At 45.5% G+C, this 112,012-nt stretch overlaps 1 protein-coding gene across 1 annotated transcript; it reads left to right on the top strand.

The window, feature by feature from the left end:
* The first annotated feature begins 26,947 nt into the window (after positions 1-26,947).
* LOC120026212 (GTPase-activating Rap/Ran-GAP domain-like protein 3) lies at positions 26,948-107,884 on the top strand. The gene is made up of 19 exons (XM_038971036.1): positions 26,948-27,225; positions 36,937-37,006; positions 61,355-61,429; positions 68,961-69,060; positions 73,296-73,414; positions 73,750-73,814; positions 74,199-74,262; positions 77,335-77,361; positions 77,570-77,645; positions 77,737-77,835; positions 78,129-78,232; positions 80,334-80,442; positions 83,209-83,254; positions 83,404-83,510; positions 88,744-88,859; positions 93,885-93,989; positions 104,235-104,309; positions 104,423-104,537; positions 107,859-107,884. Exons 1-19 carry the CDS (start codon positions 27,176-27,178, stop codon positions 107,882-107,884), a joined length of 1,548 nt encoding a protein of 515 aa, XP_038826964.1. The 5' UTR covers positions 26,948-27,175.
* The last annotated feature ends 4,128 nt before the right edge of the window (positions 107,885-112,012 follow it).

Below are 112,012 nucleotides of genomic sequence, written 5' to 3'. Positions count from 1 at the left end.
AAATTGCAAAAGGGTTTCTAATGATCAATTAGCCTTTTAAAATTATCAAAATTATCAACTTAGGTTAGCTAACACAACGTGCCATTGGAACACAGGAGTGATGGTTGCTGATAAATGGGCCTCTGTACGCCTATGTATATATTCCATAGAAAATCTGCTGTTTCCAGCTACAATAATAATTTACAACATTAACAATGTCTTCACTATATTTCTGATCAATTTGATGTTATTTTAATGGACAAAAAATTAGCTTTTCTTTCAAAAACAAGGACATTTCTAAGTGACCCCAAACTTTTGAACGGTAGTGTATCCTGTAGTTTAATCTACCTCCTCCATATATATCCTGTAGTTTAACCTACCTCCTCCATATATATCCTGTAGTTTAACCTACCTCCTCCATATATATCCTGTAGTTTAACCTACCTCCTCCATATATATCCTGTAGTTTAATCTACCTCCTCCATATATATCCTGTAGTTTAATCTACCTCCTCCATATATATCCTGTAGTTTAACCTACCTCCTCCATATATATTCTGTAGTTTAACCTACCTCCTCCATATATATCCTGTAGTTTAACCTACCTCCATATATATCCTGTAGTTTAACCTACCTCCATATATATCCTGTAGTTTAATCTACCTCCTCCATATATATCCTGTAGTTTAACCTACCTCCTCCATATATATCCTGTAGTTTAACCTACCTCCTCCATATATATCCTGTAGTTTAACCTACCTCCATATATATCCTGTAGTTTAACCTACCTCCATATATATCCTGTAGTTTAACCTACCTCCTCCATATATATCCTGTAGTTTAATCTACCTCCTCCATATATATCCTGTAGTTTAACCTACCTCCTCCATATATATCCTGTAGTTTAACCTACCTCCTCCATATATATCCTGTAGTTTAATCTACCTCCTCCATATATATCCTGTAGTTTAACCTACCTCCATATATATCCTGTAGTTTAACCTACCTTCTCCATATATATTCTGTAGTTTAACCTACCTCCTCCATATATATCCTGTAGTTTAACCTACCTCCTCCATATATATCCTGTAGTTTAACCTACCTCCTCCATATATATCCTGTAGTTTAATCTACCTCCTCCATATATATCCTGTAGTTTAACCTACCTCTTCCATATATATCCTGTAGTTTAACCTACCTCCTCCATATATATCCTGTAGTTTAACCTACCTCCTCCATATATATCCTGTAGTTTAACCTACCTCCTCCATATATATCCTGTAGTTTAACCTACCTCCTCCATATATATCCTGTAGTTTAATCTACCTCCTCCATATATATCCTGTAGTTTAACCTACCTCCTCCATATATATCCTGTAGTTTAACCTACCTCCTCCATATATATCCTGTAGTTTTTTGTTTTTGTTTTTTTGTTTAAATTTTATCCCATTTTCTCCCCAATGTTCGTGGTATCCAATCGCTAGTAATTACTATCTTGTCTCATCGCTACAACTCCCGTACGGGCTCGGGAGAGACGAAGGTTGAAAGCCATGCGTCCTCCAAAGCACAACCCAACCAAGCCGCACTGCTTCTTAACACAGTGCGCCTCCAACCCGGAAGCCAGCCGCACCAATGTGTCGGAGGAAACACCGTGTACCTGGCCCCCTTGGTTAGCGCGCACTGCGCCCGGCCCGCCACAGGAGTCGCTGGAGCGCGATGAGACAAGGATATCCCTACCGGCCAAACCCTCCCTAACCCGGACGACGCTATGCCAATTGTGCGTCGCCCCACGGACCTCCCGGTCGCGGCCGGCTGCGACAGAGCCTGGGCGCGAACCCAGAGACTCTGGTGGCGCAGTTAGCACTGCGATGCAGTGCCCTAGACCACTGCGCCACCCGGGAGGCCCGATATATCCTGTAGTTTAACCTACCTCCTCCATATATATCCTGTAGTTTAACCTACCTCCTCCATATATATCCTGTAGTTTAACCTACCTCCTCCATATATATCCTGTAGTTTAACCTACCTCCTCCATATATATCCTGTAGTTTAACCTACCTCCTCCATATCTATCCTGTAGTTTAACCTACCTCCTCCATATATATCCTGTAGTTTAACCTACCTCCTCCATATATATTCTGTAGTTTAACCTACCTCCTCCATATATATCCTGTAGTTTAATCTACCTCCTCCATATATATTCTGTAGTTTAACCTACCTCCTCCATATATATCCTGTAGTTTAATCTACCTCCTCCATATATATCCTGTAGTTTAACCTACCTCCTCCATATATATCCTGTAGTTTAACCTACCTCCTCCATATATATCCTGTAGTTTAACCTACCTCCTCCATATATATCCTGTAGTTTAATCTACCTCCTCCATATATATCCTGTAGTTTAACCTACCTCCTCCATATATATCCTGTAGTTTAACCTACCTCCTCCATATATATCCTGTAGTTTAACCTACCTCCTCCATATATATCCTGTAGTTTAACCTACCTCCTCCATATATATCCTGTAGTTTAACCTACCTCCTCCATATATATCCTGTAGTTTAACCTACCTCCTCCATATATATCCTGTAGTTTAACCTACCTCCTCCATATATATCCTGTAGTTTAATCTACCTCCTCCATGTATATCCTGTAGTTTAATCTACCTCCTCCATATATATCCTGTAGTTTAATCTACCTCCTCCATATACAGTTGGAAGTCGGAAGTTTACACACACTTAGGTTGGAGTCATTAAAACTTGTTTTTCAACCACTAAAGCATAAACCATAACCATAAAAAAAGCCAGACTACGGTTTGCAACTCCACATGGGGACAAAGATCGTACTTTTTGGAGAAATGTCTTCTGGTCTGATGAAACAAAAATATAACTGTTTGGCCATAATGACCATCGTTATGTTTGGAGGAAAAAGGGGGAGGTTTGCAAGCCGAAGATCACCATCCCAACCGTGAAGCACGGGGGTGGCAGCATCATGGTGTGGGGGTGCTTTGCTGCAGGAGGGACTGGTGCAATTCACAAAATAGATAGCATCATGAGGGAGGAAAAGGATGTGTATATAAATGATGATATATTGAAGCAACATCAAGACATCAGTCAGGAAGTTAAAGCTTGAAGTGGCCATCACAAAGCCCTTCAAAGACTTCAATCCCGTAGAAAATTTGTGGGCAGAACTGAAAAAGTGTGTGCGAGCAAGGAGGCCTACAAACCTGACTCAGTTACACCAGCTCTGTCAGGAGGAATGGGCCAAAATTCACCCAACTTATTGTGGGAAGCTTGTGGAAGGCTACCCGAAACGTTTGACCCAAGTTAAACAATTTAAACGCAATGCTACCAAATACTAATTGAGTGTATGTAAACTTCTGACCCACTGGGAATGTGATGAAAGAAATAAAAGCTGATATAAATAATTATCTCAACTATTATTCTGACATTTCACATCCTTAAAATAAAGTGGTGATCCTAACTGACCTAAAACAGGGAATCTTTACTGAGATTAAATGTCAGGAATTGTGAAAAACTGAGTTTAAATTATTTGGCTAAGGTGTATGTAAACTTCCGACTTTAACTGTATATCCTGTAGTTTAAATCAACTAATTTGAATGTAATAATATCCCCAAAATTCACTATCTCAATATCAATCTATCCAACAATGTCACCAATTCACCAAGCTTCTAAATCACATATGTGTAGTTCTAGGTTAATTCTCTGAACCTTTGATTGCATGGAGAACATGTAAATTAACCTCACTAGGGTATGTGAGACGGTAGCGTCCCACCTCGTCAACAGCCAGTGAAACTGCAGGGCGCCAAATTCAAAACAACAGAAATCCCATAATTAAAATTCCTCAAACATACATGTATTTTACACCATTTTAAAGATACACTTGTTGTAAATCCAGCCACAGTGTCCGATTTCAAAAAGGCTTTACAGGGAAAGCAAACCAAACGATTATGTTAGGTCAGAGCCAAGTCACAGAAAAACACAGCCATTTTTCCAGCCAAAGAGAGGAGTCACAAAAAGCAGAAAGAGAGATAAAATTAATCACTAACCTTTGATGATCTTCATCAGATGACACTCATTGGACTTCATGTTACACAATACATGTATGTTTTGTTCGGTAAAGTTCATATTTATATCCAAAAATCTGAGTTTACATTGGCGCGTTATGTTCAGTAGTTCCAAAACATCCGGTGATTTTGCAGAGAGCCACATCAATTTACAGCAATACTCATAATAAACATTGATAAAAGATACAACTGTTATGCATGGAATTTTAGATCCACTTCTCCTTAATGCAACCGCTGTGTCAGATTTTTTTTAAACTTCACAGAAAAAGCACACCATGCAATAATCTGAGTACGGCGCTCAGACGACAAATCAAGCCAAACAGATATCCGCCATGTTGGAGTCAACAGAAGTCAGAAATAGCATTATAAATATTCACTTACCTTTGATGATCTTCATCAGAATGCACTCCCAGGAATCCCAGTTCCACAATAAATGTTTGTTTTGTTCGATAATGTCCATAATGTATGTCCAAATACCTCCTTGTTATTCGCGCGTTCAGTACACAAATCAAACTCACGACGCGCGTGCAAGTCCAGCGGAAAGTACGGACGAAAAGTCCAAAAAGTTATATTACAGTCCGTAGAAACATGTCAAACGAAGTATAGAATCAATCTTTAGGATGTTTTTAACATAAATCTTCAATAATGTTCCAACCGGAGAATTCCTTTTGTCTGTAGAATTGCAATGGAACAGAGCTCGCTCTCACGTGAACGTGCGAGACTGAGCTCGTGGCTCTCTGGCAGACCTCTGACTCATTCCCCTCTCATTCCCCCCTCCTTTACAGTACAAGCATCAAACAAGGTTCTAAAGACGGTTGACATCTAGTGGAAGCCGTAGGAAGTGCAATATGACCCCATAGACACTGTGTATTCGATAGGCCAAGAGTTGAAAAACTACAAACTTCAGATTTCCCACTTCCTGGTTGGATTTTTTCTTAGGTTTTTGCCCGCCATATGAGTTCTGTTATACTCACAGACATCATTCAAACAGTTTTAGAAACTTCAGAATGTTTTATATCCAAATCTACTAATGATATGCATATTCTAGCTTTTATGGCTGAGTAGCAGGCAGTTTAATTTGGGCACGCTTTTCACCAAAATTCCCAATGCTGCCCCCTACCCTAGAGAAGTTAAATACTGCAAAAGCTTTAATTGGTTGGAGGATGTCCTTCGGAAGTTGTCATAATTACCATGTAGGTTTATGGAAGGGGGTGAGGAGGATGAGCCTCCTAGGTTTTGTATTGAATTCCCAAGCCACTGCCTGTTCACCCCGCTATCATCCAGAAGGCGAGGTCAGTGCAGGTGCATCAAAGCTGGGACCGAGAGACTGAAAAACAGCTTATATCACAAGGCCATCAGACTGTTAAACAGCCATCACTAACATTGAGTGGCTGCTGCCAACATACTGACTCAACTCCAGCTCACTTTAATAATGGAAATTGATCAAAAATGTATCACTAGCCACTTTAAACAATGCCACTTTATATAATGTTTACATACCCTACATTACTCATCGCATATGTATACACTGTACTCTATACCATCTACTGCATCTTGCCATCTTGATATAATATATGTTTCACTAGCCACTTTAAACAATGCCACTTTATATAATGTTTACATACCCTACATTACTCATCTCATATGTATATACTGTACTCTATACCATCTACTGCATCTTGCCTATGCTGTTCGGCCATCACTCATTCATATATTTTTATGTACATATTCTTATTCATTCCTCTACACTTGTGTGTATAAGGTGTTGTTGTGAAATTGTTAGGTTAGATTACTTGTTAGATATTACTGCATGGTCGGAACTAGAAGCACAAACATTTCGCTACACTCGCATTAACATCTGCTAACCATGTGTATGTGACCAATACAATTTGATTTGATTTGATTAGAATTCAGTGTAGGCAGGGGAGCTGAGCTGTCCTCTGGTGGTGCTACTCTAGAGTGTGCTGTTGAGGCTACTGTAGACCTTCATTACAAAACAGTGTGTTTTAATCAGGTATTTGGTGATATGTGAATATGTTTAGTATAGTTTTATCTACAATTGATAAATAACTGTTTCGTTCAAAAAAGGGAATTCACTGAGTAGGATGGTCCTCCCCTTCCTCTGAGGAGGAGCTGCCACTGGTGTGTGTGTGTTTGTGTAGGTGTGTGCATGTGTGTGTCTATCCACACCTTGGAGAGTGAGGGTACTGTAAGTTGTGTCTGAGGGCAGTAAAGCACTTTAACACACTGTCTTTCTCTTAGCACAGAGTGACAGATCAATGGACTTAAATCTAAAGGAAGACATCAGGACACACACACACGCACTAGAACACACACACACATACGCACATACACTAGAACACACACACACACACACACACACACACACACACACACACACACACACACACACACACACACACACACACACACACACACACACACACTAGAATACACACACACACACACACACACACACACACACACACTAGAACACACAAACAAACACACTTGAACACACATACACACTAGAACACACACACACACACACACACTAGAACACGCACACACACACTAGAACACGCACACACACTAGAACACACACACACACACACACACACTAGAACACGCACACACACACACTAGAACACGCACACACACTAGAACACACACACACACACACTAGAACACACACACACACACACTAGAACACACAAACAAACACACTTGAACACACATACACACTAGAACACACACACACACACACACACACTAGAACACGCACACACACACTAGAACACGCACACACACTAGAACACACACACACACACACACACTAGAACACGCACACACACACACACACTAGAACACGCACACACACTAGAACACACACACACACTAGAACACACACACACACACACACACACACACTAGAACACACAAACAAACACACTTGAACACACATACACACTAGAACACACACACACACTAGAACACACACACACACACTAGAACACACACTAACAAACTAGATCACACATATACACTATGAGAGCGGGTTACTCACTCAAAGTGAAACAGAGGAGGGTTGTACCTTGAAGACTGTGCGGCAGCAAGTGTGTAATATAGTAATTAATGTAACGTGTGATGTGTGTGTGTTTACCAGAGGAGGCTGGTGGGAGGAGCTCTTCCCACCAGCCTCCTTTGGTGTGTACTGGTGTGTGTGTGTGAGTGTGTGTGTGTGTGTGTGTGTGTGTGTGTGTGTGTGTGTGTGTGTGTGTGTGTGTGTGTGTGTGTGTGTGTGTGTGTGTGTGTGTGTGTGTGTGTGTGTACTGCTCTGGGAAGATTGTGTGTACTGTGGTTGGCATCACTGGATTATATTCATTACCTGGAGCAAATTAATGTCACATTAACACTGGTAACACACACACAATCACACAGACACACGCACACTCTCAACATAACTGTGTGTGTTTGTGTGTGTTTGTGTGTTATGACCACCCACAACATGGCCTCAACTAGGCTGAATAGTATATTATAAACTGGGTGGTTTGAGCACTAAATGCTGATTGGCTGACAGCCGTGGCATATCAGACCGTATACGACGGGTATGACAAAACATTTATTTTTACTGCTTTAATTATATTGATAACCAGTTTATAATAGCAAAAAGGCACCATGGGGGTTTGTAGTATATAGCCAATATACCACGGCTAAGGGCTGTATCCAGGCACTCCGCGATGTGTCGTGCGTAAGATCAGCCCTTAGCCGTGGTATATTGGCCACATACCACACCCCCTTGTGCCTTATTGCTTAAATATAGTGTAGTATTGTATTGTATATTATTGTATTATATTGTATAGCATTGTATAGTATAGTGTTGTTATGGCCTCCAGAGGTGTCACATGACCTCCCCTCTCTTAACTCCTATACATTTCCGGCGCCAACAGAGATGGCCACCTCGCTTCGCGTTCCTAGGAAACTATGCAGTATTTTGTTTTTTTACGTGTTATTTCTTACATTGGTACCCCAGGTAATCTTAGGTTTTATTACATACAGTCGGGAGGAACTACTGAATATAAGAGCAACGTCAGCTCACCATCATTACGACCAGGAATATGACTTTCCGGAAGCGGATCCTGTGTTTTGCCTTCCACCCAGGACAATGGATCTGATCCCAGCCGGCGAACTTAAACAACGTCGCCGTAAAAGGGGCAAACGAAGCGGTCTTCTGGTCAGGCTCCGGAGACGGGCACATCGCGCACCACTCCCTAGCATGCTACTCGCCAATGTCCAGTCTCTTGACAACAAGGTTGATGAAATCCGAGCAAGGGTTGCCTTCCAGAGAGACATCAGCGACTGTAACGTTCTTTGCTTCACGGAAACATGGCTCACTCGAGAGACGCTATCGGAGTCGGTGCAGCCAGCTGGTTTCTTCACGCATCGCTCCGACAGAAACAAGCATCTTTCTGGTAAGAAGAGGGGCGGGGGGGGGGGGGGGTATGCCTTATGATTAACGAGACGTGGTGTGATCATAACAACATACAGGAACTCAAGTCCTTCTGCTCACCTGACTTAGAATTCCTCACAATCAAATGTCGACCGCATTATCTACCAAGGGAATTCTCTTCGATTATAATCACAGCCATATATATTCCCCCCCAAGCAGACACATCGATGGCCCTGAACGAACTTTTTGACTCTATGTAAACTGGAAACCACATATCCTGAGGCTGCATTCATTGTAGCTGGGGATTTTAACAAGACTAATCTGAAAACAAGACTCCCTAAATTCTATCAGCATATCGATTGCGTAACCAGGGCTGGTAAAACCCTGGATCATTTGTAACGATTGTCGTCGGGTGAAGGAGAAGAGGACCAAGGTGCAGCGTGGTAAGTGTCCATATTAACTTTTAATAAATACTAACACTTGAACAAAAACAACAAAACAACAAACGAACAGTTCTGCAAGGTGACATACACTAAACAGAAAACAACTATCCACAAACACAGGTGGGAAACAGGCTACCTAAGTATGGTTCTCAATCAGAGACAACGATTGACAGCTGCCTCTGATTGGGAACCATACCAGGCCAAACACATAGAAATACAAAACATAGAACAAAACATAGAATGCTCACCCCAACTCACGCCCTGACCAAACCAAAATAGAGACATAAACACGGAACTAAGGTCAGGGCGTGACATCATTGTTATTCTAACTTCCGCGATGCATATAAGGCCCTCCCCCGCCCTCCTTTCGGAAAAGCTGACCACGACTCCATTTTGTTGCTTCCAGCCTACAGACAGAAACTAAAACAAGAAGCTCCCGCGCTCAGGTCTGTTCAACGCTGGTCCGACCAATCTGATTCCACGCTTCAAGACTGCTTCGATCACGTGGATTGGGATATGTTCCGCATTGCGTCCAACAACAGCATTGACGAATACGCTGATTCGGTGAGCGAGTTCATTAGAAAATGCATCGGTGATGTCGTACCCACAACAACTATTAAAACATTCCCAAACCAGAAACCGTGGATTGATGGCAGCATTCGCGTGTAACTGAAAGCGCGAAGCACTGCTTTTAACCAGGGCAAGGTGACTGGAAACATGACCGAATACAAACAGTGTAGCTATTACATCCGCAAGGCAATCAAACAAGCTAAGCGTCAGTATAGAGACAAAGTGGAGTTGCAATTCAACGGCTCAGACACAAGAGGTATGTGTCAGGGTCTACAGTCAATCACGGATTACAAAAAGAAAACCAGCCCCGTCGCGGACCAGGATGTCTTGCTCCCAGACAGACTAAATGACTTCTTTGCTTGCTTTGAGGACAATACAGTGCCACTGACACGGCCCGCTACCAAAACCTGCGGACTCTCCTTCACTGCAGCCGACGTGAGTAAAACATTTAAACGTGTTAACCCTCGCAAGGCTGCAGGCCCAGACGGCATCCCGAGCCGCGTCCTCAGAGCATGCGCAGACCAGCTGGCGGGTGTGTTTACGGACATATTCACTCAATCCTTATCCCAGTCTGCTGTTCCCACATGCTTCAAGAGGGCCACCATTGTTCCTGTTCCCAAGAAAGCTAAAGTAACTGAGCTAAACGACTACCGCCCCGTAGCACTCACTTCCGTCATCATGAAGTGCTTTGAAAGACTAGTCAAGGATCATATCACCTCCACCCTACCTGACACCCTAGACCCACTCCAATTTGCTTACTGCCCCAATAGGTCCACAGACGACTTAATCGCAACCACACTGCACACTGCCCTAACCCATCTGGACAAGAGGAATACCTATGTGAGAATGCTGTTCATCGACTACAGCTCAGCATTTAACACCATAGTACCCTCCAAACTCGTCATCAAGCTCGAGACCCTGGGTCTCGACCCCGCCCTGTGCAACTGGGTACTGGACTTCCTGACGGGCCGCCCCTAGGTGGTGAGGGTAGGTAACAACATCTCCACCCCGCTGATCCTCAACACTGGGGCCCCACAAGGGTGCGTTCTGAGCCCTCTCCTGTACTCCCTGTTCACTCACGACTGCGTGGCCATGCACGCCTCCAACTCAATCATCAAGTTTGCGGACGACACTACAGTGGTAGGCTTGATTACCAACAATGACGAGACAGCCTACAGGGAGGAGGTGAGGGCCCTCGGAGTGTGGTGTCAGGAAAATAACCTCACACTCAACGTCAACAAAACAAAGGAGATGATTGTGGACTTCAGGAAACATCAGAGGGAGCACCCCCCTATCCACATCGACGGGGCAGTAGTGTTGAGGGTAGTGAGTTTTAAGTTCCTCGGCGTACACATCACAGACAAACTGAATTGGTCAACCCACACAGACAGCGTTGTGAAGAAGGAGGCTGAAGAAATTCGGCTTGTCACCAAAAGCACTCACAAACTTCTACAGATGCACAATCGGGAGCATCCTGTCGGGCTGTATCACCGCCTGGTACGACAACTGCTCCGCCCACAACCGTAAGGCTCTCCAGAGGGTAGTGAGGTCTGCACAACGCATCACCGGGGGCAAACTACCTGCCCTCCAAGACACCTACACCACCCGATGTCACAGGAAGGCCATAAAGATCATCAAGGACAACAACCACCCGAGCCACTGCCTGTTCACCCCGTTATCATCCAGAAGGCGAGGTCAGTACAGGTGCATCAAAGCAGGGACCGAGAGACTGAAAAACAGCTTCTATCTCAAGGCCATCAGACTGTTAAACAGCCACCACTAACATCGAGTGGCTGCTGCCAACTGACTCAACTCCAGCTCACTTTAATAATGGAAATTGATCAAAAATGTATCACTAGCCACTTTAAACAATGCCACTGAATATAATGTATATGTATATACTGTACTCTATATCATCTACTGCATCTTGCCATCTTTATGTAATACATGTATCACTAGCCACTTTAAACTATGCACTTTTATGTTTACATACCCTACATTACTCATCTCATATGTATATACTATACTCGATACCATCTACTGCATCTTGCCTATGCCGTTCTGTACCATCACTCATTCATATATCTTTATGTACATATTCTTTATCCCTTTACACTTGTGTGTATAAGGTAGTAGTTGTGGAATTGTTAGGTTAGATTACTCGTTGGTTATTACTGCATTGTCGGAACTAGAAGCACAAGCATTTCGCTACACTCGCATTAACATCTGCTAACCATGTGTATGTGACAAATAACATTTTATTTGATTTGATTTATTGACATTATATGGAGCTTTAAGTGGCTGAGGTACACACTATTGGATACCTCTACGATAAACACACGCTAGCTAACAGGTTCATCGCTATGGGGGAAGTCTTCGTTTCCCTTCCCTTCCTTGTAGAGGCAGGGTTGACGGACTGTTAAAAACAGCATTAGGCTCAATAAAAAAGGATGGGAGGGAATATGACCCTGTGTATCTGAGTGTGAGAGAGAGAGAGAGACACTGTGTGTTTGTGTGTGTATTTGGACAAATTTGTGTGTGTGTGTGTGTGTGTGTGTGTACACGTGTGTCTGTATGTGTCTATGTCTGTACATGCGTGTGTGTATGTTTCCTACTGTAACCGTACCCCTAAGGGCAGTAAATAGGGTGGGGGTGTTCAAATGTCTCCGTTTGTTTGTGTGTAACTCCATCCTGACGTGATCGTCAAGGTGTCATTTGTTCATTTGTTCAGGGTCCCTTTGTCATGCTGGTCTTTAAAGGGGTAATTTGCAATTCAAACAACAACAAAGCGGCCACCCCACCTTTGTTTAGGTGAACAGCTGAGGGATTGGCCTGGAGAAATTGAACCACTCTCAAATTCATAGACAAAGCTATGGATACAAGGACAGATCAAAATTATATATTTTTTTTATTATTGTTAAAAAAATGTTAGCCCTGTTTTCTTCCCAATTTCGATCTTGTCTCATCGCTGGAACTCCCCAACGGGCTCGGGAGGTGAAGGTCGAGTCATGCGTCCAGCGAAACATGACCCGCCAAACCGCGCTTCTTAACACCCGCCTGCTAAACCCGGAAGCCAGCCACACCAATGTGTCGGAGGAAACACTGTCAGCCTGTAGGCGCCCGGCCCGCCACAAGGAGTCGCTAGAACGTGATGAGCCAAGTAAAGCCCCCCCCGGTCTAAACCCTCCCCTAACCCGGATGACACTGGGCCAATTGTGAGCTGCCCTATGGTACTCCCGATCACGGCCGGTTGTGATACAGCCCGGGATCAAACTCGGGTCTGTAGTGAAGCCTCTAGACTGCTGTGCCACTCGGGAGGCTCCAAAATTATAGTTTTAACCATGTTTTTAAACTACACAGTGTTTTTTTATTTTTACAATTGTGTTTTTTATGGGGTACGACAGTTGGAATAAGCCTAAGATAAATGAATAACCCACTGGTCACAGACGTCAGTTCAATGTCTAGTTTTGATTTACATTTGGATGAGTTGTCAACTAACATGAATGTATTTGTTTTTGTATTTATTAAGGATCCTCATTAGCTGCTGTTAAGGCAGCAGCTACTCTTCCTGGGGTCCAGCAACATTAAGGCAGTTATATACAATTTAAAATAATACATGACATTACATTTCATAACACTTTCACAACACATTAAGTGTGTGCCCTCAGGCCACTACTCCACTACCACATATTTACAATAGAACATCCATGTGTAATTGTGTGTAGAGTGCATGAGTTATCATGTGTATGTGTGTCTGTGCCTGTGTGTGTGTCTCTTCACAATCCCCGCTGCTTGCATCAGTTGCCTGATGTGGAATAGAGTTCCATGTAGTCATGGATCTATGTACTACTGTGCGCCTCCCATAGTCTGTTCTGGATTTGGGGATTGTGAAGAGACCTCTGGTGACATGTCTTGTGGGGTATGCATGGGTGTCTGAACTGTGTGCTAATAGTTTAAACAGACAGCTTAGTGCATTCAACATGTCAACACTTCTTACACAAACAAGTAGTGATGAAGTCAATCTCTCTTCCACTTTGAGCCATGAGACATTTATATGCATATTATTAATATTAGCTCTGTGTGTACATTTACGGGCCAGCCGTGCTGCCCTGTTCTGAGTGTGAGCGGACCAAGTAATTTGGCGTCACTCTAAAGCGGAAAGGTGGAATAAACGAGTCAGGAGTAGGTTTTCTTGATTGAACACAGTTCTCTATTGAGGGATTTCTGTCAATACAAACACTTCAACATAATCAATGAAAATCTCCCAAGGAAAAACATACATCTTCTTCTCCAGATGAAACAGGGACACAATACGATTATCTTTAAACTACAACAAAAGTCACGGGTTTGTCACCGTCTTAATGGTTCTTCGTGGATAGCTTCCCTCTCTTGTTGGCCTCCAGAGATAGTTTCCCCCTCTCTTATCTGCTGGTTCCATACTCTCTCTTATAGGGGAAAGAGAATATCTCATTAGTACTGTCAGCTGTGCTTAATTGCCTCTGGTTACCTTGTCTCACATGCCTTGTTGGGCTACTATCCGTGAGCCCAGCCTGCCCTCTGGTGGTCCTTCCACATGAGACATATGTAATTTTCCTAAATCCTTCTTTGTGGCACCTGATCACACGACTGAACAGTAGTCCAGGTGCTACAAAACTAGGGCCTGTACGACCTGCCTTGTTGATAGTTTTGTTAAGAAGGCAGAGCAGCGCCTTTATTATGGACTCACGTCTCCCCAGCTTAGCTACTGTTGTATCAACATGTTTTGACCATGATAGTTTACAATCCAGGGTTACTCCAGGTAGTTTAGTCACCTCAACTTGCTCAATTTCCACATTATTTATTACAAGATTTGGTTTAGGTTTAGGGTTTAGTGAATGATTTGTCCCAAATACAATGCTTTTTGTTTGTGAAATATTAAGAACTAACTTATTCCTTGCCACCCACTCTGAAACTAACTGCAGCTCTATGTTAAGTGTTGCAGTGATTTCACTCACTGTAGTAGCTGACATGTATAGTGTTGAGTCATCCGCATGGCTTTACTCAAAGCCAGTGGCATGTCATTAATAAAGATTGTAAAAAGTAAAGGGCCTAGACAACTGCCCTGGGGAATTCCTGATTCTAACTGTATTATGATGGAGAGGCTTCCATTAAAGAACACCCTCTTTGTTCTGTTAGACAGGTAACTCTTTATCCACATTATAGCAGGGGGTGTAAAGCCATGACACATACGTTTTTCCAGCAGCAGACTATAATCGATAATGTCAAAATCCGCACTGAAGTCTACCAGAACAGTCCCACAATCTTTTTATCATCAATTTCTCTCAGCCAATCATCAGTAATTTGTGTAAGTGCTGTGTTTGTTGAATGTCCCTCCCTATAAGCGTGCTGAAAGTCTGTTGTCAATTTGTTTACTTTAAAATAGCATTATATCTGGTCAAACACTATTTTTTCCAAACGTTTACTAAGGGTTGGTAACATGCTGATTGGTTGGCTACTTGAGCCAGTAAAGGGGGCTTTACTATTCTTGGGTAGTGGAATAAATTATGCGTTGCTCCAGGCCTGAGGGCACACGCTCTCTAGTAGGCTTAGATTGAAGATATGGCAAATAGGACTGGCAATACTGTCCGGTATTATCCTCAGTAATTTCCATCCAAGTTGTGGCTTGGCATTGTTGATAGGCAACAATAATTGTTTCATCTCTTCCACACACACTTTAAGGAGTGCTTGTCTTTCATAATTTCATCAGTTATACTTGGATGTATAGTGTCAGCGTTTTGTTGCTGGAATGTCATGCCTAAATGTGCTAATCTTGCCAATGAAAAAATCATTAAAGTAATTGGCAATCAGTGGGTTTTGTGATGAATGGGCCATCTGACTCAATAAATGATAGAACGTGAAATCAACAAAACATTTCACCATGTCATTGGATTAAGGTTAAAACACGAATTTCCCTTACGATGATTACTTTTTTTTTTAAATCCAATCAGTTTTCCACGTTGATTCAATGTTATCACCTCATTTTTATTGTTGAAATGATTTGGAAACAACGTTGATTCAACCAGTGGAAAGTTATATTCTTCAAGAATCAATGGCTACAGTACATTCGGAAAGTATTCAGACTCCTTGACTTTTTCCACATTTTGTTACGTTAGAGCCTTATTTTAAAATGTATTAAATTGTTTTTTTTCCTCATCAATCTACACACAATACCTCATAATGACAAAGCAAAAACAGGTTTTAGATTATTTTTGCAAATGTATAAATAAAAAACCCGGAATATCACATTTACATAAGAATTCAGACCCTTTACTCAGCACTTTATTGAAGCACCTTTGGCAGCGATTACAGCCTCAAGTCTTCTTGCGTATGAGGCTACAAGCTTGGCACACCTGTATTTGGGGAGTTTCTCTCATTCTTTTCAGCAGATCCTCTCAAGCTCTGTCAGGTTGGATGGGGAGCATTGCTGCACAGGTATTTTCAGATCTCTCCAGAGATGTTAGATCGGGTTCAAGTCCGGGATCTGGCTGGGCCACTCAAGGACATTCAGAGACTTGTCCCGAAGCCACTCCTGTGTTGTCTTGGCTGTGTGCTTAGGGTTGTTGTCCTGTTGGAAGGTAAACTTGGCCTCAGTCTGAGGTCCTGAGCGCTCTGGAGCAGGTTTTCATCAAGGATCTCTCTCTACTTTGCTCCGTTCATCTTTCCCTTGATTCTGACTAGTCTACCAGCCCCTGTTGCTGAAACACATCCCCACAGCATGATGCTGCCACCACCATGTTTCACCGTAGGGATGGTGCCAGGTTTACTCCAGATGTAACACTTGGCATTCTGGCCAAAGAGTTCAATCTTGGTTTCATCAGACCAGAGAATCTTGTTTGGCATGGTCTGAGAGTCTTTAGGTGCCTTTTGGTAAACTCCAAGCAGGCTGTCATGTGTCTTTTACTGAGGAGTGGATTCCATCTGGCCACTCTACCATAAAGGCCTGATTGGTGGAGTGCTGCAGAGATGGTTGTCCTTCTGGAAGGTTCTCCCATCTCCACAGAGGAACTCTGGAGCTCTGTCAGATTGACCCTCGGGTTCTTGGTCACCTCCCTGACCAAGGCCCTTCTCCCCCGATTGCTCAGTTTGGCCGGGTGGCCAGTTGTAGGAAGAGTCTGGGTGGTTCCAAACTTCTTCCATTTAAGAACGATGGGGACCTTCAATCCTGCAGAACTTTTTTAGTACTCTTCCCCAGATCTGTGCCTCGACACAATCCTGTTTTGGAGTTCTACGGACAATTCCTTCGGCCTCATGGCTTGTTTTTATATATATACAGGTGTGTGCCTCTCCAAATCATGTCCAATCAATTGAATTTACCACAGGTGGAGTCCAATTAAGTTGTAGAAACATCTCAAGGATGATCAATGGAAACAGGATGCACCTGAGCTCAATCCCGAGTCTTATAGCAAAGGGTCTGAATACTTATGTAAACAAGGTATTGCTGTTATTTTATTTTTATACATTTGCAACAAAAAAAGTACCTGTTTTTGCCTTGTTATTATGGGGTATTGTGTGTAAATTGATGTGGAATTTTTTGGAGTGACTCAATTTTAGAGTAAGGCTGTAACGTAACAAAATGTGGAAAAAGTCACGGGGTCTAAATACTTTCCGAATGCACTGTATACACTACCGTTCAAAAGTTTGGGGTCATTTAGAGATATCCTTGTTTTTGAAAGAAAAACACATTTTTTGTCCATTAAATTACATCTAATTGATCAGAAATACAGTGTAGACATTGTTAATGTTGTAAATGACTATGGTAGCTGGAAATGGCAGATTTTTTTATGAAAAATCTAAATAGGCATACAGAGGCTCATTTATCAGCAACCATAGCGCCTGTGTTCCAATGGCACGTTGTGTTAGCTAATCCAAGTTGATCATTTTAAAAGGCTAATTGATCATTAGAAAACCCTTTTTGCAATTATGTTAGCGCAGCTGAAAACTGTTGTCCTGATTAAAGAAACAATAAAACTGGCCTTCTTTAGACTTGTTGAGTATCTGGAGCATTAGCATTTGTGGGTTTGATGACAGGCTCAAAATGTCCAGAAACAAAGAACTTTCTTCTGAAACTCGTCAGTCTATTCTTGTTCTGAGAAATGAAGTTTATTCCATGCGAGAAATTGCCAAGAAAATGAAGATCTCGTACAACGCTGAGTACTACTCCCTTCACAGAACAGCGCAAACTGGCGCTAACCAGAATAGAAAGAGGAGTGGGAGGCCCCGGTGCACAACTGAGCAAGAGGACAAGTACATTACAGTGTCTAGTTTGAGAAACAGACACCTCACAAGTCCTCAACTGGCAGCTTCATTAACTGACGAGTTTTAGAAGACAGTTCTTTGTTTCTGGCCATTTTGAGCCTGTCATCAAACACACAAATGCTGATGCATCGCCACTCGGGAGGCCCTAACCAATGTTTTCTACATTAGCTTACAAGAAATTAAATAAATTCCCTGTAAATAAAGAAATTAGGTTGGTTCAATAACTTGAAATAATGTTTCCAAACATATTCTTTACACAAGATTTTCACATTTAGTAGCCACGCATTGGCTGATGCGCCAAGTATGCTAATATCGGTCCCATGACTTGAATGAGATTTGTGCTACAAACGCTAAAATATGAGCATTTGGAAACAGTGCCAGGGTAGCTACACCAAAAGCATGGATTGTTGTCATACCTTGTCCATAGACTGCTTACAGGGTAGGTAAAACCAATGTGTCATTTTGTAATTTGTCTGAACTATCCCTTTAACATAGAAACCTTATCAGGCTCTTTAAGTTTGAATAACGTATACAATAGACCACATTAACTGGAATGATATTCACTCTCACAAAAAGAACAAGCTTCATCTCTCTCTCATTCCCTTCATCTCTCTCTCATTCCCTTCATCTCTCTCTCATTCCCTTCATCTCTCTCTCATTCCCTTCATCTTTCTCTCATTCCCTTCATCTTTCTCTCATTCCCTTCATCTTTCTCTCATTCCCTTCATCTCTCTCTCATTCCCTTCATCTCTCTCTCATTCCCTTCATCTTTCTCTCATTCCCTTCATCTTTCTCTCATTCCCTTCATCTCTCTCTCATTCCCTTCATCTTTCTCTCATTCCCTTCATCTTTCTCTCATTCCCTTCATCTCTCTCTCATTCCCTTCCTCTTTCTCTCATTCCCTTCATCTTTCCCTCATTCCCTTCATCTTTCTCTCATTCCCTTCATCTTTCTCTCATTCCCTTCATCTCTCTCTCATTCCCTTCATCTTTCCCTCATTCCCTTCATCTTTCTCTCATTTCCTTCATCTTTCCCTCATTCCCTTCATCTTTCTCTCATTCCCTTCATCTTTCTCTCATTCCCTTCATCTTTCTCTCATTCCCTTCATCTTTCCCTCATTCCCTTCATCTTTCCCTCATTCCCTTCATCTCTCTCTCATTCCCTTCATCTTTCCCTCATTCCCTTCATCTTTCTCTCATTCCCTTCATCTTTCCCTCATTCCCTTCATCTTTCTCTCATTCCCTTCATCTTTCTCTCATTCCCTTCATCTTTCTCTCATTCCCTTCATCTTTCCCTCATTCCCTTCATCTCTCTCTCTCATTCCCTTCATCTTTCCCTCATTCTCTTCATCTCTCTCTCTCATTCCCTTCATCTTTCTCTCATTCCCTTCATCTTTCCCTCATTCCCTTCATCTCTCTCTCTCATTCCCTCACTCCATTAATGTTTTGTTCCTTCCTCCCATGTCTGTTTTGCGCTCTAACTTTCTGTTTATATCTCTTTCTACATTTGTCTTCCACTCGCTCCTTCTGTTTCAACTCTCTGTCCCGCCTTCCCTTCCTTTCTCCCGCCGCTGTCTCTTCCTTCCTAACCTAACATAGCAGGCATCTTTCTGGTCCTGACGAGAAAAAAAGGTTTGGGGAGGTTCCTTCTGCACTGTTGAACTAATCCAGTGTCGGCTCGTTAACGTCAAAAAGCGGAAGTCACAGCACAGGCTCTCTTTCCATTTATCCTGAAAACCGGATGCTTCCGGTTGTCGTGACCCCACAGAGGGTGCCTACTCTCTCTCTCTCTCTCTCTCTCTCTCTGACCTGCTGTATAAATTAGTGGTGTGTGTGCGTGTGTAACTTCTTTGTGAGTGTGTGTGTGAGAGAGGACTCAAGGAGTGGCTGTGATCGGGTTGTTGCAGCTTGCCATCCAGTTTCTGAGGTGTGTAAGTAAGTGGAGGACTGCAGTCCGTCTCCCTTTCCGTCCCTCATCCTTTCAGCCCCCACCCCAGCAGAAAAGGTTAAACAGACAGAGAGTTAATCAAGCCAAAGACATGGAGATTAAAGAGAGAGAGAAAGAGAGGTAGATGGAGGGAGAGAGAGATAACGAGAGGTGGAGTTAGAGAGAGATAACGAGAGGTGGAGTTAGAGAGAGAGGTGGAGTTAGAGAGAGGTGGAGTTAGAGAGAGGTGGAGTTAGAGAGAGAGGTGGAGTTAGAGAGAGAGGTGGAGTTAGAGAGAGGTGGAGTTAGAGAGAGGTGGAGTTAGAGAGAGGTGGAGTTAGAGAGAGAGGTGGAGTTAGAGAGAGGTGGAGTTAGAGAGAGAGGTGGAGTTAGAGAGAGGTGGAGTTAGAGAGAGGTGGAGTCAGAGAGAGAGGTGGAGTTAGAGAGGGGTATTAGAGAGAGAGGAGATGTTAGAGAGAGAGGATGTGTTAGAGAGAGAGGATGTGTTAGAGAGAGAGGATGTGTTAGAGAGAGAGGAGGTGTTAGAGAGAGAGGAGGTGTTAGAGAGAGAGGAGGTGTTAGAGAGAGAGAATGTGTTAGAGAGAGAGGAGGTGTTAGAGAGAGAGGAGGTAGTCTGAGAGAGAGGTGCTCTTATGAGTCTATGACCTCATCCTCGCACTGACCTCGCTCCTGAGTGGGAGTATATGTAGGCCCAGGGGAGTGGGAGGGATGACTGATTGTGGGAGATCAGAAAGGCCGAAGGCACTACCATACCTAGTAGCCTCCACAGACACGCACGCACACACACTTGTGCACAGACACACACTTAAGAGTACAAATGTGCGCTCGGGCACGCACGCGCACACACACACACTTCTTACTCACTGTATTTGAGGACAAGAAAGTCATTAGCAGCTTTTCTGTTTGAGTGGCCAGGGGTGTGTTTTGAATATGGAATACAGAGTGAGGAACAACCTTGAGAGACATCACTCAATGCCAGGCTAGTTAGACACAGACACAAATCAGACAGAACACTGGGGATGCTCTGCTCTCCATCAGTAAGACTGGAAAAGAACAGAGGAAAAAAACGATTTGAACATAACCACAATAATCGAGAATTTCAATAAGCATTTCTCTACGGCTGGCCATGCTTTCCTCCTGGCTACCCCAACCCTGGCCAACAGCTCCGCACCCCCTGCAGCTACTTGCCCAAGCCTCCCCAGCTTCAGCTTCACCCAAATCCAGATAGCAGATGTTCAGAAAGAGCTGCAAAACCTGGACCCGTACAAATCAGCTGGGCTTGACAATCTCGGCTCTCTCTTTCTAAAAAGTTCCGCCACCATTACCAGTCTGTTCAACCTCTCTTTCGTATCGTCCAAGATTCCTAAAGATTGGAAAGCTGCCGCGGTCATCCCCTTCTTCAAAGGTGGTGACACTCTAGACCCAAACTGTTACAGACCTATATCCATCCCGACCTGCCTTTCTAAAGTCTTCGAAAGCCAAGTTAACAAACAGATCACTGACCATTTCGAATCCCACCGTACCTTCTCCTCTGTGCAGTCTGGTTCCCGAGCTGGTCACGGGTGCACCTCAGCCACGCTCAAGGTACTAAACAATATTATAACCGCCATCGATAAAAGACAATACTGTGCAGCAGTCTTCATCGACCTGGCCAAGGCTTTTGACTGTCAATCACCATATTCTTATCGGCAGACTCAACAGCCTTTGTTTCTCAAGTGACTGCCTCGCCTGGTTCACCAACTACTTCTCCGATAGAGTTCAGTGTGTCAAATCGGAGGGCCTGTTGTCCAGACCTCTGGCAGTCTCTATGGGGGTACCACAGGGTTCAATTCTCGGACCGACTCTTTTATCTGTATATATCAACGATGTCGCTCTTGCTGCGGGTGATTCCTTGATCCACCTCTACGCAGACGACACCATTCTGTATACTTCTGGCCCTTCTTTGGACACTGTGTTAATTAACAAACCTCCAAACGAGCTTCAATGCCATACAACACTCCTTCCGTGGCCTGCAACTGCTCTTAAACGCTAGTAAAACTAAATGCATGCTTTTCAACTGATAGCTGCCCGCACCTGCCCGCCCGACTAGCATCACTACTCTGGACGGTTCTGACTTCGAATATGTGGACAACTACAAATACCTAGGTGTCTGGCTAGACTGTAAACTCTCCTTCCAGACTCATATTAAGCATCTCCAATACAAAATGAAATCTAGAATCGGCTTCCTATTTCGAAAAAAGCCTCCTTCACTCAAGCTGCCAAACATACCCTCGTAAAACTCACTATCCTACCGATCCTCGACTTCGGCGATGTCATTTACAAAATAGCCTCCAACACTCTACTCAGCAAACTGGATGCAGTCTATCACAGTGCCATCCGTTTTGTCACCAAAGCCCCATATACCACCCACCACTGCAACCTGTATGCTCTCGTCGGCTGGCCCTCGCTACATATTCGTCGCCAGACCCACTGGCTCCAGGTCATCTATAAGTCTTTGCTAGTTAAAGCTCTGCCTTATCTCAGCTCACTGGTCACCATAACAACGCACACCCGTAGCATGTGCTCCAGCAGGTATATCTCACTGGTCATCCCCAAAGCCAACACCTCTTTGGCTGCCTTTTCTTACAGTTCTCTGCTGCCAATGACTGGAATGAATTGCAAAAATCACAGAATTTGGAGACTTATATCTCCCTCACTAACATTAAGCATCAGCTATCTGAGCAGCTTACCGATCGCTGCATCTGTACACATCCCATCTGTAAATAGCTCATCCAACTACCTACCTCATCCCCATATTGTTTTTATTTACTTTTTTGCTCTTTTGCACACCAATATTTCTACTTGCACATCAATATTTCTACTTGCACATCAATATTTCTACTTGCACATCATCATCTGCACGTATCACTCCAGTGTTAATTTGCAAAATTGTAATTACTTAGCTATTATGGCCTATGTATTGCCTTACCTCCTTACGCCATTTGCACACACTGTATATAGACTTTTTCTATTGTGTTATTGACTGTACGTTTGTTTATTCCATGTGTAACTCTGTGTTGTTGTTTGTGTCGCACTGCTTTGCTTTATCTTGGCCAGGTCACAGTTGTAAATGAGAACTTGTTCTCAACTAGCTTATCTGGTTAAATAAAGGTGAAATAATTTTTTTCAATAAAAACATGCAACAGATGTCTTGTTCAAAACGATTTCAGAAATGCAATTTATGGTGTGTACACCGGGTCATAGTTCTATTCAATAAGAGTCGCCTTATCTCTCCATTCATCTCATTTGGATAAATAGATTTCATAATATATACAATGGAAGGTCGTACCTGTATTGACAATGTTTTTGGTGTTTGATATCAGGTGTTTGGAGGCTGGAACAACAACCTACACACCCTGCTAGAGATATATAGAGATAGAGAGAGATAGAAGACCAGGATGGATGACCACTATTGTTCATCTGTTGTAAACTATCCCCTCCCCTCTCTAACCCCTCCCCCCCCTCTCTAACCCTCCCTCCCCTCCCCTCTCTAACCCCTCCCCTCCCCCTCTCTAACCCCTCCCTCCCCTCCCCTCTAAACCCCTCCCTCCCCCTCTCTAACCCCTCCCTCCCCTCTTTAACCCCTCCCCTCCCCCTCTCTAACCCCTCCCTCCCCTCCCCCTCTCTAAAACCCTCCCTCCCCCCCTCTAAACCCCTTCCTCCCCTCCCCTCTCTAACCCCTCCCCCCCTCCCCTCTCTAACCCCTCCCTCCCTTCTCTAACCCCTCCCTCCCTTTGCCCTCTTTAACCCCTCCCCTTCTCTAACCCACTCCCTCCCCTTCCCCTCTCTAACCTCCTCACCCCCTTCTGTCCTCTCTGTTACCACTCACACTGTGTCCATGGTTACCTACTCCAACACACAGATCACCAAACCCGGTCTGAACACACACACACATTATTACACAGTTACTAACATGCTCATTGGTCAGATGAACTGTCAATGCGGGTGCGCACATACACAGACACACACACACACACGCACACAATGACAAACACTGACTGACACACACAAACGCACAAACACACATACCACACACACCACAAATTGTTATGGTTGTAAATCAAATCCAATCACATTTGGTTGCGTACCCATATTTTTCAGATGTTATCGCAGATGCAGCGAAATGTTTATGTTAATAATCCCAAAAAAGTAATACTAAAAAAAGATGAAAAATCTGAACCAGCAATGAGTCCTTCATACCCCTTGACTTATTCCCAATGTTTTTGTGTTACAGTTGAAATTCAAAATGGGTTAACTTATATATATTAATTCTCACCCATCTACACAAAATACCCCATAATGACAAAGTGAAAACAAATTAAATACAGAAATATCTAATTTACATAAGTATTATCCACGCCCCAAAGTCAATACTTTGTAGAAGCACCTTTGGCAGCGATTACAGCTGTGAGTCTTTCTAGGTACTTCTCTAAGAGCTTTCCACATCTGGATTGTGCAACATTTGCCCGTTATTCTTTTCAAAATTCTTCAAGCTCTGTCAAATTGGTTGTTGATTGTTGCTACACAACCATTTTCAGGTCTTGCCATAGATGTTTTAAGTAGATTCAAGTCAAAACTGTAACTTGGCAACTCAGGAAAATTCACTGTCTTCTTGGTAAGTAACTCCAGTGTAGATTTGGCCTTGGGTTTTAGGTTATTGTCCTGCTGAACAGTGAATTAATCTCCCAGTGTCTGGTGGAAAGCAGACTGAAACAAGTTTTCTTCTATGATTTTGCCTGTGCTTAGCTCCATTCTGTTTCTTTTTTAAACTGAAAAACTCCCCAGTCCTTAACGACTACAAGCATACCCATAACATGATGCAGCCACCACTATGCTTGAAAAAATGGAGAGTGGTACTCAGTAATGTGTTGTAATGGATTTGCCCCAAACATAACACTTTGTATTCAGGACATAAAGTTAATTGATTTGCCACATTTTTTGCAGTATTACTTTAGTGCCTTGTTGCAAACAGGATACATGTTTTAGAATATTTGTATTCTGTACAGGCTTCATTCTTTTCACTCTGTCAATTAGGTTAGTATTGTTGCGTAACTACCATGTTGTTGATCCATCCTCAGTTTTCTCCTGTCACAGCCATTAAACTCTGTAACTGTTTTGAAGTCACCATTGGCCTCCACCCTCGCTGTCAACTGAGTTAGGAAGGAGGCCTGTATCTTTGTAGTGACTGGGTGTATTGATACACCATCCAAAGTGTAATAACTTCACCATACTATTCAATATCTGCTTCCCCCCGCCCCCCATCTACCAATAGGTCCCCTACTTTGCAAGGCGTTGGAAAACCTCCCTTGTCTTTGTTTTTGATTTTTGTTTTATTTAACAACAAATTCTTATTTACAATGACGGCCTAAACCGGCCAAACCCAGACGACGCTGGGCCAATTTGTGCCCCGCCATATGGGACTCCCAATCACGGCCGGTTGTGTTACAGCCTGGATGCAGTGCCTTAGACCACGGTGCCACACGGGAGCCCAATCTGTGGTTGAATCTGTGTTTAAAATTCCCTGCTCGACTGAGGGACCATACAAATAATTGTATATGTAGGGTACAGAGATTAAATAATCATTCAAAAATCATGTTAAAACTATTAACTACTATTAACTACTAATTTGACAATTTTCCTGTCCCGCTAAGCATTCTAAATGTAATGAGTACTTTTGGGTGTCAGGGAAAAGGTATGGGAGTAAAAGTACATATTTTCTTCAGGAATGTATTGGAGTAAAAGTATAAGTTCTAAACAAAATTATAGTAAAGTACAGATACCCCCAAAAAACTACTTAAGTAGTACTTCAAAGTATTTTTACTTAGTTACTGCTCTCAGAGAACTAAGTAGTAATGCTAGGTTTTACACAGTTAAATGTAACAAATAATTATTTTTCATAAATAAAGGACATCAATATTTCAAAAATACAATATTTCAATACAGTAATATGAGATCTGTAAGCTATGTAAAACATTTACATTTTAGTTAATTAGCAGATGATCTTATCCAGAGCGACTTACAGTACGTGTATTCATCTTAAAATAGCTAGGTGAGACAACCACATATCACAGTCAATCAAATATACAGGATTTGAACATTCCATTCCAGCTAAACAATGGATATACACTGAGTGTACAAAACATTAAGAACACCTGCTATTTCCATGATATAGACTGACCTAGTGAATCCAGGTGAAAACTATGATCCCTTATTGATGTCACCTGTTAAATCTACTTCAATCAGTGTAGATGAAGGGGAGGAGTCAGGTTGAAGAAGGATTTAAGCCATGAGACAATTGAGACAAAGATTGTGTATGTGTGCCATTGAGAGGGTGAATGGGAAAGACAAAATATTTAAGTACCTTTGAACAGGGTATTGTAGTAGGTGCCAGTAGCACCAGTTTGAGTGTGCCATGAACTGCAATGCTGATGGGTTTTTCAAGCTCAACAGTTTCCAGTGTGTATCAATAATGGTACAACACTCAAAGGACCTCCAGCCAACTGGACATAACTGTGGGAATGGAAGAAGTGGAGTCCACATGGGCCAACCTCCCTGTGGAATGCTTTTGATACCTTGTAGAGTCCATGCCCTGACGAATTGAGGCTGTTCTGAGGGCAAAAGGGGGTGCAACTCAATATTTGGAAGGTGTTCATAATGTATTGTGTATAGCGTTTTGGAAAAAATATATATTTTCATACACTTCTAAAATCCATGAATAACAAATCTGAGAACAGTAGTATTTACACACACATGAAGGTACCCATAAGCAATCATTTCTGATGAAAAAACACAAAGGTGGGGGGAAAAAGGTGGATATAGCGTTTTGGAAGTAAACTCTTAATTTATTCCAGGTTTATTTCTATCACTTGACACTCATCAAATGTTGTAAAACTAACCCCCTGTGATTTTCTCTGACATTCAGATAATCTAAGACTGACAGTTAGGTTTCCCGAGAGAGTGTGTGTGCGTGTGCGCGTGCGTGCGTGCGTGCGATGCTCTCTTCCAAGGCAACTACTGTCACATGAGGAGGTTGCGCTCTGTGCTCGTGGAGCTCGCTGCAAATGTGACCGAGAGAGAGAGAGAGCGAAGAAGAGGAGAAGAACAGAGAGAGAGGCAGAGGGGGAGAAAAGGAGAGACAGAGAGGTGTTTTGGTAGAAACGATACATTCTGCCACATGCTGCAACGACAAGCCTATCTCATCAGCATCCACTGCGCGCTCAAGGGATGAGAATAGCCGAATTGAATCCAGTGGGGGAAATAGGTCTAATATGTGAATAAGGAGTTTGACAGCAGTATGCGTCCGTAGTGAAGAGGAACAAATAGGAAAACAAGCTCTCTGAGTGCTGGACTGATATCGCATGGGGACATGAACAGTGTGGACCCCGCTTCTACCAAACTGTTGACTTTCAACCAACGGTAAATGAACACATTTCGGTCCGTCAGCTAAGTGTTTGCGACTACTATGACCATATTAGTAGACTTGTGTGTTTGTTGTGTATCTGTTGAATGCAGGTCTCTGGTGTTGTCATATGGCGATCGTAGTTTAGGCTACTGTCACTGCAGCATTTTTGTATGGAATGAAAAAAATTCCTTCTCGCCCAAATGTTCAACAAGCAGCAGAAATAAACAAACTCATTAGGCTTTGGACCTATTCATTCATAGTAAAAGTAAACCATGTAATAATAGTGTTATAAATAGTAACGTACGTTACATAAACATTTGAATGTTAAATGTTTTATGAATGTGTAGGCTCTCCAAATGTTCGCTATTTATGTTGCATTTCTGAGCGACCGCTTGTGAACCATTCTCTCTGTTGCAATGATGTTTGTTTCCTCTGCAAAACGAGATATTCAAAGCTATTTGAACCTTTGAATCTACAAGTCACCACCAGTCTGAAGTGTCTGAAGCGTTCGACTAGATAGAAGCTACCTGTTTTTGGGAGCTCCGGTGCACAGCCCTGCCGCTACCGTGGCCGCTAATCGATAACACTGTTTCGGGGCATATAGTTGAACGTTGTCAATATTATGAAAGCAACACTGAATTAGTTCGGCGAAACGTGTATTGGTGTATTGAATTAGTTGTTTGCTGGGGTGGTACTGGTAGGCAATGTCCACGAACAAACACGGAAAGAACATAAATTATTCATCATAGTGCTTTTTTAGTTCACGGTAGAATGGAGTTGTATGCGCCAGGCAGCGAAGCCCTGAGAGCATGACAGCATAATACTATTAGTGTGCTCGCGCTCAGGAAAACATCAATACCGATATGGAAATATGTTATCCAAATGAATTGTTATCTGGCTTGCAGACTACCTCAGTTATGATGCGTGGGAGTGCATCATGTTTTAATTACCAACCACAAGATTTATCAAGTCTAAAACATGCATTACTGCAGCAAAATAGGAGTATAATCTCTCTCTCGTCCGCTCTCTCCATCTCTCTCTCTCTCTCTGCTCCTGTAGGAAACCATTCAGTCAGTGTAAGAATGCAGCTTCATCTGCAGTGACCCAATCCTTCCAGAAAAAAACAACATGATCAGGGTTTCCCCTACCTTGACAGCATATAGAGTCCCACGGTGGAGGTGTCATAATACCCATAAAACCTAGCAGTCAAACAGGGGGATGATTCCAATAGTTTTTCCACCATTCATTTTTCCCATAGGGGATTTTAGAAACACTTCAAATAAGGGCTGTGTTTCATGTAGGTTTACCCTGGCATGGCGTTTTAAAAGTAATTTAAATCTCTCTAGGATAAGGTCACTTTTATCAATATATTCGGCTCCATTTACTCTCAGATTTGAAAATGCTAATTAGCATAACCGTAGAAATCATGCAAGACTACAAATCCCTGCAAGCTGCTGCAGGTCATCTCTAGCTGTCACCTTTGCTAACAGGTATTGTGTCAATTTAAAACTTGTCCAAGACAGTTCAAAGTTCTCATTGAGATCATCATGGCATTTGTAGTTCTTTATGATAGCCATATTAGCAGCTAATTAGCAGATAATTAGCACTTCATACTGGCAAATATATTGATAAAACCTTGTCCTAGAGAGATTTACACGGTTATCAAAACTTCACGCCAGGGTAAGCCTACACGAAACATTCTTTATTTTAAGTGTTTCTAAAATCCCTTATGGGAACAATGAATGGTGGAAGAACGATTGGAACCATTTCCTTGCTTGACTGCTAGGTTTTATGGGTATTATGACTCATACTGTGGTATTCTGTATATGTGGGGGACCAGGTGGATGCCAATACTTCAGCATATTTTAAAGTGATCAAACATGTACATTATAGAAATCAATGCTGGTGATAATCAGCAGTGTTGATTCAGAAGGTTGGCATTTATTGTCATGAATCTTGCCCTGGAGGCAGCTCTACAGAGTGGTCACTAGCTGGCACAGTCACAAAGTCATAAAATCTGATTTTAAACCTAACCTTAACCACACTGCTAAGCCTAATTCCTAACCCTAACATTAAATGAAGACCAAAAAGCTAATTTTGTTTTCTTGAATTTTTATGATATAGCCAATTTTGAATTTGCAGCTGGCCCATCTAGTGGGAACCTTTAGGCCAAGATTCATGACAATAAAGGTCAACCTGTGTGGATTCACTTGTCTTGCCTACAATAGGCTTTTGAGGTTCAGGAAATAAAACATTTGATAGGTGTTATGAAGCATTTTTGTGACCCTCAACCTTTAAAGATGCACTCCAGCTATTTTTTGACCTTGTTGAAAAACAATATCCCAGGTATAAATACAATAACGTACACACACTTAAGTGTAAAAAAGTGCAAATATATTTTGAGTGCCAACTTCTTGGAGTAGCCCATTCAAGGAGTTGGTCTGATGGTGCCCTCTGATGTCATCGGCCTCCCCTCTTGCTTGAGGAGCAATAGAGAAGAAAAGAGGAACGCCCCCCCACCCCCCCCATGTACTGAATCCTTTCATTCCTGGACCACCTACTGAGAGGTGTCTTTTATTAAACACATTTTTGCCCATTTTAATGGAAATATGATACATATATTAATCTATTAAGTTAGCAATTGTTAACCCGCAATTATTTGATATTGATATAAAAATGTCTCCATTGGGCCTTTAGACATGAATAACTCACTAGTAACGTAGCTGATTGTGTTCCACATTGAGGAGCTGGACCTCCTTCCCTCACTCGCACACACACACACAAACACACACACGCGTGCACACACAAACACACACACACACGTTTGTTTTACTATCCTTGTGAAGACCAAAACATTTATTCACATTCAAAATCCTATTTTCCCTAAACAGAACCTTTAACCTAACCTTAACCCCAAACCCTAAAACTAAACGCCCCCCCCCCCCCCCCCCCCCCCCACCCACCCACACACACACACACACACACACACACACACAAAACACTTTAACCCCTACCTGTAACCTCCAAATACCTTTTTATGCTGCACTGCCCAATGTACTGAAAAGCCAAAGATGAGGGGATGAAGGGAACGAGGGATGAGCTTAACCAGAAAGACTCCAGTTGTATTTTTTTCATTAACTTAGAGAGGATAGGTGAAGGGCAATAGGGCGGACTCATCCCTCTATCACCCTCCTCCAGGACACTCCTGTGAGAGGTGAAAGACAGAAGGATGAGAAGAAAGAATAACAAGGCAGTAAATTCCAGTAGATGAGTTTATTACAGATGGAAGGAGAGAGAGACTGGGAGAAAGAGAGGAGGGGGGAGAATACATTTATCCATAAGCTTGGCCAGGCATAACCACTACTCTAAATTCCTCTCCAACATTGTTCCACTACAGAGAAAGAGAGGGAGGGGGAAAGAGAGTGAGACTGATAGAGAGAGAGATAGGGGAGAGAAAGAGAGAGGTGGGAGAGAGAGAGGGGGGAGAGTGAGAGGAAGGAAAGAGAGAGGGGGAGAAAGAGAGAAACGTTGGCATATCAACTTAGACATAGTTCACATTATGTTCATATTCACAGATCAACTCTCTCCCATATTGTATTACTATTGTACCACCAACCGGTCATACACAGACACACACACACACACACACACACACACACACAATTTCAGACAGATTATCTCTAAGTATACCTAGCAGCACTTTGATGTGTTCCAACAACAGCAGGATGACAGCCCAGCAACATAGACAGCATCCAGACTCTGACAGGCTCTCTTTCTCATCCTCCACAGTGTTATACAGGAAGCCTTGCTGTGTCTGTCTAAGCCTCGATATCCACTCTTTCTCTGGAAAATATAGTTGTAGATATACCGGTTTGCAATATTTCGGAATCGTCTAACTTTTGAGGACACTTCACTCTAGTTCTGCTCTCAAGGGTTTGATGCTTTGTCTTTGCATATACAGTGCCTCGTGAAAGTATACACACCACTTGCACAGCTTTCATATTTTGCTCCCTTAAATTACATCCAAAAAGGAATTACATTGGAAAATACTCGGTTTTCAAGTATTGTGGTGGCAGCATCATGTTATGGGTATGCTTTTCACCATCAGGGACTGGGGAGTTTTTCAGGATCAAAATAAATATAAAAGGAGCAAAGCCTTGTAAAATGTTAGAGGAAAACCTGCCTCAGTCTTCTGAATACCCGGGGATAGAGTTTTACTTTCCACCCCCACTCTTAATATTACTGTCCCTCAATTATACCCTGATGAAGACAGCTTGGCTGTTGAAACGTTGGTTGTTAAATTATTTCATCTGAGCTCCTAGAATGTGAGGCTGTCCTTTTCTTTTTCAAGTGTTCTACTCCGCTAGCCAGCACCTCGCCTAAACAGGTGTTCTACTCCGCTAGCCAGCACCTCGCCTAAACAGGTGTTCTACTCCGCTAGCCAGCACCTCGCCTAAACAGGTGTTCTACTCCGCTATCCAGCACCTCGACTAAACAGGTGTTCTACTCCGCTATCCAGCACCTCGACTAAACAGGTGTTCTACTCCGCTATCCAGCACCTCGACTAAACAGGTGTTCTACTCCTCGACTAAACAGGTGTTCTACTCCGCTATCCAGCACCTCGACTAAACAGGTGTTCTACTCCGCTATCCAGCACCTCGACTAAACAGGTGTTCTACTCCGCTATCCAGCACCTCGACTAAACAGGTGTTCTACTCCGCTATCCAGCACCTCGCCTAAACAGGTGTTCTACTCCGCTAGCCAGCACCTCGCCTAAACAGGTGTGTGTTTCTTCCGCCTCCACATCAATGATTCCGAGCCAAATTTACTGAGCTTGAGCAATTTGGACAAAAACAATGGATATATGTTGCCCTAAGAGTTGTGCAGAGGTATAATCGTATTCAAAATGATTTACAGCTGTAATTGCTGCTAAATATGCTTCCACCAAAAATGAACTCTGGGGTGTGAAGACATACGCAATCAAGACATCTTCGTTTAAAATAAAATACAAAATAAAAAATAGTTTGAAAATGTGAATTAAATTGAATTGAATGACAAATGAAATGTTAAGGCAGCATAATGTGAAAACTGCAAGGCGTGTGCAGCCGTTCAGTAGGCCTTGTAGCTGCTTTACCCTGTAGCTGCTTTACCCTGTAGCTGCTTTACCCTGTAGCTGCTTTACCTTGTAGCTGCTTTACCCTGTAGCTGCTTTACCCTGTAGCTGCTTTACCCTGTAGCTGCTTTACCCTGTAGCTGCTTTACCTTGTAGCTGCTTTACCCTGTAGCTGCTTTACCTTGTAGCTGCTTTACCTTGTAGCTGCTTTACCCTGTAGCTGCTTTACCCTGTAGCTGCTTTACCTTGTAGCTGCTTTACCTTGTAGCTGCTTTACCCTGTAGCTGCGTTACCTTGTAGCTGCTTTACCTTGTAGCTGCTTTACCTTGTAGCTGCTTTACCCTGTAGCTGCTTTACCTTGTAGCTGCTTTACCCTGTAGCTGCTTTACCTTGTAGCTGCTTTACCTTGTAGCTGCTTTACCTTGTAGCTGCTTTACCCTGTAGCTGCTTTACCTTGTAGCTGCTTTACCTTGTAGCTGCTTTACCCTGTAGCTGCTTTACCTTGTAGCTGCTTTACCTTGTAGCTGCTTTACCTTGTAGCTGCTTTACCCTGTAGCTGCTTTACCTTGTAGCTGCTTTACCTTGTAGCTGCTTTACCCTGTAGCTGCTTTACCTTGTAGCTGCTTTACCTTGTAGCTGCTTTACCCTGTAGCTGCTTTACCTTGTAGCTGCTTTACCTTGTAGCTGCTTTACCTTGTAGCTGCTTTACCCTGTAGCTGCTTTACCTTGTAGCTGCTTTACCTTGTAGCTGCTTTACCCTGTAGCTGCTTTACCTTGTAGCTGCTTTACCTTGTAGCTGCTTTACCTTGTAGCTGCTTTACCCTGTAGCTGCGTTACCTTGTAGCTGCTTTACCTTGTAGCTGCTTTACCTTGTAGCTGCTTTACCCTGTAGCTGCTTTACCTTGTAGCTGCTTTACCTTGTAGCTGCTTTACCTTGTAGCTGCTTTACCATGTAGCTGCTTTACCTTGTAGCTGCTTTACCCTGTAGCTGCTTTACCCTGTAGCTGCTTTACCTTGTAGCTGCTTTACCTTGTAGCTGCTTTACCCTGTAGCTGCTTTACCTTGTAGCTGCTTTACCCTGTAGCTGCTTTACCTTGTAGCTGCTTTACCTTGTAGCTGCTTTACCTTGTAGCTGCTTTACCTTGTAGCTGCTTTACCTTGTAGCTGCTTTACCTTGTGCTTCCGAGTGGAGCAGACGATCTTTACCTTGTGCTTCCGAGTGGAGCAGACGATCTTTACCTTGTGCTTCCGAGTGGAGCAGACGATCTTTACCTTGTGCTTCCGAGTGGAGCAGACGATCTTTACCTTGTGCTTCCGAGTGGAGCAGACGATCTTTACCTTGTGCTTCCGAGTGGAGCAGACGATCTTTACCTTTGGGAACTATGCTATTGGGAACTGTATGTGAAAACAAATATGATTAAAAGTCGATGGCTTATGGTAGCATCGTTTGAGCGGAAAATGAGCGGAAAATAGTTTTGGTATAGAGGCGGGGGTGGAAGTGCATTGGCGTGGTTCACTGTAGTTTCTTTGTGTGTGTGGGGGGGGGGGGGGGGGGGGGGGGGGCAAGCTTTCTTTTGGGGGGGGGGGGGGTCGATCAGCTTTAATATTGAAGATTGTAGATCTATCAAATTAATTGTTTGCATAATTTCTAATCTCTCTTATTTTTTAAATTGTTATATACTTTCCCCCCTACCATCCCTACCCTGATTGGAGTGAACTAACAGACAACAATACTTCTACTGCTACTTACAGCTATTTTCCTCACATGTACGGTACGTGTTCTTCAAGAATAAACATATATTCCTAATTTCCTCTTTCTGCAAGTGCTGGATTTTCAACCACAGCGGCCATTCATTCTGATCTTAACTCCAACCCTCCGATGTCCACAGATTAACCCATCTTTCCCAGTACAATTACATTTAGCTATTTCATTTAGCAAAAAATCCCTCCATTTTACTGTGATGTCTTACGAGGCTCCTGACCTTCCTTATTTGTATTGATATTTCTATTGATATTGCCCTAAAAATAAATACTTTACCCCAGAGTATAATGATATTTCCCATTGACTAGTCGTGGTTTTTCAGATCCCCTAACAATGCAGTTTACAGGTCCATCTGGTCCAGGTCCATCTGAACCCTGATATTATGACATAACAACCATTCCTGGACCTGACTCCCAAAGCGAGCCACCGATGGACAGCACCAGAAACTATGTTCTATTGATTCTGTTTCCTCATGGCAGTCTGCACAAGACTGTATGTTCAACACCCCATATATTGAGCATTTTTTTTGTAGCAAGTATTTTATATAATAGCTTAAATTGAAACAAAAAGATTGATGTGTCAGTTGTTGTTTTATATGTCAGTTCCTACACTCGATGCAAAGGTATTGGGGAATCTAAGACCTGTTCCCAACTGTTCCCTTTTGACTTTAAGTTAAACTGATACTTTTTTTGATTTAAGCCATTTATGATTTTTAATGGGAGGCAGACAGACTAATAATTTAATTTCTTCTTTAAGTAATTGTCTTTTCCAATTTTGTGGCAGAGCCACGATGAGTTGGTTCTAAATTTGTATTGAGCATACAGTACACACTGTTGTTAGTTGCTTGTGTGACATACTTTTACCGTACTTGTTTACAATGTCCTTCATAAATATCATACCCTTGTAAATTCCATCCAAGAAAATATTAGTTTATCTATCAGTACATTGGAGTATTATTTGCTGTAATATTGGATCTGCCTGTTCTTGAGGATGCCATTGGTTGAACAGGTTTAATTGGGCCTGAGATGTGAAGGAGATTCCCCCTGCTCCCTCCCGTAGATCTCAAACAAATTCCTGTAACACTCCTGTGTGTGGGTGAGCAGTCTGCTCTCACAGGCAGACTCCATCTATCATTGTGGACATAATGCAATCAGGGTCCTCGTCTCAATCAGGACTGGTGCTGGATGCTGCTGCTGCTGGCTAGCTAGCCCTACCACAGAGAGAGAACAATAGAGAGAGGGATGGAGAGAGAGGGTGATAGAGAGAGATGGAGAGAGAGAGAGGGTAAGAGAGAGAGGGTGAGGGAGAGAAATTAGAGAGACTATCATAGATACCTAGAAGGAGGAGAGAGAAAGACTAGCATAGATACCTAGAAGGAGGAGAGAGAGAGACTATCATAGATACCTTGAAATAGAGAGAGAGAGACTATCATAGATACCTAGAAGGAGGAGAGCGGGAGAGAAAGACTATCATAGATACCTAGAAGGAGAGAGAGAGAGACTATCATAGATACCTAGAAGGGGGAGAGTGGGAGAGAAAGACTATCATAGATACCTAGAAGGAGAGAGAGAGAGACTATCATAGATACCTAGAAGGGGGAGAGCGGGAGAGAAAGACTATCATAGATACCTAGAAGGAGAGAGAGAGAGACTATCATAGATACCTAGAAGGAGAGAGAGAAAGACTATTCATAGATACCTAGAAGGAGAGAGAGAAAGACTATCATAGATACCTAGAAGGAGAGAGAGAGAGACTATCATAGATACCTAGAAGGAGAGAGAGAGAGACTATCATAGATACCTAGAAGGAGGAGAGCGGGAGAGAAAGACTATCATAGATACCTAGAAGGAGAGAGAGAAAGACTATCATAGATACCTAGAAGGAGAGAGAGAGAGACTATCATAGATACCTAGAAGGGGGAGAGCGGGAGAGAAAGACTATCATAGATACCTAGAAGGAGAGAGAGAGAGACTATCATAGATACCTAGAAGGAGGAGAGCGGGAGAGAAAGACTATCATAGATACCTAGAAGGAGGAGAGAGACTATCATAGACACATAGAAGGGGGAGAGGGAGAGAGACTATCATAGATACCTAGAAGGAGGAGAGAGAGACTATCATAGATACCTAGAAGGAGGAGAGAGAGAGACTATCATAGATACCTAGAAGGAGGAGAGAGAGAGAGACTATCATAGATACCTATAAGGAGGAGAGAGAGAGAGACTATCATAGATACCTAGAAGGAGGAGAGAGAGAGAGAGAGAGACTATCATAGATACCTAGAAGGAGGAGAGAGAGAGAGACTATCATAGATACCTAGAAGGAGGAGAGGGAGAGAGACTATCATAGATACCTAGAAGGGGGAGAGGGAGAGAGACTATCATAGATACCTAGAAGGGAGAGAGGGAGAGAGACTATCATAGATACCTAGAAGGAGGAGAGAGAGAGACTATCATAGATACCTAGAAGGAGGAGAGAGGGAGAGAGACTATCATAGATACCTAGAAGGGGGAGAGGGAGAGAGACTATCATAGATACCTAGAAAGAGAGAGAGAGACACTATCATAGATACCTAGAAGGAGGAGAGAGACTATCATAGATACCTAGAAGGGGGAGAGGGAGAGAGACTATCATAGATACCTAGAAGGGGGAGAGGGATAGAGACTATCATAGATACCTAGAAAGAGAGAGAGAGACACTATCATAGATACCTAGAAGGGGGAAAGGAAGAGAGAGAGAGAGACGTAGAGCCGAGTAGCCACCTGTAGGAGTGAGTGAGTGAGTGAGTGTGTCAGTCTCCTGATGGAGGAGAGAGAGAGGAGAGACTGACCACCATGCGTCTGTGTTGCAGCTCTGCCTCGGAGGACTTGGGCTGCAGGCGTGGAGACTTCAGCCGAAAACACTATGGCTCCGTCGAGCTGGTGAGTAACCTCCTATTGACATTCTATTCCCCGCTCTCCTCTTCTATCTCTCCCTCTTCTCCTCCTTTCTCTGTCCACCTCCTTCTCTCTCTCCCCTTCTATCTCTCCCTCTTCTCCTACTTTCTCTCCCCTTCTTCCCTATTTCCCCTCCTGTCTTTCCCTCCTCTCCTCCTTTCCGTGCCCCCTCCCCCTCTCTATCTTCCTCTCCCATTCAATGGATTGATGGAGGGAGGGTTAGAGAGAGAGAGAGAGAGAGGTGAGTCATGACTGTCTGGGTGTGGTCCATTGGTCCAGTTTAATAGTGCCTAGCACCCTGTAGCGTGGCTCACAGAGGCTTACAGAAACAGCTAAGCTCAGGACCACAGATTATGACATCACCTTCTACTGTTATGACATCACCTGCTGCATCTGAAATGGCACCACATTCCCTATAATATAAGGCCTGTTTAGTGCAGGGCTCTTCTGAAAAGTAGTACACTATTCAGGGCATAGGGTGCCTTTACTCAGACTTTTGTTTACTATACAAACGAACTGTCAAGTTTGTCAAGTTATTATGGTGTTATAATTGCTTATTCTATTAGCCAGCCTTGTGGTTTTGCTCCTATTGAAGTTGTTGAGTCACTGTCATGTTGATAGTGTGTGTAGCCTACTGTATATGTTGTCACAGCGCAGCGGAGGTTAAAATTAGCCCTTGGCTCTGTGTGTGTGTTTGTGTGCGTGTGTGTGTGTGTGTGTGTGTGTGTGTGTGTGTGTGTGTGTGTGTGTGTGTGTGTGTGTGTGTGTGTGTGTGTGTGTGTGTGTGTGTGTGTGTGTGTGTGTGTGTGTGTGTGAGAGAGAGAGAGAGAGAGAGAGGCCTGTCTGTGTGTTCTGATAACACCCAGGGGGAGAGGAAGTGGCTAGGGTCCTCTCTTGACTAACTTCCTCCCAGAGACACAGTGGTGTTTGTCTTGTTAGCGCTAAGCGCTAACGCCCACGCTAGCGCTGCACCGTGTCAGATTAACCCTGAGGAGAAACCACACGCTGCCTATCAGCAGCAGCAGACTGACACAGGACACAATGGGCAGTGTGTGTGTGTGTAGTATCCAAACACTGCAGTGAGAGAGGAATATGATAAAATACTGGCATTTTCATGCTGAATACCTGAATATTCAGATTAGAGATGTCACCTCGAACTGTGACATGATTGTTCCAATGTCCTATATGGAATACACTGTTGTGGTGAACTGTTTTATTTCCTATCTGGAACACAGTGGCTGCGTTTAGACAGGTAGCTAAATTCTGATCTGTTTTCCACTAATTGGCCTTTGACCAATCCCATCAGATCTTTTAATATCAGATCTTTTTCAGAGATGATCTGATTGGTCAAAAGACCAATTAATGAAAAAAATATCAGAATTGTGCTGCCCGTCTAAACACAGACAGTGTGTTCCAGATAGGGAATAAAACAGTTCACTAACACTGTCTGCGTTTAGACAGGCAGCCCAATTCTGATATTTTTTACACTTTTTGGTCTTTTGACCAATCAGATCAGCTCTGAAAAGATCCGATGTAAAAAGATCTGATGTGATTGGTCAAAAGAGCAATTAGTGGAAAAAAATATCAGAATTGGGCTGCCTGTGTGAACGCAGCCAGAGTAGTGTTGAATTGTTTCAGCAGTGTAATGGTTAACTGTTGGTTCAGTGAGTCTCCTAAGTTTAGAAGTAGTTTTAATCTGTCCTTGTCACTGTCATTTCTGTTTGCTCCTAGGAGGTTTAGGCCGGGTTGCTGATGCTGTAAATCACTATATGACCAATATATTTGTAAAAAGCACTAATCGGTACTAATGCCATTTTATTGATTAACAGAATTGAATAAGTCTGCTATGCGCCAGTCCCCTATGCACAAATTCAAACCTGAATAAACCCAGCCCCATGTGACCTAAAATGTTAATGTCAGGAAGGACACTATGTCTGGATTCCACTATGGTTCCACCAATATGTAAAATGTATGCATGCATGACTATAAGTCGCTTTGGATAAAAGTGTCTGCTAAATGGCATATATGATTTATTATATTATCCATTATTACATACCTCCACCTCCTGTCTCTCTATTTCCATCTTTCAGCTCAGGGACTTCTTAGATAGCACATGTGGCCTCCTCCATCCACCCAGCAAGCACACTACTGGAACCAGTCCAGAGATGCTGTTGCATAAGTGTCTCCTGCGTGTTTTGGAACTGCGTGTTATAGTATACCTAGGGCAGAACCGTTGACATTCTACCCAGTGTGGAACAGGCTTCCTGGCCTGTACAGTAAAGTGCACTGCATATTATCTGGATCTATCTGGATCTAGGGCTGAACTTCTAGGGTGTAGAAGCAGCACAGTTTAGAACGTAGCCACATTCTTGACCTGTACTGCAAAGTCTATTGGGCAGAGATGTTCATTCTGTGTCAAAGAGAATATTACCTCTGTGTCTGTATTGTAGCGCCAGCTATTAGACAGTTTGATCATACTGACCTCACTGCAAAGCCTCCTAGGACCATACACTACTCAGCACTGCTTAGAGAGAGAGACAAAGTTGCATCTCTATACTGTAGGTGTGTGTGCAAGTGTGCTTGCATGTAAGCACTTGTGTTTGTGTGTGTGAGTGTGTGCGTGCCCGTGTGTGTCTGTGTGTCTCAGCAGACCGTGCGTGTCACTGTGCCTGAGGGCCTCCTCATTACAGGGAGAAGAGAGAGAGACAAAGAATGTTTAATCAATACCCACCAGCAAGCAGGACCTGATGAATCAATACCCACCAGCAGGCAGGACCTGATGAATCAATACCCACCAGCAGGCAGGACCTGATGAATCAATACCCACCAGCAAGCAGGACCTTGATGAATCAATACCCACCAGCAGGCAGGACCTGATGAATCAATACCCACCAGCAAGCAGGACCTTGATGAATCAATACCCACCAGCAGGCAGGACCTGATGAATCAATACCCACCAGCAGGCAGGACCTGATGAATCAATACCCACCAGCAGGCAGGACCTGATGAATCAATACCCACCAGCAGGCAGGACCTGATGAATCAATACCCACCAGCAAGCAGGACCTTGATGAATCAATACCCACCAGCAGGCAGGACCTGATGAATCAATACCCACCAGCAGGCAGGACCTGATGAATCAATACCCACCAGCAAGCAGGACCTTGATGAATCAATACCCACCAGCAGGCAGGACCTGATGAATCAATACCCACCAGCAGGCAGGACCTGATGAATCAATACCCACCAGCAAGCAGGACCTTGATGAATCAATACCCACCAGCAGGCAGGACCTGATGAATCAATACCCACCAGCAGGCAGGACCTGATGAGTCAATACCCACCAGCAGGCAGGACCTGGTGAATCAATACCCACCAGCAAGTAGGACCTGATGAATCAATACCCACCAGCAAGCAGGACCTGGTGAATCAATACCCACCAGCAAGTAGGACCTGATGAGTCAATACCCACCAGCAGGCAGGACCTGGTGAATCAATACCCACCAGCAAGTAGGACCTGATGAGTCAATACCCACCAGCAAGCAGGACCTGATGAATCAATACCCACCAGCAAGTAGGACCTGATGAATCAATACCCACCAGCAAGCAGGACCTGATGAATCAATACCCACCAGCAGGCAGGACCTGATGAATCAATACCCACCAGCAGGCAGGACCTGATGAATCAATACCCACCAGCAGGCAGGACCTGATGAATCAATACCCACCAGCAAGCAGGACCTGATGAATCAATACCCACCAGCAAGCAGGACCTGATGAATCAATACCCACCAGCAAGCAGGACCTGATGAATCAATACCCACCAGCAAGCAGGACCTGATGAATCAATACCCACCAGCAAGCAGGACATGATGAATCAATACCCACCAGCAGGCAGGACCTGATGAATCAATACCCACCAGCAAGCAGGACCTGATGAATCAATACCCACCAGCAGGCAGGACCTGATGAATCAATACCCACCAGCAGGCAGGACCTGATGAGTCAATACCCACCAGCAAGCAGGACCTGATTAATCAATACCCACCAGCAAGCAGGACCTGATGAATCAATACCCCCCAGCAGGCAGGACCTGATGAATCAATACCCACCAGCAGGCAGGACCTGATGAATCAATACCCACCAGCAGGCAGGACCTGATGAATCAATACCCACCAGCAAGCAGGACCTTGATGAATCAATACCCACCAGCAGGCAGGACCTGATGAATCAATACCCACCAGCAGGCAGGACCTGATGAATCAATACCCACCAGCAGGCAGGACCTGATGAATCAATACCCACCAGCAAGCAGGACCTGATGAATCAATACCCACCAGCAGGCAGGACCTGATGAATCAATACCCACCAGCAGGCAGGACCTGATGAATCAATACCCACCAGCAAGCAGGACCTGATGAATCAATACCCACCAGCAGGCAGGACCTGATGAATCAATACCCACCAGCAAGTAGGACCTGATGAATCAATACCCACCAGCAGGCAGGACCTGATGAATCAATACCCACCAGCAGGCAGGACCTGATGAATCAATACCCACCAGCAAGCAGGACATGATGAATCAATACCCACCAGCAGGCAGGACCTGATGAATCAATACCCACCAGCAAGCAGGACCTGATGAATCATTCACACAAGAATGAACGTATGCCCATACAAACACACAGAGAGAGAGAACGAGAGAGAGTAACTTTCCAGGTTTGAAAAGCCAATACTGTTTTTGTTGGAGGGGGAGGCATAGCGGTAGGGGCAGCAGGGCGGTAGAGGAGGCAGGGCGGTAGGGGAGGCAGGGCGGTAGAGGAGGCAGGGCGGTAGGGGCAGCAGGGCGGTAGAGGAGGCAGGGCGGTAGGGGAGGCAGGGCGGTAGAGGAGGCAGGGCGGTAGGGGAGGCAGGGCGGTAGGAGCGGCAGGGCGGTAAGGGAGGCAGGGCGGTAGAGGAGGCAGGACGGTAGGGGAGGCAGAGCGGTAGGGGCAGCAGGGCGGTAGGGGAAGCAGGGCGGTAGGGGAGGCAGGGCAGTAGGGTCAGAAGGGCAGTAGAGGAGGCAGGACGGTAGGAGCGGCAGGGCTGTAAGGTCAGCAGGACGGTAGGAGCGGCAGGGCGGTAAGGGAGGCAGGGCGGTAGGAGCGGCAGGGTGGTAAGGGAGGCAGGGCGGTAGGAGCGGCAGGGTGGTAGAGGAGGCAGGGCGGTAGGGGAGGCAGAGCCGTAGAGGAGGCAGGGCGGTAGACGAGGCAGGGCGGTTGAGGATGCAGGGCGGTAGAGGGGGCAGAGCGGTAGAGGAGGCAGAGCGGTACGGGAGGCAGGGTGGTAAGGGAGGCAGGGTGGTAGAGGAGACAGGGCGCTAGAGGAGGCAGAGCGGTAGGGGAAGCAGGGTGGTAGGGGAGGCAGGGTGGTAGGGGAGGCAGGGCAGTAGGGTCAGAAGGGCAGTAGAGGAGGCAGGGCGGTAGGGGAGGCAGGGCGGTAGGGGAGGCATTGGCGGTAGGGGCAGCAGGGCGGTAGAGGAGGCAGGGCGGTAGGGGAGGCAGGGCGGTAGGGTCAGAAGGGCAGTAGGGGAGGCAGGGCGGTAGGGGAGGCAGGGCGGTAGGAGCGGCAGGGCGGTAGGGGAGGCAGGGCGGTAGGGGAGGCAGAACGGTAGAGGAGGGAGGGCGGTAGAGGAGGCAGGGTGGTAGGGGAGGCAGAGCGTTAGGGGAGGCAGAGCGGTAGGGGAGGCAGAGCGGTAGGGGAGGCAGGGCGGTAGGGGAGGCAGAGCGGTAGGGGAGGCAGAGCGGTAGGGGAGGCAGAGCGGTAGGAGCGGTACGGGAGGCAGGGTGGTAGGGGAGGCAGGGCGGTAGAGGAGGCAGGGCGGCAGGGGAGGCAGAGCGGTAGGGGAGGCAGTGCGGTCGAGGAGGCAGAGCGGTAGGGGAGGCAGAGCGGTAGGGGAGGCAGTGCGGTCGAGGAGGCAGAGCGGCAGAGGAGGCAGGGTGGTAGGGGAGGCAGAGCGGTAGCAGAGGCAGAGCGGTAGAGGAGGCAGGGTGGTAGGGGAGGCAGAGCGGTAGGGGCAGCAGGGCGGTAGGGGAGGCAGGGTGGTAGGGGCAGCAGGGCGGTAGAGGAGGCAGAGCGGTAGGGGCAGCAGGGCGGTAGGGGAGGCAGAGCGGTAGGGGCAGCAGGGCGGTAGAGGAGTCAGGGTGGTAGGGGCAGCAGGGCGGTAGAGGAGTCAGGGTGGTAGGGGCAGCAGGGCGGTAGAGGAGGCAGGGTGGCAGGGGCAGCAGGGCGGTAGAGGAGGCAGAGGGGTAGGGGCAGCAGGGCGGTAGAGGAGGCAGGGTGATAGGGGCAGCAGGGCGGTAGAGGAGGCAGAGCGGTAGGGGCAGCAGGGCGGTAGGGGAGGCAGAGCGGTAGGGGAGGCAGAGCGGTAGGGGAGGCAGAGCGGTAGAGGAGGCAGGGAGGTAGGGGAGGCAGGGCGGTAGAGGAGGCAGGGCGGTAGGGGAAGCAGAGCGGTAGAGGAGGCAGGGTGGTAGGGAAGGTAGGGCGGTAGAGGAGGCAGGGTGGTAGGGGCAGCAGGGCGGTAGGGGAGGCAGAGCGGTAGGGGCAGCAGGGCGGTAGGGGAGGCAGAGCGGTAGGGGAGGCAGAGCGGTAGGGGAGGCAGAGCGGTAGAGGAGGCAGGGAGGTAGGGGAGGCAGGGCGGTAGAGGAGGCAGGGCGGTAGGGGAAGCAGAGCGGTAGAGGAGGCAGGGTGGTAGGGAAGGTAGGGCGGTAGAGGAGGCAGAGCGGTAGAGGAGGCAGAGCGGTAGGGGCGGCAAAGCGTTAGACGGAGGCAGGGTGGTAGGGGAGGCAGGGCGGTAGAGGAGACAGAGCGGTAGGGGAGGCAGTGCGTTAGGGGAGGCAGGGTGGTAGGGGAGGCAGGGCAGTAGGGTCAGAAGGGCAGTAGAGGAGGCAGGGCGGTAGGAGCGGCAGAGCGGTAGAGGAGGCAGAGCGGTAGGGGAGACAGAGCGGTAGGGGAGGCAGTGCGTTAGGGGAGGCAGGGCGGCAGGGGAGGCAGAGCGGTAGGGGAGGCAGTGCGGTCGAGGAGGCAGAGCGGTAGGGGAGGCAGAGCGGTAGGGGAGGCAGTGCGGCCGAGGAGGCAGAGCGGCAGAGGAGGCAGGGTGGTAGGGGAGGCAGAGCGGTAGCGGAGGCAGAGCGGTAGAGGAGGCAGGGTGGTAGGGGCAGCAGGGCGGTAGAGGAGTCAGGGTGGTAGGGGCAGCAGGGCGGTAGAGGAGGCAGGGTGGCAGGGGCAGCAGGGCGGTAGAGGAGGCAGAGGGGTAGGGGCAGCAGGGCGGTAGAGGATGCAGGGTGATAGGGGCAGCAGGGCGGTAGAGGAGTCAGGGTGGTAGGGGCAGCAGGGCGGTAGAGGAGGCAGGGTGGCAGGGGCAGCAGGGCGGTAGAGGAGGCAGAGGGGTAGGGGCAGCAGGGCGGTAGAGGAGGCAGGGTGATAGGGGCAGCAGGGCGGTAGAGGAGGCAGAGCGGTAGGGGCAGCAGGGCGGTAGGGGAGGCAGAGCGGTAGGGGAGGCAGAGCGGTAGGGGAGGCAGAGCGGTAGAGGAGGCAGGGAGGTAGGGGAGGCAGGGCGGTAGAGGAGGCAGGGCGGTAGGGGAAGCAGAGCGGTAGAGGAGGCAGGGTGGTAGGGAAGGTAGGGCGGTAGAGGAGGCAGGGTGGTAGGGGCAGCAGGGCGGTAGGGGAGGCAGAGCGGTAGGGGCAGCAGGGCGGTAGGGGAGGCAGAGCGGTAGGGGAGGCAGAGCGGTAGGGGAGGCAGAGCGGTAGAGGAGGCAGGGCAGTAGGGTCAGAAGGGCAGTAGAGGAGGCAGGGCGGTAGGAGCGGCAGAGCGGTAGGGGCAGCAGGACGGTAGGTGAGGCAGGGCGGTAGGGGAGCCAGAGCGGTAGGGGAGGCAGGGCAGTAGGGTCAGAAGAGCAGTAGAGGAGGCAGAGCGGTAGGGGAGGAAGGGCGGTAAGGGAGGCAGGGCGGCAAGGGAGGCAGTGTGGTAGGGGGTAGGGGAGTTTGGGGGGTTGCCCTCCTCACCCTGTCAAGGTGTGTATTTCTGTATAAAATGCTATTAGCTTAATTTGATGTCAATTGAATCTGGGATGGTTTAATCAAAGGTTGTCAGGTTTGGGTGACATCACTTTAATGGTCGCTTGTTTGGCTTTATTGTACATCACACAATCAGGCTTTGCATTACTTTGAATGGAATTGCTGCTGACAGACAGAAGAATAAAGAGAAAGAGTGAGAGGAAGGAGAGGCTAGGAGTCTATGTAAGTCTGTGTGTATGTGTGTGCGTGCATGTGCGTACGTGTCTCTGTGTATGTAAAATAACTTATTGGTTTTAGTGTGTGTGTGTATGTGTGTTAGGCTCTCACCATCCTTAATGAAGGGGTTCAGTTTGATCCAGACCCAGTCATTCATGTAAAGAAAACATTTAGAAACATCCCTTCACACTCATTACTGACTGTTTTCTGCTTTCCATTCAAATCTATATATTTAGATTGTTTATTTGACCAGCTTTCCATAATGCAAAGTAAATAAATTCAAGTTAAAATAACACACACACACACACACACACACACACACACACACACACACACACACACACACACACACACACACACACGCAAACACACACACACCTCAGCTGGAAGGGAATGAGATGTGACAAGGCAGGCTGTGACATAAACAGAGGGCGACAGCTTTGGAGTGAAGCCGTCCTCTCTTCAGCATCCACCATGTGATTCTGGCCCCTCAGTGAGGCCACTCTCAGCCCCTGTCACCCCTCAATCCTTCCCTAACCTTCTCATCCCCCTCCCTAGAATGTTTTCAAAACTAGAACTCCACCTCCATTACACTCTCTGTCCTGTCTGCCAGCCCACATAGGGCTCCCATTATCCCCCCATGCCATCCTTACAGAATCATACCATAAACACACACACACACACACACACACACACACACACACACACACACACACACACACACACACACACACACACACACACACACACACACACAGACTAACACACACACACACACACAGACAGACACACGCATTAACACTGTATGTGTATGTGGCCTTTCTTGCCAATGTGGAATGGTTATCTAGTTAGCTGTGTTTACGCTAGTAGCATGCACCGGCAGAACAGAGAAGCTACTTCTGGTAAGACGAGGGGTGTGGGTGTGAGTCTATTTGTCAATAACAGCTGGTGCGCGATGTCTAATATTAAAGAAGTCTCGAGTTATTGCTTGCCTGAGGTAGAGTACCTTATGATAAGCTGACCACATTATCTACTGAGAGAGATCTCATCTATATTATTCGCAGCTGTCTATTTACCACCACAGAACGAAGCTGGCACTAAGACCGCTCTCAACCAACTCTATAAGGCCATAAGCAAAGAAGAAAATGCTCACCCAGAAGCGGCGCTCCTAGTGGCCGGGGATTTTAAATTAGGCAAACTTAAATCAGTTTTACCAAATTTTATCAGCATGTCACATGTGCAACCAGAGGATGCATACACAATTTTACCAGCATGCCACACACAGAGATACATACAAAGCTCTCCCGTGCCCTCCAGTTGGCAAATCTGCCCATAATTATATTCTCCTGATTCCTGCTTACAAGCAAAAACTAAAGCAGGAAGTACCAGTGACTCGCTCAATATGGAAGTGGTCGGATGACGCGGATGCTATACTACAGGACTGTTTTGCTAGCACAGACTGGAATATGTTCCGGGATTCTTCCAGTGGCATTGAGGAGTACACCACCTCAGTCATCTCCTTAGTCTTGGTTACGTTGAGGGATAGGTTGTTATTCTGGCACCACACGGCCAGGTCTCTGACCTCTTCCCTATAGGCTGTCTCGTCATTGTCGGTGATCAAGCCTTCCACTGTTGTGTCGTCTGCAAACTTAATGATGGTGTTGGACTTGTGTCTGGCCATGCAGTCGTGGGTGAACAGGGAGTACAGGAGGGGACTGAGCACGCACCCTTGGGGAGCTCCAGTGTTGAGGATCAGTGTGGCAGATGTGTTGCTACCTACCCTCACCACCTGGGGGCGACCCGTCAGGAAGTCCAGGATCCAGTTGCAGAGGGAGGTGTTTAGTCCCAGGTTCCTTAGCTTAGTGATGAGCTTTGAGGGTACTATGGTGTTGAACGCCCACAAAGCTCATCACTAAGCTAAGGACACTGTATTTGGTAAATATTTTCTTAACTCTTCTTGAACTGCACTGTTGGTTAAGGGCTTTAAGGGCTTGTAAGTAGGCATTTCACGGTAAGGTCTACACTTGTTGTACTCGGCACATGTGACAAATAAAGTTTGATTTGATTTGTATTGGTGACGTCACCTGTTCTCCTATCTAGAAGTAATTGTTTCCCATGCCAAGGGCCATGGCTTTTGTGGTGACACGTAACGTTGCTTCGATTGTGAAGTAAAAGTAACGTTGGGAACAAAACATTGCTATTATGCTAGGGCTAATATGCTATTATAGCACTTACCAAACTAGGTATGAACACACAACAGGTAGTCCAATGCTAACGGTCGCTAGGCTAAAAGCTACCATTCATTCCCTCTAAACTTACATTCACCATGCATTTAGCTTATCTTGGCCACTTTTATTGACTGTTAGTTGGGACTATAGTACAATAACAACAGACAAACTGAGTCAGAAAACAGTTGTTAAAGACATCTTTCTATTGCTCTGGTTTGTCGCGGGTGAATGTTGTCACTGATGCCAATATTAAGGTTTGGTTTGTTGTCAACTGATTCCATCAAAATGTAATTTGGGTTGTTTACTGTAGCTAATGCTAACCATAGTCAGTGGTGGAAAGTACTTAAGTAAAAATACTTTAAAGTACTACATAAGTAGTTTTCTGCAGTATATGTACTTTACTATTTCTATTTTTGACAACGTTTACTTTTACTCCACTACATTCCTAAAGAAAATATGTACTTTTTACTCCCATACATTTTCTCTGACACCAAAAAGTTACATTTCGAATGCTCAGGCAGGACAGAATTATGGTCCAATTCATGCATTGTCATCCCTACTGCCTCTGATCTGGCGGACTCACTAAACACAAATACTAAGTTTGTAAATGATGTCTGAGTGTTGTGCCCCTGTTTGTCCCCCCCCCAAAAAAATAACATGGTGCTGTCTGGTTTGCTTCATTTAAGGAATTTGATGTATAGCATTTACTAGAATGTTTTACTTTTACTCAAATATGAATATGTAGTACTTTTCCCACCACTGACCATGTTGTTTTTCAAGGTGACTCTGCGTATTTAGAGACCTGCCTCTTGTGTTTACCTAAAGGCTGTTTTATCCATGTGGACATAAATAAAGTTGTATTGAATTGAATGTTTGCTGTGCTGGAGTTCAAACATTACTCTGTCATCCGGTTGGAAATCACTAGGGCTATAGACCATCCCTGTGACTGGGGGATAAACAATGGCCCATGGTGGTCCAAGAACTACTGTACCACACACACACACACACACACACTTTTTATTTATTTATTTTATATTTAACCTTTATTTAACTAGGCAAGTCAGTTAAGAATAAATTATTATTTACAATGACGGCCTACCACAAGTTCTGACATCACACCATCTTTCTCAATCTCTCTCTATGTGATCTCCAGGCTCGCCTGAAGCGCGTGCCCAACACAAGGCACCTCAAGCAGCCACAGCCTCCCAGAACGGCCCTTATGTGTTCTAAGGCCTACTGCTCCAAAACATCACTATTGGAGCCATTCGAGCTTAGACCAGGGTTCCCCAATTAGGTTTCTGAGCAAAATAAATAAATAAAAATATACAGTACCAGTCAAAGGTTTAGACACATCTACTCATTCCAGGGTTTTTCTTTATTTTTTACTATTTTCTACATTGTAGAATAATAGTGAAGACATCAAAACTATGAAATAACACATACGAAATCATGTAGTAACCAAAAAAGTGTTAAACTAATCAAAATATATTTTAGTAGCCACCCTTTACCTTGATGACAGCTTTGCACACTTTTGGCATTCCCTCAACCAGCTTCATGAGGTAGTCACCTGGAAAGCATTTCAATTAACAGGTGTGCCTTGTTAATTTGTGGGGTATTTTGTGCGGTATTTTGCCCAAAATATAATTTAAGGTGCTACAAAGCTTTTTAACTGAAGTGCAAGTGCTATCATTCTTTAAATCCAATTTTTTCATAGTATAGTTTAATTAGATTTTTATTTAGTTTAGTCACATGATTTGGGGTGTCAGGTAGCCTAGTTGTTAGAGCGTTGGACTAGTAACCGAAAGTTTGCAAGATCGAATCCCCGAGCTGTCAAGGTAAAAATCTGTCGTTCTGCCCCTGAACAAGGCCACTGCCACTGTTCCTAGGCCGTCATTGAAAATAAGAATTTGTTCTTAACTGACTTGCCTAGTTAAATAAATGTAAAATAAAAAATAAATATTAAAAAATGCTCAATTTGCAGTACGTTTGCCAATTGTTTGTGCTGCCAGACTTATTTGCCATACCTTTTGCCTCATCCCTCTCAACCATACAATTTTTTAATTCCTCATCAATGAACAGTTTTTACAGTCCTTTTCTTAATGGGTGCGTGCTTATTAGTAACTGGAATAAGGAATTTCATAAATGTGTCAAGTGCAGCGTCTGGTTGCTCCTCATTACACACCACAGACCAGCAAATATTCTTTACATCATCAACGTAAGAATCACTACATGTCACGTCCTGACCATAGAAAGCTTTTATTTTCTATGGTAGAGTAGGTCAGGGCATGACTGAGGGGTTGTTCTAGTATATATTTTCTATGTGGGGTTCTAGGTTTGATTTTCTATGTTGGTGATTTGTATGATTCCCAATTAGAGGCAGCTGGTTATCGTTGTCTCTAATTGGGGATCATACTTAAGCATTTTTTCCACCTGTGGGTTATGGGATATTGTTTATGTTTAGTTGCCTGTTAGCACTGCATTGTCGTCACGGTTAGTTTATTGTTTTTTCTAAGTTTCACTCTCTAGTAAATATGTGGAACTCTACGTACGCTGCGCCTTGGTCCGTTTATGCAAACGAACGTGACACTACAAAACTTCTTGTATAACCTCTTATACACTATATTAGGCCCAGCCTTTGGAACTTTGGTTTTCCTAGCATATGGCTACTATATTGTGATCACTACATCCTATGGATTTGGATACTGCTTTAAAGTAAATATCTGCAGCGTTAGTAAAAATGTGATCAATACATGTTGATGATTTAATTCCTGTTCTGTTTGTAACTACCCTGGTAGGTTGATTGAAAACCTGAACCTAAGTTGCAGGCACTGGTTAAAGTTTGAAGCTTTTTCTTGAGTGGGCAGCTTGATGAAAGCCAGTCAATATTTAAGTCACCCAGAAAATATACCTCTCTGTTGATATCACGTACATTATCAAGCATTTCACACATATTATCCAGATACTGACTGTTAGCACTTGGTGGTCTATAGCAGCTTCCCACAAGAATGGGCTTTAGGTGAGGCAGATGAACCTGTAGCCATATTAACATGAGATCCTCTCTAAGCTTTACAGGAATGTGGTTCTGAATATAGACCGCAACACCGCCCCCAGTGGCATTTGTGTATTTTTGGTAGATGTTATAACCATGTATTGCTACCACTGTATCATCAAAGGTATTATCTAAGTGAGTTTCAGAGATAGTCAGAATATGAATGTCATCTGTTACAAGCAAGTTATTGACTTCATGAACCTTGTTCAATGCAACATGCAACAATTTCAAAGATTTTACCGAGTTACAGTTCATAAAACGAAGTCAGTCAATTGAAATAAATTCATTAGGCCCTAATCTATGGATTTCACATGACTGGTCAGGGGTGCAGACATGCGTGGGCCTCGGAGGGCATAGGCCCACCCATTGGGGAGCCACGTCCAGCCAATCAGAATTAGTTTTTTACCCACAAAAAGGCTGCCGTGGTTACATGTGGTCTGCTGTTGTGAGGTCGGTTGGATGTACTGCCAAATTCTCTAAAACGATGTTGGAGGCGGCTTATGGTAGAAAAATGAACAATAAATTCTCTGGCAACAACTCTGGTGGGCTTTCCTGCAGTTAGCATGCCAATTACGTCTTCCTTCATAACGTGAGACATCTGTGGCATTGTGTTGTGTGACAAAACTGCACATTTTAGAGTGGCCTTTTATTGTCCCCAGCACAAGGTGCACCTGTGTAATGATCATGATGTTTAATCAGCTTCTTGATGTGCCACAACTTTCAGGTGGATGGATTGACTTGGCAAAGGAGACATGCTCACTAACAGGGATGTAAACAAATTTGTGCACATTTGAGAGAAATAAGCTTTGTGTGTGGAACATTTCTGGGATCTCTCACATTCTCTCACACTCTCTCACATTCTCTCACACTCTCTCACACTCTCTCACACTCTCTCACACTATCTCACACTCTCTCACATTCTCTCACACTCTCTCACATTCTCTCACACTCTCTCACATTCTCTCACATTCTCTCACACGCTCTCACACTCTCTCACACTCTCTCACATTCTCTCCAACATTTTCTCTCTTTCTCTCATTCTCTCTCTCTCTCTATATATATGTATATATATCCCTCCCTCTCCCTCTATCTCTCTCTCCCTCTCTCCCTCTCTCCTATGACCCATGAGTGTGCATAAACAGTCACTCTGATGAGATCAAGTATCTATCAGCTGTCACAAAGGCATTGATTTATTATCTCGCCCGCTCTCCCTTTCTCCCCCCCTCCCATCCTCTCTCCCTCTTATCTCCTTCTTATCTCCCCCTTCCCTCACTCTCTCACCCTTTCTCCTCCCTCCCTCACCCTCCATCTCTATCTAAACTGGAGTCCTCTCCTCTCTCCTGCAGGCCTCGGGGGAAATCACAGCCCCTTTTAGTACGCTGAGAGCTCAATTGTGTTTGTGAAATGTTTGAGCTGCAACGCAAAATGGGAGCTATTTAAGATGTGTACTGTGTGTAACTGTGTGTGTGTCTTATCCAGGCAGGCTATCAATAAACTTTGGGGTTACCACTCTCACCCAGGGGGTTACCACGCTCACACAGGGGGCTACCACGCTCACACAGGGGGTTACCACTCTCACCCAGGGGGCTACCACGCTCACACAGGGGGTTACCACGCTCACCCAGGGGGTTACCACGCTCACCCATGGGGTTACCACTCTCACCCAGGGGGCTACCACGCTCACCCAGGGGGTTACCACGCTCACACAGGGGGTTACCACGCTCACCCAGGGGGTTACCACGCTCACCCATGGGGTTACCACTCTCACCCAGGGGGCTACCACGCTCACCCAGGGGGTTACCACGCTCACCCAGGGGGTTACCACGCTCACCCATGGGGTTACCACTCTCACCCAGGGGGCTACCACGCTCACCCAGGGGGCTACCACGCTCACCCAGGGGGTTACCACGCTCACCCAGGGGGTTACCACGCTCACCCAGGGGGTTACCACGCTCACACAGGGGGTTACCACGCTCACCCATGGGGTTACCACTCTCACCCAGGGGGCTACCACGCTCACCCAGGGGGTTACCACGCTCACCCAGGGGGTTACCACGCTCACCCATGGGGTTACCACTCTCACCCAGGGGGCTACCACGCTCACCCAGGGGGTTACCACGCTCACACAGGGGGTTACCACGCTCACCCAGGGGGTTACCACGCTCACCCATGGGGTTACCACTCTCACCCAGGGGGCTACCACGCTCACCCAGGGGGTTACCACGCTCACCCATGGGGTTACCACTCTCACCCAGGGGGTTACCACGCTCACCCATGGGGTTACCATTCTCACACCGGGGGGTTACCACGCTCACCCAGGGGGTTACCACGCTCACCCATGGGGTTACCACTCTCACCCAGGGGGCTACCACGCTCACACAGGGGGTTACAACGCTCACCCAGGGGGCTACCACGCTCACCCAGGGGGTTACCACGCTCACCCAGGGGGTTACCACGCTCACCCAGGGGGTTACCACGCTCACCCAGGGGGCTACCACGCTCACACAGGGGGTTACCACGCTCACCCAGGGGGCTACCACGCTCACCCAGGGGGTTACCACGCTCACCCAGGGGGTTACCACGCTCACCCAGGGGGTTACCACGCTCACCCAGGGGGTTACCACGCTCACCCAGGAGGTTACCACGCTCACCCATGGGGTTACCACTCTCACCCAGGGGGCTACCACGCTCACCCAGGGGGTTACCACGCTCACCCAGGGGGCTACCACGCTCACACAGGGGGTTACCACGCTCACCCAGGGGGCTACCACGCTCACCCAGGGGGTTACCACGCTCACCCAGGGGGTTACCACGCTCACCCAGGGGGTTACCACGCTCACCCAGGGGGTTACCACGCTCACCCATGGGGTTACCACTCTCACCCAGGGGGCTACCACGCTCACCCAGGGGGTTACCACGCTCACCCAGGGGGTTACCACGCTCACCCATGGGGTTACCACTCTCACCCAGGGGGCTACCACGCTCACCCAGGGGGTTACCACGCTCACCCAGGGGGTTACCACGCTCACCCAGGGGGTTACCACGCTCACCCATGGGGTTACCACTCTCACCCAGGGGGCTACCACGCTCACCCAGGGGGTTACCACGCTCACCCATGGGGTTACCACTCTCACCCAGGGGGTTACCACGCTCACCCATGGGGTTACCACTCTCACCCAGGGGGTTACCACGCTCACCCAGGGGGTTACCACGCTCACCCAGGGGGTTACCACGCTCACCCAGGGGGTTACCACGCTCACCCATGGGGTTACCACTCTCACCCAGGGGGCTACCACGCTCACCCAGGGGGTTACCACGCTCACCCAGGGGGTTACCACGCTCACCCATGGGGTTACCACTCTCACCCAGGGGGCTACCACGCTCACACAGGGGGTTACCACGCTCACCCAGGGGGCTACCACACTCACACAGGGGGTTACCACGCTCACCCAGGGGGCTACCACGCTCACACAGGGGGTTACCACGCTCACCCATGGGGTTACCACTCTCACCCAGGGGGCTACCACGTTCACACAGGGGGTACCACGCTCACCCAGGGGGTTACCACGCTCACCCAGGGGGCTACCACGCTCACCCAGGGGGCTACCACGCTCACCCAGGGGGCTACCACGCTCACACAGGGGGTTACCACGCTCACCCAGGGGGTTACCACGCTCACACAGGGGGTTACCACGCTCACACAGGGGGCTACCACGCTCACACAGGGGGTTACCACGCTCACCCAGGGGGCTACCACGCTCACACAGGGGGTTACCACGCTCACCCATGGGGTTACCACGCTCACCCAGGGGGTTACCACTGTATAGACGGCTATTATTATTTTATCATTCTTATTTTGGTTGTTTACCATGTACCACTTTCTCTCTCTGTCCCCCTCTGGTTTTGTATCTGCCACTCTCTCATTTCCTGCACCCTACTTACTCTGTCGCTATCTCTCAATTCAATTCAAATCAAATCAAAAGGCTTTACTGGCATGGGAAACATATGTTTACATTGCCTAAGCAAATGGAATAGACAATAAACAAAAGGGAAATAAACAAGGGAAACATTAGTAAACATTACCCTCACAAAAGTTTTAAAAGAATATAGACATTTCAAATGTTATATTATTGGCTATGTACAGTGTTGTAACAATGTGCAAGTAGTTGAAGTATGAAAGGGAAAATAAATAAACAGATAAATATAGGTTGTATTTACAATGTTGTTTGTGTTCCACTGGTTGCCCTTCTCCCCCTCTCTCTCTACCTGTCTCCTCTCACTCTTTCTACCGGTATCTTGCATAGCAGGGAGGGCTCCCCATCTTCTTATCCTCCCTCCTCTCCTCCTCCCCTCCCTCTCTTATCCTCCCTCCTCTCCTCCTCCCCTCCCTCTCTTATCCTCCCTCCCTCCGGCTCTGAGTGGAACACACAGCAGGTCCACAGGGAATAATGAGAGTGAAGGCTTTTCCTCCTCTACTATTCTGCTGTTGCATGATTTAGAAGCAGGGGCGTATGCACACACACACACAAACACACACACACACACACACACACACACACACACACACACACACACACACACACACACACACACACACACACACACACACACACACACACACACACCTACTTTTTCTGTTTTTCTTTCTCTCACTCTTTTTCACACATACATTCAAACTATCTTTTCTGCCCTCACACACCCTTATTCTCTGACATTCTCACACACACTCTCTCTCTCTCTCTCACACACACATACACACACACTCAGAGGAGGTGATGTGGTGCTCTCATTGCACGCTGCATTGGTTTTCCCTCCATTATCCTGTGATTGGACAGTTAATGTTGCAGGAGGAGAGAAGAGACGAGAGAGCACCGCTCAGACCTTCACTCCACGTTCATCACTCACACAATCAACCAGACAGGACCCAACACTGTCCTACTGACGCACACACTCAACCAGACAGGACCCATCACTGTCCTACTGACGCACACACTCAACCAGACAGGACCCAACACTGTCCTACTGACGCACACACTCAACCAGACAGGACCCATCACTGTCCTACTGACGCACACACTCAACCAGACAGGACCCACCACTGTCCTACTGACGCACACACTCAACCAGACAGGACCCACCACTGTCCTACTGACGCACACACTCAACCAGACAGGACCCATCACTGTCCTACTGACGCACACACTCAACCAGACAGGACCCACCACTGTCCTACTGACGCACACACTCAACCAGACAGGACCCAACACTGTCCTACTGACGCACACACTCAACCAGACAGGACCCACCACTGTCCTACTGACGCACACACTCAACCAGACAGGACCCAACACTGTCCTACTGACGCACACACTCAACCAGACAGGACCCACCACTGTCCTACTGACGCACACACTCAACCAGACAGGACCCAACACTGTCCTACTGACGCACACACTCAACCAGACAGGACCCAACACTGTCCTACTGACGCACACACTCTACCAGACAGGACCCAACACTGTCCTACTGACGCACACACTCAACCAGACAGGACCCAACACTGTCCTACTGACGCACACAATCAACCAGACAGGACCCAACACTGTCCTACTGACGCACACACTCTACCAGACAGGACCCAACACTGTCCTACTGACGCACACAATCAACCAGACAGGACCCAACACTGTCCTACTGACGCACACACTCTACCAGACAGGACCCAACACTGTCCTACTGACGCACACACTCTACCAGACAGGACCCAACACTGTCCTACTGACGCACACACTCAACCAGACAGGACCCAACACTGTCCTACTGACGCACACACTCTACCAGACAGGACCCAACACTGTCCTACTGACGCACACACTCAACCAGACAGGACCCAACACTGTCCTACTGACGCACACACTCAACCAGACAGGACCCAACACTGTCCTACTGACGCACACACTCAACCAGACAGGACCCAACACTGTCCTACTGACGCACACACTCAACCAGACAGGACCCAACACTGTCCTACTGACACACACACAGACACACACACACAAACACACACGCACTTACACACAAGTTGTGGACAGGGGAGATAAAGATTTCCATAGAGAGAGTATGTGTCTCTATGTGTGTGTGTGTGTGTGTGTGTGTGTGTGTGTGTGTGTGTGTGTGTGTGTGTGTGTGTGTGTGTGTGTGTGTGTGTGTGTGTGTGTGTGTGTGTGTGTGTGTGTGTGTGTGTGTGTGTGTGTGTGTGTGTGTGTGTGTGTGTGCATGTGTCTACAGTATGTGTGAAAAGGATAGTAAAGATCTGCAGTCTACTAGTGGAGTCCTGCTGTTTCTCATAAGGCCTTGCTGCCTGTATCTCATAAGGCCTTGCTGCCTGTTTCTCATAAGGCCTTGCTGCCTGTTTCTCACAAGGCCCTGCTGCCTGTTTCTCATAAGGCCCTGCTGCCTGTTTCTCATAAGGCCTTGCTGCCAAGGCCTAATCTATTTAATGTCATCACATATTGTATAGTCCTCAATATACTCTTCTACTGCTGATAAGCCAGTGGCACCTTATACCTGGGACATCACTCCCCTGAGAGGAACACACACACACACACACAAACACAGTCCTGTGAATGCGTAGAACCGCACACAGAAACACACACACACACAAACAAACACATATATACAGTCCTGTGAACGCATACAACCGCACACAGAAACACATAAACAATGACACACACACATATACAGGCACATGAATGCACACAAGCGAACACACACACACACACACACACACACACACACACACACACACACACACACACACACACACATACACACACACACACACGCACACACACACACGCACACACACACACACACACACACCCACACACACCACAGCATGTGTAGAGAGATTATATTTGTTTACAGCCACATTGGATATGCATATTGGAGTAGAGAATCTAGGATTTCTCCAGCTCATCCCTGTAGGTCCAGTCTCAATCACATGAATCTCACACACTGATGTTTAAACTAGAGGTCGACCGATTCATGGCCGATTAATTAGGGCCGTTTTCAAGTTTTCATAACAATCGGTAATCAGCCTTTTTGGATGGCGATTATGGCCGATTACATTGCAATCCACGAGGAGACTGCGTGGCAGGCTGACCACCTGTTACGCGAGTGCAGCGTCAAAAGGACTTTGTGGCTGCAAGGAGCCAAGGTAAGTTGCTAGCTAGCATTAAACTTATCTTATAAAAAACAATCAATCTTCACATAATCACTAGTTAACTACACATGGTTGATGATATTACTAGGTTAACTAGCTTGTCCTGCGTTGCATATAATCAATGTGGTGCCTGTTAATATTTAATCGAATCACAGCCTACTTCAACTTCGCCAAACGGGTGATGATTTAACAATTATTTGATAGAGCAGTCTGACTGAGTGGGGGTAGGCAGCAGCAGGCTCGTAAGCATTCATTCAAACAGCACTTTACTGCGTTTGCCAGCAGCTCTTAGCAATGCTTGTTGCACAGCTCTGTTTATGACTTCAAGCCTATCAACTCCCGAGATTAGGCTGGCAATACTAAAGTGCCTATAAGAACATCCAATAGTCAAAGGTATATGAAATACAAATGGTATAGAGAGAAATAGTCGACGCGTCATAATTCTAATAATAACTACAACCTTAAACTTCTTACCTGGGAATATTGAAGACTCATGTTAAAAGGAACCACCAGCTTTCATATGTTCTCATGTTCTGAGCAAGGAACTTAAACGTTAGCTTTTTTACATGGCACATATTGCACTTTTACTTTCTTCTCCAACACTTTGTTTTTGCATTATTTAAACCAAGTTGAACATGTTTCATTATTTATTTGAGACTAAATAGATGTTAAGTTAAAATAAGTGTTCACTGTTTATTCAGTATTGTTGTAATTGTCATTATTACAATTATATATATATATATATATATATATATATATATATATATATATATATATATATATATAAAAATCGCCAGATTAATCGGTATCGGCTTTTTTTGGTCCTCCAATAATCGGTATCGGTATCGGCGTGGGAAAAATCATAATGGATTGACGTCTAGTTTAAACCATGGCCTAATACACAGTGTTGTACTTATTCCATTACTATGACATGTAAGAGTGGATAGAATGTCCTCGTCTCTTAGAGCTGCAGTGCAGCGTGGAATTATAGACATGGAAAACTGCCTACATTGCATAACCCCCAACCCCCCATAAACACACGCACGCATACACACACACACCTCCCTGGACTTCCTGTTCTCCTCTTGGCTTCTTCTGACCATTATAGACCATCTGCGGCAGAACACACACACATGCATGCAGAGAGAGTCCGGTGTGCCAGCACTGTGCCACGTTTTGGTGAACACTTTGGCAGAGCACAACTTTATATCATTTAGAGAATGACAGAAGACAGAGTTAGAGAGGGAAGAGGGAAAAAGCAACTGAGTAGAGGGAGAAGATGGAGAGAGAGCAGAGAGGAGAGGTTCTGTGTTGGGTTGCCAGGCAACCAGGCTTTGTGCGGTATGAGGGGCAAGGGGTGTGAGAGGAGAGGAGGAGAGGAGGAGGGGAAGGAAAGGAGAGAGGATGTCATGTCTCCACAGTGAGAAGAAATGTCAGGTTGATGGAGAGACAGGTGAATCTGGCTACTTCCTCCTCTTTTGCTATGGAGAGTAGTAAACACAATCACACAACACAGTGGAAGAAGCTGGTCCTAGCAGGTCCTGTATTGTCACTGGAGGACCATTGTAAACAAAAGCTAGCATCCTTATTAGGACTAAGGACAACACAGAGGATGACTTACTGTGGCTGGGATTCAATCCGATGTGTTCGCATATACAGTAAACGTTGCATATGTCAGCTCAATAAAAACAAAGCGCAATCGGATTGAATCCCGGCCTATGGTTCAATTTCCCAGACAGAGATTAACTGTACCTGTACACAGCCTATCTGTAAATAGCACACCCGACTACCTCATCCCCATATTATTACTTACCCTCTTGCTCTTTGCACCCCAGTATCTCTACTTGCACATCATCATCTGCACATCTATCACTCCAGTGTTAATGCTAAATTGTAATTATTTTCACCTCTAGGGCCTTACCTCCCTACTCTTCTACAATTACACTGTACATAGATCTTTCTATTTTTCTTTTCTTTTGTGTTATTGACTGTACGTTGTTTATGTGTAACTCTGTGTTATTGTTTTTGTCACACTGCTTTGCTTTATCTTGGCCAGGTCGCAGTTGTAAATGAGAACTTGTTCTCAACTGGCCTACCTGGTTAAATAAAGGTGAAATATATATATATATTTTTAAATAAGCCATGTTTCTTAGTCCAGAACTAGGCTTAAACTGTGTCCTGGAAACCGGCACTGAAAAAAACATCATTTAAACCCATGATTAATAGTTGTTCTGTGTTTAAAAGTGTTTATGCGTGTCTTAAAGAGGCAATCTGGGATTCAGAAAACAACAAGCGGTTTACCCACCACTTGTTTTGGTAAACAGCTGAGGGATGGGGCTGGAGAAATGGAACCACTCTCCCATTTCAGGAACGCAATTTATCAGAGCACTTGAAGATATCACGAAAGGACTGTTAGACTGATTTGCAGTTTCACTCTCTCCTTGTCTGGTTTTCTGTCTCTCTTGTCCAGAGAGAGAGAGAGAGAGAGAGCGAGAGAGAGAAGAAAACATTTGATAAAGAGGGGGGGAAATTAGATAAAATGACAAAGGAGAGAGAGATTTCGGTGGAAGAGGGGGTGGAGGAGAAATGTAAAGAAAATAGGGAACTAGAGAAGAATAGAACAGATGTGTAGGAAGGTGGGAAGAGGATTACTGCTTTAAAAAAGGGAACATTTTATGGGTTTAAAAGGGAAGAATATTGTCCTATAACATTTGTTGCGTCCCAAATGGCACCCTTTAACCTACTGCTGTTAACCAGAACCCTATGGGGCTGTATATTGGGAATTGTGTGCCAGTTGGGAAGCAGCAATGGTGTGTTCAGATGAATTGGTAGTGGTAATCTAGCCAACCACTAGAGACTATTATGGTCACATGCTAATAATGTCTGTCATGTGTTCCTCTTTACTGTCATCCAGACTGTTGATGTCAGTTGTTCCACTTAGTTTCATTGTCTCATGTTAATGACTCTGATCTATTCCTTTCTTCCGCTCTCTGTTTCTCTCTCTCTCGCTGCTGTAACGCTGCTGTAAATGGAATGGGACTAGTTTGCGTTTGAATTCTCTATACATGAGATGAATTGTGCCTATAAAGTGTCTACCCCTCCTCTCTCTCTCTCTCTCTCTCTCTCTCTCTCTCTCTCTCTCTCTCTCTCTCTCTCTCTCTCTCTCTCTCTCTCTCTCTCCTCTCCTCTCCTCTCCTCTCCTCTCCTCTCCTCTCCTCTCCTCTCCTCTCCTCTCTCTCTCTATCTCTCCCTCTCCTCTCCTCTCTCTCTCTCTCTCTTTCTCTCTCTCTCCCTCTCCTCTTCCCTCTCCTCTTTCTCCCTCTCTCTCTACTCTTTCTCTCTCTCTCTCCCTCTCGTCTTTCTCTCTCCCTCTCCTCTTTCTCTATCTCTCTCTCCTCTCTCTCTCTCTCTCCCTCTCCTCTTTCTTTCTCTCTCTCTCTCCTTCTCCTCTTTCTCTCTCTCCCTCTTCTCTTTCTCTCTATCGCTCCCTCTCCTCCTTTCTCTTTCTCTCTCTCTCTCCCTCTCCTCTTTCTTTCTCTCTCTCTCGCTCCTCCCTCTAGCTGATCTCTAGTGATGCAGATGGAGCCATACAGAGAGCTGGTCGTTTCCGAGTGGAGAATGGCTCATCAGATGAGGTGAGGACCCCTACACGCACCCACATACACACACTCACTGTAGAGTGTGAGAAGTCTATGGACATACACCAACACATGGATATTCACAGTTATTTATTTGGATCTACAATGACCCATACATGACGCATGCAATCACACACAGTCATGGGACATATGGGGACGTAGTGATCAGTGTGTGTGTGTGTGTGTGTTTTTGGTCATGAGCTGGTGAACAATTAAACAGTAAAAACTATGTCTTTGGATCAACCCCCAAAATAAATACTTTAACTGGTACCGGTTATGGAAATGAGTACATGAGGTTGAATCCAACCATCCCAATTGAAAAATACAACATTTGTTGAAACCAAATGATTTAATGCCAACTTTTTTATTTGATTATTACCCAACCTATATTTCAAGGTGAAACCTATTTCTCTCAACACTCAACCGACTTTTCCCTTTGGTTAAACCTAATAAATAACAAATACAAACTAATATTTATTGTAAATACAACCAATGTTTTCTACAATTAGCTTACAAGCAAATAAATCCATTCCCTGTAAATCAAGAAATTAAGTTGGTTTAATAACTTCAAATAATGTTTCCAAACATATTCTTTACACAAGACTTTCACATTTAGTAGCCACGCATTGGCTGATGCGCCAAGTATGCTAATATCGGTCCCATGACTTGAATGAGATTTGTGCAACAAATGCTAAAATATGAGCATTTGGAAACAGTGCCAGGGTAGCTACACCAAAAGCATGGATTGTTGTCATACCTTGTCCATAGACTGCTTACAGGGTAGGTAAAACCAATGTGTCATTTTGTAATTTGTCTGAACTATCCCTTTAACATAGAAACCTTATCAGGCTCTTTAAGTTTGAATAACGTATACAATAGACCACATTAACTGGAATGATATTCACTCTCACAAAAAGAACAAGCTTCATCTCTCTCTCATTCCCTTCATCCCTCTCTCATTCCCTTCATCTCTCTCTCATTCCCTTCATCTTTCTCTCATTCCCTTCATCTCTCTCTCTCATTCCCTTCATCTCTCTCTCATTCCCTTCATCTTTCTCTCATTCCCTTCATCTCTCTCTCATTCCCTTCACCTTTCTCTCATTCCTTTCATCTCTCTCTCATTCCCTTCATCTTTCTCTCATTCCCTTCATCTCTCTCTCATTCCCTTCATCTTTCTCTCATTCCCTTCATTTCTCTCTCATTCCCTTCATCTTTCTCTCATTCCCTTCATCTTTCCCTCATTCCCTTCATCTCTCTCTCTCATTCCCTTCATCTTTCTCTCATTCCCTTCATCTCTCTCTCTCATTCCCTTCATCTTTCCCTCATTCCCTTCATCTCTCTCTCTCATTCCCTTCATCTCTCTCTCTCATTCCCTTCATCTTTCCCTCATTCCCTTCATCTTTCTCTCATTCCCTTCATTTCTCTCTCATTCCCTTCATCTTTCTCTCATTCCCTTCATCTTTCCCTCATTCCCTTCATCTCTCTCTCTCATTCCCTTCATTTCTCTCTCATTCCCTTCATCTTTCTCTCATTCCCTTCATCTTTCTCTCATTCCCTTCATTTCTCTCTCATTCCCTTCATCTTTCTCTCATTCCCTTCATCTTTCCCTCATTCCCTTCATCTCTCTCTCTCATTCCCTTCATTTCTCTCATTCCCTTCATCTTTCTCTCATTCCCTTCATCTCTCTCTCATTCCCTTCATCTTTCTCTCATTCCCTTCATTTCTCTCTCATTCCCTTCATCTTTCTCTCATTCCCTTCATCTTTCCCTCATTCCCTTCATCTCTCTCTCTCATTCCCTCACTCCATTAATGTTTTGTTCCTTCCTCCCATGTCTGTTTTGCGCTCTAACTTTCTGTTTATATCTCTTTCTACATTTGTCTTCCACTCGCTCCTTCTGTTTCAACTCTCTGTCCCGCCTTCCCTTCCTTTCTCCCGCCGCTGTCTCTTCCTTCCTAACCTAACATAGCAGGCATCTTTCTGGTCCTGACGAGAAAAAAAGGTTTGGGGAGGTTCCTTCTGCACTGTTGAACCAATCCAGTGTCAGCTTGTTAACGTCAAAAAGCGGAAGTCGCGGCACAGGTTGGCTACCCCTGTCTCTTTCTGAGTAACTTTAATACATGAACAAATGGCTCTCCTCCTGTCTGACAATATGTAGGTGTTAACCTAGAAAACATTTGTTTCATTGAATCGAGAATTCCATCCCCCCATGTCTCTACCATATATGGTTAAAAATTGACAGACTATTTCCTCAGAGGTTTTAGCATGATTAGAGTGAATAGAATGTCATTATGGCCATGGTCAAAAAGTGGTCGCTGCTCAATAGAACTCTGTCACTGCTCCGCGGGCAGAACGACGCTTACTTCCAACGTCAACTGACAAGCTAGCTAGTGGCTGCAGGTTCCTGTGTGATAACATTGGGTTTTTCTAAATGAAATCTACGGAATAGAAAACAAAATTGGGTCTATATATTTATTAATTTACAAAGCTAACAGTCGACAATCTGCTCCAGCTTTCATGGTATATTTCTGAGTCTTTCCCTTTAAATTGCCATAAAAACATCCCCTCTCAACATTGATTGACCGGGGTCAGAGGAATAGAAAGGATCTGGTAATGAAAATGACGAGGGTATCAAGTTAATTTTGAACTGTCCAAACCGTGGAAACGCTTCCAAATGTTACTACCTCCAAACGCTTCCAAATGTTACTACCTCCCAACTCTGAAAAATGTTACTACCTCCCAACGCTTCCAAATGTTACTACCTCCCAACGCTTCCAAATGTTACTACCTCCCAACTCTGAAAAATGTTACTACCTCCCAACGCTTCCAAATGTTACTACCTCCCAACTCTGAAAAATGTTACTACCTCCCAACGATTCCAAATGTTACTACCTCCCAACGCTTCCAAATGTTACTACCTCCCAACGCTTCCAAATGTTACTACCTCCCAACGCTGAAAAATGTTACTACCTCCCAACGCTGAAAAATGTTACTACCTCCCAACGCTGAAAAATGTTACTACCTCCCAACGCTTCCAAATGTTACTACCTCCCAACTCTGAAAAATGTTACTACCTCCCAACTCTGAAAAATGTTACTACCTCCCAACGCTTCCAAATGTTACTACCTCCCAACGCTTCCAAATGTTACTACCTCCCAACGCTGAAAAATGTTACTACCTCCCAACGCTGAAAAATGTTACTACCTCCCAATGCTTCCAAATGTTACTACCTCCCAACTCTGAAAAATGTTACTACCTCCCAACGCTTCCAAATGTTACTACCTCCCAACTCTGAAAAATGTTACTACCTCCCAACTCTGAAAAATGTTACTACCTCCCAACGCTTCCAAATGTTACTACCTCCCAACTCTGAAAAATGTTACTACCTCCCAACTCTGAAAAATGTTACTACCTCCCAACGCTTCCAAATGTTACTACCTCCCAACTCTGAAAAATGTTACTACCTCCCAACTCTGAAAAATGTTACTACCTCCCAACGCTTCCAAATGTTACTACCTCCCAACTCTGAAAAATGTTACTACCTCCCAACTCTGAAAAATGTTACTACCTCCCAACGATTCCAAATGTTACTACCTCCCAACGCTGAAAAATGTTACTACCTCCCAACGCTTCCAAATGTTACTACCTCTCAACGCTTCCAAATGTTACTACCTCCCAACGCTTCCAAATGTTACTACCTCCCAACGCTGAAAAATGTTACTACCTCCAAACGCTTCCAAATGTTACTACCTCCCAACGCTTCCAAATGTTACTACCTCCCAACGCTTCCAAATGTTACTACCTCCCAACGCTTCCAAATGTTACTACCTCCCAACGCTTCCAAATGTTACTACCGTCCAACGCTTCCAAATGTTACTACCTCCCAAAGCTTCCAAATGTTACTACCGCCCAAAGCTTCCAAATGTTACTACCTCCCAACGCTTCCAAATGTTACTACCTCCCAACGCTTCAAATTTTACTACCTCCCAAAGCTTCCAAATGTTACTACCTCCCAAAGCTTCCAAATGTTACTACCTCCCAAAGCTTCCAAATGTTACTACCTCCCAAAGCTTCCAAATGTTACTACCTCCCAACGCTTCCAAATGTTACTACCTCCCAAAGCTTCCAAATGTTACTACCTCCCAAAGCTTCCAAATGTTACTACCTCCCAAAGCTTCCAAATGTTACTACCTCCCAACGCTTCCAAATGTTACTACCTCCCAACGCTTCCAAATGTTACTACCTCCCAAAGCTTCCAAATGTTACTACCTACCAAAGCTTCCAAATGTTACTACCTCCCAAAGCTTCCAAATGTTACTACCTCCCAACGCTTCCAAATGTTACTACCTCCCAAAGCTTCCAAATGTTACTACCTCCCAACGCTTCCAAATGTTACTACCTCCCAAAGCTTCCAAATGTTACTACCTCCCAACGCTTCCAAATGTTACTACCTCCCAACGCTGAAAAATGTTACTACCTCCCAAAGCTTCCAAATGTTACTACCTCCCAACGCTGAAAAATGTTACTACCTCCCAAAGCTTCCAAATGTTACTACCTCCCAAAGCTTCCAAATGTTACTACCTCCCAAAGCTTCCAAATGTTACTACCTCCCAACGCTTCCAAATGTTACTACCTCCCAACGCTTCCAAATGTTACTACCTCCCAAAGCTTCCAAATGTTACTACCTCCCAACGCTGAAAAATGTTACTACCTCCCAACGCTGAAAAATGTTACTACCTCCCAATGCTTCCAAATGTTACTACCTCCCAAAGCTTCCAAATGTTACTACCTCCCAACGCTGAAAAATGTTACTACCTCCCAAAGCTTCCAAATGTTACTACCTCCCAACGCTTCCAAATGTTACTACCTCCCAAAGCTTCCAAATGTTACTACCTCCCAACGCTGAAAAATGTTACTACCTCCCAATGCGGAAAAATGTTACTACCTCCCAACTCTGAAAAATCTATATCTATAAACGAAGGAGCTGATTGTGGACTTCGGGAAACAGCAGAGGGAGCACACCCGTGTCCACATCGACGGAACCGCAGTGGAGAAGATGAAAAGCTTCAAGTTCTTCGGCGTACACATCACTGACAATCTGAAATGGTCCACCCACACAGACAGTATGGTGAAGAAGGAGCAACAGCGCCTCTTCAACCTCAGGAAGCTGAAGAAATTCGGCTTGGTCCCTAAGACCCTCACAAACTTTTACAGATGCACAATTGAGAGCATCCTGTCGGGGGTGGTGCAGTCTGCCAAACACATCACCGGGTGCACACTGCCTGCCCTCCAGGACAACTACAGCACCCGATGTCACAGGAAGGCCAAAAAGATCATCAAGGACATCAAACACCCGAGCCACTGCCTGTTCACCCCGCTATCATCCAGAAGGCGAGGTCAGTACAGGTACATCCAAGCTGGGACCGAGAGACTGAAAAACAGAGTCTATCTCAAGACCATCAGAATGTTAAATAGCCATCACTAGCCGGCTACCACCCGGTTGCGCAACCCTGCATCTTAGAGGCTGCTGCCCTATGTACATAGACATGGAATCCTTGATGATCTTTTTGGCCTTCCTGTGACATCCTAATCTATGGATTTCACATGACTGGGAATACAGATATGCATATGTTGGTCACAGATTGTTTTTAAAGGTAGAGGCATGGATCAGAAAGCCAGTCAGTATCTGGTGTGACCACCGCTTGCCTCATGCAGTGTGACACATATCCTTCGCATAGAGTTGATCAGGCTTGTACGAATAGTTTAAGACACAATGCAGAGGACTAAAGGTCAAGAGGGAATTAACAATCAATGGAAATAGTTGTTTTTCTGTAATAAGGAATTATTGATTAATGGGTCAGAGACATGGGAGGAATTTCAGTCCAGGACTCATAGCTACATGTGGCAAGTTCTCATTGGTTCAAATTGTCTATACATTGAGCCTGAAATGGGATACTTGTTATCTGGCCATTGGCCCAATTTTATTGCCAGGAATTCTAATTGTTCAACCACAGGCTAGGGTTGGGCATTATAAATTACATCCTGTCACTTAGTTCTGTGGAGAATCACTGAGGACAAGGAAGAAGGAACATCTGTCATCTACTTCCCAGCATAACAACTATGATTTGTTCTCTTTGAATAAGCCTATTTTCTCCCCCTGATTTGCTTTGGGTTCTGTGTTATTGTGGAATGTTGTCCTACTACTTTCCAATAGCTGTGCGAAGTTGCTGGATATTGGTGGGAACTGGAACATACTGCCAAAGATTTTTTTCATACACACGCACGCACACACACAAACACATATGCACACACACATGCACGCACGCACACTCACACACTCACTCACTCACTCACTCACTCACTCACTCACTCACTCACTCACTCACTCACTCACTCACTCACTCAATCACTCACTCACTCACTCACTCACTCATACATGCACACATACACGCACACACACACACACACACACACACACACACACACACACACACACACACACACACACACACACACACACACACACACACACACACACACACACACATATATATGCACACACACACACACACACACACACACACACACACATATATATGCACACACACACATACACTCACTCACACACACCACTTCCACCTCTCTCAGCTGAAGCACCGTTGCTTCAGTAACCATGACAACCTGGGATGTTTTCCCTGCAAAGAAAAACAAACTAAAGTGTCTCCTATCTCCTCTCCCCTCTGTTTAAGAACCCATCCCACCTGTCACAGTGTGTGTGTGTGTGTGCGTGCGTGCGTGCGTGCGTGCGTGCGTGCGTGCGTGCGTACGTGTGTGCGTACGTGTGGCCTGTGGGTAGGTGTGAGGCTTGCCCTCAATAGCATGAATCCACAATGGGACATCCTGTCAATGATGAGGAGGAGGTGCATTAGTAGAAGGACTTATAGAGGCCTTAACATTATTATTGATGACGGGGACATCTACTGGTTACAATGGACCTTTTCTTCTGTCAGCACCTCAACATCGTCTGGGAAACCCTGACTGAACAACCATGTGTGTGTTTCTGTTTTCAAGGTCAGGCTGTAGGTCAATGTATGTGTATATTGTGGTAAATCAGTGTGTGTCGGGGGGATGGAGTTGAGTGGAGGGGGGAGTGTGTGTGTGTGTGTGTGTGTGTGTGTGTGTGTGTGTGTGTGTGTGTGTGTGTGTGTGTGTGTGTGTGTGTGTGTGTGTGTGTGTGTGTGTGTGTGTGTGTGTGTGTGTGTACTATACTGTATGTAATAGTGACAACAGTGTTATGAATCGCCCTTGTGTACAGAGACCATTATCAGGTTTGTTGTGAGTGTTGTGATGTGAAATATTTATTGTGTGTGTGGAAGCATGTGTGTGTGTTTGTCACTAACCTATCTGTGTGTGTGTATATATGTGTGTGTGTGTGTGTGTGTGTGTGTGTGTGTGTGTGTGTGTGTGTGTGTGTGTGTGTGTGTGTGTGTGTGTGTGTGTGTGTGTGTGTGTGTGTGTGTGTGTGTGTAGACGACGGACTACACCCCGGGAACCTGGAGAAGAACCGATGTCCATCTGGAGAACCCAGAGTACCACACCAGATGGTTCTTCAAATACTTCCTGGGCAAAGGTCTGTTCTACTCATCTCCTCTCTGTTACACACACACACACACACACACACACACACACACACACACACACACACACACACACACACACACACACACACACACACACACACACACACACACGCACACAAACACAAACACACAAACACACACACCCCAGACCTGGGTTCAAATACATGTGTATTTGATTAGTTGTTATTGAAATACTTATTTCTGTGAATTTGAGTATTTTCCAATAAAATGGCTCGAATCAACTACTCCAATAAATTGCCCAATAATGTTTGTATCATGTTTTGTGCTGCTACCATGTTGTGTTGCTACCATGTTGTGTTGCTACCATGTTGTGTTGTCATGTGCTGCTGCCTTGCTATGTTGTTGTCTTAGGACTCTCTTTATGTAGTGTTGTATTGTCTCTCTTGTTGTGATGTGTGTTTTGTCCTATATTGATATTGTATTTATGATGATTTTTTAATCCCAGCAGCCGTCCCCATGACGGTAGGCCGTCATTGTAAATAAGAATTTGTTCTTTACTGACTTGCTTAGGTAAATAAATAAATAACAATTCTATTGGAAGTATTTTAAAGTATTTTGAAAATAATTTCCCATAAATTATTTATTTCAAATACTACTTTCAAATGCCTGGGCTAAATGTATGGGAGTGTATTTGAATCCAGCCTTGTCACTAGAAATACCAGTCGTCTTCCGACTTCCTCGGCGCTCACGAAAAATAATCAATGGCGCAGCACTGGGATCGAACTCATAACACTCAGACCACTGCGTCATGGCAATTCACAATGTTCTACAAGCCAGGAGAGTACTCGATGATACTTGATGGAAACAGGGCCTTGTTTTTACTTATTTTGTTTTAAGCCTTCTTAACTTTAACCACTCGGAATTAATACTTAGAATTAACCCGTTGAGTTGTTTCTGTTTTAACCCTGTAACCACATGGAATTAACCCTGTAACCACATGGAATTAACCCTGTAACCACGCGGAATTAACCCTGTAACCACGCTGAATTAACCCTGTAACCACATGGAATTAACCCTGTAACCACATGGAATTAACCCTGTAACCACATGGAATTAACCCTGTAACCACATGGAATTAACCCTGTAACCACATGGAATTAACCCTGTAACCATGCGGAATTAACCCTGTAACCATGCTGAATTAACCCTGTAACCACGCGGAATTAACCCTGTAACCACATGGAATTAACCCTGTAACCATGCGGAATTAACCCTGTAACCATGCTGAATTAACCCTGTAACCACGCGGAAAGAACCCTGTAACCACGTGGAATTAACCCTGTAACCACGCGGAATTAACCCTGTAACCACGTGGAATTAACCCTGTAACCACGCGGAATTAATCCTGTAACCACATGGAATTAACCCTGTAACCACATGGAATTAACCCTGTAACCACGCAGAATTAACCCTGTAACCACACAGAATTAACCCTGAAACCACACAGAATTAACCCTGAAACCACGCAGAATTAACCCTGTAACCACACAGAATTAACCCTGTAACCACACAGAATTAACCCTGTAACCACACAGAATTAACCCTGTAACCACACAGAATTAACCCTGTAACCACACAGAATTAACCCTGTAACCACACAGAATTAACCCTGAAACCACACAGAATTAACCCTGTAACCACACAGAATTAACCCTGTAACCACACAGAATTAACCCTGTAATCACACAGAATTAATCCTGTAACCACACAGAATTAACCCTGTAACCACACAGAATTAACTCTGTAACCACACAGAATTAACCCTGAAACCACGCTGAATTAACCCTGAAACCACACAGAATTAACCCTGAAACCACGCAGAATTAACCCTGTAACCACACAGAATTAACCCTGAAACCACACAGAATTAACCCTGAAACCACGCTGAATTAACCATGAAACCACACAGAATTAACCCTGTAACCACACAGAATTAACCCTGAAACCACACAGAATTAACCCTGAAACCACACAGAATTAACCCTGTAACCACACAGAATTAACCCTGTAACCACACAGAATTAACCCTGTAACCACACAGAATTAACTCTGTAACCACACAGAATTAACCCTGAAACCACGCTGAATTAACCATGAAACCACGCAGAATTAACCCTGAAGCCACACAGAATTAACCCTGTAACCACACAGAATTAATCCTGTAACCACACAGAATTAACCCTGAAACCACACAGAATTAAAACCACACAGAATTAACCCTGAAACCACACAGAATTAATTCGTAAAAAATAGACGTTCATCCATATTACAATGAATTTTATAGTGAAACTATGAACAACTATGAGATCAGGTTGTTTGAATAAATGTATTTGAGTATTTTCAAATACTGTACATTGCAATATTCAGCTACTTGTCTTTCAAATAAAAATATCTCAACACTCTAAACACCTTCAAATATCTGTAAATGTAATTGAAATACGCTAAATATTATATAAACCCAGGTCTGACACACGCACACAGGTACACATGTACACAGGTACACAGGTACACAGGTACACACACACTCACTTGTGCACTAAAATGTGCTATCTACAACCAAAAAGGGTTCTATGTGGACTTTACTATTTTGTAACCCTTTTTTCTAAGTGAGTAGTCAATGCCATATGCTTTACATGAGGTCAGGACTTTTTCCAGACCATGTGACCTGACCAGTATACAGACTGTAGGGTCAGGACTTTTTCCAGACCATGTGACCTGACCAATATACAGACTGTAGGGACTGTCACATGGTCAGGTAAAGTCCTTACCTTAGCTCCTAGTTTAATGGTAGTCTATCAGCAGGGTGAATCCCATAGATCCTTCCATAGCTACAGTGAACCTGCAGACACAGCCTGGCACAACCCAGAAAGAAGCAGACAGTCAGAGGAAGATGGTGAGCAGAGGCTCACTTCTCACACACACACACACACACACACACACACACACACACACACACACACACACACACACACACACACACACACACACACACACACGCACATGCACATGCATATGCACACACACACACGCTGGGAGATAACAACATTAGCATCTGACTGGCTCCCTAGTCAACATGAGCAGCCAGTAGCCTCCTGAGAGCCTAGTCATGGTGGTCGTTAAAAATGCATTACCCCCCCTCCTTCCTTCCCTCCTTCTTCCTTCTATCTTTACAGCTAGGTGTGGGTGTGTGTCTTATACTCTTTAAGCACAGAACAAAACAAGGCCCCAAGTCTAAGTCCAAGTGAACGGATTCAAATCAGAATGAATACCTTTCATAGAGGGAGTCAGGGGAACAATGAGTAGAGAAAGAGATGGAGAGAGAGATGGAGAGAAAAGGATGGAGAGAGAGAGAGAAAGAAAGGGATGGAGAGAAAGGGATGGAGAGAGGTGGAGAGAGAGAGAGAAAGAAAGGGATGAAGAGAGAGGTGGAGAGAAAGGGATGGAGAGAGAGAAAAATAAATGGAGAGAGAGAGAAGTGGAGAGAGAGATGGAGAGAAAGGGATGGAGAGAGAGAAAAATAAATGGAGAGGTGGAGAGAGAGATGGAGAGAAAGGGATGGAGAGAGAGAAAATAAATGGAGAGAGAGAGAGGTGGAGAGAGAGATGGAGAGAGAGAGAGAAAGAAAGGGATGGAGAGAGACAGAGAAAGAAAGGGATGGAGAGAGACAGAGAAAGAAAGGGATGGAGAGAGAGAAAGAAAGGGATGGAGAGAGAGAAAGAAAAAACCAGATAAAGAGAGAGGGAGGGCGAGAGAGGGCAGAGTTCCTGTTTTGAATTGGGTTTCGGGGTTCTGGTCAGTGTTAGGTCTGAATACGTTGCCGTGTCAACCAGGTAGAGCGCTGAATGTGAAGCGGTTTTGTCTAAGGTTCTGTTGTATATGACCCACATGCACGCACCCACACACACGCACATACACTCACACATATATTCAAGCAGATACATATGCATGCATGCACACACTAGTCAACATTCCATACAGGAAAAACTAGACCTCACCGTGACTTCCTGACAGAAAGTAACAGAAACTCTCATGACCACACAACAAACAAACAAACAAACGACAGAAAGACAATTATAAATCAATTCAAAACGAAAACTAGCATTCAGATAGTGCCTCCCCGTTTCACTCAGTTTGGGAGTGTTTTCTCTCGTTTCGTCCCTAGTAAATGTGTGACAGTGTGTGACAGTGTGTGTTGTCCCCCCAGTCCACCAGAACTACATTGGTACGGATGCAGAGAAGAATCCCTTCTACCTGTCTGTGGTTCTGTCCGACCAGAACAACCAGCGGGTCCCTCAGTACAGAGCCATCCTCTGGAGGAAGACAGTAAGGATCTAGAATCAGATCACCCTTCCCAAAGCCTATTGGTATTCGTACAAATTGACTTTTTGCACAGATCTAGGATCAGCTTACTCTCACAAAATCCTTCACCTTAAGCATTGGTCTTGTTGGAAGTTGCCTTTAGATACAGATTTAGGATCAGTTCACTCTCCCCAGAGCAAAACCTTGATCATTAAGGTGAAACATGCATATCTGATCTTACTGTAGATCAGTGTCTGGATGGAGGTCCGTCTTCTGTTCAGATAGATGATTAGACTAATCATGATGACTACTTTCCACATCCACACCTGAGATTATCTCCTCTCCTCTCTCTCCCCCAGGGAACTCTGAAGATCAGTCTGCCATACAGCCCCACCAAAACACTATCAGTCAAATCCATCTTAAGGTGAGAACTGCTCAGGATGCCATTCAATATACTGGTTGTTTCATACAGTTGATTGTTCTGACTAGCCTGGTCCCAGATCTGTTGGTGCTGTCTTGCCAACTCCTATGGTCATTGTCACATATTGGCAAGACAGCACAAACAGACATGGGACCAGGCTAAGATATGACCAATGAATCGGGGTAAAAACACATGGAGAAATTTGTCTGTTGTATTTAAATGAACAACAACATGAAAATATGCTTTAAGATAATTATGGAATAGAATGGACGTACAAGATGTAAACCCGTCTTTAAACACTTATCTTTTCTCCTCTCCTGAACTTTCTTTCCCTCCTCTTCCTCTCCTCCTCCTCTCCTCCTATCCTCTGCTCTCCTCCCCCTGCAGTGCGATGAACTTGGACAGGTTTGAGAAAGGCCCGAGGGAGATTCTCAACCCAGAGATACAGAAGGTGAGATCACACTGTGTCAGCCACAGAGATACAGAAGGTGAAATCACACTGTATCAGCCACAGAGATACAGAAGGTGAGATCACACTGTGTCAGCCACAGAGAGACAGAAGGTGAGATCACACTGTGTCAGCCACAGAGATACAGAAGGTGAAATCACACTGTATCAGCCACAGAGATACAGAAGGTGAGATCACACTGTATCAGCCGCAGAGATACAGAAGGTGAGATCACACTGTGTCAGCCACAGAGATACAGAAGGTGAGATCACACTGTGTCAGCCACAGAGATACAGAAGGTGAGATCACGCTGTGTCAGCCACAGAGATACAGAAGGTGAGATCACACTGTGTCAGCCACAGAGATACAGAAGGTGAAATCACACTGTATCAGCCACAGAGATACAGAAGGTGAGATCACACTGTGTCAGCCACAGAGATACAGAAGGTGGAATCACACTGTATCAGCCACAGAGATACAGAAGGTGAGATCACACTGTGTCAGCCACAGAGATACAGAAGGTGAGATCACACTGTATCAGCCACAGAGATACAGAAGGTGAGATCACACTGTGTCAGCCACAGAGATACAGAAGGTGGGATCACACTGTATCAGCCACAGAGATACAGAAGGTGAGATCACACTGTGTCAGCCACAGAGATACAGAAGGTGGGATCACACTGTATCAGCCACAGAAATACAGAAGGTGAGATCACACTGTGTCAGCCACAGAGATACAGAAGGTGAGATCACACTGTATCAGCCACAGAAATACAGAAGGTGAGATCACACTGTGTCAGCCACAGAGATACAGAAGGTGAGATCACACTGTATCAGCCGCAGAGATACAGAAGGTGAGATCACGCTGTGTCAGCCACAGAGATACAGAAGGTGAGATCACACTGTGTCAGCCACAGAGATACAGAAGGTGAGATCACACTGTGTCAGCCACAGAGATACAGAAGGTGAGATCACACTGTGTCAGCCACAGAGAGACAGAAGGTGAGATCACACTGTATCAGTCACAGAGATACAGAAGGTGAGATCACACTGTGTCAGCCACAGAGATACAGAAGGTGAGATCACACTGGGTCAGCCACAGAGATACAGAAGGTGAGATCACACTGTGTCAGCCACAGAGATACAGAAGGTGAGATCACACTGTGTCAGCCACAGAGATACAGAAGGTGAGATCACACTGTGTCAGCCACAGAGATACAGAAGGTGAGATCACACTTTGTCAGCCACAGAGATACAGAAGGTGAGATCACACTGTGTCAGCAACAGAGATACAGAAGGTGAGATCACACTGTGTCAGCCACAGAGATACAGAAGGTGAGATCACACTGTGTCAGCCACAGAGATACAGAAGGTGAGATCACACTGTGTCAGCCACAGAGATACAGAAGGTGAGATCACACTGTGTCAGCCACAGAGATACAGAAGGTGAGATCACACTGTGTCAGCCACAGAGATACAGAAGGTGAGATCACACTGTGTCAGCCACAGAGATACAGAAGGTGAGATCACACTGTGTCAGCCACAGAGATACAGAAGGTGAGATCACACTGTGTCAGCCACAGAGAGACAGAAGGTGAGATCACACTTTGTCAGCCACAGAGATACAGAAGGTGAGATCACACTGTGTCAGCCACAGAGAGGCAGAAGGTGAGATCACACTGTATCAGCCACAGAGATACAGAAAGTGAGATCACACTGTGTCAGCCACAGAGAGACAGAAGGTGAGATCACACTGTGTCAGCCACAGAGATACAGAAGGTGAGATCACACTGTGTCAGCCACAGAGAGACAGAAGGTGAGATCACACTGTGTCAGCCACAGAGATACAGAAGGTGAGATCACACTTTGTCAGCCACAGAGATACAGATGTAGGATCTTCATTCAGTTTTTTCCTGCTCCGCAGCAAATGCAGTAGCCTGGACTGCCGCTATTGGGCATTATTTTCCACTATCGTCTGGCGACTGGTTCATACATAAAACATCCTCCATTCAGGCTGCAAAGGCGTCAGTTTCCTCTTTAACGCGATTTAAAGGCCTGTCGGTAGAAAAAAAATGGGAAATATGCGTACCACCTTAATAAAACACAATTTTCCACTACCAATTTTTTTTTTTTTCGGACAACTTACGGAGGGTGCACACCGCATGAGTCTGTTGTTTACCCCTGGCTGAACACGGTGGACAACATCAGGAAGTAGCATTAGCCACTCTAGCATGGTGGTGGAAAATAATGTTTTATTAAGACAGTAGGCGTATTTTCCCTGTTTCTTTCCACCAACAGGCCATTCAATCAAGTTAAAGAGGAATCCAACGTCTTTGCAGCCTAAATGGAGGATATTTTATGTATGAACCGGTCGCCGGGGAACACAAGTGTATTACCGGCTGTGCAGGATGCCAGTGACAGATGACAGACGATGTAAGGAATAATAGCGCCATCTGGCGGTAGCAGGTCTCGAAATGCAGATGAGCCTTGTGATTTACATAAATTCACTGAAAACCCACACTAAAACACAGTTATATTAACAGTATTGCACTCTTCATGTAGCCTACTTTTGGACAGCTAATAGCCTAACCACGAGCAATAATAATAACAATTTCTTCAACTTTTATAGTGCTATTCATTACAAAATTATCTCAAAGCGCAATGGAGCAACATGCAATTTAAAAGAAAAAAAAACTCACAACATCATGAGATGGACAGTCATTAGAAAGTTCATGGCTTGAGTGGTCATCTAAAGGAGGTGGTCAAGCAGGGAGAGAATGTCCGGGGGCAGCCAGGCAGGCAGCGCAGTCTCATCAAGGTGTCTCGCTGTCTCTGGCTTTTCCGTAGTAAAAACGGATCAAGCAAAATGATTTCTGCAGGATTATTTTGCTGTGATAATACAGGTCAAATTAAGAGCCTACATCTGTATATAACAGTCATGTTCTAACTCTATTTCTATGGTATCAGGCCCATACTGTAACAGATCTGGGAGTCATTACACATTGGGAGTCATTGGACATTGGGAGTCATTGGAGGGTCAACTGATGATAACTGTGGTGTGTTTTCTCTTCATAGGACCTACTGGTGTTGGAGGAGCAAGAGGTATTCATTTATTTATTCTGTTATAAATATAATTCAAGTGGATATTGTAGTTATTGGTGTTGACCATGGTCTTACTAGAGATTTCCTTCTCCTTTTCTACCAGGGTTGTTTTTCTGGTTTTGGAAAATTATAGAAGTTAGGTTATAATTTAACATTAGGAAATAGTGGCCCCTTAGATGTACAAAATATCTGTCTTATCATTTGTCAGGGTTCTGTCAACTTCAAATTCGGTGTCCTGTATGCCAAAGATGGACAGCTCACAGACGACGAGATGTTTAGCAACGGTAAGTCACTAATATTGTGAGTAATAGGTATTGAAGTATCAATGTCATATGAGCTGTAGTTTGACCCCTGCTCTCTCATCTGTTCCTTCAGAGACTGGGAGCCAGAGCTTCGATAAGTTCCTCAACCTCCTGGGTGACACCATCTCCCTGCAGGGCTGGGCAGGCTACCGTGGTGGGCTGGATACCAAGAGTAAGACACCATACGCACACACACACACACACACAAAAATACACACACACACGGACACACACACACACACACCATGGGTTCTGCTATTAATTATTGTTTTTCCATTTCAACAGACCATGGAGATGTCTTTCATTCACATTCTCTCTTTTAATATTACTCTTTCTCTAACACTCCTCCCTCTCCTCCTTCATCTTCTGCTCCCACTGCTCTATCCTTCTCAACCCCCCTCGCTCTACCCCTCCCCCTCTCTATCTCTCTCTCTCTCTCACTCCCTCCCCCCTCTCTCTCTCCAGATGACACTACAGGAATGAACTCCATCTACACAGTGTACCAGGGCCATGAGCTGATGTTCCATGTCTCCACCATGCTACCCTACTCCAAGGAGAACAAGCAGCAGGTGTGGGTGCATTCATGAGTGTGTGTGTGTGTGCCTGTTTTGTCTCTACATGGGGTCAGTCCTCCACAGCTACAGAGTTATATATATAACCAACCTCCCTCTGGGTCTGTCCTCCACAGCTACAGAGTTATATATATAACCATCCTCCCTCTGGATCAGTCCTCCACAGCTACAGAGTTATATATATAACCATCCTCCCTCTGGGTCAGTCCTCCACAGCTACAGAGCTATATATATATAACCATCCTCCCTCTGGGTCAGTCCTCCACAGCTACAGAGTTATATATATAACCATCCTCCCTCTGGGTCAGTCCTCCACAGCTACAGAGTTATATATAACCATCCTCCCTCTGGGTCAGTCCTCCACAGCTACAGAGTTATATATATAACCATCCTCCCTCTGGGTCAGTCCTCCACAGCTACAGAGTTATATATATAACCATCCTCCCTCTGGGTCAGTCCTCCACAGCTACAGAGTTATATATATAACCATCCTCCCTCTGGGTTAGTCCTCCACAGCTACAGAGTTATATATATAACCATCCTCCCTCTGGGTCAGTCCTCCAGAGCTACAGAGCTATATATAACCATCCTCCCTCTGGGTCAGTCCTCCACAGCTACAGAGTTATATATATAACCATCCTCCCTCTGGGTCAGTCCTCCACAGCTACAGAGTTATATATATAACCATCCTCCCTCTGGGTCAGTCCTCCACAGCTACAGAATTATATATATAACCATCCTCCCTCTGGGTCAGTCCTCCACAGCTACAGAGCTATATATATAACCATCCTCCCTCTGGGTCAGTCCTCCACAGCTACAGAGTTATATATATAACCATCCTCCCTCTGGGTTAGTCCTCTACAGCTACAGAGTTATATATATAACCATCCTCCCTCTGGGTCAGTTGTGCATTCTTTTTCTCTCTCTCCTCTACTGCTCAGTCCTCCGACCTCTGGCACTCTCTCCCCCAGGTAACCCTTTCACCCCCCTCTTTCAACCCCCCTTCTTTCTCTCTTTTTATTCTCTCTATTCCCCTCTGCTTATCTCACCCTCCCTCCTTCTTTGTCTCCCTCTCTCTCTCCCTCTCTCTCTCTCTCTCTGTCACACCCTGACCTTAGATAGCCTTTTTATGTCTCTATTTTGGTTTGGTCAGGGTGTGATTTGGGGTGGGCATTCTATGTTTTGTTTTTCTATGATTTTGTATTTCTATGTTTTGGCTGGATATGGTTCTCAATCAGGGACAGCTGTCTATCGTTGTCTCTGATTGGGAACCATACTTAGGTCGCCCTTTTCCCTCCTTTCTTTGTGGGAAGTTAACTTTGTTTGTGGCACTTAGCCCTTAAGCTTCACGGTTGTTTTTGTATTGTTTATTGTTTTTGGCGGCGTCATCCTAATAAAAAGGAATATGTACGCTTACCACGCTGCACCTTGGTCCACTTCTTACGACGGCCGTGACACTCTCTTTCTCTCTCTCTCTCTCTTCTGTATCAGATTGATAATCTCCAGTTACTCTTACTATCTAGCATACAGAATTATGTTCAGTCATATCCTTTTAGTTAGTCTTTTATCTGTTCAAGGTCAGAGTTGTTGAGATGCAGAGGAAATAGGAAGTACTCTCTAGTCCTTGGTCTTTCAATCTCCATTCACTTACTCTAGAGGGAAAAAACACATACACACACATGCACGCAAACAAAAACACAGGCCTACACACAAACCTAAACGAGTCAAACAAGATACCTCTCTTGAAAAATAAGAAACAAAGTATTGACATTCTACACTAAAACATTTGTACCTTACGACCTAAAAGCATCTTCGTGTCTTCGTGTCAGACAATGCTACCACTTGCTACTGTGTGTGTGTGTGTGTGAGTGTGTGTGTGTGTGTGTGTGTGTGTGTGTGTGTGTGTGTGTGTGTGTGTGTGTGTGTGTGTGTGTGTGTGTGTGTGTGTGTGTGTGTGTGTGTGGTCTGACTCAATAAGATGTCATTCAGCACTTATTTAACTTGTTTATTGTGTGACGTTTCTCATTTTCTTTTCTCTCTATCTATCTATCTCTATCTGTCTGTCTGTCTCTCTCTATCTCTCTCTCTCTCTCTTCAGGTAGAGAGGAAAAGACACATTGGGAATGACATTGTCACCATAGTGTTCCAGGAGGGAGAGGATGCATCTCCTTCATTTAAACCCTCCATGATCCGATCCCATTTCACACGTATCCTTCCTTTATGGCCAAACAAGCACAACCAGGAAATGGTCATTCCTGATGTTCACAATACGATGGACATTATCGCCTGTACACCGTGCCAGTGTCAATAGGCTATGCAAGGCGAAAGTAAACAACATAGCGATTTCTTTTACCATCTGCATGCATGAAAAGTTCTACTTTTTGCAGGCGCAACCTGTTAAATGATGAATCCTCAGTGGTGTTTTAGCATGTAAATCTTGGTGAATCAAACTCCCACATTTTTTTTTAGATGCAAGCCAGCAAAACGACACACAACACACACAACACAGCAGAGCTTTCTTTTCAGCATCATGGAGTGAATCCTTACCACCGCTACACCTGGCTATCAGCGGAGCCTTGTCTGGCAGCAAAACAATTATTTCAGTCTCGTTTACTGGCTTTTTAAAAACATAGCTAATATGGCTGACTTGCTTAAACAACTGTGGTTTCTACTGACAATTGAGATGTACAAACTATGGCATAAGGGAACGATGAGCGGATAAGAGGCAATCTGTAATTTCGATTAAGACATTAATGAGCGAGTTAAGAGGGACGTAGCCAATATATCTATTTGTTCAGCACTTTTGAAATGTACAGCGACGGAATTCAGAACATGGGTCGTTCTTGCAGTATTCTCCCTGTACACCAAGTCAGAACTGTAGGATAAATATAGGGAGCATATAAGCAGACAATGAAAGCTCTTACAATATTATATGATGACTTACAGACTTCCCACATATGCTGAGCACTTGTTGGCTGTTGGGTTGAGGTCAGGTGATTGTGGAGGCCAGGTCATCTGATGCAGCACTCCATCACTCTTCGTCTTTGTCACGTTCCTGACCTGTTTTCCCTTGTTTTGTATTTATTTAGTATGGTCAGGGCGTGAGTTGGGTGGGTTGTCTATGTGTGATTTTCTATGTTGGGATTTTGTGTTCGGCCTGGTATGATTCTCAATCAGAGGCAGCTGTCAATCGTTGTCCCTGATTGAGAATCATACTTAGGCAGCCTGGGTTTCACGTGTGTTTTGTGGGTGTTTGTTTCCGTGTTAGTGTTTTCACCACACGGTACTGTTTCGGTTTTCTGCACTTCGTTTATTGTTTTGTATTTCAGTGTTCAGTTTCAGTTTTAATAAATCATCATGAGCACGAACCATTCTGCATATTGGTCCGATCCTTCTCGCCTCTCCTCGTCCGATGAGGAGGACGAAATAGACAATCGTTACAGTCTTGGTCAAATAGCCCTTACACAGCCTGGAGGTGTGTTGGGTCATTGTCCTGTTGAAAAACGAATGATAGCCCCACTAAGTGCAAACCAGATGGGATGGCATATCGCTGCAGAATGCTGTGGTAGCCATGCTAGTTAAGTGTGCCTTACATTCTAAATAAATCACAGACAGTGTCACCAGAAAAGCACCCCCATACCATCACACCTCCTCCTCCATGCTTCATGGAGAACCACACATGCGGAGATCATCCGTTCACCTACTCTGCGTCTCACAAAGACACAGCGGTTGGAACCAAAAATCTCAAATTTGGACTGATCAGACCAAAGGACAGATTTCCACCGGTGTAATGTCCACTGCTCGTGTTTCTTGGCCCAAGCAAGTCTCTTTTTCTTATTGGTGTCCTTTAGTGGTGGTTTCTTTGCAGTAATTCGACCATGAAGGCCTGATTCACGCAGTCTCCTCTGAACAGTTGATGTGTCTGTTACTTGAACTATGTGAAGCATTTATTGGTAACTCTAATGAACTTATCCTCTTCAGCAGAGGTAACTCTGGGTCTTCCTTTCCTGTGGCGGTTCTCATGAGAGCTAGTTTCATCATAGCGCTTGATGGTTTTTGCGACTGCACTTGAAGAAACGTTCAAAGTTCTTGAAACTTTCCGAATTGACTGACCTTCATGTCTTAAAGTGATGATGGACTGTTGTTTCCCGCTCAGCCCAGTCAAAACTGTTCGCTGCTCTGGCACCCCAATGGTGGAACAAACTCCCTCACGACGCCAGGTCAGCGGAGTCAATCACCACCTTCCGGAGACACCTGAAACCCCACCTCTTTAAGGAATACCTAGGATAGGATAAAGTAATCCTTCTAACCCCCCCCCCCCCCTTAAAAGATTTAGATGCACTATTGTAAAGTGGTTGTTCCACTGGATATCATAAGGTGAATGCACCAATTTCTAAGTCGCTCTGGATAAGAGCGTCTGCTAAATGACTTAAATGTAAATGTAAATGTAATGTAAATGTTTCTCTCTGCTTATTTGAGCTGTTCTTGCCATAATATGGACTTGGTCTTCTACCAAATAGGGCTATCTTCTTTATACCACCCCTACCTTGTCACAACATAACTGATTGGCTCAAACGTATCAAGAAGGAAAGAAATTCCACAAATTAACTTTTAGCAAGGCACACCTGTTAAATGAAATGCATGAAGCTGGTTGAGAGAATCCCAAGAGTGTGCAACGCTTTCATCAAGGCAAAGGGTGGCTACTTTGAAGAATCTCAAATATAAATTATATTTAGATTGTTTAACACTTTTTAGGTTATTACATGATTCCATATGTGTTATTTCATAGTTTTGATGTCTTCACTATTATTCTACAATGCATAAAATAGTAAAAAAAAAAAAAAAATGAGTATTTGTGTCCAAACCTATGACTGGTACTGTATATCAACACCTGCCCTTGATGACGGGTCGCCACTGGGAATCATGTATTGAGTGTATGGGAGTTCATGTTACTTCCTTAATTTTACTGCCAGATATTTTTGCATTAGTTAGATACAACAGTCAGAATGACAGTTACAGGTATGCAGGGGTTCAGTTTCATTTTTGTTTCAGTTATGTATTTTATGCAGTGTTCATGTATTCTATGGTATTGTATTGACTCATGGCCTCTGTGTGTTCCTGTGAGTGTGTATGTGTGAAAAACAATAACAGGGTTTTGTGTGTTCTAGGTTGAAGATTTTCTCTGAGGAAAGTGTGCCACTGTTCGGACCTCCCCTCCCCTCACCACCTGTGTTTACAGACCACCAAGAATTCAGGGACTTTTTGTTAGTCAAACGTAAGACCATGGACTTACTCTCCAAACTGTTTACACCTCTTCTGTTTACACCTCTTCTGTGTAAACCTCTAAGGTTTAGACCTCTTCTGTGTAAACCTCTAAGGTTTAGACCTCTTCTGTGTAAACCTCTAAGGTTTAGACCTCTTCTGTGTAAACCTCTAAGGTTTAGACCTCTTCTGTGTAAACCTCTAAGGTTTAGACCTCTTCTGTTTACAGTTCTCCTGTTACACCTCTACTGTTTACAGTTCTACTGTTACACCTCTACTGTTTACAGTTCTCCTGTTACACCTCTACTGTTTACAGTTCTACTGTTACACCTCTACTGTTTACAGTTCTACTGTTTACAGTTCTACTGTTTACACCTCTACTGTTTACAGTTCTACTGTTTACAGTTCTCTTGTTACACCTCTACTGTTTACAGTTCTCCTGTTACACCTCTACTGTTTACAGTTCTACTGTTACACCTCTACTGTTTACAGTTCTACTGTTACACCTCTACTGTTTACAGTTCTACTGTTACACCTCTACTGTTTACAGTTCTACTGTTACACCTCTACTGTTTACAGTTCTACTGTTTACAGTTCTACTGTTACACCTCTACTGTTTACAGTTCTACTGTTTACACCTCTACTGTTTACAGTTCTACTGTTTACAGTTCTCTTGTTACACCTCTACTGTTTACAGTTCTCCTGTTACACCTCTACTGTTTACAGTTCTACTGTTACACCTCTACTGTTTACAGTTCTACTGTTACACCTCTACTGTTTACAGTTCTACTGTTACACCTCTACTGTTTACAGTTCTCTTGTTACACCTCTACTGTTTACAGTTCTCCTGTTACACCTCTACTGTTTACAGTTCTACTGTTACACCTCTACTGTTTACAGTTCTACTGTTACACCTCTACTGTTTACAGTTCTACTGTTACACCTCTACTGTTTACAGTTCTACTGTTACACCTCTACTGTTTACAGTTCTACTGTTACACCTCTACTGTTTACAGTTCTACTGTTTACAGTTCTACTGTTACACCTCTACTGTTTACAGTTCTACTGTTTACAGTTCTACTGTTTACACCTCTACTGTTTACAGTTCTACTGTTTACAGTTCTCTTGTTACACCTCTACTGTTTACAGTTCTCCTGTTACACCTCTACTGTTTACAGTTCTACTGTTACACCTCTACTGTTTACAGTTCTACTGTTACACCTCTACTGTTTACAGTTCTACTGTTACACCTCTACTGTTTACAGTTCTACTGTTACACCTCTACTGTTTACAGTTCTACTGTTTACAGTTCTACTGTTACACCTCTACTGTTTACAGTTCTACTGTTACACCTCTACTGTTTACAGTTCTACTGTTACACCTCTACTGTTTACAGTTCTACTGTTTACAGTTCTACTGTTACACCTCTACTGTTTACAGTTCTACTGTTACACCTCTACTGTTTACAGTTCTACTGTTACACCTCTACTGTTTACAGTTCTACTGTTACACCTCTACTGTTTACAGTTCTACTGTTACACCTCTACTGTTTACAGTTCTACTGTTACACCTCTACTGTTTACAGTTCTACTGTTTACACCTCTACTGTTTACAGTTCTACTGTTTACAGTTCTACTGTTTAAACATCTACTGTTTACAGTTCTACTGTTTAAACCTCTACTGTTTACAGGTCTCCTGTTACACCTCTACTGTTTACAGTTCTACTGTTACACCTCTACTTTTTACATTTCTACTGTTACACCTCTACTGTTTACAATTCTACTGTTACACCTCTACTGTTTACAGTTCTACTGTTACACCTCTACTGTTTACAGTTCTACTGTTTACAGTTCTCTTGTTACACCTCTACTGTTTACAGTTCTACTGTTTACAGTTCTCTTGTTACACCTCTACTGTTTACAGTTCTACTGTTTACAGTTCTACTGTTTAAACATCTACTGTTTACAGTTCTACTGTTTAAACCTCTACTGTTTACAGGTCTCCTGTTACACCTCTACTGTTTACAGTTCTACTGTTACACCTCTACTTTTTACATTTCTACTGTTACACCTCTACTGTTTACAGTTCTACTGTTACACCTCTACTGTTTACCGTTCTACTGTTACACCTCTACTGTTTACAGTTCTACTGTTACACCTCTACTGTTTATAGTTCTACTGTTTACAGTTCTCTTGTTACACCTCTACTGTTTACAGTTCTACTGTTACACCTCCACTCTTTACAATTCTACTGTTTACAGTTCTCCTGTTACACCTCTACTCATGCATTACAGTGACGAATTTGTTTCACTTTATCTAACGTTTATCATAAAACCTTTATAAGGCCTATGTACGTGTGCTTCACAAATGTTTTAAGATAATGTCACACATAAAGAGTGAATAAAGCAGCCCCCCCCCCCTTTGTATAGGCCTCTAAGTAGATATGTGTGACCAAAATAGTCGTTGAGCAGGGTTAGAAGTCTGGATGGTTGTAGTTCTAGGCTTTCTTCAAGGCCCACCACAGAGTTGCCCCACCTATTTAGAGTAATTCCTGTCCTAGAACGGAAAGTCTTGTTTAGGTTCCACCTCGAAGAATGACGCACGCTGCTAATACATATCGGGAATTGGGGGTGGGAATGTTGTGGGGATTTCCACGTGGAGCAGAGGAATAACAACAAGTAGTATGTGTACACCTGCTCGTCGAACGTCTGATTCCAAAATCATGGGCATTAGTATAAAGTTGGTCCCCCCCTTTGCTGCTATAACAGCCTCCACTCTTCTGGGAAGGCTTTCCACTAGATGTTGGAACATTGCTGCTGTGACTTGGGATCAGGCACTGATGTTGGGCAATTAGGCCTGGCTTGCAGATAGCGTTCTAATTCATCACAATGGTGTTCGATGTGGTTGAGGTCAGGGCTCTGTGCAGGCCAGTCAGGTTCTTCCACACCAATCTCGACAAACCGTTTCTGTGTGGACCTCGCTTTGTGCATGGGTGCATTGTCATGCTGAAACAGGAAAGGGCCTTCCCCAAATTGTTGCCACAAAGTTGGAAGCACAGAATCGTCTACAATATAATTTTATGCTGTAGTGTTAATATTTCCATTCACTGGAACTAAGGGGCCTAGCCGGAAACCATGAAAAACAGCCCCAGACCATTATTCCTCCTCCACCATGCATTGGGGCAGGTAACATTCTCCTGGCATCTGCCAAACCCAGATTCGTCTGTCGGACTTCCAGACGGTGAAGCGTGATTCATCACTTCAGAGAACTCGTTTCCACTGCTCTAGAGTCCAATGCCGGCGCGCATTACACCACTCTAGCCGACGCTTTGCATTGCTCACAGTGAACTTAGGCTTGTGGGCAGCTGTTCGGCCATGGAAACCCATTTCATGAAGCTCCCGACGAACAGTTCTTGTGCTGACGTTGCTTCTAGAGGCAGTTTGGAACTCAATAGTGAGTGTTGCAACCGAGGACAGACGATTTTTACGATCTACTCGCTTCAGAATTTGTCAGTCCAGTTCTGTGAGCTTGTGTGGCCTACCACTTCGCAGCTGAGTCGTTGTTGCTCCTAGATGTTTCCACTTCACAATAACAGCACTTACAGTTGACCGGAGCAGCTCTAGCAGGGCAGAAATTTGACGAACTGACTCGTTGGAAAGATGGCATCCTGTGACGGTGCCATGTTGAAAGTCACTGAGCTTTTCAGTAAGGCCATTCTACTGCCAGTGTTTGTCTATGGAGATTGCATGGTCAGCAACAGGTGTGTCTGAAATAGAATCCACTCATTTGAAGGGCAATGTAATATATCAATCCATTATCTAAATTGCGGCCGCAAATTCTTTCGGAGTAATTGATTTAAGTAGACCAGACACAGCTGCTATTGCAATGGTGTCTATGGGAGACGCACCCCGTTAAGTAGACCAGTGAAATATCTTGATTTATCCATCATCTTTGTTGCAGCCAAAGATGATCTATTATTCTGAGCAAAAATATAACTGCAACATGTTTCATGAGCTGAAATAAAAGATCCCAGACATTTTGGATACTCACACAAAGCTTATTTCTCTCAAATGTTCTGCACAAATTTTTGGCATTCCTGTTAGTGAGAGTTTCTCCTTTGCCAAGATAATCCATCCACCTGACAGCTGTGGCTTATCAAGAAGCTGATTAAACAGCATGATCAATTCACAGGTGCACCTTGTGCTGGGGACAATTAAAGGCAAATCTAAAATGTGCAGTTTTGTCACACAACACAATGCCACAGATGTCTCAAGTTTTGAGGGAGCGTGCAATTGGTATGCTGACTGCAGGAATCTCCACCAGAGCTGTTGCCAGATAATTAAATCTTAATTTCTCTACTATAAACTGCCTCCAACATAATTTTAGAGAATTTGGAACTACGTCCAACCAGCCTCACAACCGCAGACCATGGGACGGCAGCGTAGCCTGGTGGTTAGAGCGTTGGACTAGTAACCGAGAGGTTGCAAGATTGAATCCCCGAGCTGACAAGGTACAAACCTGTCGTTCTGACCCTGAACAAGGCACTGTTCCTAGGCTGTCATTGAATATAAGAATTTGTTCTTAACTGAGTTAAATAAAAGTTAAATAAAAGTAAAATATATATATATTTTTAAATGTAACCACGCCAGCACAGGACCTCCACATCCAGCTTTTTCACCTGCGGGATCGTCTGACCAGCCACTCAGACAGCTGATGAAACTGTGGAGGGGGTGCTGAGGAGTATTTCTGTCCTGTAATAAAGCCCTTTTGTGGGGAAAAACTCATTCTGATTGGCTGGGCCTGGCTACCAAAGGGGTGGGCCTGTGCCCTCCCAGGCCCATGACTGCACCCCTGCCCAGTCATGTGAAATCCATAGATTAGGGCTTAAAGAATTATTACAATTGACTGATTTCCTTATATGAACTGTAACTCAGTAAAATCTTTGAAATTGTTGCATGTTGCGTTTATATTTTTGTTCAATATATATTGCTCAGCTCAGTCACGACTCGCAAACTTTGAAGGTGTTTCTAATTAACAATGCCATTCTGGTGGGTGACCATTCAAATAAAACCCAGCCCTGAAACGAAACGTAGGCTAAAAAGAATTTACACGTCATTTCATAGGAAAAGACACGTCATTGGCTCAAATTTGCAGAAAGCGATCACTTTGGATGAGTGTGTGTGATTGTGTATGTTCTCACCGTAACCCACCCCTCTCTACCCCCCCCCCCCCCCCCCCGTCCTTTAGTAATCAATGGAGAGAAGGCCACCCTGGAGACGCCCACGTTTGCCCAGAAGCGCCAGCGGACCCTGGACATGCTGATCCGTTCCCTGTACCAAGACCTCATCCCTGACCTCCACAAGGTACAGCCCTGTCACACCCTACCTAACCCAGCCTGGTACAGCCCATTCACACCCTATCTAACCCAGCCTGGTACAGCCCTGTCACACCCTACCTAACCCAGCCTGGTACAGCCCATTCACACCCTACCTAACCCAGCCTGGTACAGCCCTGTCACACCCTATCTAACCCAGCTTGGTACAGCCCTGTCACACCCTATCTAACCCAGCTTGGTACAGCCCTGTCACACCCTATCTAACCCAACTTGGTACAGCCCTGTCACACCTTACCTAACCCAGCTTGGTACAGCCCTGTCACACCCTACCTAACCCAGCTTGGTACAGCCCTGTCACACCCTATCTAACCCAGCCTGGTACAGCCCTGTCACACCCTATCTAACCCAGCTTGGTACAGCCCTGTCACACCCTATCTAACCCAGCTTGGTACAGCCCTGTCACACCTTACCTAACCCAGCTTGGTACAGCCCTGTCACACCTTACCTAACCCAGCTTGGTACAGCCCTGTCACACCCTATCTAACCCAGCCTGGTACAGCCCTGTCACACCCTATCTAACCCAGCCTGGTACAGCCCTGTCACACCCTACCTAACCCAGCTTGGTACAGCCCTGTCACACCCTATCTAACCCAGCCTGGTACAGCCCTGTCACACCCTACCTAACCCAGCTTGGTACAGCCCTGTCACACCCTACCTAACCCAGCTTGGTACAGCCCTGTCACACCCTATCTAACCCAGCTTGGTACAGCCCTGTCACACCCTATCTAACCCAGCTTGGTACAGCCCTGTCACACCCTACCTAACCCAGCTTGGTACAGCCCTGCCCAACCCTACCTAACCCAGCCTGGTACAGCCCTGTCACACCCTACCTAACCCAGCTTGGTACAGCCCTGTCACACCCTATCTAACCCAGCTTGGTACAGCCCTGTCACACCCTACCTAACCCAGCTTGGTACAGCCCTGTCACACCCTACCTAACCCAGCTTGGTACAGCCCTGTCACACCCTATCTAACCTAGCTTGGTACAGCCCTGTCACACCCTACCTAACCCAGCCTGGTACAGCCCTGTCACACCCTACCTAACCCAGCTTGGTACAGCCCTGTCACACCCTACCTAACCCAGCCTGGTACAGCCCTGTCACACCCTACCTAACCCAGCTTGGTACAGCCCTGTCACACCCTACCTAACCCAGCTTGGTACAGCCCTGTCACACCCTATCTAACCCAGCTTGGTACAGCCCTGTCACACCCTACCTAACCCAGCTTGGTACAGCCCTGTCACACCCTATCTAACCCAGCTTGGTACAGCCCTGTCACACCCTATCTAACCCAGCTTGGTACAGCCCTGTCACACCCTACCTAACCCAGCTTGGTACAGCCCTGTCACACCCTACCTAACCCAGCTTGGTACAGCCCTGTCACACCCTACCTAACCCAGCCTGGTACAGCCCTGTCACACCCTACCTAACCCAGCTTGGTACAGCCCTGCCCAACCCCACGTAACCCAGCCTGGTACAGCCCTGTCACACCCTACCTAACCCAGCTTGGTACAGCCCTGTCACACCCTATCTAACCCAGCTTGGTACAGCCCTGCCCAACCCCACGTAACCCAGCCTGGTACAGCCCTGTCACACCCTACCTAACCCAGCTTGGTACAGCCCTGTCACACCCTACCTAACCCAGCTTGGTACAGCCCTGTCACACCCTACCTAACCCAGCCTGGTACAGCCCTGTCACACCCTACCTAACCCAGCTTGGTACAGCCCTGCCCAACCCCACGTAACCCAGCCTGGTACAGCCCTGTCACACCCTACCTAACCCAGCTTGGTACAGCCCTGTCACACCCTATCTAACCCAGCTTGGTACAGCCCTGCCCAACCCCACGTAACCCAGCCTGGTACAGCCCTGTCACACCCTACCTAACCCAGCTTGGTACAGCCCTGCCCAACCCCACGTAACCCAGCCTGGTACAGCCCTGCCCAACCCCACGTAACCCAGCCTGGTACAGCCCTGCCCAACCCCACCTAACCCAGCCTGGTACAGCCCTGCCCAACCCCACGTAACCCAGCCTGGTACAGCCCTGCCCAACCCCACGTAACCCAGCCCTGGTACAGCCCTGCCCAACCCCACGTAACCCAGCCTGGTACAGCCCTGCCCAACCCCACGTAACCCAGCCTGGTACAGCCCTGCCCAACCCCACGTAACCCAGCCTGGTACAGCCCTGACCAACCCCACGTAACCCAGCCTGGTGCAGCCCTGCCCAACCCCACGTAACCCAGCCTGGTACAGCCCTGCCCAACCCCACGTAACCCAGCCTGGTACAGCCCTGCCCAACCCCACGTAACCCAGCCTGGTACAGCCCTGCCCAACCCCACGTAACCCAGCCTGGTACAGCCCTGTCACACCCTACCTAACCCAGCTTGGTACAGCCCTGTCACACCCTACCTAACCCAGCTTGGTACAGCCCTGTCACACCCTACCTAACCCAGCTTGGTACAGCCCTGCCCAACCCCACGTAACCCAGCCTGGTACAGCCCTGCCCAACCCCACGTAACCCAGCCTGGTACAGCCCTGCCCAACCCCACGTAACCCAGCTTGGTACAGCCCTGCCCAACCCCACGTAACCCAGCCTGGTACAGCCCTGCCCAACCCCACGTAACCCAGCCTGGTACAGCCCTGACCAACCCCACGTAACCCAGCCTGGTGCAGCCCTGCCCAACCCCACGTAACCCAGCCTGGTACAGCCCTGCCCAACCCCACGTAACCCAGCCTGGTACAGCCCTGCCCAACCCCACGTAACCCAGCCTGGTACAGCCCTGCCCAACCCCACGTAACCCAGCCTGGTACAGCCCTGTCACACCCTACCTAACCCAGCTTGGTACAGCCCTGTCACACCCTACCTAACCCAGCTTGGTACAGCCCTGTCACACCCTACCTAACCCAGCTTGGTACAGCCCTGCCCAACCCCACGTAACCCAGCCTGGTACAGCCCTGCCCAACCCCACGTAACCCAGCCTGGTACAGCCCTGTCACACCCTACCTAACCCAGCTTGGTACAGCCCTGCCCAACCCCACGTAACCCAGCTTGGTACAGCCCTGCCCAACCCCACGTAACCCAGCCTGGTACAGCCCTGCCCAACCCCACGTAACCCAGCCTGGTACAGGCCCTGCCCAACCCCACGTAACCCAGCCTGGTACAGCCCTGCCCAACCCCACGTAACCCAGCCTGGTACAGCCCTGCCCAACCCCACGTAACCCAGCCTGGTACAGCCCTGCCCAACCCCACGTAACCCAGCCTGGTACAGCCCTGCCCAACCCCACGTAACCCAGCCTGGTACAGCCCTGCCCAACCCCACGTAACCCAGCTTGGTACAGCCCTGCCCAACCCTACCTAACCCAGCCTGGTACAGCCCTGCCCAACCCCACGTAACCCAGCCTGGCCTATCCCTATTGGCCGAAGCCTACCTAACCCAGCTTGGCCTATCCCTATTGGCCCAACCCCACGTAACCCAGCCTGGCCTATCCCTATTGGCCGAAGCCTACCTAACCCAGCCTGGCCTATCCCTATTGGCCGAAGCCTACCTAACCCAGCCTGGCCTATCCCTATTGGCCGAAGCCTACCTAACCCAGCCTGGCCTATCCCTATTGGCCGAAGCCTACCTAACCCAGCCTGGCCTATCCCTATTGGCCGAAGCCTACCTAACCCAGCCTGGCCTATCCCTATTGGCCGAAGCCTACCTAACCCAGCCTGGCCTATCCCTATTGGCCGAAGCCTACCTAACCCAGCCTGGCCTATCCCTATTGGCCGAAGCCTACCTAACCCAGCCTGGCCTATCCCTATTGGCCGAAGCCTACCTAACCCAGCCTGGTCTATCCCTATTGGCCGAAGCCTACCTAACCCAGCCTGGCCTATCCCTATTGGCCGAAGCCTACCTAACCCAGCCTGGCCTATCCCTATTGGCCGAAGCCTACCTAACCCAGCCTGGCCTATCCCTATTGGCCGAAGCCTACCTAACCCAGCCTGGCCTATCCCTATTGGCCGAAGCCTACCTAACCCAGCCTGGCCTATCCCTATTGGCCGAAGCCTACCTAACCCAGCCTGGCCTATCCCTATTGGCCGAAGCCTACCTAACCCAGCCTGGCCTATCCCTATTGGCCGAAGCCTACCTAACCCAGCCTGGCCTATCCCTATTGGCCGAAGCCTACCTCTTGTGCTCTCGTCTCCTCTCCTCTCTTCGGGTCTTTCTATAATCCTCTGGGGACAGTTTCCCAGACACAGATTAAGCCTTGGACTAAAAAGAATGCACAATGAAGATTCTCCATTAAAAGTACCCTGTTACCTTACCTATCTGACAACACATATCTAATGGGGCTAAAGAGGCTTAATCTGTGTTACCGAAACTGGCCCTTGGTTTATTCCCTAATTCATGCTAGGGAGTGATAGTATAGCTTTCCCGTTGCACCAGTTTCTAGTCACTGATCTGATCCAGTTGAGCTGCCTACTGTTCTGAACCACTGCAGTTGTCCCCCTGACTACTGCAGACTGCATATCACTGGGACTAGATACTGCAATGCTGACTTTCTGAGGGGGACTCTCTTTCTTCTCTCTCTGAACCTAATCTCTCTTTTGTTAAGCTTCTCTATTTGTTTCTTTCTTTCCCTCTCTGTTTCTCTCTTCCTCTCCTCTCTCTTTCTCTTTGTCTTTTATTTTCTCCCTCTTTTTCTTTCCCCTATCTCTCTCTCTAATCCTCCCATTCTTCTTTAAATATTCTGATATGACTTAGTCCTATACTGCTGCTATGCTGCTGTCTTCCCCCTGTCTCTGAGGCCCGCTTCTGTCTCTTTCTCTTGTCTGTGTGTGCTCGTATATGTGTGTGTGTGTGTGTGTGTGTGTGTGTGTGTGTGTGTGTGTGTGTGTGTGTGTGTGTGTGTGTGTGTGTGTGTGTGTGTGTGTGTGTGTGTGTGTGTGTGTGTGTGTGTGTGTTTGCTGGTGTGCTGGTGTCCCAATGTGCAGGTTCCCTTCTCTCCCCAGAACATGCTCAACAGACGCTCGTTTAGTGATGTGCTGCCGGAGTCGCCCAAGTCTGCCCGCAAGAAGGAAGAGGCACGACAGGCCGAGTTTGTCAGGATAGGACAGGTAACACGCACACAGCTAGGACATACAGTACACCCACACTAACACACACATACACACAGCTAGGACATACAGTACACCCACACTAACACACACATACACACAGCTAGGACATACAGTACACCCACACTAACACACACATACACACAGCTAGGACATACAGTACACCCACACTAACACACATACACACAGCTAGGACATACAGTACACCCACACTAACACACATACACACAGCTAGGACATACAGTACACCCACACTAACACACACGCACACAGCTAGGACATACAGTACACCCACACTAACACACACATACACACAGCTAGGACATACAGTACACCCACACTAACACACACATACACACAGCTAGGACATACAGTACACCCACACTAACACACACGCACACAGCTAGGACATACAGTACACCCACACTAACACACACATACACACAGCTAGGACATACAGTACACCCACACTAACACACATACACACAGCTAGGACATACAGTACACCCACACTAACACACATACACACAGCTAGGACATACAGTACACCCACACTAACACACATACACACAGCTAGGACATACAGTACACCCACACTAACACACATACACACAGCTAGGACATACAGTACACCCACACTAACACACACACACACAGCTAGGACATACAGTACACCCACACTAAAACACACATACACACAGCTAGGACATACAGTACACCCACACTAACACACATACACACAGCTAGGACATACAGTACACCCACACTAACACACATACACACAGCTAGGACATACAGTACACCCACACTAACACACATACACACAGCTAGGACATACAGTACACCCACACTAAAACACACACACACAGCTAGGACATACAGTACACCCACACTAACACACACACACACAGCTAGGACATACAGTACACCCACACTAACACACACACACACACAGCTAGGACATACAGTACACCCACACTAACACACATACACACAGCTAGGACATACAGTACACCCACACTAACACACATACACACAGCTAGGACATACAGTACACCCACACTAACACACATACACACAGCTAGGACATACAGTACACCCACACTAACACACATACACACAGCTAGGACATACAGTACACCCACACTAAAACACACACACACAGCTAGGACATACAGTACACCCACACTAACACACACACACACAGCTAGGACATACAGTACACCCACACTAACACACACACACACACAGCTAGGACATACAGTACACCCACACTAACACACATACACACAGCTAGGACATACAGTACACCCACACTAACACACATACACACAGCTAGGACATACAGTACACCCACACTAACACACATACACACAGCTAGGACATACAGTACACCCACACTAACACACATACACACAGCTAGGACATACAGTACACCCACACTAACACACATACACACAGCTAGGACATACAGTACACCCACACTAACACACATACACACAGCTAGGACATACAGTACACCCACACTTACACACATACAGCTAGAACATACAACCACACTAACACACACAGCTAGGACATACAGTACACCCACACTAACACACATACACACAGCTAGGACATACAGTACACCCACACTTACACACACACACACAGCTAGGACATACAGTACACCCACACTAACACATACACACACAGCTAGGACATACAGTACACCCACACTAACACACACAGCTAGGACATACAGTACACCCACACTAACACACACACACACACAGCTAGGACATACAGTACACCCACACTAACACACACACACACAGCTAGGACATACAGTACACCCACACTAACACACATACACACAGCTAGGACATACAGTACACCCACACTTACACACACACACACAGCTAGGACATACACCCACACTAACACACACACACACAGCTAGGACATACACACACACACACTAACACCAACACAGCTAGGACATACAGTACACCCACACTAACACACACAGCTAGGCCATACACACACACACTAACACACACACAGCTAGGACATACAGTACACCCACACTAACACACACAGCTAGGACATACAGTACACCCACACTAACACACATACAGCTAGAACATACAACCACACTAACACACACACAGCTATGACATACACCAACACTAACACACACACAGCTAGGACATAGACCCACACTAACACACACAGCTAGGACATACACCAACACTAACACACACAGCTAGGACATACACCCACACTAACACACACAGCTAGGACATACACCCACACTAACACACACAGCTAGGACATACACCCACACGAACACACACAGCTAGGACATACACCCACACTAACACACACAGCTAGGACATACACCAACACTAACACACACAGCTAGGACATACACCCACACTAACACACACACACAGCTAGGACATACACCCACACTAACACACACACAGCTAGGACATACACCCACACTAACACACACACAGCTAGGACATACACCCACACTAACACACACAGCTATGACATACACCAACACTAACACACACACAGCTATGACATACACCAACACTAACACACACACAGCTAGGACATACACCCACACTAACACACACACAGCTAGGACATACACCCACACTAACACACACACCGCTAGGACATACACCCACACTAACACACACACAGCTAGGACATACACCCACACTAACACACACACAGCTATGACATACACCAACACTAACACACACACAGCTAGGACATACACCCACACTAACACACACACAGCTAGGACATACACCCACACTAACACACACACAGCTAGGACATACACCCACACTAACACACACACAGCTAGGACATACACCCACACTAACACACACAGCTAGGACATACAGTACACCCACACTAACACACACACAGCTAGGACATACACCCACACTAACACACACACAGCTAGGACATACACCCACACTAACACACACACAGCTAGGACATACACCCACACTAACACACACACAGCTAGAACATACAACCACACTAACACACACAGCTAGGACATACAGTACACCCACACTAACACACACACAGCTAGAACATACACCCACACTAACACACACAGCTATGACATACACCAACACTAACACACACACAGCTAGGACATACAGTACACCCACACTAACACACATACACACAGCTAGGACATACAGTACACCCACACTTATACACACACACACAGCTAGGACATACACCCACACTAACACACACACACACACAGCTAGGACATACACACACACACTAACACCAACACAGCTAGGACATACAGTACACCCACACTAACACACACAGCTAGGACATACACCCACACTAACACACAACAGCTAGGACATACAGTACACTCACACTAACACACACAGCTAGGACATACAGTACACCCACACTAACACACACACACAGCTAGGCCATACACACACACACACTAACACACACACAGCTAGGACATACAGTACACCCACACTAACACACACAGCTAGGACATACAGTACACCCACACTAACACACACAGCTAGGACATACAGTACACCCACACTAACACACACACAGCTATGACATACACCCACACTAACACACACACAGCTATGACATACACCAACACTAACACACACACAGCTAGGACATACACCCACACTAACACACACACAGCTAGGACATACACCCACACTAACACACACAGCTAGGACATACAGTACACCCACACTAACACACACACAGCTAGGACATACACCCACACTAACACACACACAGCTAGAACATACACCCACACTAACACACACACAGCTAGAACATACAACCACACTAACACACACACAGCTAGAACATAAACCCACACTAACACACACACAGCTAGGACATACACCCACACTAACACACACAGCTATGACATACACCAACACTAACACACACACCGCTAGGACATACACCCACACTAACACACACACAGCTAGGACATACACCCACACTAACACACCCATACAGCTAGAACATACACCCACACTAACACACACAGCTAGGACATACACACAGCTAGAACATACACCCACACTAACACACACAGCTATGACATACACCAACACTAACACACACACAGCTAGGACATACACCCACACTAACACACACACAGCTAGGACATACACCCACACTAACACACACAGCTAGGACATACACACAGCTAGAACATACACCCACACTAACACACACAGCTATGACATACACCAACACTAACACACACACCGCTAGGACATACACCCACACTAACACACACAGCTAGGACACACACCCACACTAACACACACACAGCTAGGACATACACCCACACTAATACACACACAGCTAGGACATCCACCCACACTAACACACACACAGCTATGACATACACCCACATTAACATACACGCAGCTAGGACATACACCCACACTAACACACACGCAGCTAGGACATACACCCACACTAACATACACGCAGCTAGGACATACACCCACACTAACATACACGCAGCTAGGACATACACCCACACTAACACACACACATCTAGGACATACACCCACACTAACACACACACAGCTAGAACATACACCAACACTAACACACACGCAGCTATGACATACACCCACACTAACACACACACAGCTAGGACATACACCCACACTAACATACACGCAGCTAGGACATACACCCACACAAACACACACACAGCTAGGACATACACCCACACTAACACACACACAGCTAGGACATACTAACACACACGCAGCTATGACATACACCCACACTAACACACACACAGCTAGGACATACACCCACACTAACACACACACAGCTAGGGCATACACCAACACTAACACACACACAGCTAGAACATACACCAACACTAACACACACAGCTAGGACATACACACAGCTCGGACATACACCCACACTAACACACACACAGCTAGGACATACACACAGCTAGGACATACACACAGCTAGAACATAAACCCACACTAACACACACACAGCTAGGACATACACCCACACTAACACACACAGCTATGACATACACCAACACTAACACACACACCGCTAGGACATACACCCACACTAACACACACACAGCTAGGACATACACCCACACTAACACACCCATACAGCTAGAACATACACCCACACTAACACACACAGCTAGGACATACACACAGCTAGAACATACACCCACACTAACACACACAGCTATGACATACACCAACACTAACACACACACAGCTAGGACATACACCCACACTAACACACACACAGCTAGGACATACACCCACACTAACACACCCATACAGCTAGAACATACACCCACACTAACACACACAGCTAGGACATACACACAGCTAGAACATACACCCACACTAACACACACAGCTATGACATACACCAACACTAACACACACACCGCTAGGACATACACCCACACTAACACACACAGCTAGGACACACACCCACACTAACACACACACAGCTAGGACATACACCCACACTAATACACACACAGCTAGGACATCCACCCACACTAACACACACACAGCTATGACATACACCCACATTAACATACACGCAGCTAGGACATACACCCACACTAACACACACGCAGCTAGGACATACACCCACACTAACATACACGCAGCTAGGACATACACCCACACTAACATACACGCAGCTAGGACATACACCCACACTAACACACACACATCTAGGACATACACCCACACTAACACACACACAGCTAGAACATACACCAACACTAACACACACGCAGCTATGACATACACCCACACTAACACACACACAGCTAGGACATACACCCACACTAACATACACGCAGCTAGGACATACACCCACACAAACACACACACAGCTAGGACATACACCCACACTAACACACACGCAGCTAGGACATACTAACACACACGCAGCTATGACATACACCCACACTAACACACACACAGCTAGGACATACACCCACACTAACACACACACAGCTAGGGCATACACCAACACTAACACACCCACAGCTAGAACATACACCAACACTAACACACACAGCTAGGACATACACACAGCTCGGACATACACCCACACTAACACACACACAGCTAGGGCATACACCAACACTAACACACACACAGCTAGAACATACACAAACACTAACACACACAGCTAGGACATACACACAGCTAGGACATACACCCACACTAACACACACACAGCTAGGACATACACACAGCTAGGACATACACACAGCTAGAACATACACCCACACTAACACACACAGCTAGAACATACACCCACACTAACACACACAGCTATGACATACACCAACACTAACACACACACCGCTAGGACATACACCCACACTAACACACACACAGCTAGAACATACACCCACACTAACACACACACAGCTAGAACATACACCCACACTAACACACACACAGCTAGGACATACACACAGCTAGAACATACACCCACACTAACACACACAGCTATGACATACACTAACACTAACACACACACCGCTAGGACATACACCCACACTAACACACACAGCTAGGACATACACCCACACTAACACACACACAGCTAGGGCATACACCCACACTAACACACCCATACAGCTAGAACATACACCCACACTAACACACACAGCTAGGACATACACACAGCTAGAACATACACCCACACTAACACACACAGCTATGACATACACCAACACTAACACACACACCGCTAGGACATACACCCACACTAACACACACAGCTAGGACACACACCCACACTAACACACACACAGCTAGGACATACACCCACACTAATACACACACAGCTAGGACATCCACCCACACTAACACACACACAGCTATGACATACACCCACATTAACATACACGCAGCTAGGACATACACCCACACTAACACACACGCAGCTAGGACATACACCCACACTAACACACACAGCTAGGACATACACCCACACTAACACACACACAGCTAGGACATACACCCACACTAATACACACACAGCTAGGACATACACCCACACTAACACACACACAGCTATGACATACACCCACACTAACATACACGCAGCTAGGACATACACCCACACTAACACACACGCAGCTAGGACATACACCCACACTAACACACACAGCTAGGACATACACCCACACTAACATACACGCAGCTAGGACATACACCCACACTAACACACACACAGCTAGGACATACACCCACACTAACACACACGCAGCTAGAACATACACCAACACTAACACACACAGCTAGGACATACACACAGCTCGGACATACACCCACACTAACACAAACACAGCTAGGACATACACACAGCTAGGACATACACACAGCTAGAACATACACCCACACTAACACACACAGCTAGAACATACACCCACACTAACACACACACAGCTAGGACATACACACAGCTAGGACATACACACAGCTAGAACATACACCCACACTAACACACACACAGCATTGACAATCAAAAAAGTCACAACGACACAACGTTCACCTACAGAGAACACGGCTTCTCTCTCTCTTTCTCTCTCTCTCTCTCTCTCTCTCTCTCTCTCTCTCTCTCTCTCTCTCTATCTCACACCTCTCTCTCTCTCTATTTCTCTCTTTCTCTGTCTCTCTCTCTCTCAATTTAATTCAATTCCATTTCAATGTAAGTGCTTTATTGGCATGGGAAACGTATGTTTACATTGCAAAAGCAAGTGAAATAGATAATAAACAAAAGTGAAATAAACAATGAAACAGAAAACATTACACTTACAAAAGTTCCAAAAGAATAAAGACTTTTCAATTGTCATATTATGTATATCTACAGTGTTGTAATGATGTGCAAATAGTTAAAGTACCAAAGGGAAAATAAATAAACATAAATATAGGTTGTATTTACAATGGTGTTTGTTCAATGGCTGCCCTTTTCTTGTGGCAACAGGTCACATCTTGCTGCTGTGATGGCACACTGTGATATTTCACCCAATAGATATGGGAGTTTATCAAAATTGGATTTGTTTTCTTTGTGGGTCTGTGTAATCTGATGGAAATATGTGTCTCTAATATGGTCATACATTGGGCAGGAGGTTAGGAAGTGCAGCTCAGTTTCCACCTCCTTTTGTGAGCAGTGTGCACATAGCCTGTCTTCTCTCTCTATGCTCACTGAGTCTGTACATAGTCAAAGCTTTCCTTAATTTCGGGTCAGTCACAGTGGTCAGGTATTCTGCCACTGTGTACTCTCTGTTTAGGGCCAAATAACATTCTAATTTGCTCAATTTTTGGTAAATTCTTTCCAATGTGTCAAGTAATTATCTTTTAGTTTTCTCATGATTTGGTTGGGTCTAATTGTGTTGCTGTTTCTCTCCTGGGGCTCTGTGGGGTCTCTTTGTGTTTGTGAACAGAGCCACAGGACCAGCTTGCTTAGGGGGCTCTTCTCCAGGTTTATTTGTCTGTACTGTAGGTGATGGCGAGTTGGCCTCCCGTGTGGTGCAGTGGTCTAAGGCACTGCATCGCAGTTGCTAGCTGTGCCTCTAGAGATCCTGGTTCGAGTCCAGGCTCTGTCGCAGCTGGCCGCGACTGGGAGACCCATGGGGCGGTGCACAATTGGCCCAGTGTCGTCCGGGTTAGGGGAGGGTTTTGCCGGCAGGGTTGTCCTTGTCCCATCGCGGTCTAGCAACTCCTGTGGCGGGCCAGGCGCATGCACGCTGACACGGTCGCCAGGTGTACGGTGTTTCCTCCGACACATTGGTGTGGCTGGCTTCCGGGTTAAGTGGGCATTGTGTCAAGAACCAGTGCGGCTTGGTTAGGTCGTGTTTCGAAGGACGCACGGCTCTCGACCTTCGCCTCTCATAAGTCCGTATGGGAAGTTGCAGCGATGAGACAAGACTGTAACTACCAATAGGAAAACACGAATTTGGGGAGAAATGTTTTTTTAAATAATCAAATCAAATCAAAGTTTATTTGTCACGTGCACCGAATACAACAGGTGTAGACCTTACAGTGAAATGCTTACTTACAGGCTCTAACCAATAGTGCACAAAAGGTATTAGGTGAACAATAGGTAAGTAAAGAAATAAAACAACAGTAAAAAGACTGAAAAATAACAGTAGCGAGGCTATATACAGGCACCGGTTAGTCGGGCTGATTGAGGTAGTATGTACATGTAGATATGGTTAAAGTGACAATGCATATATGATAAACAGAGAGTAGCAGTAGCGTAAAAGAGGGGTTGGCGGGTGGTGGGTGGCCCGGTTAGCCAATGTGCGGGGGCACTGGTTGGTCGGCCCAATTGAGGTAGTATGTACATGAATGTATAGTTAAAGTGACTATGCATATATGATAAACAGAGAGTAGCAGCAGCATAAAAGAGCGGTTGGGGGGGGGGGGCACAATGCAAATAATACTGTAGGTGATGACTTTGTTATAGAAGGTTTGGGAATCACTTCCTTTTAGGTGGTTGTAGAATTTAGTGGCTCTTTTCTGGATTTTGATAATTAGCAGGTATCGGCCTAATTCTGCTCTGCATGCATTATTTGATGTTTTGGAGGATATTTTTGCCGAATTCTGCATGCGGAGTCTCAATTTGGTGTTTGTCCCATTTTGTGAATTCTTGGTTGGGGAGCGGACCCCAGACCTCACAATCATAAAGGGCAATGGGTTCTATAACTGATTCAAGTATTTTTAGCCAGATCCTAATTGGTATGTCAAATTTTATGTTCCTATTGATGGCATAAAAGGCCATCACTCTCTCTCTTTATCTCTCCCTCTATTTCTCTCTCTCTCTCTATCTCTCTGTCTGTCTCTCTCTCTTTCTCTCTATCTCTCTCACCTCTCTCTCTCTATTTCTCGTTCTCTACCTCTCTCTTTCTCTCTCTCTATTTCTCTCTCTCTCTCTGTCTGTCTCTCTCTTTCTCTCTTTATTTCTCTCTTTCTCTCTCTCTCTCTCTTTCTCTCTCTCTCTCTCTCTCTCTCTCTCTCTCTATCGCTATCTCTCTTTAATTTTCTCTCTCTCTCTATTTCTCTTTCTCTCTCTCTCTATTTATCTTTCTCTCTCTATCTCTTTCTCTCTATCTTACACACACACTCACACAGTCACTTAGCCTCTCTCCCTGTTCTTCAGGCACTAAAGCTGAAGACCATCGTCAGAGGAGACGCCCCCACCAGTCTGGTCACTACAGGCCTGTGTAGAAAAGAGGTGATGTGACTGAACCATCCATACTGTAGCATGCCATACCATACAGGCCTGCTGTTATACCTGCTGCGTTTTCCTTGTATCCTCATAATTGTGTGCGTGTGTGTGTGTTACAGCCGTGGGAGTCCCAGTCATTCTGCAGTACGTTTCCCTATGAGACGGTGTGTGCTGACTCCTGGGGTCAGTCTCTGCTGGTCGCCACGGAAGCAGCAGGGGTCATGATGATAGATGGTGAGATCATCACACACACTTTGAGGATTTAAAATGGAAAGTGCTTCATGAATAAAGTGGATTATGTTTTATTATCACTGTCCTATGCATTATTCAATTATCACTTAGCCATGAATATCAATCAATCAATCAATCAATCAAATGTATTTATAAAGCCCTTTTTTACATCAGCCGATGTCATGAAGTGCTATACAGAAACCCAGCCTAAAACCCCAAACAGCAAGCAATGCAGATGTAGAAGCACGGTGGCTAGGAAAAACTCCCTAGAAAGGCAGGAACCTAAGAAGAAACCTAGAGGGTGGTCAGTCCTCTTCTGGTTGTGCCAGGTGGAGATTATAACAGTACATGGCCAAGATGTTCAAACGTTCATAGATGACCAGCAGGGTCAAATAATTAATAATCACCGTGGTTGTAGAGGGTGCAACAGGTCAGCACCTCAGGAGTAAATGTCAGTTGACTTTTCATAGCTGATCATTCAGAGTTAGAGACAGCAGGTGCTGTATGGAATGGAGAGTGGAAAACAGCAGGTCAGGGACAGGTAGCACGTCCGGTGAACAGGTCAGGGTTCCATAGCCGCAGGCAGAACAGTTGAAACTGGAGCAGCAGCACGGCCAGGTGAACAGGTCAGGGTTCCATAGCCGCAGGCAGAACAGTTGAAACTGGAGCAGCAGCACGGCCAGGTGAACAGGTCAGGGTTCCATAGCCGCAGGCAGAACAGTTGAAACTGGAGCAGCAGCACGTCCGGTGAACAGGTCAGGGTTCCATAGCCGCAGGCAGAACAGTTGAAGCTGGAGCAGCAGCACGGCCAGGTGAACAGGTCAGGGTTCCATAGCCGCAGGCAGAACAGTTGAAACTGGAGCAGCAGCACGGCCAGGTGAACAGGTCAGGGTTCCATAGCCGCATGCAGAACAGTTGAAACTGGAGCAGCAGCACGTCCGGTGAACAGGTCAGGGTTCCATAGCCGCAGGCAGAACAGTTGAAACTGGAGCAGCAGCAGCAATGTCAATGATTCAATCAGCATTGATGTAATTGTAATCTGAAAGTTGAATTCTTACTGTTATAATATCCCTATATTTCAGCTGTTGATCCACTTCTTTCAAACCCAGGTGAGTGTAACACACTCAACTCTCCCCATTCAGTGCTACAACGCCTTAGTATTGAATAAACCTACATCACCTTTCAGCCAACTACAGTGGGGAGAACAAGTATTTGATACACTGCCGATTTTGCAGGTTTTCCTACTTACAAAGCATGTAGAGGTCTGTAATTTTTATCATAGGTACACTTCAACTGTGAGAAACGGAATCTAAAAATCCAGAAAATCACATTGTATGATTTTTAAGTAATTCATTTACATTTTATTGCATGACATAAGTATTTGATACATCAGAAAAGCAGAACTTAATATTTGGTACAGAAACCTTTGTTTGCAATTACAGAGATCATACGTTTCCTGTAGTTCTTGACCAGGTTTGCACACACTGCAGCAGGGATTTTGGCCCACTCGTCCATACAGACCTTCTCCAGATCCTTCAGGTTTCGGGGCTGTCGCTGGGCAATACGGACTTTCAGCTCCCTCCAAAGATTTTCTATTGGGTTCAGGTCTGGAGACTGGCTAGGCCACTCCAGGACCTTGAGATGCTTCTTACGGAGCCACTCCTTAGTTGCCCTGGCTGTGTTTCGGGTCGTTGTCATGCTGGAAGACCCAGCCACGACCCATCTTCAATGCTCTTACTGAGGGAAGGTGGTTGTTGGCCAAGATCTTGCGATACATGGCCCCATCCATCCTCCCCTCAATACGGTGCAGTCGTCCTGTCCCCTTTGCAGAAAAGCATCCCCAAAGAACGATGTTTCCACCTCCATGCTTCACGGTTGGGATGGTGTTCTTGGGGTTGTACTCATCCTTCTTCTTCCTCCAAACACGGCGAGTGGAGTTTAGACCAAAAAGATCTATTTTTGTCTCATCAGACCACATGACCTTCTCCCATTCCTCCTCTGGATCATCCAGATGGTCATTGGCAAACGTCAGACGGGCCTGGACATGCGCTGGCTTGAGCAGGGGGACCTTTCGTGCGCTGCAGGATTTTAATCCATGACGGCGTAGTGTGTTACTAATGGTTTTCTTTGAGACTGTGGTCCCAGCTCTCTTCAGGTCATTGACCAGGTCCTGCCGTGTAGTTCTGGGCTGATCCCTCACCTTCCTTATGATCATTGATGCCCCACGAGGTGAGATCTTGCATGGAGCCCCAGACCGAGGGTGATTGACCGTCATCTTGAACTTCTTCCATTTTCTAATAATTGCGCCAACAGTTGTTGCCTTCTCACCAAGCTGCTTGCCTATTGTCCTGTAGCCCATCCCAGCCTTGTGCAGGTCTACAATTTTATCCCTGATGTCCTTACACAGCTCTCTGGTCTTGGCCATTGTGGAGAGGTTGGAGTCTGTTTGATTGAGTGTGTGGACAGGTGTCTTTTATACAGGTAACGAGTTCAAACAGGTGCAGTTAATACAAGTAATGAGTGGAGAACTAACAGGTCTGTGAGAGCCGGAATTCTTGCTGGTTGGTAGGTGATCAAATACTTATGTCATGTAATAAAATGTAAATGAATTACTTAAAAATCATACAATGTGATTTTCTGGATTTTTGTTTTAGATTCCGTCTCCCACAGTTGAAGTGTACCTATGATAAAAAATTACAGACCTCTACATGCTTTGTAAGTAGGAAAACCTGCAAAATCGTCAGTGTATCAAATACTTGTTCTCCCCACTGTATATCAGCCAATGGTTTCATTACTGCAGCAACAATATCAGTGTTTCTAATAACAGCTGGTAAGACCCACTAATAATACTGGCTGGTGCTGAATAACCAACAGAGAAATGACTATGGTGTTCTGTTGTGTTGTGTTATGTTGTGTTTGTAGAAGCCCAGGTCCTGTCCCCAGTGCAGCTGTTTGATAAGACTATTATGGTGTTATGTTGTGTTTGTAGAAGCCCAGGTCCTGCCTCCAGTGCAGCTGTTTGATAAGACTATTATGGTGTTATGTTGTGTTTGTAGAAGCCCAGGTCCTGCCTCCAGTACAGCTGTTTGATAAGACTATTATGGTGTTATGTTGTGTTTGTAGAAGCCCAGGTCCTGTCCCCAGTGCAGCTGTTTGATAAGACTATTATGGTGTTATGTTGTGTTTGTAGAAGCCCAGGTCCTGCCTCCAGTACAGCTGTTTGATAAGACTGTTATGGTGTTATGTTGTGTTTGTAGAAGCCCAGGTCCTGCCTCCAGTACAGCTGTTTGATAAGACTATTATGGTGTTATGTTGTGTTTGTAGAAGCCCAGGTCCTGTCCCCAGTGTAGCTGTTTGATAAGACTATTATGGTGTTATGTTGTGTTTGTAGAAGCCCAGGTCCTGCCTCCAGTACAGCTGTTTGATAAGACTATTATGGTGTTATGTTGTGTTTGTAGAAGCCCAGGTCCTGCCTCCAGTACAGCTGTTTGATAAGACTATTTTGGTGTTATGTTGTGTTTGTAGAAGCCCAGGTCCTGTCCCCAGTGCAGCTGTTTGATAAGACTATTATGGTGTTATGTTGTGTTTGTAGAAGCCCAGGTCCTGTCCCCAGTGCAGCTGTTTGATAAGACTATTATGGTGTTATGTTGTGTTTGTAGAAGCCCAGGTCCTGCCTCCAGTACAGCTGTTTGATAAGACTATTATGGTGTTATGTTGTGTTTGTAGAAGCCCAGGTCCTGCCTCCAGTGCAGCTGTTTGATAAGACTATTATGGTGTTATGTTGTGTTTGTAGAAGCCCAGGTCCTGCCTCCAGTACAGCTGTTTGATAAGACTATTATGGTGTTATGTTGTGTTTGTAGAAGCCCAGGTCCTGCCTCCAGTACAGCTGTTTGATAAGACTATTATGGTGTTATGTTGTGTTTGTAGAAGCCCAGGTCCTGCCTCCAGTACAGCTGTTTGATAAGACTATTATGGTGTTATGTTGTGTTTGTAGAAGCCCAGGTCCTGCCTCCAGTACAGCTGTTTGATAAGACTATTATGGTGTTATGTTGTGTTTGTAGAAGCCCAGGTCCTGTCCCCAGTGCAGCTGTTTGATAAGACTATTATGGTGTTATGTTGTGTTTGTAGAAGCCCAGGTCCTGCCTCCAGTACAGCTGTTTGATAAGACTATTATGGTGTTATGTTGTGTTTGTAGAAGCCCAGGTCCTGTCCCCAGTACAGCTGTTTGATAAGACTATTATGGTGTTATGTTGTGTTTGTAGAAGCCCAGGTCCTGTCCCCAGTACAGCTGTTTGATAAGACTATTATGGTGTTATGTTGTGTTTGTAGAAGCCCAGGTCCTGTCCCCAGTGCAGCTGTTTGATAAGACTATTATGGTGTTATGTTGTGTTTGTAGAAGCCCAGGTCCTGTCCCCAGTACAGCTGTTTGATAAGACTATTATGGTGTTATGTTGTGTTTGTAGATGCCCAGGTCCTGCCTTCAGTACAGCTGTTTGATAAGACTATTATGGTGTTATGTTGTGTTTGTAGAAGCCCAGGTCCTGTCCCCAGTGCAGCTGTTTGATAAGACTATTATGGTGTTATGTTATGTTTGTAGAAGCCCAGGTCCTGCCTCCAGTACAGCTGTTTGATAAGACTATTATGGTGTTATGTTGTGTTTGTAGAAGCCCAGGTCCTGTCCCCAGTACAGCTGTTTGATAAGACTATTATGGTGTTATGTTGTGTTTGTAGATGCCCAGGTCCTGCCTTCAGTACAGCTGTTTGATAAGACTATTATGGTGTTATGTTGTGTTTGTAGAAGCCCAGGTCCTGTCCCCAGTACAGCTGTTTGATAAGACTATTATGGTGTTATGTTGTGTTTGTAGAAGCCCAGGTCCTGTCCCCAGTACAGCTGTTTGATAAGACTATTATGGTGTTATGTTGTGTTTGTAGAAGCCCAGGTCCTGCCTCCAGTACAGCTGTTTGATAAGACTATTATGGTGTTATGTTGTGTTTGTAGAAGCCCAGGTCCTGCCTCCAGTACAGCTGTTTGATAAGACTATTATGGTGTTATGTTGTGTTTGTAGAAGCCCAGGTCCTGTCCCCAGTACAGCTGTTTGATAAGACTATTATGGTGTTATGTTGTGTTTGTAGAAGCCCAGGTCCTGTCCCCAGTGCAGCTGTTTGATAAGACTATTATGGTGTTATGTTGTGTTTGTAGAAGCCCAGGTCCTGCCTCCAGTACAGCTGTTTGATAAGACTATTATGGTGTCATGTTGTGTTTGTAGAAGCCCAGGTCCTGCCTCCAGTGCAGCTGTTTGATAAGACTATTATGGTGTTATGTTGTGTTTGTAGAAGCCCAGGTCCTGTCCCCAGTACAGCTGTTTGATAAGACTATTATGGTGTTATGTTGTGTTTGTAGAAGCCCAGGTCCTGCCTCCAGTACAGCTGTTTGATAAGACTATTATGGTGTTATGTTGTGTTTGTAGAAGCCCAGGTCCTGCCTCCAGTGCAGCTGTTTGATAAGACTATTATGGTGTTATGTTGTGTTTGTAGAAGCCCAGGTCCTGTCCCCAGTACAGCTGTTTGATAAGACTATTATGGTGTTATGTTGTGTTTGTAGAAGCCCAGGTCCTGTCCCCAGTACAGCTGTTTGATAAGACTATTATGGTGTTATGTTATGTTTGTAGAAGCCCAGGTCCTGTCCCCAGTGCAGCTGTTTGATAAGACTATGATGGTGTTATGGTGTGTTTGTAGAAGCCCAGGTCCTGTCCCCAGTACAGCTGTTTGATAAGACTATTATGGTGTTATGTTGTGTTTGTAGAAGCCCAGGTCCTGCCTCCAGTACAGCTGTTTGATAAGACTATTATGGTGTTATGTTGTGTTTGTAGAAGCCCAGGTCCTGCCTCCAGTGCAGCTGTTTGATAAGACTATTATGGTGTTATGTTATGTTTGTAGAAGCCCAGGTCCTGTCCCCAGTACAGCTGTTTGATAAGACTACTATGGTGTTATGTTGTGTTTGTAGAAGCCCAGGTCCTGTCCCCAGTGCAGCTGTTTGATAAGACTATTATGGTGTTATGTTGTGTTTGTAGAAGCCCAGGTCCTGTCCCCAGTACAGCTGTTTGATAAGACTATTATGGTGTTATGTTGTGTTTGTAGAAGCCCAGGTCCTGTCCCCAGTGCAGCTGTTTGATAAGACTATTAGGGTGTTATGTTGTGTTTGTAGAAGCCCAGGTCCTGCCTCCATTACAGCTGTTTGATAAGACTATTATGGTGTTATGTTGTGTTTGTAGAAGCCCAGGTCCTGCCTCCAGTGCAGCTGTTTGATAAGACTATTATGGTTTATGTTGTGTTTGTAGAAGCCCAGGTCCTGTCCCCAGTGCAGCTGTTTGATAAGACTATTATGGTGTTATGTTGTGTTTGTAGAAGCCCAGGTCCTGTCCCAGTGCAGCTGTTTGATAAGACTATTATGGTGTTATGTTGTGTTTGTAGAAGCCCAGGTCCTGCCTCAGTACAGCTGTTTGATAAGACTATTATGGTGTTATGTTGTGTTTGTAGAGCCCAGGTCCTGCCTCAGTACAGCTGTTTGATAAGACTATTATGGTTTATGTTGTGTTTGTAGAAGCCCAGGTCCTGTCCCCAGTACAGCTGTTTGATAAGACTATTATGGTGTTATGTTGTGTTTGTAGAAGCCCAGTCCTGCCTCCAGTACAGCTGTTTGATAAGACTATTATGGTGTTATGTTGTGTTTGTAGAAGCCCAGGTCCTGTCCCGTACAGCTGTTTGATAAGACTATTATGGTGTTATGTTGTGTTTGTAGAGCCCAGGTCCTGTCCCCAGTCAGCTGTTTGATAAGACTATTATGGTGTTATGTTGTGTTGTTGTAGAAGCCCAGGTCCTGTCCCAGTGCAGCTGTTTGATAAGACTATTATGGTGTTATGTTGTTTGTAGAAGCCCAGGTCCTGCCTCCAGTACAGCTGTTTGATAAGACTATTATGGTGTTATGTTGTGTTTGTAGAAGCCCAGGTCCTGTCCCCAGTGCAGCTGTTATATAAGACTATTATGGTGTTATGTTGTGTTTGTAGAAGCCCAGGTCCTGTCCCCAGTGCAGCTGTTTGATAAGACTATTATGGTGTTATGTTGTGTTTGTAGAAGCCCAGGTCCTGCCTCAGTACAGCTGTTTGATAAGACTATTATGGTGTTAGTTGTGTTTGTAGAAGCCCAGGTCCTGCCTCCAGTCAGCTGTTTGATAAGACTATTATGGTGTTATGTTGTGTTTGTAGAAGCCCAGGTCCTGCCTCCAGTACAGCTGTTTGATAAACTATTATGGTGTTAGGTTGTGTTTGTAGAAGCCCAGGTCCTGTCCCCAGTGCAGCTGTTTGATAAGACTATTATGGTGTTATGTTGTGTTTGTAGAAGCCCAGGTCCTGTCCCCAGTCAGCTGTTTGATAAGAACTATTATGGTGTTTGTTGTGTTTGTAGAAGCCCAGGTCCTGCCT

This window comes from Salvelinus namaycush, chromosome 31, assembly GCF_016432855.1.
Source record: "Salvelinus namaycush isolate Seneca chromosome 31, SaNama_1.0, whole genome shotgun sequence".
In the NCBI taxonomy this organism is placed as follows: Eukaryota; Metazoa; Chordata; class Actinopteri; order Salmoniformes; family Salmonidae; genus Salvelinus; species Salvelinus namaycush.
The sequence above is the reverse complement of the archived record's forward strand: the minus strand, read 5'-3'. Positions and strand labels throughout refer to the sequence as shown.

Coding starts and splice junctions, on each gene's coding strand:
- LOC120026212 (XM_038971036.1), top strand. CDS start 27,176: ATGAACAGTGTGGACCCCGCTTCTACCAAACTGTTGACTTTCAACCAA. Junction 61,430..68,960: donor AGAATGGCTCATCAGATGAG/GTGAGGACCCCT, acceptor GTGTGTGTGTAG/ACGACGGACTACACCCCGGG. Junction 77,362..77,569: donor TGGTGTTGGAGGAGCAAGAG/GTATTCATTTAT, acceptor ATCATTTGTCAG/GGTTCTGTCAACTTCAAATT.